Source organism: Aquarana catesbeiana, linkage group LG13 (assembly GCF_042186555.1).
Source record: "Aquarana catesbeiana isolate 2022-GZ linkage group LG13, ASM4218655v1, whole genome shotgun sequence".
Lineage (NCBI taxonomy): Eukaryota > Metazoa > Chordata > Amphibia > Anura > Ranidae > Aquarana > Aquarana catesbeiana.
This window is the reverse complement of record NC_133336.1, coordinates 34,373,352-34,507,038: the sequence shown is the minus strand read 5'-3', so window position 1 is coordinate 34,507,038 and position 133,687 is coordinate 34,373,352. Positions and strand designations below refer to the sequence as shown.

The 133,687-nt window shown below is 44.3% G+C and overlaps 2 protein-coding genes and 1 non-coding gene across 5 annotated transcripts; 1 reads left to right on the top strand and 2 right to left on the bottom strand.

The window, feature by feature from the left end:
* Positions 1 to 19,255: 19,255 nt before the first annotated feature.
* Positions 19,256 to 101,959, bottom strand: PRPF39 (pre-mRNA processing factor 39). 2 transcript variants are annotated; one of them, XM_073608791.1, is made up of 14 exons: positions 101,787 to 101,959; positions 92,869 to 93,229; positions 77,253 to 77,378; positions 76,522 to 76,640; positions 73,428 to 73,595; positions 64,690 to 64,843; positions 58,820 to 58,927; positions 54,105 to 54,269; positions 53,660 to 53,786; positions 43,953 to 44,221; positions 31,848 to 32,032; positions 31,692 to 31,766; positions 27,306 to 27,441; positions 19,256 to 19,864 (listed from the first exon to the last, which is right to left on the bottom strand). In XM_073608791.1, exons 2-14 carry the CDS (start codon positions 93,205 to 93,207, stop codon positions 19,802 to 19,804), a joined length of 2,034 nt encoding a protein of 677 aa, XP_073464892.1. In that variant the 5' UTR covers positions 93,208 to 93,229; positions 101,787 to 101,959; the 3' UTR covers positions 19,256 to 19,801. The 2 variants fall into 2 exon arrangements, with proteins under 2 accessions (XP_073464892.1, XP_073464893.1); XM_073608792.1 differs by lacking the exons at positions 92,869 to 93,229; positions 101,787 to 101,959 and adding an exon at positions 76,775 to 76,880.
* LOC141120801 (small nucleolar RNA SNORD127) lies at positions 32,126 to 32,200 on the bottom strand. The gene has a single exon (XR_012239954.1). It is a non-coding gene; the product is annotated as a small nucleolar RNA SNORD127 (small nucleolar RNA).
* A 9-nt stretch (positions 101,960 to 101,968) lies between the features above and the next one.
* DORIP1 (dopamine receptor interacting protein 1) lies at positions 101,969 to 131,719 on the top strand. 2 transcript variants are annotated; one of them, XM_073608793.1, is made up of 5 exons: positions 101,969 to 102,084; positions 109,335 to 109,859; positions 117,622 to 117,711; positions 119,787 to 119,921; positions 126,065 to 131,719. In XM_073608793.1, exons 1-5 carry the CDS (start codon positions 102,032 to 102,034, stop codon positions 126,246 to 126,248), a joined length of 987 nt encoding a protein of 328 aa, XP_073464894.1. In that variant the 5' UTR covers positions 101,969 to 102,031; the 3' UTR covers positions 126,249 to 131,719. The 2 variants fall into 2 exon arrangements, with proteins under 2 accessions (XP_073464894.1, XP_073464895.1); XM_073608794.1 differs by having other exon boundaries at positions 101,974 to 102,107.
* The last annotated feature ends 1,968 nt before the right edge of the window (positions 131,720 to 133,687 follow it).

Genomic DNA, 133,687 nt, shown 5'->3' with positions numbered 1-133,687 from the left:
TAGACGGACAAAAAGCCACGCTAGGGCAGCTATTGGCTATGAACTTCCTTGTTTTAGTCCGGTCGTACATCATCACGTACGAATTCGACGGACTTTGGTGGATTGTGTGTAGGCAAGTCCGTCATAAAGTCAGTCGCAAAGTCCGCTCGTGTGTACGCTGCATTAGAGGGAGGATGATAACAGGAGTGGTCAGAATAACCAGCCTTTACATTTATTTGCTGTAAAGTCAGCAGCTACCAGTAAATACAACATTTGATTGAACCCAAATAAAAACTAAGATGTTGGACCTCATACACAATTTCTGGGTGCTTACTCACAATGAAAGTAGAATTCAGGACTAAACCTAGCCAGTCTTAAAAATGTTCCCTCCTCCTCCTAACACCTCTGCTGGCTAACCTAAAAAAGATACCTATTTTCAGGGGAGAGAGTCCTTGACAATGGTAGGCTCTCATGTTCGCAGCCATTGTGCGCTCCCTCCTCTCCCCTGCAGCTGCTGTTGGATGACAGAGGGGAGCTGGATAGTGTGACGGGACCAAAGCGGGCTGAGAATAGGTTTTTTTTTTTTTAATATAATCTTTATTTTACATTTTAAGTATAATGTACATTGAGAAAAACAGGGAGACAATAAGTGAAAGAGGGGAGCATACGAGAAATAGGGGGCACTGGGCCACTAGTGTAAAGGGGTTCTTTGATACATACAGTTGCCAACATCATGTGACTTCATCATTTTATACCCAGACAACAGGGGGAAGTGTGTTTTCAGACCGGTGCAGCAAGCCAGGATTGCGTATTCACGTATCGTAAAGAGCACTGTGAACGCTGCGCCCATTATGATCCAGAATATGAAGGGAAGGAGGGGTAAGAAGGTGGGGGAGGGAACATAAACAAACACAATAAACAATCGGCTCTATATCTGCAGTTAAAAAATTGTATTGTCATGAAGAGTCTGGGGAGCTATAGCATGCAGGTCTCATCCCCATAGGCATTATGTTAACCTTTAAACCTGGGGGCAACAAGTTATGGTGCCTGTACCGTATTAGAAGCATAGTGTATCCAATGTATCTGTCCTTGCACTTTGCCACCCACTCCTCTGCCGCCATAATAGTATTGACCAGACGTACCCAATCGGATCGTCCAGGAACATGCTTCAACTTCCAATGTATGGGAATCAGGCGCTGGGCAGCGTTTAAAAGGTGAAGCAGAACCGATTTACGGTAGGTGCTAAGGAGTGGCTGGCACAAGAAGTAGAAACTCCAATGGGGAGTCATGCATATCAATATCTATGATAATTTTTATCTGGGTCCTGACATCTTGCCAGAAGTGCCTAAGCTGCGGGCACCCTCACCATGTATGTAGCTACAGTATCTCACAAAAGTGAGTACACCCCCTTACATTTTAGTAAATATTTTATTATATCTTTTCATGTGACCACACTGAAGAAATGACACTTTGCTACAATGTAAAGTAGTGAGTGTACAGCTTGTATAACAGTGTAAATTTGCTTTCCCCTCAATAATTCAACACACAGCCATTGATGTCTAAACCGCTGGCAACAAAAGTAAGTACACCCCTAAGTGAAAATGTCCAAATTGGGCCCAAAAGTGTCTATTTTGTGTGGCCCTTATTATTTTCCAGGACTGCCTTAACCTTCTTGGGCATGGAGTTCACCAGAGCTTCACAGGTTGCCACTGGAGTCCTCTTCCACTCCTCCACGATGACATCACGGAGCTGGTGGATGTTGGAGATCTTGCGCTCCTCCGCCTTCTGTTTGAGGATGCTCCACAGATGCTCAATAGGGTTTAGGTCTGGAGACATGCTTGGCCAGTCCATCACCTTTACCCTCAGCTTCTTTAGAAAGGCAGAGGTCATCTTGGAGGTGTGTTTGGGGTCGTTATGATGTTGGAATACCGCCCTGCAGCCCAGTCTCTGAAGGGAGGGGATCATGCTCTGCTTCAGTATGTCACAGTACATGTTGGCATTCATGGTTCCCTCAATGAACTGTAGCTCCCCAGTTCCGGCAGCACTTATGCAGCCCCAGACCATGACACTTCCACCACCATGCTTGATTGTAGGCAAGACACACTTGTCTTTGTACTCCTCACCTGGTTGCCGCCACTCACGCTTGACACCAGCTGAACCAAATAAGTTTATCTTGGTCTCATCAGAACACAGGACATGGTTGCAGTAATCCATGTCCTTAGTCTGTATGTCTTCAACAAACTGTTTGCGGGCTTTCTTGTGCATCATCTTTAGAAGAGGCTTCCTGTTGGAATGACAGTCATGCAAACCAATTTGAAGCAGCGTGCGGTGTATGGTCTGAGCACTGACAGGCTGACCCCCCACCCCTACAACCTCTGAAGCAATGCTGGCAGCCCTCGTACATCTATTTCCCAAAGACAACCTCTGGATATGACGCTGAGCGTGTGCACTCAACTACTTTGGTCGACCATGGTGAGGCCTGTTCTGAGTGGAATCTGTCCTGTTAAACTGCTGTATGGTCTTGGCCACCGTGCTTCAGCTCAGTTTCAGGGTCTTGGCAATCTTCTTATAGCCTAGGCCATCTTTATGTAGAGCAACAATTCTTTTTTCAGATCCTCAGAGAGTTCTTTGCCATGAGGGGCCATGTTGAACTTCCAGTAACCAGTATGAGAGAGTGAGAGCGATAACACCAAATTTAACACACCTGCTCTCCATTCACACCTGAGACCTTGTAACACTAACAAGTCACATGACATCGGGGAGGGGAAAGGGCTAACTGGGCCCAATTTGGACATTTTCGCTTAGGGGTGTACTCACTTTTGTTGCCAGTGGTTTAGACGTTAATAGCTGTGTGTTGAGTTATTGAGGGGACAGCAAATTTATACTGTTATACAATCTGTACACTCACTACTTTACATTGTAGCAACGTTTTATTTCTTCAGTGTTGTCACATGAAAAGATATAATAAAATATTTACAAAAATGTGAGGGGTGTACTCACTTTTGTGAGATACTGTAGGTACCCCGAAGCCCACAGCCCCTCCACCAGACATCCGAAGCTGTCGGATACATTTTGGCCAGAACTCTGTACAAGCGGGTCAACAGCTTTAAGCTATTTTCTTGCATCTTTGTGTCCACAGAACTTTTGTGGATAAGATATAAATGATTCAATTGAGTCTCTGTAATTGTATGCTGCAGGTCTCTCTCCCATTCTCGCACATACACTGGCTTACTCTGGTATTCCGCAGACTGCAACATCTCATAGAGCACAGAAATAAAATAGGGAATAGGGTCTGCAGACATGCACAGCTTTTCGAACGGGGTCAGGGAGGAAGGGGGGCCGGATGGTCTGAGACAAACTTTGGACAAAGTGATGCAATTGCCTGACGAGGCTAGGTCTTGCTCATGTATAAACGTTCCACACTGTGTCTCTCCATCCCTTGCCCACATGCAGAAGTAGGAGAGGTGTTCCCCCAGACTGAACCAAGGGAAGCTCCCCAGGGGTGCAAATAGGGACACAGGTGGTGACAGCAGTCCCTGTGCATTTAATGTGTCCCACAACCTCAAAACATGGACAGAGATAGGGGACACAAAGTCTGAAAGGCCTTAGCAATCCCGGGGAAGCCATGAAGCATGGGACAAGTTATGGCCAGCTAAAAATTTCTCAAGGGGAACCCAGGATTTAGTGGTAGTGTGATGTTGCCAGCCTAGTACCCATTACAGAGCAATCGGCCTCATAGTACCTCCGTATGGAAGGAACCCCCAGACCCCCTAGCCTCTTAGGATGTGGCAGGGTGCAGAGGGCTAAGTGGGGCCTTTGACCCTGCCATATAAATGTCAAGAACAGACTTGAAAGCTGAGAAGAAAGACCTGGGTAGTGATATAGGCACCATCTGAAGAAGAGGACTCTTGGCAGTACATTCATCTTCAGGATACTGACTTGGCCCATCCATGAGAAAGTGTTACGATCCCAGCGCAGTAGGTCAGCTTTAATTGTGGAGAGCAGAGGGGCGTAGTTACAGGTATATAACCATGTGAATATACCTGGGAGGTGAATGGCCAAATATTTTAAGGAGGAACTACACCATTTGAAAGAAAAGAAATGTTGCAGTTAGAAGCGCATCACAGGGGGAATAGCAAGGGGGAGAATCTCCGACTTGCTATAGTTGATTTTAAAATTGGAGAGGGAGTGGAATCTCCTTAATTCCACTATGATATTGGGAAGGGAAATAAATGGGTCCGTTACTTAAAATAGTACATCATCGGCGTATGCCGATAACTGGTGTTCCGTCGTCCCTACCTTAAACCCTGTAATGTTAGGATTTGACCGTATCATGTGGAGCAGCAGTTCTAGGGTAAGGGCAAATATCAATGAGGACAGAGGGCACCCCTGTCTCATCCCGTTCCGTATAGCCAAGGTGTTGGAGAGAGTTCTGTTAACCTTAACCCGAGCCTCTGGGGAATTCTATAAGGAGAGGAACGGGAAAGGGACAAGTGATTGAATGGAGGACCATTTTTTTTAAACTAATTATCTAAGTTGTGGAGGTACCCCGTCTACACTAGACAAAATGGTTTCTTTTTTTGCTCCCAAAAATATTAACAGTAGGCTAAGATCCATCTTTTAAAATTGTCTTTGAACTATATAAGGAGCCTATCCACCGGAGCATGTTTTGGCCAAGGGCCAGTCTAAATAATACTGCCTGAAGATACGTCCAGTCCACCCGGTCAAAAGCCTTCTCGGCATCAGTATATAGTAGAAGGCAGGGTGAACTGGTTTGCTGTAAGTTTGCCCAGTGAATTAGTTGTATAGCTCGGTTGGAGTTGTCTCTAGCCTCCCTCCCTGCTATGAAGCCCATTTGGTCTGAGTGAATCACCGTTGGTGGAATGGGCTTTAGCCGCTTTTGTAAGTTTGCCCACTTACAAACAAATTAAGGGTCTATAAATCATAGGTGTAATTTAAATGATAGAGACATAATATCAACCAAAAATCCAGAAAAAACACATGATACAAATGTTATTTCATTCACTGAACTGCAACTCAATTTATAAGTATTTGATCCCCAAGCAAACAACTTAGTACCTGGTGGAGAAACCCTTGTTGGCAAGCACAGAGGTAAGACGTTTCTTGTAGTTGCTGACCAGGTTTGCACACATCTCGGGAGGGATTTTGGTCCACTCTTTACAGATCTTCTCTAAATCTCAAAGTTTCAGCTCCCTCCATAAATTACCTATAGGATTAATCACTTGCCAACCGGCTCACGCCCATATACGTCAGCAAAGTGGCATGGGTGCGCAAAACGATGTACCCGTACGTCACTGCATCACGCACCGTGGGAGTGTGCCCAAGGGTCCCGCGGACTCGATGTCTGTCTGTGGCCTGCGATCATGGCACGGAGAGGCAGAACGGGGAGACAAGGCATTTCCCTGTTCTGCCTAGCAACATGACAGGGATCTACTACTCTCAGTGATCTCTGTCATGTTCTAGTGAGCCTATCCCCCCTACAGTTAGAACACACTTAACCCCTTGATCGTCCCCTACTGTTTAACCCCTTCCCTGCCAGTGACATTTACACTGTAATCAGTGCATTTTTATAGCACTGATCACTGTATAAATGACAATGGTCCCAAAATAGTGTCAAAAGTGTCCAATCTGTCCGCCGCAATATCGCAGTCACGATAAAAATCGCAGATCGCCGCCATTCCTAATAAAAAAAAAAAAATATTATAAAAATGCCATAAAGCCATCCCCTATTTTGTAGATGTGATAACTTTTGCGCAAACCAATCAATATACGCTTATTGCGATTTTTTTTTTCAAAAAATATGTAGAAGAATACATATTGGCCTAAACTGAGGAAGAAATTTAGTTTTTTATATATTTTTTGGGGATATTTATTATAGAAGAAAAGTAAAAAAATATTGCACTTTGGTGTTGCCTATGATGGTGAGGTTTGAATGGAAGAAAGAGATTCTGTGGACAGGTGTCTTTTATACACATAACGAGTTGTCATTAGGAGCACCTTCTTACATTGACAGGACTAATTTGTGTACCACATGAGCACCTACTGTAGCCAGTCTGGGAGCCAGAATTATTGTTGGTAGGTAGGGGATCAAATACCGTATTTATCAGCATATAACACGCACTTTTTTCCCCTGAAAATCAGGGGAAAATCGTGGGTGCGTGTTATAGGCCGATCCCCGCCGATTTTGTGTTATCGGAGCAATTGCCGCGGTCCCCGCTGACATATACAGCCTTGGGTAGATTCAAATTTGGCGCTGAGACTGCAGGGATTCGTCGGAGCCGAGATACACATACCCAAGTGTTCTCGGCTCTTTTCGGCGCCGCCGTCACGCCCAGTCCCGCCCCTGGACCTGTGTTATGTCCATCATAGGGCGGGACTGGGCGTGACTGTGAGCGGCGCCGAAAAAAGCCGAGAACACTCGGGTATGTGTATCTCGGCTCCGACGAATCCCTGCAGTCTCAGTGCCAAATTTGAATCTAATTTATCACAAAGCTGCACTGACATGGCTGGACTGGGGCAAAGTTGCACTGGGGCAAGGCTGCACTGACACTGAAAAGGCTGCAGATGGACAGATAAGGCTGCATTGATGGGCATTTTAATGTAAGTTTTTTTTCCTTAAACTTCTCTCCTAAAAGTTTTTTTTCCTTAAAATTCCCTCCTAAACTTGGGGTGCGTGTTATACTCCGATAAATACGGTACTTATTTCACTCACTGAACTGCAACTCCATTTATAACATTTGTATCATCTTTTTTTTTTTCTAGATTTTTGGTTGATATTCTTTCTCTATCATTTAAAATACACCTATGATAAAAATGTAGACCCTTCATTTCTTTGTAAGCGGGCAAACTTACTAAATCTACAGGGGATCAAATAATTATTTTCCCCACTGTATATGCATATTTTTGACACAGGTTAGACAGCATAGGTGTTAGGAGGTGGGAGGGAATATTTTTAAGACTAGGTAGGGATAGGTTGGAATTATACTTTAATGTACCAGCCCAAAGCACTTGACCACACTGTCACAAATTCAACTTTTTTTTTTGACTACATAGCAAAAGCATAAAACTCAGTATGAAAGGAAACCTGCATGGTACACCGGAGCTGCAGAGAGCATTTCCTGGTGACGCCACTGGCTGCATGCAGTGTGAATATCTCCTGAACCAGGGAGGATCCTCAAACTACGGCCCTCCAGCTGTTGCGGAACTACACATCCCATGAGGCATTGTAAAACTCTGACATTCACAGACATGACTCGGCATGATGGGAATTGTAGTAACTGGAGGGCCGTAGTTTGAAGAGCCCTGTCTTAAACTGTGCAAGTTTAGGAGATATTCACTGTACCTACAGGTAAGCCCTATACAGTGCCTTGCAAAAGTATTCACCCCCCCACCTTGGCAGTTTTCATGTTTTGTTGCCTCACAACCTGGAATTAACATGGATTGTTTGAGGATTTGCATCATTTAATTTACAGAACATGCCCACAACTTTGAAGATGTTTTTTTTTATTATTATTATTATTCTGAAGCAAACAACAAATAGGACAAAATAACAGAAAAAGTCAATGTGCATAACTATACACCCCACTAAAGTCAATACTTTGTAGAGCCACCTTTTGCAGCTATCACAGCTCCAAATCGCTTTGGATAAGTCTCTATGAGCTTGCCACATCTTACCACTGGGATTTTTGCCCATTCCTCCTTGCAAAACTGCTCCATCTCCTTCAAGTTGGATGGTTTGCGCTTGTGAACAGCAATCTTTAAGTCTGACCACAGATTTTCTATTGGATTGAGGTCTGGGCTTTGACTAGGCCATTCCAACACATTTACATGTTTCCCCTTAAACCACTCAAGTGTTGCTTTAGCAGTGTGTTTGGGGTCATTGTCCTGCTGGAAGGTGAACCTCCGTCCTAGCCTCAAATCACACACAGAGTATTACAGGTTTTGCTCAAGAATATCCCTGTATTTAGCACAATCCATCTTTCCCTCAACTCTGACCAGTTTCCCAGTCCCGACTGCTGAAAAACATCCCCACAGCATGATTCTGCCACCACCATGTTTCACTGTGGGGATGGTGTTCTTTGGGTGATGTGATGTGTTGGGTTTGCGCCAGACATAGTGTTTTCTTTGATGGCCAAAAAGTTAAATTTTAGTCTCATCAGACCAGAGCACCTTCCTCCATACATTTTGGGAGTCTCCCACATGCCTTTTCGCAAACTCAAAACGTGCCATTTTGTTTTTTGCTGAAAGTAATGTCTTTCTTCTGGCCACTCTGCCATAAAGCCCAACTCTATGGAGCGTACGGCTTATTGTCGTCCTATGTACAGATACTCCAGTCTCTGCTGTGGAACTCTGCAGCTCCTCCAGGATTACCTTAGGTCTCTGTGCTGCCTCTCTGATTAATGCCCTCCTTGCCCGGTCCATGAGTTTTGGTGTGCGGCCGTCTCTTGGCAGCTTTGCTATTGTGCCATGTTCTTTCCATTTGGTTATGATAGATTCGGTGGTGCTCCTAAAGATCATCAAAGATTTGGATATTTTTTTATAACCTAACTCTGACTTGTACTTCTCAACAACATTGTCCCTTACTTGTTTGGAGAGTTCCTTCATTGCCTTCATTGCAGTGTTTGGTAAGTGGTGCTCAGTGTTTGGTAAGTAGTGCTCAGAGTCCAGGCTGAGGTTGCCACTCCATTCATCGAAGTAAGACACGCATAGATGTGCGACCCCCAGGGGTCACCCTTCTTCCCTGGAAGAAGGCAGGCAGAAGATGCCAGCTAGGGATCCAAAAGTACGGGATTGTTGAAGCGGAGGTAGGTATTGTGTACTTTAGATCCACTTTCAGTAATCACTTTTTAATTTAGCTGGCAGTGTACTTGACTGCTTAGCTTTTTGTCTATTACAGCATCAGCAGATTCCTGTGCTCACCCCATCCAGTATATGCAATGGTTGTGCTGAAAAATACATTTCTGTAAACCTTTAAAGTGAGCCATAGCAAGCATACAGAAATAGTGTCGTTACCAGACTCATTACTGAGACGTTTACCTGAAAATCTATTTTTAATGTGATCTTCATGAATTATCAGCTCTTTGCTCCATATTTTTATGATTAAGTTTTATATTCAAACATGCAGCTTCTCCCATTACTAGTTCTGTGTGTTAGACAGTAGAATCAGCATGCTTGCTGAACAACTGCCAGATACATTTTTTACAGTTATCTAACCCATATACTTTACATAACAGCATTAAAGTGCAGTGACTGTGTTCCAATAGTAAGCAGAAAGTACTAAATTCATATGTAAAGACCCAATACAGATAACCCTTTCAAGAGATCAATAAAAACTTTGCACTTAGCTTTTGGTTTTTAGCATACGGTAATTAGTGATTAACACTGATGATCAATGTACACTATATTGCCAAAAGTATTGGGACGCCTGCCTTTACACACAACATGAACCTTAATGGCATCCGAGTCTTAAGCCTCATACACGCGGTCGGATTGTTGGCAAAGCACCAGACTTTTGTCCGAAGGCTGTGTGCTGTGAACGTGTCTTGCATACAAACGGCACACAATTGTCGGCCAACAAACATGAACGTAGTGACGTACTACGTGGAATTTCAGTTCTTGAGCACCACCCTTTGGGCAACTTCTGCTAATGTCATGTTTGGTGAGCATTGATTCCGAGCATGCGTGTTTGGACTTTGGACTTTTGTATGATGGACTTGTGTACACACGATACGAAAATCTGACAACAGACCGCTGTCCACTGAAATTTACTAGCCTGCCATCCAACATTTGTTGGCAAAGAGGGCCAACAATTGTCTGATGGAGCGTAATAACAGTCGGATTTTAGGCAGTCTGTCATCACACAATTCCTGGCCGAAAATCCGATCATGTGTACGAGGCTTTAGTCCGTAGGGGTCAATATTGAGTTGGTCCACCCTTTGCAGCTCTAACAGCTTCAACTCTTCTGGGAAGGATGTCCACAAGGTTTAGGAGTGTGTCTATGGGAATGTCTGACCATTCTTCCAGAAACCCATTTGTAAATTAGGCACTGATGTGGATGAGAAGGCCTGGCTCGCAGTCTCCACTACAATTAATCCCAAAGGTGTTCTATTGGGTTGAGGTCAGGACTCTGTGCAGACCAGTCAAGTTCCTACACCCCAAACTCGCTAATCTATGTCTTTATGGAGCTTGCTGTGTGCTCTGGTGTGCAGTCATCTTGGAACAGGAAGGGGCTTTTGTTTTGTTTTTTATCGATTTTCCGGCAGCATCCGCTGGACACTCAAGAGCACATGCGCCGCTGACGACAGAGGCTGCATGCAAGGTGAATATCTCCTAAAGCGTACAGGTTTAGGAGATATTCATTTTACCTACAGGTAAGCCTTATTATAGGCTTACCTGTGGGTAAAAACATGAAAGCGGGGTATACAACTGCATTCAGCACCCAATATGTCTTGAGCTTTGAGGGACAGCCCTCCTCTTCAGAGCTAAAAGCATGTACGGCAGAGTACTCTCTGTACATTGTGTGTGTATATATCTCACAAAAGTGAGTACACCCCTCACATTTTTGTAAATATTTTATTCTATATTTTCATGTGACAACACTGAAGAAATGACACTTTGCTACAATGTAAAGTAGTGAGTGTACAGCTTGTATAACAGTGTAAATTTTTTGTCCCCTCAAAATAACTCAACACACAGCCATTAATGTCTAAACCACTGGCAACAAAAGTGAGTACACCCCTAAGTGAAAATGTCCAAATTGGGCCCAAGTAGCCATTTTCCCTCCCCGGTGTCATGTGACTCGTTAGTCTCAGGTGTGAATGGGGAGCAGGTGTGTTAAATTTGGTGATATCACTCTCACTCTCTCATACTGGGCACTGGAAGTTCAACATGGCACCTCATGGCAAATAACTCTCTGAGGATCTGAAAAAAAGAATTGTTGCTCTACATAAAGATGGCCTAGGCTATAAGAAGATTGCCAAGACCCTGAAACTGAGCTGCAGCATGGTGGCCAAAACCATACAGAGGTAAAACCAATTAATAGATAAGTTCCATATAGGCCATCACCCCACAGAACAAAGTACACCCATTTTATAAATATGCATTTACATTTGTAATCCACTTACCCCAGATTGAAGTGTAATGCACAATTCATATTGTTCATGTCTTGTGAAGATACCAACATCCAGAATTCTGTACCCTTTGATAGGGTCACTAGGTGGAGGGTGGATCTCTATTCCAGTCAAGCAAGACTGTGGCGTAACTTACCCCGATTCTGGCTGGTATAGACAGGAGGCTCTAAGCAAGGTCCTGTGTCTTCCCCAGCAGATTCTATAGTTGATCTACTTGTAGCCAGAGAGGACATGCCTTTGGGTCACAATCACTATTTCTAAAGGATATGGAGTCATCCCAATATCTATGATCCAAAAATCTGCACTGTCAAATCAATAAACACACCAAATGCTTGTATAGTATACAGCACCTTAGTAATCATATATTCACTTGTAGACAGAGGGCCTTTGTGGTCAGCTAGTACACGTACCTACAGATCAGCCAGTTGCCTAGTGGATTCAGTAGTAAGGACTTCCTGGCAATCTTCTTTCCTCTAGATCAGGGATGTCAAACTCAATTTCATTGTTGGCTGCATCAGCATTATGGTTGCTCTCAAAGGGCCAGTTGTATCTGTAAGACTAGCTGTCCAGAGCACCCCACTTTCCCTTATATCAGATGTCAAGACCCCTCCCCCCTATCAGAAGTCAAGCGTCCCTCACCCTCCCTTACATAACAGTACACCCCCCCTTGTGCTGCTGCTGGAAGAAGCTGGGGGCAGAGCTGTAAAGCAAAAAGTGCAGGATCTGGAGGGGAACCAGAGGAGGGTCGGAGTTTGCTGAAAGCTGAGACAAGGCGAGGTGGAGGTCTGTCTTCCTCTCTGCTGCAAACTGCAGAGGAGGGGGGCAGATGTGAGCCTCACCATGGAGAAGTGCAGGATCTGGTGGAGGAGTTCTATCCTCCCCTCTGCTGCTGAGACAAGGTGAAGGCAACAATGAGGGGGTTGCCACAGCTGCAGGAGAGGTGCAAGGGCCACATGAAATGGCCCAGGGGGCCAAATTTGGCCCCTGGGGCTTGTGTTTGACATGTGCTCTAAATTGACCCAGGCTAATTCTCTTTGCCATCCTCATAAGACTCCTGACAGTTGCTCCCCAGACTCTGATGCATAATTGGATCTAGGGAGTCAGGAGAATCTCTAAAATAGTGAGTCTTTCTAGGCTTAATCCTTGAAAGTCTGCAGACCTGCACAGATTCAAGGTACCCAGTGTCACACACCACAAAGCAGCCCCAACACACATCTCAACCTCTTCCATTTTGCACAGTAGGTATGTCGTCATTTTCATTCCTTGGTCTGTGAGCATCGAGCCAAAGTGAACTACCAAAAAAAATCTCCAGTTTGTTTTTAATCTGTCCAAGTGGCATTCTCCAAGAAGCATTGCAGCTTGTCAAAATGCATTTTCGCAAATTCCAGTCTGGCATTTATGTTTGTCTTTCAAAAGTGGAGTTCTGGCTCTTCATGTGAGCCCACTGCCGCTCAAAAAGCAACAGATGGTGTGATCAGACATGGCTGTACCTTGAGCTTGGAGCGCAGTCTGTATCTCTTTGTCTACTATTCACATTAGACTTCTGTTCAATCTGGGGTAAATTTTCCTCTTTTAACCACCTCCAGGAATGGGTTTACTACACTCCCATGGCCCCTAAAGCATAGCCGTGTTTCATTTCACCTTGACCAAGCTGACTCAAGCAATCTATTCCCTTTACTAATACATGTGTCCATCATCATTTCTATAATCCAACTAATCATTTCTAGAGGTAACAATCAATCCGTCCAACTCTTTTGGAATCTTTGTAGAGTAAGCAATAGTTTCTCTTTTCGCACTTTCTTTTCTACACTGACATAACAAAAGCAAAGCATGCAGGGTGTAGAAGAGACTAGTGCTTTTAAACGTATCTCCTTTTTACGAGGAATTAAACATTGTTTTACTGATCTGTAAAAGGTATACCAACAAATTTGCCCACATCTATAGGTGGGCTCTAAGCTTGGGTCTCAGTTTTACCAAGTTTCCATTCTTCCTCGCAAATGTTTGGTGAAAAGAGCATCCTTCTATGAAATGTTCCCATGTATAACACCCTGTTTGGCCATGATCACTTTGTGGCAATGAACCTTGGTATTCTGCATTCTCTGAAACTATCGCTACACACTTTGCATGTAGTTCTACCTCAGGGGTTCTTCTTATGGCAGTGGCAAGCTGTACGTCTGCCCTAACAGCCATTCCATGCATGGAAACCGATCTAGAACCTTATTCTTAACTTTCATGAGCCAAAACATCCTCCCTCCCGGTTTTTGATCATACTTTGGGTACTGCTTGCCCTAAAGCAAAGGCATACCTGTTATATGGGGGGGGGGGGTTTATCCTGGGTGAGCTTTTTTTTTTTCCCCCAGGTTGGTGTCATATACTGCTATAGACATCAATATAACCAAGGTAAAAACCTGTGTCCTACAATAGGCTCCGTGCAAAAATAAGATTTTTGTACTTACTATAAAATTCAGTTCTTAGTGCCTATTGGAGGGACACAGGAATTCAGAGTCTAAATGGATGGGGTGGAACCCCCATTTCTCTCCCCCCCCCCCCCCCAAATAGGGGTACCGCCAACACAAATGGTAGAGCAGAGGATCAACCTAATGCCAAAGCAGAAGTCATCGCCAGAAGGAAAATTGCCAAAACCTGGCATAGCAAGAAGCTGATCACCCAGGACCCACCAATTCCCAAAACAGGAAGAAAGGACAACAGCTTGATGTGGTTAACCAAACAAGACTTTGTGAATAAACCCCAGAGGGAACAGGTCCCAAAAGAAAGCATAAGCCCAAAAAGACCAGCTGTGTCAACATGGGATAGCCCAAGGCTCAATCCTAAGTGGCAATGGATCTGCCTAACCATGATGCTAGGAAGCTCCTGCTTACCACAGGTGCATTGAAGCATCAACAGCTGAAGTGCAAGGAATTTTAGCCAAAATGCCATGAGCATTTACCTAAAGGGAGGACAAGTGAAGGACCTTCCCTAGGAGGATGGTGATCTTCCAAGAAGCTAACACCAAATCCAATGGTGAAGAGGTCCTACAAACGTTCTTTCCTTTGTATCCAGAAGAAATCTGCCACCAGACGCCAGCGAGTTTCACCTATAAAAGTCCAAGGAAGCACAGGGCCCTTCAGCAATGAAGTCTGCTCTTCAAGGAGTCTCGGAGGCACCCCCAGGTGTGCACACCTAGTGTTGGGCTCCTGGAGCAGACATTACTGGTTGGAGCGCCAGCTTCAAAGGGATTTTCCTTCAAAAGAACAGCATGAGGGAGAATACCCTCAGCATCATCCAACGCAGGAGTCCGCCAACTCTCCCTTTCACAGAGGGGACACCCCACTCCTTCCCAAAGGCAGGGGAGCGGCAAAACCTGAATTGTGTCCAGCACACTCCAATGTAGGCATTTTAATAAAGAGGAGGTCCTTCTGCATGGAAGGAAATATCTGTTCAAAGCAAGCAGATGATAGTCCCAGAAATTAATGTGCTCCAGCCAAATGAACTGACCAGGAAAGAGTGACAGAGAACACAAGAGTTACCTGTAAAGGCTGAGAAATGATGGCAAGAACTACCCGATTCATAGAGAGAACAGACTGCCTACCTGCTCAGAACCCAAACCTTCAATTGCTAGGAAGGGGGCTAAAGAGCACCAAGAAAGAGGGAGGCCATTTCACAACTGAGGGAGGCCATTTCACAACAACGGTTCCAGATATCTGCTCCACCTGCTCTCTGTAATGGGTGTCTACCCCTGCTGAGAAAATAAAATCTCCTTGGGAGGTAACTAAACCACTCTGACACTGACAGATAAGGGTCACTGCCAACACAGGGTGGAGGGCAGCAACAGCCAGTTGAATAAGAGTATGGATTATTTTTGCCTGTCAGTAGAATCTTCAAAAGGCAAGAACGCCTTCCCCCTGACTGGTCTTGTTTCTATTAAAATTGTATGCTGGTTCAGCCACAAAACGGGAACTTCTCAAGCACATTCACAGGTGGGGCCCAGGACACTTCAGGGTGCTTCCAGTCAGCAGAAATTAATTGGGATTCTGAATCTGAGTCAAGATGGTTACAGGGGCCAGTGCCCTGGCCTGTTCTGTTCTAAGGGCTCTGGATGGTCAGAGATAAACTTTGCTGATGTTTAGGTCATTTATAAATAAGCATCCTTGGATGTCTGCTTACATGGACAAATATATGTGATCAAACTGATATTTGGTGTACCTTCCGATGTCTAGTAATAAAAATTTCTTGTATTCAGTTACATTGGGTAATGCTGCTGCCGCCCCCCTCCCCAGCTATGCCTCAGGTTTTGTTAGCAAGCAATAGTAGGGGTGGATCATTAAGAACAGAGGGACCTGTCTTCTGTAAAGTATTCCAAAAAAGGCAAATCAAAACTCCTCTTTTCCTAAGCATAGATTACGGGAAGATAGGATGAGAAGCTAGGTATAAAGTCCAAATGAGAGGTGGGCAACTGAGCCACCAAAAGGTTAATAACCCGTTGTTTTTTTTTTGGGACCTAAAACATGGTTCAACAGAGCCTACAAAGACACCTAAAGAATCATACAACTGAAGCCAGCAGAGGAGGCCTGAACACACCACCTGGCAGAACTTAAACATGAATAGAAGACCTATTCTTCTATACTGATCTAGTAGTCTGCTTTAACCGGTAAAGGAAAAACTTGCCCTCAAGGTAGGCAAGCTAGACTACCCTGTTTCCCCGAAAAGAAGACCTAGCGTGATTGTCGGTGATGGCTGCAATATAAGCCCTACCCCCTTTCCCCGAAAATAAGCCCTACCCTGAAAATAAGACCTACAAGGACTTTAACTAGGGCTTATTTGGGGGGTAAGGCTTATATTGCAGCCATCACCGACAATCACGCTAAGTCTTATTTTCGGGGAAACAGGGTAGTAGATAAGAGGAACAAAAAAGAAGGCTGTTCCCCTACAGGGACCTTCAGGAATGGCAACAGAGTCAGACTGTTGAAAAGGGATCTGTAGGGGATCTATAGTTGATAAACTTGACTACCTCATTCAGGCAATGAAGGGAACTCTCCTTAGAATGTTAAGTTGAAAGGAAGAAACTTCGTGGAAAGAAGCTCTGCACAGCAAACTTACCTGTGTAGTACAAGAAAGAGTTCTTTACAGATGAATGTCACCAACTCCAAAACAAGCCTCAATGAATTATGAAAAAGTTAATCTTGCAGGAAAGGACATGCAAAGAAACAGCACTAATAGGTTCAATGGGTCTTTAACAAACCAACAGAACCAGGTTTAGATGGCACAAAGCCACTCCGAAACACATGAGGAACAATGCGACACCCTGTAAAAAAGGCATTCAACTAAGGTTGAACCACTAAAGGCTGAGTGTAAGCTATGAGGAAGCTTCAGAGGAAGAAAGGTATGAACTAATCCTAGAGTCACTAGAGCCTGACCCATGAAAGCTAGAGGATCCATTAATCTGGAAACAAACCTGCCAAGTGTGTTGAACCTGTAAACCAGGAGGACCATGAACCCCGCCAACTCCCCACCCTTTAATACGAGAGAGGTCTTTAATAACTGCAGGGTGAAGATACTATTGTCCGGAGTTGAGGGATTTGTGATCGAAGAAGTCTGTCAGTTTTCAACGCCTGGAATATACACAGCAGTGAGGTCTGGATCGTGAAGTTCTGCCCAAGTCAGAATGGTGTGACCAAGTACCTTTGGGAGGAAGGATTTTCCCAATTCCAATGCTCAGCTTGTGAGTCAAAATGCCAGAGCACACCTGTTCCTGCTGATTAGGCATATGGGATGAACCAGACTGCTTCCTCTTAGCAGGATGCCAGAATGTAGACTTGGTGTAAAATCAGGCACATGGAACAGCCTTGAAGGAGGCCACCATTAGGCCCAAAACTTGAACGTAAAGACAGAGGGACGAATGGCTCCAGGACTGCAGATGCTGGCGTTTGACCAGGGGAAGTATAACCTTGGACAGGGTCATGTCTAGGATCAGGCCCAGATACTCTTAAGCTATGAGACCATTCCAGCACTGATTTCTGGAATCATATCTCTGTAGGGTCTGCACGGATTAGGCTGACAGCCTGAGAAAAGTCATTCAGATCTTCCGCTATGGTGATGCCCCAAGAGTGAAGCAGAGTGATAACGGGGGGCTAGCACCTTGAAGACCCGAGGCAGAGTGGTCAGACAAAATAGATTATTAATGTTGCATGCCCACAGCAAAATGCAAAAAAACATGATGAAACGTGTCAGTAGATTCTAGAGATGACATCATGCATGCTTTTTTGATCGGAGCTGCTTTACATGATGTATCTGTTATATTGTTAGCAAGTACTTTTCTTTACAATGTTGAAATTTTAACTCTTACACTATGGATGCTCTCTTTTTTTCTATACCGTTTTTTTGTTTTACCTGGCTGAGAACGCTTTAATGGCAGAGATCGATTCATGCTAGTTTGGATTACTCTGATTCAGTCATGTGCTGTCAGACCCCCTAAACACTAGGGGTCCAATTATCTGATAAGCAGTGGAAGTGCGTATTTGTGGTGGAGCACCGACTCAACAGAGAAACATTGCACTGTTTTTGGTTGGTCTATTTTCTTGTACTCCTTTGTGTTTATCACATGGTGAGTTGTTAATTTTTATCACTAACCATAATTTCCTCACACTTCTATTAGTCTTAAGCATGATTTTATTATGGGATATTTTAAAAGGGAAATGTAAAATTTTTCATTTTAAGGCTCTTATATGTTTGTATTCAAATATACACGAGTGCTGCTGTCCAGTCTTCTATTAATATGCACTAAGCATGAAAACATTTTTTACATACCATCAATAAATATATTTAAAAGAAAGTATGCAAGTACCTAAATTTGACCTGGTGTCAACCTCTTGTAGTCCCTGTACAGCATGGCTCCAGTGTGAGAGGAAGAAGCAGTACAAGGAGCCAACTAGTTCAAGTGCTGACAAGAAGCATGCCGATAGCAAAGGAAAGCAGTTGTGACAGATGAGCTCATCACTGTGCAGCTTCTCCTTTCATTGTCCAGTAACAGGTTGGTGAGGATCCAGGATAACCTGGGCTCAGAAGCAGGTTGAATGATGCTGGCCTGACTGAGAACATCTAGAGGCGGCATAAGTACTGTCTGGGAAAACTCCAGATTTAAAGGGTAACTCTACTTTAGTGGGAGAAAAAAATGGCATATATAGTTAGTATACAATTGTGAGGAATCATATTGTAATTGAACGTTATTAAAAATTATTTTTTGAGTGCTGGTTCACATTGCAGCAATGTCAGACATCGGATGTGATTCACACCACAATTTCAGCCAGATAGTATGGCTGAATTTGCATTGCATTCCCACCAAACTCACACAGGACCCTTTTTAATTCCGCAGCAGTATCGGATCGCATGGGTGTTCACACCTATGTGATCCGATTCCTGTCCAAATATGCAGTTAGCACTGCGATATGCAAACCGATTTGGGGGTGTCAACTTTTAATTGACACTCCCAGCAGTTTCACATGGGGCAGTGGGAACTGTCGCCGGGAGACATGCGATGCGGGAAACCGCAGTGGATTCGCAGGGTTTCCGCATCACTGCAGTGTGAACCAGCACTCAATCTACAGCTCTGTAATTTTCTAAAAATGCAATATGGCTACCTGGAGGTGTTCTGTACACAGAATCCCCCTCAAACATAACTTTCTGCTTGTGCGATTGGCTGATTTTCTGCACTAAGATACAAGTCAGATTTCAGGCATCCCCTGCAACAAAAGTCATTTTTGGTGAGATACTTCCAATAGGAACATGTCTAAAGGGGTGCAGGCCCAGCAGCTTTCCTCAGTACCATGCAGGTGCAGCAGCTAATAATGAAACCACTCCCATTATACTCACTTTCCCACATGGACACAGAAACATACAAAATTTCTTCAGAACAAAAAAGGTAGAAATCTGCATCAAAGCTTGTTACAATCCTTGCAAAGTACATTGATCACCCAGAGGGGAATTTTTTTTTCTCAACAAAAAAGTGAAGTTATGCTTTAAGGTGAATATTGCAGTGAAGGATGGTTTTGATATTTTGGCTTTTAATAGTCGATTCATTTTCATTGTTTTCAGCATGCGATAACCTTTAATATAGCTTACAGAAGAAAATGTTGACGTATTATCCAACTGTTTATTGGCAACAAAACATGACCAACTGTGGTAAAAAGAAGATACATACAGATGAATAGCAATACAGAAAAGCTTCTAAAAATCCAGATGCTTCTAAAAAAGAACAAACAAAATCTGCAAATATAACATTTAACTGGAAAATTTCCCCAGACAATGTTAGCCGTACATTTCAATTGTGCAGGGATGTCCCTTAACACTTCTTTGTAGAAAGGCTTCTAACAGAAAGACTTTTTTCCAGAACAAAGTTGTTTCTGTCCAATTTACACAAAATATAAAGACCGAGGAAAAAAAAAAATTATATGTAATGAATATTTTCCAGCAAGTGGAAAATGAACAGGGGAGGTTATTAAAGGGAAAAATGTATTTTTTTCTGTAAATTTCAGAAACAGATCACGAACAGTGCTCAGAACCTGGATACTCTCAGGTACCATAAACCTTCCCCCAAAGTGAAAGACAAAATTAGCACACTTTATAACTTAGATCAACTTCTGTTGTGAAAAGGGATTCGTAGGTGAAATGGTAAGGCATCAGGTGGAAGGAGGATGGTAATACTGCCCATAGTTCCAGGCTCCAGCATTCTGGTAGTTGTACTGCAGAAATAGAAAATACAAAGAACATTATCAATAATTTGAAGGATTCACATAGTAGTAGCCACTACTACTATCACTAAACTGACTGTACCATTTTAACCCCTTCACACCTAAAGGTAAAAAAATCTAAATGCCCAAGCACAATGTTGCAATTTTGACATGTGTTTGTAATACCGTACATATCATAACTACTTTGTGCATCCAGGTGGATTATAGTTTTTTTTCCAGGACAAATTGAGCTCTCATTTGATAGTAAATAGTTATGGATATCACATGATTTTTTTTTTTTATTAAAAAGGAAAACTGGCCCAAAATAGTAAAAAAAAAAAAAAAAAAAAAAAAAAAAAAAAAAAAAACCACACACACCTTTTTTAAAATTTAGTTGTACAGGCGGTCCCCAGGTTACAAACAAGACAGGGTCTGTGGGTTTGTTCTCAAGATGAATTTGTATGCAAGTTGGAGCAGGTACATTTTTTAAGTGTAGCTCCAGCCAAAAAATAATTTAAGGTTTTTTGGATAGCATAGGGAAGGGTTAACACCCCTGTAATGTTTGTTTTGCTGTCTGTGCCCCTGTTCAGAAGATTTATTTTCTTCAAATTTTTTAGTCAAAAGAGACATACACCATATGAACAGTTTTGGTATACCATACATCATAACATATGCATTACATAAAATGAAACGCTGTAAACCCAGGATGACATTGCGTCCATTGGCTACCCGAGGTGCCTTGTATATGCCAGGTTAAAAGGAGGATAGGACCTCAGAGCCGGGTATGATTAAGGTAAGTCATAGCCAAAACTCCAGTATCTTCCGATAGGACAAGGCCTCGGAACCAGCCCAAATCAATTTAATTCTATATAGAAAAGGAGTAGCATGGAGCCACATAGACACTGGTCCATAAAAAAGAAACGGCGTAGCATATGAGAAAAATGCAAACAAAACAAAAGGAGCGTAAGAGTAGGAAGAAAAGTACTAAGTTAGAGAGTGAGAAGAACAGGGGATGTGATGGGAAAAGGAGGGGGGGGGATGTCGGAGGGAATGGAAAGATACGAAATGTGTGGTCGTAGATGGGGAGCAGGTTTGGTATATCAAGAATACCAAGTGGGATCGAGGTCCAAGTAAGATCTGTTTAGTGGGCAGGGTCACAGTCAAGATGGGCTCAACCTTCATCAGAGACTAACATTTTAAAGTGACCAAGTCTTGGAGTAGCGTTCCTGTGGGTGGCGTGCCAAGAGAATGAGGCCTCCAGTTTATTCATTTCCCCTACTTTTGTAAGCCACATCCCTATGGTCGGAGGTTGTGGGGATTTCCGTTTAAGAGGAATGCATGCCTTGGCAGCGTCAAGGAGATGGCGAATGATTGTTTTTTTTTGAAGATTCCCCGAGGGGCATTAGAGGCATGGAGGAGGAAAAAGGCTGGGTCGTCCAGTATCGGGCGTTCTGTGAATTTTTGGGCAATGCATTTGACTTTCTTCCAATAGTGTTTTAGTTTGGGACAGGTCCAAAAAAATATGGAGACTGGTGCCTCGTTCTTTCTTGTATCCCCAGCAATAATCAGAAGGTGCAGGAAAAATTGCATGTAATCTCACCAGTGTTCTATACCATCTAGTTAAAATTTTAAAGTTAGTCTCTTGTACCTTTGTGCAGATGGAGGATATGTCTTTTTTGAGTACTGAACAATGTACCAAAAGCTCGCTCCCTTTGGCACATGCAACCTAGGGAATGGGGTTCCGAAGGTGTGATCAGTAGGTTGTAGTTGGCTGAGGGCGTGTGGGGCATGGCTCCCAAATCCGAGCAGTACTCCTCAAAAGTTGTGAGCGGTCTACTAAAGCTGCTCGGGGACAGGAGGGATCTAAGTAAATGAGCGAGTTGAAGAGCCCTCCAAAATCCCAAACAAAAAGGCACCAGCAGGACTGGCAAGTGCCGAGACAGACGGCCAGCTCCCCCCAATCAAGAAGTGAGAGGCTTGTGAGCGTCCTGTCCCCATCAAGTTCGGAAAAGTTGGATCCTGAAATCCCGGGGTGAAAAGTTTGTTCCCCAATATTGGGAATAAAAGCGAGGTCAGGGATGAAAGGAGGGTGTGTGTAAGCAAGGTTGAACAGAGTTTAGCTGTTTGGCCAATCAGAGGGTGGTTTTTCACTTCTCTTGGTAGAGAGACATAGCACCAAGGTGGTTTACCAAGGGGTATGACACTTTGAGATTGTTCAATCCGAACCCATAATTTGAAGTCGCCAGGTCTATTCCAGTCCAGGAGTCTGCTTAGGTGAATAGCCTTGTAGTATTTGCGTATGTCTGGTACTGCGAGACCCCCATATTGATAGGTAGTGTGAGCTGGCTGCGTTTCAATCGCGGGCGTTTATGGGCCCATGTGAATGCAAAAAATGCTTCTTGAATCTGTTTGAAGTAGTTGGATGGGACATGGATGGGTAGAGCTTGTAGAAGATAAAAAAGGAACTTAGGAAGGATACTCATTTTAAGAATGTTGCAGTGGGGGAAGTAGCGGCGGAAAAATTCGTTTGGATATGTTGGGAGGGATAAGCGTGCCCAGGTATGTCAGTGCCGTACTGTTCCATTTTAATTTAAAGTTGCTCTGGAGTTGTGAGAGTCTGCTGCGGGAGATTGATTCCCATTGCCTCGGACTTTGAGAAATTAATTTAGAGATTGGAGAGGGCTCCATATCTCAAATTCTTTCATAAAATTCAGGAGTGAGATCAGAGGAGTCGTGAGGGAGAACATATCGTCAGCGTAGGCCGAGATTTTGTGTTGGGTATCTCCGACCGTTATGCCGGTTACATCCGGGTTTAGACATACGGAACATAAAAAGGGTTCCAATGACAGGGCGAAGAGGAGGGGTAACAATAGGCATCTTTGTCGCATTCCATTTGTGATTTTAAAGGGTTCTGACAGAACCCCATTGGCTCAAACTTGAGCTGAGGGGCGAGGATATATGAAGCATATTGGTGCCGAAGCCAGCATACTTTAAAACTGAAAGCAGGAAGCTCCAATTCACCCTGTCAAAGGCCTTTTCCGTGTCGGTATTCAGAAGCATACATTGGGTGCGGGATTTGTTGGCTACATGTAATAAATTTAGGACCTTGGTGGTATTGTCTCTAGCTTCTCGGGTGGGGACGAAGCCTACTTGATCTAAATGGACGAGATTCGGAAGATATTGAATCCTAATCGCCAAAATTTTCGTAAAGAGTTTGAGGTCTAGATTTGGCAGTGAAATCGTCCGATAGCTGCCACAGAAGGTTGGGTGTTTTCTCTCCTTAGGGATCACCGATATATGGGCCTGTAAGGTGTCTACCGCAAATGTTGCAGTAGAGCCTATTGCGTTAAACAGTTTGGTCATGAATGGGGCAAGAGGTAGTAAGACCTTATAATTTTGGATAGTAAGGCCGTCCTGGCGCCTTCCCTGGTTTAGTGGCCCCTATGGCTCCCTGGAGTTCTCTGTAGTGATGGAGTCTTCCAAGGCTTCCCTATCCACATTCTATGTGTTCCAGTGGTGGAGACCTATTTGTCAGGTTGTATAGTGAGTTATAAAATTTCTGAAACTCCCTTTCAACGTCGTGAGGCATTGTAACCTTGGGTCTGCGTGGCAGTGTCAGATTATGGCACATAGGTTGCCAGTTTCTGTTCTCTCAGGGATCTAGGTAGCATCGTGCCACATTTCCGGATTCGTACAATACTTTCCAACAGATCTGTAGCGCTGCTTTGGCTTTGAATTGCAGGAGGTCTGCAATTTGTGTGCGCCAGGTGGAGGTCTTTCTCCAGGGAGGGAGATGGTCCATGTTTATGGCAGGCTTCCAGGGCCTTCAAATCCTCCAACAAAGACGTTAACTGTTTGGTGCGTTGTCGCTTGAGCCTCGCTCCATGCTTGATAAGCACACAGCGAATGACCACTTTGTGTGCCTCCCAAACAATACCGGGATCACAGTCTGGTGTGTCATTGGTCTTGAAGTAAAGTTCAAGTTCCTTTGTGACATCCACAAGCACCTCATGGTCCTGCAGAAGGGCTTTCATTTAGCCTCCAGCTTTTGGAACTGAATGTCGTGGAGTCAGTGAGAGCATAGGACAGGAAAACCGGGGAATAGCCAGACCACGTAATGGAGCCTATGGTGGAAGCGCGTACTGCGTGTAATTGAGCGTGAGTTATCAAAAATTAGTCAATGCGTGAGTATACCTTGTGGGGCAGGGAATAAAAAGTGAAATCTCTGAGGGATGTAAAAGGCACCACACATCAATTCGTTGGCTCTTATGTAAAGAATGGGCAATGTGTTTACGGGAGCCAGGGGAGATGGAGGACACACCTAAGGAAGTATCCTCAGATGGGAGTTCAGGTCTCCCCCCACAATCAGATGCCCTTTGGCAAAATCCGTCGAGCTAGTGCCTTACTCAAGAAGACATCTTGGTGGTCATTAGGTACGTAGAGATTTGCCAAGATAACTTTGAGACCGCCAATCATGCCTTTCGAAAACAGGAAGCAACCTCCAGAGTCTGTAATGGACTCTATGCAGGACCATGGCACTCTGCTCGAAAAAAATAGTGACTTTGCCGTTGATTTGGTGGAATGGTAAACCATTGGGAAGGACCTATTCTTCAGTATGGGTAATTTGTCGTCCCTAAAATGGGTCCCCTGTACAAAAGCTATATCCGATCTAAGACTAAGTCTAGCAGGAGCATCTGTCTTCTCTGGAACATTATGTCCCTTAGCGTTGAGCGAAATCACATTGATAACCTTCATGGGTAGGGATGGAATGGGGTAAAAAAAGGGGGGGGGGGGGTTAGAAAAGATTAGTAGTAGTTGAGCAGAAAAAGAAAATGCATCACTAAATTGAAATTACGCTCACCAGTCCAAGACTGGAGACTGAGCGTTGGCTTATGTGGGGGTGTGGTTAGAAACATTCAGGAATTGAGCCCCGGCCGCCTCCACCCACCCTGACCTTGAAAATCAATGAAAACAGTTGAGCCGAAACTGTATAAATCAACATGCATTAATATGCGACAGCAGTACGAAGAGCAGCAAATGCGGTAAATAGTACGTCTAGTAACGTAAACCATAACAAGCCATAACGTTATTCCCGTCATGTAACCCAATGTACACAGGGATTCAGGGCATACCACATCTCCAAGCGTCTGCATGAGAGTTACCCCTTCCCCGAAAGGGAGAGGGGAATCTCCATATACCCCCGGGCACTGATGTCCAGCTCACCCGAATCACAGCAGAGGTATAACAGAATACCAGAAGTGTTCACGAGGGTTCAGCATACGTTTGAGGATTCCATGGGGGTGGGGAAAGTGAGGAGGGGAAGGAAGGGGGAAGGAAAGGATGGTTACGGGGGAAAGACAGGGGAGGTGGGGGAGAAACCTGGAGAAGGTAGGGCCCTAGCCACTGGCACCTGTTTCCCACATCAGGGGAGGGGTTATACATTAGTCTCAGGGCACAAGGATGGTGGGATGTAAACCCCAATGGGCAGCAGACTGAACATGCCACGTAGGACTACTAGGCAACACTTATGGCTGACACATAACTCACCCCGCTAGAAGGGCTGCACACACCTTCACAGAAATGACAGTATATGCAAGTCTATTTGTGCAAAAGAGCTCCATCCCCTTATCAGGAGGCCCATAAAAGAAGACGAGCATAGGCAGGGAAATGGTAAATATTAAGGCAGGCAATTTAGGTATGTACATGTAACATCATTCCCGCCCTGGTGCAGCACATCGTAAACAATATACATTCCTGGTTGGGCCAATGTAACCACGGTGCAATAGGAAATATTAGCCAGAGGTAGGGGGGAGGACTGGAGGGCGTCCCAACCATGTAGAGAAACAGTATAGTCCTGTAGCAGGGAAACATTTGTTCAGAAGATTTTTCCTCACCTCCTGTCCCTGTGACAATTGGATTTTGAAAATTTTGGGTTGTTGTGGAAAGATTGGTGATAAAGCTTCAGTGGAGACACCTTTTTCTCATGATAACTCTTACAGGAGTGAATTTCCCTTCCTAGGGGTAGATTTCCCCCCACTTCCTGTTGTCTCCATCCATTTGTAAGTAAGAGTCATTTGTAAGTCAGGTGTTTGTAACCTGGGACCGCCTGTATATATCTCGTTACTACCATACCCTACCACCAAAGAACAACCAAAAATAAATTCTCCTACTTGGGATGATCGCAGTGAATACTACATTTGTGTATGTTAGTAATTGTTTGAACCCGTAGTACAGCCCAGAAGCAATAGTGCACATTTAGCTGTTTTTGTCTTAAAACACACACCAACACTGATGCAAATTCAAAAAAAAAAAAAAAAAAAAAACCACCACCTGTCTTGACCCTTACTTGACCCTTACTTGACCCAAACACTAACCCTGACTTAGATCAAACCTTAATCTGGGTATTTTTTTATCTTTTTTTTTTTACACTTTCTACAAAGGAACAAGAAAGATACATTGTATGCTTCTGCTCCATTCACAGAAAGAAAAAAACAAAAACACAGGGGCGTGCTTCACAGTGACTGATCACTGTGGTAGCCAATCATTGGCTACCACGACGATCAAGTGACATGGAAATCGGGAGATCCGGGTCCCGATCTTTAGTACGGGGCCCTCGGTAAGACCCCAGTCTCTGTGCTGGGAGCACGCTGTGCTGCGCGCTCCCAGCACAAAGAAAAAACACATATGCAGCCCCACGTAAAAAAGCCCAGTGCAGTGTGGCCGCATATATGTTTAACTTCGGCTTGAAGGGGTTAAGATAAAATGAGAAAGTTTTGAAACTGATGACCGCAAAACGTCTCAAAAAAGTTGACAGGGCCATGTTTAGCACGGGGTAGCATCTCCTCTTTTAACACTCTGTAAACATCTGGGAACTGAGACCAGTTGCTGGAGTTTTGGGAGCAGAATGTTATCCCATTCTTGCCTGCTCAACAGTCTTGGGTCTTTTTGGTTGCATTTTTTGTTTTGCAAAGTGGCAAATATTTTCAGTTTTTGAAAGATCTGGACTGCAGGCAGGCCAGTTAAGCAGCCAGACTCTTCTACTATGAGGCCATGCAATCTACTATTGTCCTGCTGAAATAAACAAGACCTTCCCCGAAAAAGACATCCTGCGGGTGGGAGCATATGCTTCTCTAAAACCTGGCTAGACCTGTCAGCATTGATGGTGCTTTTTCAGATGTGTAAACTGCCTATTTATACACACTAATGCACCTCCATACCATCAGAGATTCCAGCTTCTGAACTGAGCGCTGAAAACAAGCTGGAAGGTCCCTTTCCTCTTTAGTTGGGAGGATGCAGCTTTTTTTTTGCCCTATACCAGCTTTGAAACATGTTGCTGCCATCAATTTCAAAATTTTAAAAAAAATAAAAAAATTCCCTTAAAATTGTACATTTTCACAGTTTAAACATTTCATACTGTCCTGGTGCCAAATAAAATACTCTCCAAGGCTCATACCTGGTACCAATTGTTATAGTTATATGCTGATGGCACTGTTCCTGTTGCGGTTGCTGTTGCTGCAGCGGCCACTGGAGCAGCAGACACCACTGCGTTATCCTCAGTTTGCAACCTCTTAGCATCTGGCTGTTCTAACCTAAAAATAAAATAGGATTTAAAGTCAGTTTTTTTTTTATATAAATAAAACGTATACAGTCAATCGGGCAATGCAATCATAATGTGCAGTCATCGGAACAGAGTCACTGTGGATGAATTAAAATGTTAATATTGACAGTGTACCAAGCTTTACAAGCAACTTTTTTTCCGAAATGAATAGACAAGCTTGCAGTCCCTAGAAAACATTACTGGACAGATCGCAAATGTAAGAAGAAAAAGATTACAAAGAACAAGTTTGACGGGATTAAAAAATATTAGACAGCCAAGCAGCTATGCATCATGAATTCAAGAGGTGGTTATAAAACTACAATAGGGAAACAGCAGCATTATGTTACATGTTGAACACATCAAAACTTTTCCATTCCCTTTTCCTGCTCAGAATTAAGCTGTATGGAATACTTTCTTTAAAAATAAATGTAATCAATATGGAAATTCTGATTACTGGACACAGCAGAATCTTTTGTTAGCGTCTTTCAGAACAGCAGTAGTGAGGATCCCACACAAACTATCCTTTTAGGTATAGTCTAGATCCATCCTGTATAAATTCTGTAATATAACAGGGGCACACACAGGAAAGACACAAGCCCCCACAATGTCAGAGTTAGGTGGGAGATGTTAGATATTTAAAATCTCTAAGTGCAAAAGGATTTCAGTATTGATGTCACAGAGATGAGATCGATAATTTAACAAAGCATCTTGAGAAACTCAGGAAATAATGTAAAAATTAAGCAGCCGCCAAATGCAACCCTCACCATGCTTTAGAACATTTTTACTGACCACAATACATCATATCAGCAGCAGAAGGTGGAGGACACAGTTTACAGTGTTTGTAAATGCCAAGCCAACAATCCAACATCCGTACAACTGCTAGATTGCTGCTATAGAGCCTCATATTTGTGATGTGCCACCACCGGCTTCAGTGGCATGCAATTGAGTCATCAGGTGTCAAATAGATCCCTGTCAAAGTAAATACATTACCACATAGAGGGCTATTGGTCCCCTATGTGACAGCAGTCAAGTTTAATAAAAAAAAATAAACAGTTAACTTTCCAGGGGACCAGTTATCCCCTTAAACAATTACTCTATATGATGGCTGTAGCTCCACCCCCTTTTTCAGCCCAAATTACGGGTGTTCCTATGGGGGTAGGTACAGTCAGCCCACTCTCCTTTAGAGTGTTCTGTTGCAAATATGAATGATCAATGCTGCATGTTCATTCATAATAACAAAAGATCATTCAGAGCTTTGGCTCTGTGTAAAGTGTCTGCCTTGTGTGTAGATGCATTACAGTATTTGTAATTAAAATATATATATTTTCTAGATGTGTATCATCAGAGGTGTTTACTAAATCTGTCTTGGTAAATAAAGATCACTAGTCCTTTATATTTTTGTATCCTTTTTGAAGAATACCTTTGGGGATTTCTTTCCCTACTTTTTGAATATTTATGCTTTTATATTCATAGGATCGCCACCCTGTGGCCCCTGGTCCACATATAGGGTACAGTTTTAAAGTAACTTTGTTATAGGTCCAATGTTTGGTGACGTGGGCTGCAATCTACTTCACTGAGACCTGTCTAAATAGGACTTTTTTTTTAGATGAGCTTTGTATCCATGGTTTTGCATTTACATGTAAAATGAGCAGTCAGCAATATTCGGTTGGTGCGGCGTATAGCAGTAAAACATCACTAATCACTTATTGATAAAACTGACAGATCACACAGCCGCTTCCTCGCTTAGTGAGCTGTTTTTGTGAATGGCAGCACTGGTTTTTGGAGCAGCACCTTCTGCTGGAGCCCACAGTTCTCACAAATTCATCTCCCATCTTAGCAGTGTTGTCAGAAGGGGGAGATCTGTGCAACCACACTTAAGAAATGAAGGGATGAATTTGAACCAAATTAACAGATGTATAAAAAAGTGGAAAAGAAAAAAAAAAAAAAAGGGGGGGGGGAGGGGGACACTCACATATACACACAAAAAGGTCGATTGAGCTAGACAGGTTACCTTTCTCCGCACACACCCGAGAGGAATAATTCTAAAATCATTATTTATGATTAACACTGACCTGGTTACCAAAGTTCGATATCTTTTCACGAACGCAATTTTAAGGCTCGACACATTAGATATCTCTTTACTCAACACAACCTCATTTTGTATTTTTTTTTTTGTATTTGTGCTTGATAAACCACTGTGCCAATATTGCGGAACTATGAAAAAGGAACTGCCACCCTTTTCTTCTCCAGGGTTTCAGCTTTCAGAAAATATAATGGGGGTTTAAACTAATCTTCAGGCCTTAAATGGCTGCAAACCTCATATGCATAATTTTTCCAATAAATGCACCATTTATAGTTTAAAAATCCAAAACCGCTGTATTACCTCTGTATTTTCATCTCTAAGCCTGTCACAAAGCTCTCTGAAAATCTCCAGTCCATGGGCATGTCTATGAACCGGAAGGGGAGTCATAACATCACTGACCCCACATCCCTGCTGTACAAACAATCTAGCGCCAGCTTAGCAGCGTGCACGGTGTGGGAAGTGTGCACACACATCACTCCCTCCTGGGGAAGTGGGTTGTACAGGTGGGAGGTGGGGCCAGTGATGCCCTGACTCCACCACCCATTGACTGTGATAGGCTAAGACGAAAACGCAGAGGTAATACAGCAGTTTGGATTTTTACGGAAACTATAAAATGGTGCGTGTATTGGAGAAATTATGCACATGAGGTTTACAACCACTTAATAGCCTGAAGACTAGTTAAAACCCCCAAACATTATATTTTCTGAAAGAAGAAACCCTGGAGAATAAAATAGTGCAAGTTCTGTTTTCATAGTTACACAATATTGGCAGAGTGGTTTATCAAGCACAGAGCTGAAAATACAGAGGTAATACAGCAGTTTGGATTTTTACATAAACTATAAAATGGTGCATTTGAGAAATGAAGCATATGACGTTTACAATCACTTAAAACAAAAATGCTCTTTTACTCTGACTGGGGCAGCAGGACACACGCACCCTTCACTCATGGTTGTGCAAGAGAGTCTCCTCTGCATGCAAGTCAAAAGGAGGGGAAGCATGGCGACACATTTTGCATGTGTCAGATTATTTTTCCAGTAGCAAAGCAGGGAGGATTACAGATGACAGGCTGCTTGCATCCCTGTCAGACTGTGCACAAATGAGTTGTGCCGCTTTGCTGATTTACTTAAAATGTTCAGTTTCATTTTAGTTATCTGGGTTTACAACTACTTTAAAAAATTTTTAATGTGTGCAAAAAAACTTTAAAAGTATGGTTAAGGAGAAAAACTTTAAAAGTATGGTTAAAGATTACTTAAACCCCATTGAATCCCCTAGACCAGGGGTCTCAAAATTGTGGCCTTCCAGCTTTTGCGGCACTACAAGCCCCATCATGCCTCTGCCTGAGGGAATCATGCTTGTAACTGTCAGCCTTGCAATGCCTCATGGGACTTGTAGTTACAACAGCTGGAGGGCCACCAGTTTGAGACCCCTGCCCTAGACTCATGAGGTATCCCCCTGGAGGAAAACATGTGACCCCGTGTCGACACGCATTGGGGAGGGGCCAGGACAGTGACATCTGCATCCAGTGTGGAGCTGCTAGCCGGATCGTTGTCTGCAAGTCTTGTGTGGAGAGAGCGGTGTGTTCTAAACATGGATTTTTATACTGGTCATAGCTTGGTGTGCTGGAAGCACCTGAGCATTTTGAGTAACCTGTACTTTAATTGATGTTATGGAGGATATAAGTACTACTAGCCGTTTTTCTTTATATATATACACTTTGGATATCACAAGTCACCATGAGCCATATCATGTTGACTGATCTTTGAGCACCTATGGGAAGTGGAGCACTTGTTTTCTGAGCACCAGTTGGGAGCAAGAAGAACTCCGATATTGCAGCTGCCAGGAGGAGGCTGCATCTTTATTTCTACACTATTTTTATTATCAATAATATTTTTTTGGGCATGGACCATTCATTGCTTGCACTGATTTGATTTATATACCCTTTGTGCACGGATATAGGAATTATACATGTATATTTTAGTGTATGGAGCACTCTGAGAATAATTATATTTATAGATTTTAAATGTAGCAATTATAATAATCTAATTATTTTGATTACTGTAGCGTGATACTATTTTAAATTTGAATGCCCTAGATTCAAGTTTACTTTGTGCAAGTTATTGCAAACCACCCAAGGTGTGCATGAAAAGTCATAACCATACCCATTTTCAGATTTCCTCTTCAGATTTTCTTGTTCCCTTAAAAGTTTCTGATGTTCATCGTAGGTGGTCAGCAATCTAAAACAAAGCAATGAAATGATCACATATTTATTTATATATTGCTATTAAAAGAGGCAAAGATAATTTTTATTTACTCACTTGCTGATATCTGATCCAAAGTCCTCTAAGAACTCCACTTTCCTCTGTGAAAATACAACTCGTGTAGCTATTGGCATTGAGCTCTTAATGACTTTGTCAAAATGGGACAGGATGTTGGCTTCATTTTGTTTCACATCTCCACTGAACTCCAAATCAATCAGATTGAGGTGTAACTTGGTATTTTCCTGCTCAAACACAGTAAAAAGACTTAGCGAGACACTCTCCAAAAAGATAAAAACATTAGTACATTTATTTAGTACATTCAAGTACAGTACCACAGGCAATGTCAGCTTAGAGGGACTGTTGTCTACAGAAATGACATACAGAGGTCTTATTTGTCATCATTATTGCCTGAATGCTGTGTCAGCAGAGACCAACTTGAACCCATCAGTGACAGTGGAAGGAGGTATTCTGTGATCTGCTAATTACACATATGGAACCTCACAAATGATTCAGCTGTGTTTTTTGTCAAGTACATATAACTAGTGATACACCGAATTTTCCGCCGCCGAAACATATCGGCCGAAAATGGCCTTTTCGGCATTTTGCCGAAAAGGAAATCTCACCGATGACTGTGCTGAAAATGGAGGCTGGGCCCCGTCCCTAGTGCTGCCCATTATGGGGGTATCCTAGCGTGGCGCGCCGCAGTCCTCTCCTCTGTTCTCTTCCTCGCGCTCCCTCCTTGCCGCGATCTCCATTGTGTCACGGAGCTTAACTACACAGACCGCAGTAACGATGTCCCGCCTCCTGTGACAGACGGCACACTGATCCAATGGTGGGACATTGAATCCGTGTGACGTGATTACAGGAGGCGGGAAATAGTTAGTGCGACCCGGACAATTCAAATGCAGCTCCGTGACACACGGAGATCGCCGCTCTGATTCGGGAACTGGCAGGCTGCATGACAGGCACTGGCGAGGCTGCATTGAACTCTTGTATTGTGTCCGCAGTCTCTGACCCTCTCCTCTACCGTGTCCGCAGTCTCTGACCCTCTCCTCTACCGTGTCCGCAGTCTCTGACCCTCTCCTCTACCGTGTCCGCAGCCTCTGACCCTCTCCTCTACCGTGTCCGCAGTCTCTGACCCTCTCCTCTACCGTGTCCGCAGCCTCTGACCCTCTCCTCTACCGTGTCCGCAGCCTCTGACCCTCTCCTCTACCGTGTCCGCAGCCTCTGACCCTCTCCTCTACCGTGTCCGCAGCCTCTGACCCTCTCCTCTACCGTATCCGCAGCCTCTGACCCTCTCCTCTACCGTATCCGCAGCCTCTGACCCTCTCCTCTACCATGTCCCCAGTCTCTGACCATCTCCTGTACCGTGTCCGCAGTCTCTGACCATCTCCTGTACCGTGGCCGGTAACCCTTTGCTACACGCCGCTAAAAATGGACTTCAAGTGGCAAAGCCAACTCACTGTTCATTTGTGTGATTGGATGCACTGACAGATTTGCTCATCTATAGCACTGTATTCATTCTCTCCCCCTCCCCTCAGCTCCATCTCCACCCCCTCCCTTCCTGGTAAAAATACAGTTCGCAATTCACCCTATCCTCTGTTTATTAATGTAATCTGCCTTATGAAAAAAAAATAATGCAGCTATATACCGGATTTCAGAGTGCCAACATGACCAGCCGGCTCTACTCTCCTCCCCTCCCGACTAACGTCAGCGGGGGAATCTCGGCCCCTCCCGTTGCAGCTGTCAGGCCGAGAGAGGAGAGAGCTGGCCACGCGAGCACCGATCATCGCTCTGAAATCAGGTATATAGCTGCATTTTTTTTTTATAAGGCACAGACACTGAGGCAGATTACATTAACAGAGAGGATAGTGTCAATTGCGAACTTTGGGTTAACAACCCTGATAAAAGGGTTTTATTATCTCTGTATGATAAGTGCAACATTAAGTTGATATGGCCAGTATACAAGATCCAGACTTCAATGCACGATTCCTTGACTATTGCATAAAAATCTCAGACACCACAGAGACAGTAAATGGTTTCACGCTAAAGACAGTGCTTACCTGATCTGGTCAGTAACCTTGTGAGCCGATAAAGTCATACAGTGTTAAAAATGCCATCCTTATATGGACAAGTTGATCTATTGATCCACTGGTAAAGACCCGACAGGCTGGTTTTACACAAAATGATCAATGCCGCTGGCCATAACCACTACACTCATGATTGTATTCTGATGGCGGGTAAGTTTCCCTGTCAGAATACCACACAGGGAAGGATTGCCCCATCTAGCATGTGGATGCTTTTTTTTCCAACTAAAGTTGTGTCATGTATAGCTGGCTTGACTTTGTGCTCTCTGCTGACTTATCAATTAGTATTGTTACCAGCTACCCCCTGAGCACTGCAAAACACCTCCCCAGGTAGAAAGGTATTCCTAGCCTTGTCCTAGGAGTGACAATATTGCTCCCTCACAGCTAAAGTACCATTAGTGTCATCACTCCAGGGCAGAAAATTTGTTACTGACAGGATACCCAGGTTTTAAAAAATACTGCAGCCACCACCACACCTAAGAACAGCTAAGCTGAAATTTATGGAAATATTATTGGGTTAAGATACGTCTTAAAGTGTTACTAAACCTAAAAACATTTACCTTAAAACGGAGTTCCACTCAAAAGTGCTGTTTGACAATTATCCTGTTGCCACTTAAGGGAGTCTGGGCCACAGCCCACGATTCCACCACAGGGCTCACTAACCTCAGTCTCCGGGCCAGTAGGAGAGAGGAGCGGGGCCTCACGCATGCACAGTAGGGTTTCCAGCGTGAAGCCGTAAGGCTACACTGCCGGGTACCCTTACCCGCAATGGCGACGGCAGCACCCGACAGCTGAGTATAAGATTTACTATCATTTGAGCCCAGTCTTGCCAAAAAGAGTTAATCCAGCTCTGAGCAATCCTCTTATTGTTTAGTGAGATAAAACTTGAAAAAGAGAAAAACTGTCAAATCCTCCCCCTTGCTGTGAGTGACAGGTGATTTACATATCTCGTGCACTAGCCTAAGACATGCATTATTTTTTTAATTCCCTCCCCCACTCCTTTCTTCAGCAGCTCTGCAAGGATTGGCTGTTCCACACCTCAGCATGATTTGACATGCTGAAGTCATGTGGTTACTTTGCTGTCTTTTCACTGGATGTTAGAGATCATAGCAGAAGTTCAGTGTAAGAAATACACAGGAAAAAATGCATATTGACAAGGGTAGTGTAGAGGTGGGCGGGGAGTCTACTGACATCAAGACTCCACCCACAGAGCTCCAGACAACAGACCCACCCACAGAATCTGCAGTTTTTTGGGTCTAATAAGACAGAGGGGAGACATTTGACAGGTAAAGATACATGCAGGAGGCATGTATATCCTTACAGATAACCCCTATGGCAGTAGTTTATAAAGGATGACATTGGGTTTACATCCACTTTAAGGTAAAAAAACATTTTTTTCAGTCTCCCTGTGCCCCCCTTCCCCTGTGTGAAGGGCAAGAGAGGGGAGAAGAGATCGGCGCTGTGCACAACTGCATCTATTCTCCCTCTTTAAACAGCATTCGAGCAGCAGGAGCCATTGACTTTTGCTGCTGTCAAATGCAGTGAGGAGGAAGTGGGCGGCAGTTCAAAGTCCCATTGTGTAGGTCTATGGACCGCGGCTCCGTAGAGACACAGGTCGGGAGCGCCATTACCAAATTTCTCCCCATAGCCAGCAGCTGGCCATGGTGGAGCCAAGAAGAGGGGCCGAGAAGAGGAGGGGCTGAGAAGAAGGGGAGTAAATATCACCGCCGGGGCCTCGAGAAGAGGAGGATCGGGGCAGCTGTAAGCAATACCACTGCACAGAGCAGGTAAGTATAACATGTTTGTTATTTTAATTTTAAAAAAATATGCCTTTAGTAACACTTTAAAATGATTGTAAGTTTTTTTTTTAATAAAACCACAATCTTACAATCACTTTAAAGTGTTACTAAAGGCACATTTTTTTTTTTTAATTAAAAGAACAAATATGTTATACATATCTGCTCTGTTGTAGTGGATTTGCATAGAGCAGCCTGGATCCTCCTCTTCTCCAGGCCCTCAACCCTATCAATTCCCATTGGCTAACTGACTTGACAGCCGCGGGAGCCAATCATGAGGGAGAGTCTCGGATGGCCGAGGGACTCGTGGATATCGCTGGACAGAGAGGGGGCTCAAGTATTAGGGGGTGCTGGGGAGGTTGCTACACACAGGCGGCCTATTTTAATGCAAAGAATGCATTAAGATAAAAACCTTCTGACTTTACAACTCCTTTTAAGCACAGTTTATGACCAAATTCCTGAGGGGCAAATTCATACTGCATGTTACAGTAACGTCAGTGCGTTGTGGTGTGCTGCATTAATGTAAAGGTGCCTGTCCATGTAATGTGTGTGTTGTAGTCCTATAAAAACAAAAGGGCTACCCTCAATGCAATACATGTTAACCCACAAAATACCATACAAAAGGGAATCGAGCAATATCGTTTTTTCGGTGCCGATACGATACCGACATTTCGGCCACTCTCAGGCCAATAGCCAAGATTGTGTGCCGGACCAGGCGGGACCGGATGTGGATGGAGGAGTGAGTCAGTGAGGAGCGGCGTGAGTGCTCTCCTCACCCCACCTACAGCTTGGTAAAGCTCAAGTGTATATGGCCGAAGGTATCCTCTGGCAGCTATGCGGATTCACTACCTGCCACCGGTAACCCACTACATGCTACCTACTGATGCCTGAAACCAGCTGATGCGATTGTGGATCGGTGATATGCATGCTCGTGCCGGGTGTTCCTACCTGAAGTGGTGCCCTCTCCCCTAAGAAGCCGTGGCGTTCTCCCCTTCAATATCGTCGGGCCCCCCTGCCGCTTGTCAGGTATCGCTGGAGCTGGAGCTGTGTGAGACCCGGAAGTAAAGCCGCGACACACGGGAACAGCTAAGACACTCACAAGGTGTCAGCAGGGAAGGATCGCTGAGACCGTCGTAAGCGGCATCGGGAGGAAGGCTGAGCTGAATGTCGAACGGGACAACAGACGGGTTAAGAAGACTCTGACCCTGTGTATCCGTTCAGCTGGAGGGCGAATCTCTGAAGGGGTGAGTGGAAACTCAAAATGTGAAGTGGGACTGAAAGATGTGCTGCTATCTATCATAATAAACGCCCCTTATGCTTCAATTCCTGGGAAGAAGCTTAAATAAAACATAGAACTTGTGGGACTTGCTGGTGGTAGGAAAAGGGGTTGTGGCACATTGTAATACATCAGCTCATACAGTGGTATACTATATTAAGAAGTTTAAACCCAGGGCTATACCAGTTGAAACGTTGGAAAGCTTGAAACATTCTTAAAAGCTCCCCCTCTATATTAGATACTCCCCTATATTGACTATACTGACTCCTGGCCCCCTCACGTACTGCTGCAGCACGTTAAACACTACAAATTAGTTGTGGCCGGAGGGGTTAAAAAAAAAAAAAAGTCGACAAGAAGGAAGGGAGATGAGCAGGCAAATATGGAAGCTATGGGGTCTCAGTCTCTGCGATCAGCCAAAGAGAAAGAAAAAGACAAAGACAAAGGTGGTGTGTCAGTGGTGGCAGGGGCAACGGCAGCTGCGGTGGCGGCAACTGCAAAATTGGAGAGACTGGTTAATATAACAGACCATACACCAACGAAAGGGGGGCAGCAGGTACAAAGCAAAACAGCGTCAGACAGGAAGAGCCTGGGCCAGATGAACACGCTCCCAAATAGTACCACAACAAGGAACCCCTCAAACAAAGGTGCGAGTATGGTGGGGAAAACAATAGAAACAAGTAATACCCAGACACATGCAACGGAAGGCGAACCAACCCTTAAAGAAATCCTTACGGCAGTTAACGCATGCAAACAATCCCTGAGCAATATGGCGGATCAAATGAAAGATATGAGGGAAGAACTAGCCCATGTAAGCCAAGATCTCAAGAAAATGGCAGAAAGAGTGACAGAAACAGAAGGGAGAATAAGCCTGCTGGAGGATGACTTAAACCCAATGAAGCAAGAGTTAAAAGCACAGAAAGATCAGATAAAAAGGCTCATGGAAAAATTCGACGCAATGGAAAATAGACTCAGGAGAGACAATGTGAGGATAGTTGGGCTCCCAGAGAAGAGCGAGGGATCAGACCCGGCAGGCTTCGTGGAAAAATGGCTAATTGAGACTTTCGGGGTAGAAACATTCTCATAGCAGTTCTCCATTGAAAGGGTACACAGAGTTCCATTTAGGCCCCCTGTTCAGGGTAGCCCCCCCAAGAGCGTTGTTATTGAAGTTTTTGAACTATAAGGATAAGGTGACCCTTCTTCGAATGGCTAGGGAAAGGGGGAATCCGTATTATAATGGAGCCAAAATATCAATGTACCCTGACTTTTCACCCGAATTGCAGAAGCGCAGGATGGAATTCCTGGGTATCAAGCGTAGCCTCCAAATGTATGACATTACGTATGCTCTCCTGTACCCCGCCAGGCTTCGGGTAAATGCGCTGGGGGGAAGCCAGATCTTTGAATCCCCAGAGAGAGCGCGAGCATGGTTGGAAGAAAAGAAAGATCAGCTTTTGCCGAAATAAACGGGGGCAGTAAACGAGGAAGGAAAGAATATAAAAAGATATAATTTTGTATGTGTGGGGTGGGGGGACTCACAGGGTTGATATAAAAACAAGATAGGGTTTTGTACGGGTGAGGGATGGAAGATAAGGAGGGGGGGTGGGGGGAGGGGGGGAGGGTGGAGGGTAAGAAGGGTAGGGGTAGAGGAGCGGGTGTTGGTCATTAAAAAAGCCTACAAGGGGGACCTAGAGTGGTGTGGGGGGGGGAGGGGAGGGATGGGGGAGGTGGGAAGAGGAGGGTAACGATTATAATATGAAGATACAAAAAGGGCACGTTTGCACTTTAAAAAAGAAAAAGAATTATGTCTTTCCACAAGGTTGCACTGAATACACTAGTAAATTATAAACAGTTATGGTAAATATGTACGTCATGTGTATTATGCATAGGTCCTTAAGACTTGAAGTCACTAAAATAAAAAGGTTGTGGGATGGGGAAAAGCCCCCCTTTTCAGCAGAAATAAGCACTTTAGTTAGCTGGGAACGTAAGGCGTTAGGGAGAGGACCTAGTGGTGGGGTGGTAGTTCTCCTTTTTCCTTTTTTTTTTTTCCTTTCTCTCTCTATTTCCTGTCTATTGATGTCATGCTCGCTTCAATTACTGCCTTTTCCCCTTAACTTAAGATCTCCTGTTCATAAACACAAGTAATAAATCATGGTCCTGAATATTGGATCATGGAATGTTAGAGGGTTGGGTTCCCCTGTTAAACGAGCAGCTGTATACGAGGGTTTAGATACACTCAAAGTCGAAATTGCCTGTCTGCAAGAGACACACCTGACAAAAGATACTAAAAATAATTTATGGAAGAAGAGATATCAACATCAGTTCCACTCTACATATACCTCCTACTCTAGAGGGGTATCAATTTTGATTGGTAGTGGGGTAGCGTTCACTTGCAGACAGTGCAGGATAGACGATGAGGGGCGGTATGTGCTCCTGCATTGTGTAATGGAGAATCTGGAATGTGTACTGGCTAATTTATATATTCCGCCCCCGTTTAAACTGGATATTATGTATAACCTTATGGAATTTATAATTGACAAGGCTGAATTACCAGTTATAGTTGTCGGGGATTTCAACATGGTTCTGGACAATAAAATAGATAGATTCCCTGGGGGGAAACAGAGTCAACGAAAGCAGGAAAACCGGTTGAAACAATTCCTTCAAGAAGCAGGGTTGCTTGACATGTGGAGAATACGGAACCCGAGGGTTCAGCAGTTTTCGTGCTACTCGAGCTCCTGTGCTTCGCTGTCAAGGATAGACTTAGTTCTAGGTAATGGCTTAGCATCACAAGCAATAAATAACATAAATTATCACCCTAGAGGGGTATCGGACCACTCTCCGCTCATAACCTCGATAAACCCGGGCCATAAGAAAATCTATAGAACATGGAAGTTGAACCCAGCTTGGCTGGAAGTAATAGAGAACCAGGAAGGGGTAAAAGTAGAACTGAAAGAATTCATAAAGTTTAACTCGGGCACCACATCGAGGGGGGTGCTGTGGGACACACTAAAGGCATACTTAAGGGGTCTACTTATACAGAAGGTGTCAAAAATTAAAAAAAACGTCCCGGGATTGGGAGGAGCGGTTTAAGAGGGAATTAATTGCTGCTGAAAGAGAGTACATAAATGAACCTTCCCCTGAAAAACAGAGAGAGTGGGAAAATAAACAACAAAGGTATAAAGATATAATAATTAGGAAAGTAGAAAATAAAAGAGCATTCCAGACACAAGTCATGTACGGGGAAGGGGAAAAAGTAGGAAAGATACTGGCTCATATAGTTAGGTCCGGCTCCCCCCCATCCATGGTCCCGGTCATTAAGACCTCGGTAGGCGAGACAACATCTCAATTGGAAATGATTACTGAGACATTTAAAGAATACTATAAGAGGTTATATAAATCTAGTGGGACCAGGGATGAGGGGGAAATGGACAAATTTTTTCAAGACATCGACATACCAACACTGGAGGAGATGGATGTTGAGGAATTGGAAAGACCAATTACTATAGAAGAGATCAAAATGGCAGTATCAGAAATGGCCAATCATAAATCACCAGGTCCCGATGGCCTCCCAGTCGAGATATACAAACAGTATGGGGAGGTACTATTTCAGGAACTTTTGGGCGTTTTCAACTGGGCAAAAGAGCAAGGGAGGTTACCCACCTCAATGACAGAAGCCACAATAATAGTATTGCATAAAGAGGGGAAAGATCCCCTGGACCCTGGGTCATATAGACCTATATCATTGCTCTGCGCAGATGTAAAAATCTTAGCAAAAATTTTAGCTACTAGAGTAAAGAAAGTGATTCAGAAAATAGTTCACCCGGACCAGACGGGATTTATACCCCATCGAACAACCAGTATGAACATCAGGAGAGTTCTTTTGAACTTGCAGATCCCCACGGTAAACAGAGGCTCGAGAGCAATGCTTCTGTTGGACGTGGTAAAAGCATTCGACAGCATAGAATGGGAATATGTCTGGAGGGTATTAAAAGAGTACGGTTTTGGTCCCTCATTTACCAACTGGGTTAAAGTATTGTATAATGAACCAAATGCAAAAGTAAAAGTCAATAATGATTATTCGACTGGGTTTAAATTAGAGAGGGGATCGAGGCAGGGATGCCCTTTGTTTCCCATGATTTTTGCCCTAGCCATGGAGCCATTAGCCACAACAGTAAGGCAAGATAGGAAAATAGTGGGGTTCCAGAGGGAGGATGGCGAGGAGCGAATCGCATTGTATGCGGACGACGTCCTCATATTCATGGGAGACACAGAGGGATCCCTGAACCAAGTAATGGATATATTCTCAAGGTTTGGGAAAATTTCGGGATTATCCATAAATTGGGAAAAATCAGTTTTGTTGCCATTAGACCCAGATAGTATAGACACCCCCTCAAATAACAACAAGTTAGAAATAACAACGCTAACAAAATATTTAGGTATTAAGATAACTAAGGACCCAGAGAGTTACTTAGATAATAACTTAGCCCCGCTGTTAAAAAAATTTAAAGATAAGATCGAAATATGGAAAGGCCTCCCGCTATCAACGGCGGGGAGGTGCAATTTAATTAAAATGCTATGGCTCCCCCAATTGTTGTATATAATGCAGAACTCGCCAATATGGATAAGCAGGAAATGGTTTGATAAAATAGAAACAATATTTAGAGACCTTATATGGAAAGGGGGACCTCCTAGGATAAGATTGCAGACCTTACAACTACTCACGCGGGAAGGAGAGATGGCAGTACCGCACCCACGTAGTTATTTTTTGGCAGCCCAGCTACAGTACTTGGGGAAAAATAGCAACGAGAGATTGACGATCACGGGTGCCCCCCATAGGACAGTGATAGAGACCTTGGAAGCAGACTCCTTTGTATATAAAACCCCTACGGTTAAATTAATAAAAAAAGTTTGGAGAAATGTCAAAGCACTGTTGGGAACGAGTGGTTGGATCAAACACACTCCCTTGTGGAACAATAAGTATCTACAAGAACTACAAGAAATAGGAACAATTAAAATATGGGAAAAAAGAGGAATAGAGAAATTAGTTCAGCTATATAATCAATCCTTACTTAAACCCTTTTCTGCATTAAAAAATGAATTTGATATACCAGATAGCTCATTATATAATTATATACAAGTTAAACATGCCCTTAAGTCACAGTTTGGGGACCAGGGTCCCGCCTGGAATGAGTCCACCGTACTTCAGAAACTGGGTGACCAGGAGGGCCAACGTGGGTTTATAGCTGAAATATACCCACACATCTGTAAAAACAGCATAGAGGCCCCGGAAAAACTTAAAAGTAGAGGTAAATGGGAGAGAGAGCTGGGCGTACTTTCAGATGGGCAGTGGAGGGAGATACTAGCGGGGGGACATCGGGTGTCGATTTCCCCTGCCCAAAAGATTTCACATTTAATGGTACTCCATAGGACATATTATACCCCTAAAAGGTTATTTGAGTTTGGGAGGAGAATGGATGCCAACTGCCCTAGATGCCAAGACGAAGGGGACTTGTTGCATATGCTATGGAAGTGCCCGAAATTATTCCGGTATTGGTCAGAGATTATAGAAACTCTAAATAAAATTATGTATCTTGGGAGTAGGGGAGGATATGGACATAGGAACCTGCAAAATTACAATAGTTCAGAGATGTCTCTTTCAGGCAAGAAAGTTAATTGCTCAAAGATGGCAGGCAAGAACCCCCCCACGGAAAGATGAGTGGTTTAAAGCAGTGACTGAAACAATGTGGAAGGAAAAGGCAGTATATATAAAAAGGAGGAACCTAAAAACATTTAAAAAACTTTGGAGACCTTGGCTGGAGGAAGTGGGATATCCGCTATAGTGGAACATAGAGATAATGCCCGTACGAATAGGAATGTTAAAATGTATTGTAATGATGTGAATGGGGGAGGGCCGTGGGGAGGGGGCGGAGTATGGGTAAGGGATAGGGTTATGGGGGTGGAGGGAGAGGAGAGGGAAGAGGGAAAAAAGGAAAAAATAAATAGAGCACTTTTGTTACGGGATTCTTATGCACATTCAAGAGTGATGGTTTGTTTGCTTGGTAACATGCCACTGTAGGAATACTGTACACTGAGATGTATATTGTATGAATATAAATAAAAATGATCAAATTTAAAAAAAAATAAGATTGTGTGCCGATATTCTGTACATTTTTTTATCACTGTTATTGCTGTCAAAAGTAATGTAAAACATCCCTTGTGACAGTATTAGGCAGTGACAGGTACTCTTTATGGAGGGATCAGGGAGACCCCAAATCCCTTTTCTGCACCTGAAAGTATTCAAAATGTCAAGATCGGCGTTTTTGAATACTTTATATATTTTTTTTTTAAACTGGTGCCTTTAAGATGCCAGTAAATCGGGAAGTGATGTCATGACATCGCTTCCAGGTTACTAAATCCAAGAACCGAGCGAATGTGCCAGCTGGATGCTCGGGTCTCCCGGTGGGATCGGTGAGCGGCAGAAGGGGGAACATCCCCTCCCGCTGCTTGTAATAACAGCCGAGCGGCTGCTGAGCCGCATCGGTTATTACAATAAAGCCGACTGTCCACTCTACAGAATGGTACCGGGGTGATGCCTGCAGCTGCAAGCATCACCCCGGTAAAACCCCTTGAAGCAATATCGGGTACGTTTGTGCCCGTTGCTTGGAAAAAAAAAAAAAAAAAAAAAGTGTATTGGCCGCCGATAATTGGTCGATTCTCACCATACAATATGCATGTCGCAACACACTGAGCCAATCTGAATAGATGGTTACACACTTTGTAAGCAGCCAGTACAAATTTAAGCAAGTTCCCCATTTAAAGGGTAAGTTTACTCTACAGAAGAATCTGTAAGGTGAACTTACACAGGACCCCCTCCACCCAGTCCAGCTGACCTGCATTGTGGCAATCTCCTGTTCTGAGCCCCTGTATAGCCGCCTCACAGCTCTGATCAAGCAACACCAAACAACTTTGACTTGAACTTAATACCTTCTAGTTTCAAATTTCAACTCACTTTATCTCTCTGAATGGCATCACATAACACTTTCTTTGCCTTCCCGATATTCTTCTGAATTTTGGAATAATGGCGGGAAAGCTTTATTGCATAAAACGATAATTCACTGTTCGATTTAGCATTGTTCATGGCATCTGTCAACAGATTTTCTGCTTCCATTAAGTTTCCATGTCTCCTTTCAAGGTTGACTCGCCTCAGCCGAACCATCGCCAGACCTTCTACACACTCTTCTAAGGTTTTCAAAATAGCCTTGGCTTCATCAATGTTACCTAGGGAATCAAGGACATTCAAAATCAAAACAACTTGGTCTTGCATCAAAAATAAACCTGCAAATAGCTCAAACATAATTGATGCCATACCCCACAAAAGAAAAGGATTATGCCTGGATCAACCACCAATGAAAAAATAATCTAAATTATTAATAAGATCAGATATTCATCCAAAGAAATAGGTTGGATGCAGTTTGGGTTGCCTTGTGAAGCATACAAAACAACAAGGAAAAAGAGATTCCCCCAAAGAAGGCAATCACCCAAACACGATCTGCCAAAAAAAACAATATATTTATTAAGCTACAAAACACCACACAAAGGTACAAAAATTAAGCAAAATAGGGAGAATGTCAAATGACCATATTAAAATTGATAACGTTATCATTAAAAACAACGGAGCCGCGGCCAAACATACCCCATACACACACCAATCACAGCAGCAGATTCCTACTATATTGGCCAGTATTGTATGAGATAAGTCCTCAGATTAATCCAGGTGTGGATAAAGGTGGATGAATGGATGCTTGAGTGTAATTAATGCAACAAATTCAACACTGCTTAGACACAGCTTAAAGATTTATGGCAGTCCGGGAGCTAGACCCATAGCATGGGTAAGGTGACAGCAATGACCGGCAATAACTACTGAAGGTGGTTGTAACCCAGGACATACAAGCAGAGCAGTTGTATTATTGTAAAGCAGTAGGGGGAGCAAGCACGACTCAGGCTGTATTAGAAATAAAAGTTGGAGTGATACTTCTCTCACCAAGTGGATCAGCGGCTCATAAGGTCGTAAGCTCTACCCCAGATGATTGCTTGTAGATGTCAGTCCAAACTGCATTTGCATTTGCCGTCAGGTGGGAGATGTCCCGCTGTGTCAGCGCCTTCTGTTAGGAGATGCAAGCCGGCCGTCAGCTGTTATGTTTGACCGGGAACTAACAGCTGACGGCCGGCTTGCATCTCCTAACAGAAGGCGCTGACACAGCGGGACATCTCCCACCTGACGGCAAATGCAAATGCAGTTTGGACTGACATCTACAAGCAATCATCTGGGGTAGAGCTTACGACCTTATGAGCCGCTGATCCACTTGGTGAGAGAAGTATCACTCCAACTTTTATTTCTAATACAGCCTGAGTCGTGCTTGCTCCCCCTACTGCTTTACAATAATACAACTGCTCTGCTTGTATGTCCTGGGTTACAACCACCTTCAGTAGTTATTGCCGGTCATTGCTGTCACCTTACCCATGCTATGGGTCTAGCTCCCGGACTGCCATAAATCTTTAAGCTGTGTCTAAGCAGTGTTGAATTTGTTGCATTAATTACACTCAAGCATCCATTCATCCACCTTTATCCCCACACCGCCGTACTATCCACACCTGGATTAATCTGAGGACTTATCTCATACAATACTGGCCAATATAGTAGGAATCTGCTGCTGTGATTGGTGTGTGTATGGGGTATGTTTGGCCGCGGCTCCGTTGTTTTTAATGAGAACGTTATCAATTTTAATATGGTCATTTGACATTCTCCCTATTTTGCTTAATTTTTGTACCTTTGTGTGGTGTTTTGTAGCTTAATAAATATATTGTTTTTTTTGGCAGATCGTGTTTGAGTGATTGCCTTCTTTGGGGGAATCTCTTTTTCCTTGTTGTTTTGTATACCCCACAAAAGCCATTCCATTTATGGTGAGATACTTTTTCCTCTTATGAAGGTTTTACACTGGACAATTCTGTTGCAATTTCAACTTCTGCTTTGGCTTTTGCCATAAAGCTTAAAATCTTTTACGTAAATTGCCCACAGAAATTTTCCACCCAGATTTTAAAGCGGAGTTGCGCCTATTTTTTTTTTTTTTTTTTTTTTAAAGTCAGCAGCTACAAATATGGACACTTACCTGTCCAGGGCACCCGCAATGTCGGCACCCGAAGTCAACCCATCCCTCACCTCTCGGGCGGAGGCACTGCCATCATCGGTAAGGGAATCAGGAAGCGAAGCCTGGTTCCCTACTGTGCATGCACGACTCGCGCTGTGCGATCCCACTGGTCCCTGCTGTCTTCTGGGACCTGTGCGTCTCCCAGAATACAGCAGGGGTGACGGAGAAGGCGCCGAAAGTGGCATAGATGAAAAGCTTACAAAACTACCAAAATAGAGAACGGCCAGTTTACTGCTAAAGGGAAGAAAAAAAAAAAAGTCACTCTTAACCACTTCCCGCCCGCCCAACGTCATAGGACGTCCTGGGCTTTGAGCGGGTATATCTGAATGATGCCTGTAGTTACAGACATCATTCAGATATTGCTGGTTTCAGCCAGCGAATCTCTACACCATAGGAATGGTCCCCCCTTCCAGTGCTTGTTCCGACTCACCGTTACGATCGGTGAGGCGGAGAGCGGATCCGCCGGCGCCGGATGTAGATCAGAGATTTCCGGTGGACCAGATGGTCGCCGGAGTCTCTATGATCATCGGAGGCCGGGCGCGATGTTATGACGTCACGCCCGGCCTCTCTATTAAAGAATAAAAACGGCGCCGCTTTGGCTGGAAAGCGGTGATCGTTTTATTTTTTTTATTTCAGGCTTCCCAGCCTAGTGGTGAGATGTGGGGTCTTATTGACCCCATATCTCACTATTAAGAGGACCTGTCATGTCATATTCCTATTACAAGGGATGTTTACATTCCTTGTAATAGGAATAAAGTGATCAAATTTTTTTTTTTTCCAAAAAAGTGAAAAAAGAAAAAAAAAAGAAAATATAATTAACAATAAAAAAAAAATATGTTTAAAGCGCCGCTGTCCCCGTGAGCTTGCACGCAGAAGCGAACGCATACGCAAGTCCCGCTCATATATGAATACGGTGTTCAAACCATACATGTGAGGTATCGCCACGAACGTTGGAGCGAGAGCAATCATTTTGTCCCTAAACCTCCTCTGTAACTCAACACATGTAACCAGTAAAAAAAAAAATTTCAAGCATCGCCTATGGGGATTTTTAAGTACCGAACATTGGCGCCATTCCACGAGCGTGTGCAATTTTGAAGCATGACATGTTCGGTATCCATTTACTCGGCGTAACTTCATCTTTCACAATATGCAAAAACATTGGGTTAACTTTACTGTTTTGTTTTTTTTTTTTTTTTTTTTAAAAACACAAAACTGTTTTTTCCCCCCCAAAAAAACGCGTTCGAACAATTCCTGCGCAAATACTGTGCGAGATAAAAAGTTGCAACAACTGATTTTTACATGTAGGAGAGAAATGTCAGAATTGGCCTGGTAGGGAAGTGGTTAAACCCCGGCTGTTCAGATGGCGATGAGCGGATCCCCTTGTTGAGCTATCAGTTTCAGAAAGGATACAGTTTAACCAATTGTGGACCCCACCCACCGTAAATATAATTCGGCCGCTCTATGCCAGATCGCGTATATGTGATCTAACAACTCCGGGTCTGCGGCCGCCAGCCTGCTCCCGCTGTGATTATACACAGCGGGAGCTGATCGATGGATACAACTATTTCCATTGGCACCCACTGATGCTGAGGTACAGAGGGAGAATGGTGATCTGCCTGCCTGATCGCCATTCTGTCAGTACAGAAGACATGGATCCTATGTGTCTGCAAAGCAGGGGCACCGACCCAAGCCTCCCCCTAGTACAGGCACCTCCACCACAGTGGTAAAGCACTAGTAAGGCACACAGTTAACCATTTGATCGCCCCTGTTAACCCCTTCCCAGCCAGTGTCATTAGTACAGTGAGTGAGTATTTTTTAGCACTGATCACTATTGGTGTCACTGGTCCCTAAAAAGTGTCAGAGTTCAATTTGTCCACCCGCAATAAATCGCTGATTGCCACTATTAGCAAAAAAAAATTTTTTTTTTTTCAAAAAAAAAAAAAAAAAAAAAGAATACATATTGGCCTAAATTTGTGAAGATATTGATTTTAATGGACAGGTCTGATAGCCAAAAGTTTAAAAAAAAGTTTTTTCTTTTTAATGGTCTGTCGGTATATAGCGCATTAAAAGAAAAAAAAACCCCATAGGTGATCAAATTAGGGATCGAATTTGTTAGTTCGGTGCCGATACGATACCAAGGCCACCCCTCAGGCAGATATTGTCTGCCGATATTCTGTACATTTAACAAAAAAATGTTTTACACTTTATCACGGTTGTTGCTGTCACAAGGAATGTAAACATCCCTTGTGATAGTAAGAGGCAGTGACAGGTACTCTTTATGGAGGGATCGGAGGTCTACAAGACCCCAAACCCCTCCACTTGAAAGTATTCAAAACAGAGATCGGCGTTTTTGAATACTTTATATTTTTTTAACCGGTTCCCGACCGGCTTACGCAGATATACTGCGGCACAATGGCTCTCCTGGGTGAAATCCCATATGGGTACATCCTTCCCCTTAGTGGCCGCCAGAGGGCGTGCGTGGCTGCTAAACAGCGGGGGACCAGACTTTAATATATTTTTTGGGGATATTATAGCAAAAAGTAAAAAATGCGTTTTTTTTTTTTCAAAATTGTCGCTCTTTTTGTTTATAGCGTAAAAAATAAAAACCAGAGGTGATTAAATACCATTAAAAGAAAGCTCTATTTGTGGTGAAAAAAGGACGTCAATTTTGTTTGGGAGCCACGTCGCATGACCGCGCAATTGTCAGTTAAAGCAACGCAGTGCCGAATCACAAAAAGTGCTCTGGTCTTTGGCCAGCCAAATGGTCCGGGGCGTAAGTGGTTAAAAGCACACATTCACCTGCATCAGAACATGCACAGCTTTTGCCCACCAAAATGCTAATTACTGATTCAATTAACTTACACATGGAATGTGAAAAAAATGGAGTCAAAAGTCTGAACTTTAACTTCTCTATTTTCTAGTCGCAGAAAAACGTTTTCTTGGACTCCTTTGAGGTACAAAGTCTAAGGCTTGGTTCTCACACATGCAATTAGCTTTTGATCCCTTTCTGGAGTGCCATTTGTGGTTTTGCACATGTGTTTTTGATGCATTTTGCATTTTTTGGTCAATTTGTTGTTGGGTGGATTCAAAAATAAATAAAAAAAAATAAAAAACAAATCGCGTCAAGAACGCACTACCTGCTTTTCTGCAGCTTCTCCATAGAACCAAAAATGCACCAAAAAACACCCTGGCTCACTAGATTAAGGACTTTGACGGTACCAATTGGGTAACATCTCAAAAAAAAAAAAAAAAAAAATTATACAGCTTTTAAAAAGTATAGCCATAACATGGACATATATAGAAATACCATAGACATGAACACCACAATAATAAAATACTCTATTTTCCTCATTAACCCCACTGCAGTCAGGGAATGAGTGGGCTCGCTGCGACTTCAGCGCAGGTATTTCACATTTAATGACCCACTTCATCAGGAAGATCCACTACAGTCGAGCTCTCTAAATACATGATCAAGAACAGTGTAAAAAAAAAAAATATATAAAATGATCATCCTACAAACAGCTGCTGCCAACCTTCCAGTCCGATGGGGTAGTCCACATGACTTTTAGAGTATCAAAGTACCAAGAGAAGTGGGAAGTAGTCTATTGTACCCAATAGTGATGCCACAAGTAATATGGTCCATTGGGTCAAAAATCAGAGGGTCCAGTGATGGCTGGAGGGGATGGAGACACGTGTCAGTGTCTCCATCCTGGCTCAGGCAAAACGCGCCATTGTGCTTTTAAAAAAGTCCCTGTGCTTTTAAAAAAGTTGGTTTATACTGGTGCCTACAGGAGAATTGGCAAACAACTGAAGGCCAGACCAGGATATAGCACCTCCTACTGCTAGCTTTTTTGCTAGTGTACTAAAATAATGGGCATCTTTTCTTTGCTTCTGCTATTGTTCTGCTATTTTTTTTCCTTAAAATCAAGGCTCTTCTCTGCATTGATGCTGGAGGCTTTCCCTCCAGTGGGCAGCTATTGGGAACGGTTGTCCTCAGTTTGACTTAAAACAAATCTCTACTCCACTGATTGAGCTTGCACAGTGCCCCCATATGCGGTTTGCCATGGGGTACTTATTAGGTGGGCGGAGAAGCAGAGAGCTCCAGCTGGGGGCCACTCTGAAAAAACCATTGCACAGAGCAAAAAATTATATATATATATATATATATATATATATATATATATATATATATATATACACACACACACACACACACACACACACACACATATATATATATATATATATATACACATACATACACACATATACATACACACACACACATACACTATATATCTATCTATATATATATCTATCTCTATCTCTCAATATCAGTGGGTACAGAAATACTATTTTCTTCCATATGCATTGAGACTAAGGATGAGCTGAGGCGTGTTAGCAAACCGCATGAGCAGAGCCCGCCAGGAAGTCGGCACTGCACAGCGCCAATCACAAGCAGTGAGACATTACCTGATCTCTGCAGCCACGCATCGGGACAATGTCTCACTGCTTTAGCGTTCCACAGTGCCGACTTCCTGGCGGGCTCTGAGCTCATCCTTAATTGGGACAGACAAGACATGTGGAAACTTGGACCTTACGCCCAAAGCTGGCATCAGATATGGACAGGAGACCAGGTGGCACTGTTACAAATCTGGAGAAACTGGTTGCCTAAATCTAAAAAGCTCAGGAGCAGCTCACAGGCGTAGTCGAGAAAACAGGAAAGGGGGGGGGAGGGCCCGATCCATAAAACCATAACCTTGAGTGATGAACTGTATGAGCCCACCTAGAGATGGTGAAATGAGAAGCCGGGGCGCCTTTTCAGGGCCCATTCAAAACAAGGGAACTAGTCTTTCTGAAAAATGCAGTGGCTGACAGACATCACATGGGAGAACTCCTGCACTATAGTCTTAAAGAATGACAGGGCAAGCAGTCTCTGAAACAGAGCAAAAATAGCAGAGACTTTACCATTTGATGGTGTCGACAAGTCAAATGCAGGTCCAGATCCAGTCTTAGGAAGGAGTGGAATCACTCCCTGGAGAAAATAACATCATACCAAGAGAAGTAAGCCTTAAACATCCAATGATAGCCCTTTAAGGAAGTGGACTTCCAAGTCTGAGTACCATAGAAATCACAGACTCCGATGATTCCGTCCCATAGAACCGGGTCTTCAACAGCCATACTGTTAAAGCCAACGACCATGCAGCACGAACGCAAATCAGTCTTTGGCAAGGCACATTGTATCTGCTAGAATTCTTAAAGGTTGGTAAATTACATTCACCTTGGCCAATAGGGATCTTCAAAATGCTCTTCATCTCAATCTTTTGAAATAGGCAAAAAAGATGTCCCAGAGGGAGCAAAGGCAAAGATCAAGGTGTACTGCTTTTACCAGTGGATCCCTGCACCCAAATACAAGCCTGTCCAGTTGGCTGTTGAACTTAGCGGTCAACAACCGGTGTCCCCCACCTGGAACGCAGTTTTAGAATTCCTCCAGCTACAGCGTTCCCTGCAAGGACAAGGTGCTTGTAGATTTAAAGGAACCCATTCAAGGCTTTGAAATCAAGGATGTGATAAATGCCCTCTGGGTTTTGGGAAAGCTGGGGTAAACTCCCTTAAAACTGCTCTGCAGGCAGAAAGGGAGCTATAACACCTCGGTCCAGAAGCCTGAGAGTCTAATGGTAATCTGACAGTAAGGAGACAAGGGAAGGTGAGAAAGGAGAATATTTGAGGAAGAGGAACGGAACAAAACTCTGGTTTGTAACTCTATGACACCAACATTCACACCCAAGCATTTGGAACACAAAAGATTCCCAAGAATTTGCAAAGGCCAAGTGGGGAAACACCCTCATACCAAAGAATGTCTGTCTGAGGATATGGCAGACTTGAAGTGTCAGACTGCTGGTAGACAGGGAGTCATGCATCAGTAAGGGGGGAATCTTGGCATCGAAGTTTAGTGCGGAAATGAAAAGGTCACTTTATAGTCAAAGGGAGACTGCTTTGCACTCAGGAACTTGGGCTGCTTCTGCTGGGGAAGATGAGTGATCTTACTACCAATAACATCTTTGACAAGAACATCTAAGGCTAGTCCAGAGAGGAATTGTCCATCTAAGGGCATGAGGATCAAACACTTCCTACAAGAGCCATCCAGCTGTCATTCATGCTCAGTTCGAGTGTTAACCACTGAGGAAAGTGCTGAACCCAACCAGCCCGACTCGATTTCTTCAAAGACAGGACAACAATGCCAGCGGCTGAGGACCCGAAAAGCACTTGCAGCCAACTTAACCAGAACTAAGTCTGGAAAGCACCCTAGGCAGAACCCAGTGCCCGACAGTGACTTCCAGGTTAGACCCTCATTGTGTAATCCAGTTCAAAAGAAGTTGGATCAAAAACCAGGCTGAGGACGCCAGTGTATGTTAATCCTTTACAACAGCAAAGCTATTAAAAAAAAAACAAAAAAAAACACACTGCACACAAAAAAGGTCTGCTGACTCTGCCAGAAATCATGTATGCTAAAACCCTGTGTTACCCGCATGTGCTAGCTGTTGCCAGTTACACCATTCCTAGGGTAACAGCTCTGTAGAAACAGTACAGTAAGCAATCACCCTAGGATAGAAAATGTGTTAAAAAATGTATAGACAATCCCAGTGGTGGTAGCCACTGGGAATGTGTGTAAAACCTTCCGCTGTCAAGTCTGTACGATGAGCGGACCCGGCAGCAAAAGGGTAAAGAAAAAGTGCTTCCACCTCAGTTGGGCTTCCTTAAAAGCTAAATCCAGGATAAAAATGCATATATTGCAGCCCATTTTTCCTTAGATGTGGTGGTTTAAACCAGTTACATCATTCCTAGGGTAACAGCTCTGTAGAAACAGTACAGTAAGCAATCACCCTAGGATAGAAAATGTGTTACTAGGTGTAAAAAAAAAAAAAAAAAAAAAAACAACACAACTTTAATCCACCACATATAAGGAAAAATAGGCTTCAATATATGCATTTTTATCCTGGATTTAGCTTTTAAGGAAACCCAACTGAGGTGGAAGCACTTTTCCTTTACCCCTTTGCTGCCAGGTTCACTCGTCGTACAGACTTGACAGTGGGGGGTTTTACACACATTCTCAGTGGCTACCACCACCAGGAATGTGTATAAATCTGACAAGCAGACTCCTCCCGTCAGATGGAAGCATTCGGATGACTTTTTGTCCCCTATGATATAAAAAAAAAAAAAAAAAAAAAAAAAAAAAAAAAAAACACAACAACACACTTTTTTTAAACAGTAAAAAATGAAAAGTTAAATTTTTTATGGAATCTTCAGAGCTTAAATGATTTAAGCATGCGTGGGGAAAAAAAAAAAAAAAAAGCAAAAAAGGGTTAACCCCTACTGCTAAATATCTAGAAATCCCATGACCCCAAATGCATACTGACGGGAGACCATAATGCTTCAGAGAATGCATGGGAGATGGCCCCATAGACGTGGCTTTCAAACATGCTGTTTATCTGTGTTACTGGCATCTTACCTTGTTGCTCCTCAAAGGCAGCCCAAAGTAAATGAGCTAAAGGCTTCTTCCGTAGGTGGATGGTGCAGGCCCGGGTGTAGACGTGTCTTGCTCCTTCGGCACTGTGACGTTCCATATACTTGGCGTACTAGACAAGAGATGGACACACACTGTTAATTTCACCAAGAACAAAAGAAATGTAAAACGTGAACAATAGAATTCTTGTTTTAAACCCATTCAGCACCTTTATTGAACCACTAGACTAGACTCTGTAAGGAAGGGCGAAGGGAGGCAACGCTGTTGGCATATGTAGCGGTCAAATCTGGTTGCAAGCAGACCATCCCCCTAATGCAATAGATACAGTTATAGATAAACAAAATTCAAAGAAAGAATACAGGGTTAGGCAGGAATTCAATGTGTCAAAATTGGAAGGCAATAACAGAGGAGAGGATGGCAGGGGGCATACCTTGATCCAAAACTCCTCATAGAGGGCGCAGGCAATGACGCATCTCTCAAACAAGATCACCACACGCTCATGTGACCCATTCTCCATCTCAAATTCCAAATATTCTTTCCAGTTATTCAGCTGGATTTTCTCCAAAGCTTTCACATGGAAGTAGGGCCGTTTAATCTACAAAAAAGAAAGAAAAAAGTTATAACAGGAAAAAAAAATAAATAAAAAGAGTGGTAGATGCAGATCCTACTGACTGCCCACCTCCTACAACTTTTTCCCCACTCTACTGAGGTCCGGTGCTTTTTTGATGCGTTTTATCTTGTTCCAGTACAGTCTAGTTCAGGAAAAAACGCAGCATTTTTTTTCTGAAAAGCCCTGGAACTGACCGCACTGGTGTGAACTATGCCATTGGAAACCATAAAACCTAATTTCCATGTATTTTTGATGCAAAAAAAAAAAAAAAAAACGCACTGGACTGCATGTGGTGAGAAATGGCCCTAAATGTGCCTGTTCACTCTGACGAACGCAAAAAAAGTTAAATTTTTTTTACTATAGTCAGGTGTTAACCCCATAGCCTTCAATGGGCACACCTGTAAATGTGCAATACGCACATTTCCGAATACGTATTTATGCCTAAACTACCCTCATGCCCTTGCCCAGCCCATGAAACACCTGAAGCTTGATACACGTGGAAAAACGCTTGTAAAAAGCCTGTTATATGCCTGGGAAAAAAAAAAAAAAAAAAAAAAAAAAGATTAATCTTCTGGGAAGGCTGTCCACAAGGTTTAGGAGTGTGTCTGTGGGAATGTTTGACCATTCGTCCAGAAGTGCATTTGTGAGGTCAGGCACTGATGTTGTACAAGAAAGCCTGGCTCGTAGTCTCCTCTCTAATTCATCCCAAAGGTGTTCTATCAGGTTGAGGTGCAGGCCAGTCAAGTTCCTCCACCCCAAACTCGCTCATCCAGGTCTTTATGGACCTTGCTTTGTGCACTGATGCGCAGTCATGTTGGAACAGGAAGGGGCCATCCCCAAACTGTTCCCACAAAGTTGGGAGCATGAATTTGTCCAAATTGTCTTGGTATGCTGACGCCTTAAGAGTTCCCTTCACTGGAAATAAGGGGCCAAGTCCAACCCCTGAAAAACAACCCCACATCATAATACCCCCTCCACCAAATGATTTGGACCAGTGCACAAAGCAAGGTCCAGAAAGACATGGATGAGAGAGAGTTTGTGGTGGAGGAACTTGACTGGCCTACACAGAGTCCTGATCTCAAATCAACAGAACAGGGATATGCAATTAGCAGACCTCCAGCTGTTGCATAACTACAATTCCCATGAGGCATAGCAAGACTGACAGCCACAAGCATGACACGCAGAATCATGATGGGACTTGTAGTTTTGCAACAGCTGGGAGGTCTGCTAATTGCATATCCCTGCAATAGAACATCTTTGAGATGAATTCGAGCGGAGATTGCGAGCTAGACCTTCACGTCCAACATCAGTGCCTGACCTCACAAATGCGCTTCTGGAAGAATGGTCAAACATTCCCATAGACACATTCCTAAACCTTGTGGACAGCCTTCCCAGAAGAGTTAAAGCTGTTATAGCTGCAAAGGATGGGCCAACTCAATATTGAACCCTACGGACTAAGAAGCCATTAAAGTTCATGTGCGTGTAAAGGTAGGTGTCCCAATACTTTTGACAATATAGTGTATCATTTCAAACTTTGGATGACTGAGCAGAAGACCTTTATGCTTGTTATTCTTACCCTGCATGTAAACGTGAGCTACTAGAACAAAACAGCCCCCCTTTACACAGGGAAGAGCTCCAACATTAAAATATCACTAAACTCACATCATAAAAAACTATTGATAAAGGGTGTATTACATGCTGTTCACACTCAGTCACTTTGAGATTTGTTTTCTGTATTCTGAAAAAAACCTGGGTGATCCTGCTGCCCCCCCCCCCTTTGTCCATGTCCCCAATTCAGCTAGGGATTTTGCAGCTGTGGTGGCAACTCTGCATATGCTCAGTTTTCAGTGTTTAATTCTACACTGAACATTTCATCCCAATCACATCTGAGAAGCCCATGAGACTACAGAGTCACATGTGGGCATATACACAGTGGTAAATGACAGTCCCCTCCCTCCTTTCTCTTCCATGTCCACTAACCAGCTAAATACAATAGGGGCGGTATATTACATGTAGATTAATGGAGGCTTCACCTCCCTCTTATTCTAAGACACAAGCTGGAGGGGCGTGGCACAGCCTGTGATTGGCAGAAATCCACCCACACCATGTTATTTCCAAATATATATTTGCATAACAATTTAAACCAAACTGGTGATATTTCTGATCAGCGCTCACAAATAAGGTATGTACAGCTTTTTTTTATACAACACACACACACAGGGGGACATAGCATTAGATGTGATAATATAGAAAATTATTGCACTACTCATAAGGAAAAGTGAGCTGCCAGCACCAGCGGCAAAACTAATTGCACCTATAGACCATTGCCGAAAGGATCCCATCTTAGACTTTAAAAAGGTATTGGTCGGACTGGTTGATAGGGGATTTCAGCTAGGGATTTTGGATAAAAAGGAGGAGTAGTATTTGGTACCCGTGGCCCCCTCGTATCCCCCATAATGTACTACCACTCAAAGTTCCATAAAGACGCTGTACACCCTTCCAGTTGACCCTTTGTCAGTGGGATTGATTCTGTGACATCTCGTATAAGACGATATATTGATTTCCATTCACAACCGTTAGTGAAGTCCATTCCCTCCTATCTCAAAGACACTAGGGATACCATTCGTCTTTTAGAACCAACAGTCAGAGCAGACATTGCAGCGCTCTCTACCACATGAGCTGGAACTTTCAGCTGTAGATTTGTCTCAAAGTGACAAAATATCCATTATTCAACAAAGGTACATTATGGAACTACTCCAATTCACAATGAAACCAATTACTTCTGGTTTAATAACCAGTACTATTTACAACAGACAGGAGTAGCTATGGGGGCTAAATTTGCCTCGCTAATCTTTTTATGGCCCAGTGGGAGGAGGATGTCGTCTATGCCCTTAACAGACCAGAATTGGTACTATGGGCTAGGTGTAGAAACGATGTCCTCCTCCTATGGAAGGGTTACAAGGTGTCTTTGTGGGATTTCATGGTTGCTCTTAATAAGAGAGGCACCACACTTAGTTATGAGACTAGTTTTACCCCAATACACCTACTAGATGTGGAAATTTCCATTATTGACTAATTACCAGGACTTTCTTCAAACCTACCGACCGGAATGGGTACATTTCTCTTTTTCTCTTTGATATATATATATATATATATAGTAACCAATCACAGGGGTGATATTATATTTGTTGTACGAAAGTATTAATGGGTCATGCAATGTCATCTGACCTTTTAACATTTGTGATCCCATTGGGTTCATTTTTGGTGCACTTAATATTAACGAAAACACTTAAATATCTTTGAATAGTTTTTTTGCATTTTGCAGCACAACCATTCACTGTGCTCACCTTTGCCCTGGGTGTATATCTAGGGCACATTAAACGTTTTTAGCGCTGCACTTTTACTCCCCCCCATATAGCCTTAGATGACCGAGCAGATTATATCAAGACATGTGGGTTAACAAACCCTTTAAACAGTCTGGGTTTTGTTAAAAATACATGGTTACTGGTGTGCTACCGGTTTACTTTTCTGTCCATTTAAGAACCACTGTTTAACTTTTGTTCTTTACTGAGCTACAAAATACTTAGAGATTGCAAAGTTCTCTTTTTTTTTCCCTATAAAAACAACATGTCATATTTACCTGCTCTGTTGCAGTGAATTTGCACATAGCAGTCTGGATCCTACTCTTCTCGGGGCACCCGAGCCGAGTCACAGCTCCCCGTGTCCATTCAGACACAGATCCCCGATCCGGCCCCACACCCTCTCTCCCTTGATTGGCTAGCTGACTTTGACAGCAGCGGGAGCCAATGGCACCGCTGTTGTGTCTCAGCCAATCAGGAAGGAGAATCTGGGACGGCTGAGACACGCTTGGACATCGCTGGACAGAGAGGGACCTCAGATAAGTGTTAGGGGGCTGCTGTACACAGGCTTTTTATCTTAATGCATAGAATGCATTAAGATAAAAAAAAAAAAAAAAAAAACGTTCTGCCTTTACAACCCCTTTAAACGAGACTTAGGCTGCATTCACACCTGAGCGTTTCAAAGTCGTGCTTTTTAACCGTGATTTTGCCGCGTTTTTTACCGCGATTTTGTACAGGACACCAATGCAAAAGGCAGAAAAATCTGCCCCAAAGAAGCTCATGTTCTTTTTTGAGCTTAGGGCATTTTTCAAGCGTTTTGGTTCAGGTGACAAAATGCTCAGATGTGAACAGGTGCCATTGAAATGAATAGGATTTTGCTTGTTGGGCGTTTTATGAGCTGAAAATGCTCAGGTGTGAATGAAGCCTCAAGATTCAAGATCCTCCTAACCCTGAAGTCAACCGTTGAAATGGATCTCAATGTCTACACGTTTGTTATTGTTTTTCCATTTGTACCCATACATACGACTACTTCCTATGTCAACTATATGGTTGACATTGTCAACATTCTCTCCCCCCCCCCCCCTTTTTTTCTGTTCTTCCTGAAAACTTTAATAAAAATATTGAAGAAGATGTGTGTGTTTAGGATCACGTTAAAGTTCTAAAATGGATACTTACTCCTTCTTCAAAGGTCCACCTCTTATGGACTTCATTTTCATTGAGGTTAAATATTTCTTGATGCACCTCAATAATTCTATGTCGCATGTTTTCAACTTCTGTTGTGCGCTAAGAAACCAAAACATATGTTAATACAGATGAAAAACGTGTCACTTTAAAAAGTAAAAAAAAAAAATTGAAGCTGGCCTAAAAGTTAGTTCACCCAAAAATGTTTCAGTTCTGGACACCGATACCAAGCAGTTTGGAAACATCCATGAGATAGAGATAGAGATAGATATAGATATATTTTATTTTTTTTTAAATCTGAGAATTCAGGAGGCTGAAATAAATTCACTATTCTAGCTTAAAAGGTGTAATGATTTGAAAATGCAGTGTCTGGAATAGGATTTTTGCACTCACTGCAAAATCCTCTCTCTTGGATTGGGACACAAGGTTAGACATTTACATTACGATTACAAGAGGTTCTGCATGTATTTGCAAATGGGGCCAACTCAAAACCTGGGCTTCAACAGCCATGCCATTAAAGCCAGGGACTGTAAAAGGGGACAGAGCCAATTGACCGATTCAACAGAGCTTACTGAGCATTCGCCAGGAGTCTAGGATTACCAGGTCAGCTCAGCCACGCGCATCGAGTCCCCTGCCGTCCAGCGGGCGCATCCGGCGACACGCGCCCTTTGGTGGCTGAATAAGGGTAGGACGTACCCATACGGGATTTCACCCAGGAGAGCCATTGTGCCGCAGTATATGTGCGTGACATGGTCAGGAACGGGTTAAAGACAGGCACGTCTTTCACAGGAATGTTAAGCATCTTGTCAAAGGTGGAACACCACCAGATCCACAGTGAGGATAAACCACTTTTGTAAAAAATCCTCCCCGAATGGGTACAATGCCAATACAAGGGGAGGGGGAGCAAACAGTTTAGCGTGTCTGCAATCTCCATTGAGAGAGTTGGAAAAGCGGGTGCAAATGACAAAGCTTTGCTGTCTTAAAAGCTATAAAGTATCCAAGACTGGAAATAGCAAAAGGGAGAACAGGTTGCTCCTCTAGTTCCAAAGTAGTGAGCACTGCATCAATAAGATGCTAAAATTGTTTCCTTTCATTTGGAAGCGATAAGAGTAGATTGCATTCATCTTTTTGCCAACCAAAAAACTCAATCTATACACTGGGGGGAGAACCTCTGGGGGAATCTAGGATGGAAAAGGACCTGGAGGTCCTAGTAGATGATAGGCTCAGGAATGGCATGCAATGCCAAGCTGCTGCTAACAAAGCAAACAGAATATTGGCATGCATTAAAAGGGGGATCAACTCCAGAGATAAAATGCTAATTCTCCCACTGTACAAGACTCTGGTCCGTCCGCACCTGGAGTATGCTGTCCAGTACTGGGCACCAGTCCTCAGGAAGGATGTACTGGAAATAGAGCGAGTACAAAGAAGGGAAACAAAGCTAATAAGGGGTCTGGAGGATATTAGTTATGAGGAAAGGTTGCGAGCACTGAACTCTCTCTCTGGAGAAGAGATGCTTGAGAGGGGATATGGTTTCAATTTATAAATACTGTACTGGTGACCCCATAATAGGGATAAAACTTTTTTCGTGGAAGGGAGTTAAACAAGACTTGTCGCCACTCATTAAAATTAGAAGAAAAAAAAAGAGGTTTAACCTTAAACTGCGTAGAGGGTTCCTTACTGTAAGAGCGGCAAGGATGTGGAATTCCCTTCCACAGGCGGTGGTCTCAGCGGGGAGCATCGATAGTTTAAAAAACTATTAGATAAGCACCTGAACGACCACAACATACAGGGATATACAATGTAATACTGACATATAATCACACACATAGGTTGGACTTGTCTTTTTTCAACCTCAACTACTATCTATGACTCCTCAGGGGCAAGCTCATCAGTCAAAGACTGGAGTAATTCAAAGTCTTTGCAGACAATGGCTCCGAAACCACCAGGGAAATGAGTAAATCAGATCACCTGCAGGAAAAGGTGCAGGAGTGTGCTTGTGGCCTCTGCATGACTGAAGGAAAAACCTCAACTGAGAGGGAAGAGTCCAAAAAGACCCAAAAGATCTAAAAAGAGGACTCAGATGATGAAATGGGCTTTGAGGAGCAGAGGGCAGTACAATTCCAGGTTGAAGACAACAGCAGGTATATTACAAGCAGCCCTAGTGAAAGTAAAGCGAGAGCTGGGAGTACCCAATGCAGCTTATTACATTTGTATTAGGTTTTATTGTGTGTTTGTAACAGACATGTTTGATCTGTGAATTTTTATGTATGCTACAGAAACCCCCCCCCCCCCCCCCCTTAGCCTCATCCGATTTAGCCCTGTTCAGGTAACACATCAAAAGTAAGAAGGGTCTGGGTGGATTCTCAGATTTTGTCCTTGGCGATACAGTTTTTGCTACTGCCGATGACACTGTGGTGTGGCAGACTTCCTCAGCTTATCCCACAATGCAGTGCTCAGGCCTAGAGGTCAATTGCTAATACAAATGTGTGCTAACTAAAACCCTGTTTTTAATTTAAACTGTTGGGACAGGAAAATTTGGTTGGTGGCAGACTGGCTGGCAAGATGAGCTGGGAATTCTTTTTTGGTTTTGTGTTGCCCTTCCATGTTATCATTGCTGTGAAGGACAGTTATAGGTGGGGCAGTTGCCATGAAAAAAGTTATTAAAGTGATTGTAAAAGGTTCGTTTTTTTGTTTTGTTTTAAAAAACAAACATGTCATACTTAGTGCCGGTTCACACGGGGGCGACTTGTCAGACGACCTAGTCGCCTCCCATTCTGTACAATGGAACCGTTCTAATCGGAGCGACGCAAGTTGCTCCGACTTAGAAAAAGTTTCCTGTACTACTTTGGGGGCGACTTGCATAGACTTCTATACAGAAGTCGTTTTGCAAGTCGCCGTGGCAGTCGTGTGCAGGTCGCCTCGGTGAGGCGACCTGCAAGTCGTGCCGCCCCTAGTGTGAACCGAGCCTTAGCAGCTCTGTCCGAGGGTTGTGCACAGAGCAGCCCTGATCTTCTGATGGGCTCTCTCACGAGCCCCGCTGCTGCGTCCATTGACAGACAGGACTCTGTCCCCCCCCCTCCCGGCTTGTGTCACTGGATTTGATTGACAGCAGCGGAGGCCAATGGCCCCTGCTGCTATCAATCTATCCAATGAGGACCCGATACAAGCGGCTGGAGCCGCTGGGCTCGTGCCTGGAACAAACGGTAAGAAAAAGGGGGGCAGCTGCAGCACAGAAGAACTTTCACCTTATTGCATAGAATTCATTAAAGGGATTGTAAACCTTCATGTTTTTTTCACCTTAATGCATTAAGGTGAAAAAACACCTTTCAGTGATGGCCCCCCTACCCCCCCCCCCCCCCACCCCGTTTTGCTTACCTGAACGCTCGAACTTGACCCACGGGGACGCACTCTCTGCCCGGGGTTCTCTGCTCTTGATTGGATAGATTGATAGCAGCGCGGCCACTGGTTCCCACTGCTGTGAATCAAATCCAATGAGGCAAGCGCCGGGGGGGGCCCCGAGTCCTGCATTCGGCCTCTATGGATGCCAAATGCTGGACTCGGGAGCGTGCCCGCAAGGTAGCCCCTCGGGGAAGCGCTTCTCCGAGGGGGTTATCAGATGTGGGGAGGAGCCGCCGGGGGTCCACAGAAGAGCAGGTTCAAGGCCACTCTGCAAAACGAGCTGCACAGTGGAGGCAAGTATACGTTTTATTTTTTTTACCTTTACAATCACTTTAAGGTGAAAAACCTTGAGACTTAATCCCTTTAAGCATACATAAGCACAACCGCTATCCAATTTCAAAGCTTACACAGGGTTTGACTAAATTTACCCAACATCCCTTTCTCCATATAGGAGAGCTTTATTAGGATACACTTTCCAGGTAGGAGTTCCTTAAGTCTCATTAATTTTTGCTACAGGGAGAGCACTATACATAAGTGAAACAAAAACTTTTCACATACAGTAAAGATGCTGGAAGAGATATTAAAATTTAAAAAATTATTCATACCTGCTTGGTGCAATGGTATTGCAGAGTGGCCTCAAACCTCCTCTACGGAGATCCCACGTTTGCACTGTTGGCTCCTCTCTTCTGTATCTGCCCCCATAGCAAACCGCTTGCTATGTGGGCAGACGTGCAGGCTTGCTCCTTAGCTGGGCTCTATGCATTCATAGACACACAGCGTGGCTTGCCCTTGCCCCCTACTCACATGATTTGATTGACAGCAAGAGCCAATGAAATCCTGCTGTTGCCTCTGTCTTGTGTGGAAAGGAAAAAAAGACCAGCACCACTGCAGATGGGCATAGCACTGGAGCAAGGTAAGCATTTAGGAAAATGAGGGGGAAATACAAGTAGTGGACTTTTTTCTTCCCCTTAATGCAGGGAATGCATTAAGGTAGTGTTTCTCAAACTTTTTTCAGTCAAAGCACCCTTTTATTAATTTCCAGACAATCTCAAGGCACACCATTCTAACAGTTAAACTGAAACTAATAGTTTTACATAACGCAACATCCACGTGCATAGGACACCCAACATTAGCAGTGATTTATTCTTCCAAAGCAAATACACCTTTGCACACTGGTACCAATTAGTATTCCAATGTTTCTCTTCTCCCTCACTCAGCCAATACAATGTGACCCTGGTGCTGAAGGAGAGAGGCAGGTAAAATGGGAAGGTGCCCAACATCCTCCTTAACCAATGACATCATTGGTTGTTTGGACACTGGTGGCTGGAAGGCTGTAATGGTGCATAACAAAAATACCTGTGGCTTTGTACAACAGGCAGGCTTGATCCACCCTCTGGCTCGTATGCATTTTTTTTGGCAATTTCAAGGTAATTTGCCAAGGCACCCCTGAAGACACATGAAGGCACCCTGGTTGAAAAAGGCTGCATTAAAAAGATGTACTTTTTTTTACTATTCATACTTACCTAGGTGGATTGCTGCATCAGTACAACTGAGAACTACAACTGAGAACTGAGCAATTTAACACCGCTGATCGCTCAGTTCTCACAGCCCCCGAGCAGTGAGCTGGAGACTGTCAGTCACAGCTCTCTGCTCTGCAATCCCCCCCCCCAAGCTCCCTAGAGCGCTGAGGGTGGGAGCGGGGGGCTCAGGATCTTAGCAGCTCGCTGAGCCAAGCATCGGTCCAGGGATCTAGGTGGATCCAGACACTCTGGTCGTAATGACGTGGAGCCTGGACCGACTAACATCAGCCTGCTCTTTGCTGGAAACGGGTCACATGAGTTTAAAACGAACTGCATGCCTGTGATCCATGAACAAGCTTTGGCTGGACTTCAAGGTAAAACATGTTTTGGCTTCATAACCACTTTAAAACTCCATTATAACATGATCAATTTTCCGACTTAACAAATCTGTTAAAGCGGAGTTCCACCTGCCCCTTTAAAAAAAAAGTACACATACTGTAGCTGCTGACTTTTAACATCAGGGCACTTACCGGTCCTTGAGTCCAGCGATGTCGGCACCGCAGCTGATGTTTCCATCGACTGGTCGCGTGCTGCTGCCGGTAAGGGAACCCAGACAGCGTAGCCTTTTCGGCTTCACAGCCGGGCTCCAACTGCGCATGCGCGTAGTGCGCTGCGGTCTCACTGGCACAGCAGAAGGGGAGTGAGGGACCGAGCTGCTGATGTAATTTGTCACCTCCCGGTCTCCCGGAAGTGGGGGACAAGGCACCTGGGAAAAAAAAAAACCCACACACACATTCACCCGAAAGGTGCCAAATGAGGCACCGGAGGGGGGGAGGAATCAAATAAGTGGAAGTTCCACCTTTGATGTCCAATTTGGCCCAGCAGTATTTAATCCCAACCAGAAGCACACTTTCAATGAGTCACATATGAAATGTCACCGCTCACCTTTGCTGGGTCAGTTATCTCTTCCAGGCCAGTTGGATATTCAATTTTTACTCCACATTGCTGGCTCATATCAGCCAGCTCTTTTCGCATTTCGATAAACTTTTCAGATGTAAGGAAATCTCTGGGAAGACTACCTTGAATGTGTTCTTTAAACCTAGATGGAAAACAATTCAGTGCAGTGTTTGAGTCTATACAAACCAATTATACATATCGAATAAAGGAAGGAAGGTTTATACAACCTACTATTCACTCAATCTGTAAAGCAGCATTTCATGTCCAGGGGACTCTCCTTCACCCCCCATGAAAATGAACTCTGCAATCTGTTAATGACAGCGGAGTGCACAGTTAGATTGCCAGCAAGCTCAGCTCAAGCACAGTTCTCTAAAACAAACATTCTTTTCAAGCAGGTAAAAAAGGATAGATGTCCATAAAACTAGGTGGTAGGCCTAGTAATGTCAAGCTCTCTGTTCTGGATTTTTATTTTTTTTTAGGGATCTCTAACTATTAGCATTATGCCTGACGTTTGACCTGCCAATGAGTCAAGCACCAGTTTGCTTTTCTAAACCAACAAATACCCAAATCAGAGGTCTATGCCAGGCGATGTGCTTTGTCCAATTGGGGTTAATTTACCAAAATTGGAGTGCGCAAAATCTGCTGCAGGTGTGCATAGTAGCCAGTTCCCAACTCCAGCTTTTTCAATTAAGCTTTAACAAAAAATAAATAAATAAAAAACGTAGAATCCGACTGGTTTCCATGGACAGCGGCACCAGATTTTGAACTCTGGTTTTAGTAAATCCTCCCCATTGTGTGTGTGGCAAGCCAAGGCGTGCTATGCTCAGTGGTAGGTGATCAAACGCGACGTTATTGAAAAGGAACTCCAAACAAACCTCTAAATACATATTTGAAAAAAAAAAATTCTTCTTGTAAAGGACTTGGCATTCTGTCATTACATACTTCATTCACAATGCCAAGCAGGGTACAGCCATAATTCCTGGTTTGTGTCATAGCTTCCTGAATTAGCTGCCAGCAAAAAACACGCAACGGTAGTTTGATACTAAATCATAACCCAATAAATTAAAAACAGGAGATAGAAAAAGTACAACAGGAAGCTGTAAAGCTGAACCAGAGAAATTGGAGTGCAGTGTGGCAAGGCACCAAAAGACTGGCGATAAAGAACTGCAAACTATTTGGTAAAGGCATGTCAATTTTAAAGCCCCACCATAGAACAATGAATTTCATAATGTGTGTTAACCACCTTAACCACTTGCCTACTGGCCACTGTCACCCCCTTCCCGCCCAGGCCAATTTTCAACGCTGTCAAACTTCGAATGACGATTGCGCAGTCAAGCAACACTTTACCTATGACAATTTTACTATTTTTTTTAAACACAAATAGAACTTTTAGTCATATTTAGTCACCATTGTGGGCTTTATTTTTTACTATATAAAAACGAAAAAGAAAAAAAAAAAAAAAAAAAAAAAAAAAGACCGAACCCCCCTACACACACACTTTTCATAGTTCATTATAACATTTTGCAAACAGGTAATTTTTCGGCTGCACTGGTGGGGCACTGATGAAGAGGCACTGGTGGGCGACACTAATTGGCAGCACTTCTGGGCACTGATAATCAGTGCCCGGATTCAGTCCCGTGGTCCCTTTTAACACAAGCCGGTTATCGGCCCTCTTCCCCAATCTGATCAGCTGTGTAGGAAGGAGTCAGCGATGACAGAGCACACTGCCCGCATGATCACAGGACAGCATTCATGGATGCCCTTCCGGCAAAGTAAGCCTGTGCTGTAGCAGTCTTTTAGCTATAGCGCGGGCAGGAAGTGGTTAAAAGGAGTAGTCCAGCCTGAGCTTTTTAAGCTGGGCTTCTAGAGGCCGGCTTCCTAGCATTAAAGTAGAAACTACTGAAGCTGACAGCCCACGGTCCTTTAGAATGTGGGACTCAATAGCCAAACCGTTAAATTTAGTGTTTGTAAGGTAGGATGGAATACCAGACCTTGCGAGAGAAGGTCTGGCCACAGTGGTAGGGTCCAAGGGTCCCCTACCGTCATTTTTATGATCTCGGCAAACCAAGATCTCCTGGGCCACCAGGATCACCTCCTTACCTTCTTGGTTGATCCTGTGAAGAAGACACGGAAGCAGCAGGAGGGAATGCATAGATCAGTGAAAACTGATCCCACAGAAAGACCAAGGCATCTGTTCCGTATGCCATCGGATCCCTTGTCCTTGACCCAAGGTTGTCGATCTTGTTGTTGAACCTGGACGCAAACAGATCCACGCCCGGAACTCCATTTGACATATTGACAGAAAGATGTCGTGATGAAGGGACCATTCTCCCGGGAACAATTGTTGGCGACTTAAGTAGTCCGCCTGCCAATTCTCTATCCCAGTAATGAAAATTGCTGATAGGCAAGGAATGTTTTCTGCCAAGAAAGAATATAATTCACCTCTTTCTGGGCCGCACGACTTCTCGTGCCTCCTTGGTGATTGATATAGGCCACCACTATGGCATTGTTGGATTGGATTCTGACAGGACAGTTCCGTAGTCTGAACGTCCAGGCCTCCAGGGCCAGGGTGTACTGCCCAAATCTCTAGAATATTGATGGGCAAGGTCATCTCGGGTTTGGACCATTTCCCTTGGACAGACTTCTTCCAGGACTGCTCCCAAGCCCAGAAGGCTGGCATCTGTTACCACCTTCCAGGTAACTGGTAGAAAGGATTTCCTTTTTGAAGATTCTTGGATATCAACCAATTGAGGCTCTGACGCACATTGGGGGATAAACGCATTGGGAAGTCCAGAGCTTGGACCTTCTTGTTCCAAGTTGACAGGATACTGTTTTGCAGCAGTCTTGAATGAAACTGCGCATAAGGAATGGCCTCGAAAGAAGCCACCATCTTTCCCAACAATTTCATGCAAAGTCAAAGGATTCTTCTTTGGTTTTGACCAACTGAATCAGTTCCTTTATGGAACTGATCCTTTCCTGGGGCAAAGACACTCTTCTGAGCTGTATCTATGATCATCCCCAAGTACTGCAATCTCCTTGATGTTTTTAAAGGAGGATTTCTCTAGGTTGAGAAACCAACCTAGGTATTCCAGGTAGCTGACTGCGATGACCAAAGTTTGGTTTAAGCGGGCTACCAATTGACATATCAAGAGTAGATCGTCTAAGTAGACTAGTATCGTTCTACCTTGAGCCCTTAGCCTGGCTAAAGGAGGAGCCAGGACCTTTGTAAACACTCGAGGTGCAGTAGCTAGTCCAAAAGGCAGAGCTACAAAACTGGAAATGAAGAAGATTTTCCACCTCGAAGCGTAGAAATTTCTGGTGAGCAGGAAAAATCGGCACATGGAGATAAGCATCCTTGATGTCGACTGACGCCACAAGTTCTCCCCCTTGTAGGATGATGGAGACTACTGATCGGATTGACTCCATGCGAAGAGAATGTATTCAAAAACCGGTTTAAATCTTTGAGATCTAAAATGGGTCTGACATACCCGTTTGGAACCGTGAACAGGTTTTGAATAAAACCCCAAACCTTGCTCTTCCAATGGGATCACCGATATCACTCTTTGAGACAAGAGATGATCCAAAGCTAGAAAGACTTTTTCACTGGATCTCTGGGAATGTTTGATCCGAGAAAACGAGGAGACGGGAACTCTCGGAACTAGAGTTTGTAACCTAGAGAAATTGAGGAAGCCACCCATCTGTCTTGACATTGTTCCTGCCAGACCTTTGAAAACTGTAGAAGCCTTCCCCCCACTCGAGCGAGCGGGGGCGCCCCTTCATAAGGGGGCTTTAGTATTTGTTTTGTGGTTTTCTTCCCCCAGGTCCTTTTTTGGCCCTGGGACTGACCCTGAGGTTTACCTTGAACCTGACAGTGGAGGACGTCGTGATTGCCTGGAGGCTGATGCCCCTGGCACTGGGGAAGAAGCACGTTTAAAAGAAAAACGCTTTAACTTGTTCTTAACGGTAAAAGGGAACTTTTCCCATTAGAAATTCTTTGGATATACTTATCCAGATCGTCTCCAAACAACCGTCCACCATGAAAAGGGGAACTGGCCAAGAGATTTTTGCATTGCGCTTCGGCTGACTAATTTTTCAACCATAGGATTCTACGCACATGTTCCAGCCCTAGCATGAGCCGTGAGGCCTGGAGAATAGAATCTTTCATAGCGTCTACTGTAAAACAACACTCCTGATATTCCGGCCAAATCCTGGGCCTGGTGATCAGGAATAACTGAGTACTTCTAAAAACTGGTCCTTTAAGGATTGAGATACTCCGATCGCTGCCAGCGCAGGTTAGACGACTGAACCTACGAGCAAAATATATTTTTTTAAAAGGAACCCCAACTTCTTATCCGTTGGATCCTTTAGCATATGAGCATTGTCTACTGGACAAGTCAGGTTTTTATTTACAGAGGATACAGCAGCTGGAATTCCCCATTTCTTATAAAACTCTCCCTCCATAGGATAAAGTATTGAAAACTTTTTCGGAGGAAAAAAAACGTTTATCTGGGTGCTCCCACTCAAAATACATTAGCTTCCTTAGCCATGAATGGATAAGAAAAGAATTGATTGGGGAAGCTTTAGTGAACCCAAACCAGAAGTGGGCTCATCAACTGACTGCGTTATTGGCAGTAAAAAAGTGGAGCGGACCAATTCAGTGAGACTGTACCAACAATCTTTCCTGCAAACCTGACACTTCCGTATCGGGTTCTTCGGAAGAGGAGACTTCAGCCTCTTCCTGGTCCTTTGAAAGAAATTTGTCATCTCTCACTCCTTATTCCTCAGCAAGAGGGTTTTGAGCAATGAAGCCTATGGCACCTGGTATTCCCAGGCCGTCTCCCATCCAGGTACAAACCAGGCCCGACCCTGCTTAGCCTCCCGTTAAACCTTCAGGAGCTGGGGATCCTCGAGGAAACCCACAATCCTAGACCTGTAATAGCACCGCCGCCAGTAAAAACTTTATGGCCTTAATACCAAAAAGTACTGAATCCTGGGGTCCAGCTCTTTAAAGAGAAGAGTTACAGGCAAGACCTTGTTTCTTCGGATACGAGGCCCGGGTACCATTCAATTCGGCCAAAAAGACACTGAATAGATCCGGTTGCATGGCTAGACCCAGCAAGGATTGCTCCAGTGGAGCTCAGCACAGCACATCTTCACTCGTGACCAACACCTTAGACACTGGCGAAAAAACTGAGGTACTCCCAGCAGTGGGAGGGGTTATATAGGGAGTGCACTTTTTGTCTTAGGGCGTGCCAGTGTCCATCACCTGAAGGTGGCCTATAACCCACATAGTAACTATGGCTCTGCGTCCCATGATATACGATAAGAAATTGCTTTTAGCGCAAAGTAGAGCTGATAGCATACCCCTGTGCCCGAGGAGCATGGGGTCCAGGCTTGTCCCGATTCCAAACCAGAGGGCTAGCAAATGTAAAGAGGAAAGGATTGCCACTACACACGGCCAGCCCAAGTAAATAAACAAAGGGCAGCCTCAGCACACCTGTCCCCACCAGACCACACACCTTGTGCATTTTGCCCCGCCAACTGGGGGCTTAGTCATAGGGACACTATGACTAAGCCCCGGCGGGCAGGGCAAAATGCATCAGGGTGTGTGGTTTAGTGGAGACATGTAGGCTGAGGACGCTCTTAACTCACCTGGGCTGGTCAGGCATAGCAGAAATCATTTTACTGATGAAAAGGTGACAGGGGAGGGAGTCCCAGCACAGCCTAAGCTCTGTTCCTGTGTGAAGAGTCTCACTGAACTCTACAGAGTAACTTCAGCTGCCCGCCCCTGCATTCTGGAAGCTCAAACAAGCTTATAAATTCTGCACACTAAATGGCTGTAGATGAGAGGGCTGCAGATAAACTTGTACAACTTATGTAGGATTTATTGCATCTTTGTCTCCTGAGGCCAGTCACTTCATTGGGTATAGGTAAGGGTTTACAACCATTTTAAAGACTTCATCTGTTCAACAGACAAGAAAATTACATTTTTCTTAGGTTTAGAAAAAGCATTAAGAAAGCAATGCTTAGCAAATTGAAAAACCATGAAGAAAAATAAAATAAAAATTGAATATTAAACCAGTATTTTCAAACTTATAAAATAAAATCAAGGATCAGAGGAACAAACTTTAAGATTACAGGATGGTTGCAAGAAGTGGCATCATGATGTGAAAAGCCTTTGCCTCATATTACACATATGTATTTTCAGCTTCAAACAGGTTCTTAGCAGTTACAGATGCCATATCAATATGGAACAGGTGCAATCCAAACATAAGGAACAGCCAAATAAAGATGTAGGAGCTATTTCAGTTTTACAAAGTCCAGCAATCTAATAAAAAAATTGCCAAGTCTTCAAAACGTGCGAGTACCAGCTGTTTGCACCAGGCTTTGCAACAGGCTTTGCAATCTGATGTAAAATACTTTAACCCCTTCAATACCGGGCACATTCACCCTCTTCCTGCCCAGGACAATTTTCAGCTTTCAGCGCTGATGCACAATGAATGGCAATTCTGCCGTCATGTAACACTGTACCTATATGAAACTGTATTTTTTTGAGACCGATACAAGCTTTCATTCGTGGTATTTAATCAGCAGTGGGGTTTTTGCAAAACAAACGTACGTTTTTTTTCCTTAGATCGTTAAAAATTTTAGCAAATAAGTAATTTTTGGCTGCACTAATGGGGAGGCACCAACGAGGCTGCACCAATGGGGAGGCACTGATGAGGCTGCACTAATTATCAGGATACCAGTGCCCTCATCAGTGTAAACAACATACTCACTGTGCCCTGTCAAGACTTGTCGGTTATTGGATCTCCTTTCCTCTCATAGACTTCCGCAAAGAAAGGAATGCCGATAACTGGCAAGTCTGTTTACAGGTGACCAGCTGTGATTGGACACAGCTGGTCACATGGTAAAGCGCCACTGTGATGGACTCTTTACTGCGATCAGAAAGGACATAGTGGTCACAGAGCACACCCGAGGCACGCACATAGGACGTCCATGGACATCCTCCCAGAACAGGAGAGCAGCGCAGTAGCCATAGCGTGGGCAGAAACAGGTTAAAGAATCTACCACTGAGCCGGGAGCACGCACTCTTGGCACAACACAGTCGGTGCTAATGCGCGCAAATATGTGGCTGCTCAGCGCCAAGAGGCCACATAGCTGCATGCACTCGGCGTGAAGAGGTTAAAAACTGACCATACTACGGTCAGTTCTCTAGCTATGCTGGGAACTCCGTGTTCTCTCCTCCAATGATCAGGCTTGTCCTGACACTCCCCTACTGCACAGTCATTCACTGGGAAGCTCAGCGTGCTGATGCTTCTCCTCCCCCAGCTCTTATACAGCTGAAAACAGAGTGAATGTGATCAGAAAAATTATATATATATTTTTTTTAGAATATTTATACAAAAATGTTTTGCCATTCATTTCGATTTTAAACTGAAAGGGTTGTTTTACAAGGTGATTGTTTACAATCATTTTAAATGTCAAAAAAAAAAAAAAAAACTACTTGTTAGGATGACCTTTGCTTTTGTCATTCAAAACTGTGCAAATTTCACATAAAATGTCAATGTTAAGACGACATGCTCCATGGCACAATTAAAAAAAAAAAAAAATCTTTGGAAAGAAGCAAGGAAGAGTCACAAGCAACATTAAAAAACACAACAGGCAAGTACACGCTGTCAGTAGGATAGGGGCTGCACCACATTTGTACAAAGCTGTTGTCTGACACAGCACTATTATGAACACAGGTAAACTGTTTACTACAATAGCTATAGCTAAACTGTGCATGCAAAACTTAGGACTTCCTCAAAGTGAATGTAAGCAGGAAAAAAAAAAAAAAAAAAAAATCATCCAATTTGCTGCCTTTTGGTCGGTTAAAGGAGAAGTTCACCTTTTTAAAAAAATAAAAATAAAAAAAAAGGGAGAACATGTTACAAAAAGGTGAACTTAACTTTTAAAAAAAGGAGAAGTACAGCTAAAGCTGGTTTGGAAGTACTTCTGTGGATCACAGGAGTCCAGTTTATTCTGCACTCGTGACCTGTTTTCAGCAGACAGCGGGCTGAAGTCCGCTGACGTCTTAGAGCCAGTCCAGGCTCGGGCAAGATTCCGAAAATCAAGTTGGAATCTACACACATGCCTGGACCGGCCACCTGCCACAGCCTCTCAGGTGAGCTGCTGAGAGCCTGAGCCGGCTGCTCCCAACTCCCTCCACAGCCCAGCGCTCCAGTGAGTGTTTGATCGCTTGGTTCTCAGCCTTCGACCTGGCAGGGGACCGATGCTGCATTTATTCTAGGCAAGTAGGATTGTGAGAAAAAAAAAAGAAAAATAAATAAAAAAGCCATACCTCTCTTTAAAATATACATTTGAAAGCATTCAGTTATATCTGATATGTGCAAATACCAGTTAGAAATCTAGTAATCTTACAAGTGTGAAACCTGCGCTGCTTGCTTTTAACGGTCACCAGTTTGCTTTATTCCGCACTCCCTCTGATCTAGAGTACACCCCGACCATGCGAGGGGGAGGGAGGTCTGTAGACATACTTTGTCTTAGGATGACCGTCTTGTTCCCCCAAAGAAAGATGAGCAAGAGCTTTACTGACAGGAAAAACACTGGAAGAAGCAATTTCGTTTTTCTGTCCCAAAAAGCACCTATATCACACTGCTAAAAAAATGTGGCCAGCAAAAGCAAGCAGTAATGCACAAGACTGCGGGGCTATCATCACTTACCTCTGTGAATGGTGAGCATAGAGTTGTGTAGGTATACTAAGCAGGCGACTGTAAATGGATGTGACACCACTTAGATTTCCCTGCTCAGTCTCATAGGCAATATACATCTCCCACAGCTTGTCAGATCGAAAATCTAAGCCTGCAGACATGATTGCATGCTCAAATGTCCTGAAAGAGAAACATATCTGGTGAGAAAAAGTGTGTAGGAAATGTTTACAAGAAAATTACATTAGCTCCATGGTAACCTTTTATGGTTTTAAGAACGATTTGCGTGACAGAGACTTCGTTATTTTAATGTTATGCTATTATGAGGAATTGATTTTCCCCGATCAAATATTTTCTAAGCTGATGCCACCCAACTTTTTAACGGTGTCATCTGTGGAAAATCAGCGTTTCTCGTGAACCACTGACGCTATTTGCACACCCAAGGAGGAGGTGGGGGGGTTTGAGCGCAAGTTTTAACTCACCCTTAGGCTTTAGAGACAACCAGACAGGGTCGTACCCATGTCTTGGTGTTTTACATCACGGTTCAGCAAAGCTTATACCCCACTGCATTAGGCAGGCAGTACTTCAGCAAACGCAACCCATTCAAGTGAATGGGGCTGCACCGCAACCGTGAGCCACATGCTAGGCTAGCGGCTGTATTCCTATTCAAATAGCCAGTATGGCAAAAAAAATAAAATAAAAAAAAAGATTCAGGGAGGTGGCAGTATCACAAATCAGTATAAATTGCTTTGCACAGAACACAGTTGAAAACAAGTCTAAAGTATTGAAGAACTTGTAATACTGATATAAAAACACACACAGGTTAGACTTGGACTTGTGTCTTTTTTCAACCTTACCAACTATGTAATAATATGTAATTGTAAGTAGTATTGTAAATTTGCCAGCTACCAAGCAAATCTAAAATATAATCTATTATGAAACTAATTTAAACGCATATGAAGAAAAATGCATAAGCTGAGGTTAGCATTACCAAATCTACATATGCTCAAACTCCTCTCTGGGCATTAAACCCCCATCTGATGACCTGTGATCCAGTGCTGCAGCCCAGACTTGCCACCGACTGTTGTGATGCGATGGTGAGCATCGCCAATAAGAATGGTCTTAAGGACCTGAAAACATTGCAGCCGGACAGCCAACAGGAACTGCCCATGTCACCCAGACAGCAACGTGGACACTCAAAAAATGACCCTCATTCTCCACAATGAAGAAATGAGGACTTGAGACTGTCACATGATCACGGATTTACGCAAGTAAATGGGACCTTTATACTGGCTATTTTTTTTCAGATTAGAGATAGATAACGGATAGGATATGGAGGATAGCGGCTGGAGAGCAGTTTTAAAACCGTCAGGAGATCCACACACATAGGCAGGTAAGGAGAATATCAAGTGTCAATAGTTTCCAAGGGATCCTGCAATTCCCATTCATAAAGACAAAAACTGGTGTTTTTTGCCCTTGATAACAAATGGTGTGGCTTCTTATTGAATACCTCCCTCACCTCTGGACTTTCACTCTGGGTCCCAAAGTTAGAGGTGCCAAGTTTTATGAGAGTAGCCTCACTAGAGCTAGGAAGAACCATACACTGATCTATTTTTTCTTAATCACAAACTATCAAGGAGTTGAAAATCCAGCGCCTCGGATTGGCACAATTTAAAGTGGAAGTCCACCCAAAAGGGGAAGCTCTGCTCCTTTGCCCCCCCTGTCCCCACTGTCAAAATCAGGTAACCGTTCCTACTTCCTGGTAAGATCGCCACAATTGTCCATCTACGTAATTTCCTGCCCCCTCTCCTTCCCCCCGCTGCCTTCTGGGAAACACACAGGTCCCAGAAGACAGTGGGACTATTCAGAAAGCGAAGCGTGACACGCACAGTAGGAAATGGGCTGTGAAGCCACAGGGCTTCACTTCCCGTTTTACTTAGTGAAGATGCTGATGCCTGCACCCAGAGCCAATGGACGAATTAGCTTGGGGTGCCGACATCATGGGCTCCCTGGACAGGTAAGTGTCCTTATATTAACCACTTGCCGACCGCCGCATGCCGATTTACGTCAGCAGAATGGCACGGGCGGGCAAAAGGCGTACCCGTAAATCCCCTTGAATTTGCCACCTAGCGGGCGCACTGCCGACGGGTCCCGTAAACTATGTTCACCGGCGGCCCGCGATTGCAGCAAGGAGAGGCAGAACGTGGGAGGGAACCAAGGCATTTCCCTGTTCTGCCTAGCAACATGACAGGGATCTACTGCTCGTCGTCATCGGGAGCAGTGATCTCTGTCATGTTGTAGTGAGCCCATCCCACCTACAGCTAGAACACATCCAGGGAACGCACTTAACCACTTGATCGCCCCCTAGTGTTTAACCACTTCCCTGCCAGTGTCATTTATGCAGTAATCAGTGGCTATTTGTAGCTCTGATCGCTGTATGAATGTCAATAGGTGCCAAAATAGTGTCAAAAGTGCCCGACCTGTCCATGTCGCAATTCCGATAAAAATCGCAGATCGCCGCCATTACCAGTAAAAAAATATATATATATATAAATAAATCTATCCCCTATTTTGTAGACTAACTTTTGCGCAAACCATTATACACTTAATGCGATTTTTTTTACCATAAATATATAGAATACATATTGGCCTAAACTGTGGAAGAAATTAGTTTTTCTATTTATTTTTGGGGATAATATAGCAAAAATATATTGTTTTTTTTTTCCCAAAATTGTCTTTTTGCTTATAGCACAAAAAATAAAAACCGCAGAGGTGATCAAATACCACCAAAAGAAAGCTCTATTTGTGGGAAAAAAAAAAAGGATGTCAACTTTGTTTGGGTACAACGTCGCACAATTGTCAGCTAAAGCGACGCAGTGCCGAATCGCAATAAATGCTGTCAGGAAGGGGGTAAATCCTTCTGGGGCTAAAGTGGTTAAAAGTCAGCAGCTACAGTATTTGTAGCTGCTGACTTAATTTCCCACCCACACTAATTTTCTTTAATATGGTTTGCGATTGGCAATTGTACTGTAACTTTAGTGAGAGCCTAACTAAACGTACAGCAACTCTTGGTTTATAAATATTCCTCAAATGAGTAAAAGTATCTCACCCTCTTAAAGTATTACAGGTCTCGGGATCTGCAGGATCTAAAGTTTCTTTTAAGAACTGAAGATAATGTATCCAAAGGTCAACACTTAAAGTGATAGCCTGAATTCCTCTCCGGTAGACCTACAGAGCAAAAACAAAAACAAAAAAAACACACCGAAGAGAATGATACAGATAATGCTCCATAACAAACACACGTATCCGGTCAACCTTACAAATGCTAAAAATGTGGAATTTCATTGAAAATCTGCCATTACCATTGAAGTGGAGGTTGGATAGAACATGGCTCATGTTCTGAGCTCCACTTGCAGAGTTCTTGGTCTTCAATGCGCGGCTGTATTCTTAGCAGGAGCAGAGGGCTGGCTTTGGGGGTACAGACCATAAGGCACAGACCCATTAGAATCTCATTGGCAGCGTCTGAGCATATATTCAGTTACATGTATCAAAAGTATAATTGCATGGTTAAATCTACGCCACCACACAACGACTGGCAGAAAAGCCCTGTCCTATGTGTTAAGCTGCAGTGTAATAGAGGCTTGCACTGCACAGCTTGACAAGCTGTAGAGATTTAATGCACCTGTCAACAAAGAAAGGAGATATTAGCACAAATGTCACGCTGAGTGACAAATGTTGCAGTAATAATCCTGCTATGACCTTATGTAGGGCCTGAAGCAGTCTCCAACACGACTAAAGTCCAGTCTCCCCCATCTAATGCCGACTCAACATCAAAATTACCTCATCAGCTTCCATGATGTTGTTATTGCGTCTCTCTAGATCGGCATACTTTTTCCAGTAACCGTAACAGTATGGATAATGAGCAAGAAACATATCAAACACTCTTCGGGCAGCATAGATGTGATTCTGAGAAAAAAAAAAAAAAGATACATTACTACATTACAATAGGAGACAAAAGAAAGGATTATCCCTTGTATGATACCTGAAAGACTCCTTTTGAAGCTGGTAAAATGGGAACATACATAAAATGGTAAAGTGATTATTTTGATCCTCCAAAAAAATGACAAACATGTCATACTTACCTGCTCTGTGTAATGGTTTTGCACAGAGCAGCCCAGATCTTCCTCTTTTGTCCCTCCCTCCTGTTGAGTGCCCCCAAAGCAAGCAGCTTGCTATGGGGGCAGCCGAACTGCAGCTCCCTGTGCCCAGACACGGAGCCACAGTCTGGCACCACCCCCTCTCTCTCATTGGCTTACTAAATTTGATTCAACAGCAGTGAGAGCCAATGGTGCCACCCTGCCATCTCAGCCAATGAGGGAGAGTCTCGGGCAGCTGGGACACTCCTGCAACATCGCTGGATAGAGATGGGCTCAGGTAAGTAATTAGGGGGATCTGATGCACACAGAATGCTTTTGACTTTACAACCAGTTTAAACTACAAATTTATAGTGCATACATCGGGCCAAGTGCAAGGAACATGGACCGAAAAGCTATGTCAACCCAGGCAGGGAGGTTTGCAGGCCACAGATTGGTGTAAAACACAGGGCACCATTGGTGATTGCAGGCGATACAGTAGCGGGATGAGGGAAAATGGGGGCACACCTTTGTCGGCATTGTCCCCCCTCACTGCAATAGACAGAGCCCTTCTGTGCTGCACAACCAAAATGGAAGTTTCCTCAGCCTGATATTGGCAAGCCACAGATGGACTCTGTGGCTGAGTCAAGGTAGAAGTAGTGCTCTAGCCTGAGGTTTTCCTAGGCAACCCAACTTACCTACCTGCTATTGTGGGGAGAGGCACTAGCATGCCAGTTTGTTTTATTATGAATGACAGCACTGGTCTGCAGCCACCGTCTTTTACAACAGACAGCTATTACTTTTGCATTTCTCCCTACAATAGCAGGTGGACAGGTTGGGGTGGGGGCTTAGTGGTTTTCGCTCTTGTACAATACAGATGATAGGAAACAAAGGGGCTGCAGATGACCCCTCCTCTCTGTGAGAAGCAACGCCCCCCTGTCAGCTCAGTGCTTGCTGTCCATCACCGCCCCCTCACCTCTGTCACCAAATACTTGCTAGCAGTGTGGCGAGACAGCAATGGGGGAGGGGAGAATGGTGGGCTCAGCAACAGGGCTAAACAGGACTGAAACAGGACAAAGAACTTCATGCACTAAATTCCCTTGACTTAAAGTGGTTGTAAACCCTTACAGACCACTTTGACCTACAGGTAAGCCTAGATTAAGGCTTAACTGTATGTCCAAGAAATATCCCCTAAACCTACATGGTTTAGGAGATATTTGCACTGAGCGCACCGATAACGGCAATATACCCTTAGTGGCGGCTCCTGTGCGCATGTGCGGGAGTGACGTCATGGCGGCTCCGGCCAATCACAGCGCCGGAGCCACGATATTAGAAAGATGGACGCTCCGTAGCAGAGGGGACAGCGGTGACACAGGAGCATGCGAATGCTCCTGTGTCAGGTAAGCGACACATAATGGGCTACTATGCGAGGCATAGTAGCTCATTATGCTTTACCTTTGCAGGTTAACAAAGAGGAAGTAACACCCATCAGGGTTTACTTCCTCTTTAAAGCAGAACTACACTGTATTTGAGCACCACAAAACGAAACACTAATTATTTCAAGCATACCCCCAATACACCCCTCTCTCCATGCTTTATTTTGCTAAAAACACCCCCTAACAATTTTGGCTCTGTCCATCTTCAGTAAGGGCCGATGATTCATGTAGCATTTACTTCCTGGGGGAAAAAAAAAAAAAAAAAAAAATCTACCCTTAGCTCAGGCATGCAGGTAGGAGGGTGTGCTTAGCTGAGAAAACCCCTCCTCCTCTCTTGAGTCCTGGGATGTATGACAGCATTTGCCTAGGCAAGAAACCAGGAAGTAACTGAAGAAATGGTAAAAAGTTTAAAGAATACACCTTCCTATTTCAGAATGCTAGCAGTATAAGGATTTAAAGCGGAGTTCCACACAAAAATGGAACTTCCACTTTTCGGAACCCTCCCCCCCCTCCGGTGTCACATTTGGCACCTTTCAGGGGGGAGGGGGGGTGCAGACAGGTATTTGCACCCACTTCCGGCATAGACTCCCATGGGAGTCTATGCCTCTTCCTGTCCCCACCGCGCTGTCTGCTGGGAACACACAGCTCCCAGGAGAGAGCGGGGATCACTAGGGACGCGCAGCGCGACTCGCGCATGCGCATTAGGGAACCAGGAAGTGAAGCCGCAACGCTTCACTTCCCGATTCCCTCACCTAGGATGGCTGCGGCAGCTGCCGAGAACCGAGGGGGTTCTCGGCGTCCCCTGCCGACATCGCTGGACCCTGGGACAGGTAAGTGGCCATGTATTAAAAGTCAGCAGCTGCAGTGGATTGTAAAGTCTTGTGTTTTTTTCCTATAAAACAAAAAAAAAAAAAAATACCAAACATGTTATACTTACCTGCTTTGTGCAGTGGATTTGTACAGAGCAGCCCCAAGCTTCTCGGGTCCCTCTTCTATGATCCCGGCCCCTCCTTCCTGTTGATTACTCCCACAGCAAGTAGCTTGCTATTGAGGCAACTGAGCCGAGTGACAGCTCCCTGTGTCCATTCAGACACGGAGCCCCGGCATGGCCCCCCCCCGACTGCTGACCAAGTACACTCCTTCACGAAACCACATTTCCTGATGGCAGTGTCCTCTTTCAGCAGGGTAATGTGCCCCTCCACACTGAAAAATGGTTCAAGAATGGCTTGAGGAACACAAGTTTGATGTGTTGCCTCCAAATCCCAATGCAATCGAGCATCTGTGGTATGTGCTTGGAAAAACAAGTCCAATTCATGGAGGCCGCATCTCACAACTTACAGGACTTAAAGCGTTACTGAACCCCGGAGCCTGCAGTCACTATATCTGGTCTCCCACAGTACACAGAACATAGGAATGGAATTATTTTAGTAAATATAAAAACTGTTAAATACATTTTCCCATCAGTAGTATACAGCAGCAGTGTCCAGCCAAGCGCTGGTTAAAGCTTCTAGGAGGAGTTTTCTGGCTGACCTATGAGAACGCAAGACACCTGACTGTCTGGACAGTCGATTGGCCCTGTGCCGATCACATGCACCATTCCCAATGAAAAAAATAAATAAAATAAAAACCCTTTCTAGCCATACACACCAAATTGAGCATGTGCAGCTTGACTCCATAGACTGTTATCAGGAATTTATTAGGGGTCAGTAGAATGGGAGGATCAGAGAAGCCAGGATCGAACACCTTTTACATAAAGTGGAGGATTATCCCCTTAGGTTCTACAGTGAGTATAACAATCATGCTTTACTGCATATACAGTGACCGATTTTACTATTGGGGGTTTAGCAACACTTAAAGGATCTGCGACTGACGGCTGGGTGCCAGATACCACAGCATACCATCAGAGGTCTAGAGTCATCCATACTGCGATAGGTCAGGGGTCTTTGGGCAGCAAAAGGGGACCTACTTAATATTAGCTGGGTGGTCATGAAGTTAAGGCTGATCGATAGAGAGCGTTGTGCTCATAAGTTTACATACCCTGGCAGAATTTGTGATTTCTTGGCCATTTTTCAGAGAATATGAATGATAACAAAAACTTTTCTTTCACTCATGATTAGCTTTCGGCTGAAGCCATTTATTATCAATCAACTGTGTTTACTCTTTAAATCATAATGACAACAGAAACTACCCAAATGACCCTGATCAAAAGTTTACATACCCTGGTGATTTTGGCCTGATAACATGCACAGAAGTTGACACAAAGGGGTTTGAATGGCTATTAAAGGTAACCGTCCTCACCTGTGATCTGTTTGCTTGTAATTTGTATGTATAAAAGGTCAATGAGTTTCTGGACTCCTGACAGACCCTTGCATCTTTCATCCAGTGCTGCACTGACGTTTCTGGATACCGAGTCATGGGGAAAGCTAAATAATTGTTAAAGGATCTGCAGGAAAAGGTAGTTGAACTGTAGGGCTGCAACTAACGATTATTTTCATAATCGATTAGTTGGCCGATTATTTTTTCGATTAATCGATTAATCGGTTAATAACATTAAAAAAAAAAAGTGTAGTGTATAATTTTTTTTTTTTTTTTAAATAATTTATTCTTAAATATCTCTATGTGGTGGTAAATATAAATAACCAACTATATGGTTAGGGAGCAAAATCTCTAATCCACTCTGAGAATAACAGACAGAAGAGATATACTGTATGTACTATTAAAGAGTAAATCTGGTAAATATCAGGCTCAGAGATCAAATTTTTGTATTAAAAAAAAAACAATGTCTTACAATGTCTTGTATTCAAATGTAATTTTAAGAACGTTCGTTTTCGATTTTCTAATTGTTAGTGGGGTCAAATTGACGTTCATTTTCAACCACAGTGACAGGGAAATTTGGAAATAATAGAAAACTTCTTGGTCAAAAGAATTTTCAGACAGTGTATGTGGTTTTCGTTCAGAAATTACATTCATTTTCAACAGAAATGTTAAAAGCAAGTGAAAATTTCAAACAACATTCTTTCATTCAGCGAACGTATAAAAATTTTTTGTATGAATATTCTCATCTGAAAATTGATCCGTGTGGACAGCATAAGGCTCAGTACACACCTATGCAGTTTGCTTGTGATCTGTTTCTGAAGTGCTTTTTGATTTTTGCACACGTGATTTTGCTGCAATTTGCGTTTTTGCATTTTTTTGGCCAATTTGTTGTTGAGCAGATTAAAAAACACAAATTGCTGCAAAAACGCACCTACATGCTTTTCTGCAGCTTCTCCATTGAAGTATATTGAACCAAAAAAGCACCGTTTTGCGTTAAAAAAAAGTCCCTGACCCTTTCCAAACATGCAGTGGCTAAAAAAAGCATAGATGTGAACGAGTCCCATAGGAAACCATGTAAATAAACTGTAGTGCGTTTCTGCAAAAAGCACCAAAAAACACACATAGATGTGAACCAGGTCTAAGACGTTTAGTAAAATAATGGGGTTAAAAAATATATAATTAGCCCTTTATAGTACAAAAAAAGCAAATAATCACTACTGTAAGGGGTTCATTTTTTTACTGTAGAACTGTGAAAGTAATATTTACAGTAGCGATTATTTGCTCTTTTTGTACTATAAAGGGCTCATTTTAATTTTTTTTAACCCCATTATGTTACTGGCCGATTAATCGATTATGAAAATAGTAATCGATTATTTTCATAATCGATTAGTTGCCGATTAATCGATTAGTTGTTTCAGCCCTATTGAACTGTATAAAGCAGGAAAGGGATATAAAAAGATATCCAAGTAATAAGTGGAAAATGAGGGGTTCTGTTGAAACCAAATCTTGGTCAGGTAGACCAACTAAAATTTCAGCCACAACTGCCAGGAAAATTGTTCAGGATGCAAAGAAAAACCCACAAATAACTTGAGATGAAACACAGGACTCTCTGAAAACATGTGGTGTGGCCGTTTCAAGATGCACAATAAGGAGGCACTTGAAGAAAGATGGGCTGTATGGTCGAGTCGCCAGAAGAAAGCCATTACTACACAAATGCCACAAAGTATAACACTTAAAATACGTCAAACAGCACAGAGATAAGCCTCAAACCTTCTAGCACAAAGTCATTTGGAGTGATGAGACCAAAACTGAGCTTTTTGGCCACAACCATAAACGCTAGGTACACCGATGAAAAGGTACACCATTCCTACTGTGAAAACACGGAGGTGGATCGCTGATGTTTTGGGGATGTGTGCCCTACAAAGGCTCAAGAAATTTGGTCAAAAATGTTAGCAAGATGAATGCAGTATGTTATCAAAAAATACTGGAGGAACATTTGATTTTATCAGACAGGAAGCTGCGCATGTGACGTACTTGGACATTCCAACATGACAATGATGCAAAACACAAGGCCAAGTTGACCTGTCATTGGCTACAGCAGAATAAAAGTGAAGGTTCTGGGTGGCCATCTCAGTCTCCTGACCTCAATATCATTGAGCCACTCCGGGGAGATCTCAATTGTGCAGTTCATGCAACACAGCCCAAGAATTTACAGGAACTGGAGGCTTTTTGCCAAGAGAAATGGGCAGCTTTACCATCTGAGAAGATAAAGACACATACCACAAAAGACTTCAAGCTGTCATTGATGTTAAAGGGGAAAATACATGGTAATAAGAACTGGGGTATGGAAACTTTTGATTAGGGTCATTTGGGTAGTTTCTGTTGCAATTAGGATTTAAAAAGAGTAAACACAGTGGATTGGTAATACATGGCTTCAGCCAAACACTAATCATGGCTGAAAGAATAGTTTGTGTTATTCGTATTCTCTGAAAAATGGTATATATATATATATATATATATATATATATATATATATATATATATATACACATACATATATACACAGAATCAAGAATGCACATATGATATGTAGTTCTTATATCCTCTGGTGCGCTATATGTTGTCAATGTAAACAGGCACACTCCCTGAACATTATAAAGAAATGGGAGCTTTGTATCAGACAGGGCACACCCCACTTTGTTTGCCTAGCAGGCGCTTGCTCATGGTGAAAGTACAGTTTCAGACAACTATACATTGTGATGGCAGATTCCCAGAGGCGCAAAAATAAATAAAAAAAAAAAAAAAAAAAAACTGCTTCCAGTTCAGGCGCAAAAGTGACAGGCGGATAGAGACAAAGCTCCAAGCTCCTGTGTGTGTAAAATCCGAGGCTAGTGACCCACATTTTCAACTCTGAGACCCTCCCGCCATCTATGGGAGAAGCTCTTATTGTCCTCATCCCCAAACCCGGCAAGGGCCTCCTCTTTCCAGAGTCATATCGCCCCATCTCACTCCTACAACTAGACATAAAAATCTTAGTCAAAATCCTTGCCTTATGTCTCAACAAAGTAATAGTCTGATCTATCCTGACCAAACCAGGTTTATGCCAAACAAGAACGTTGCGTTCAATCTTCACAGGCTCTTTATGAACCCACAGGCCAAACATGACAACACTGGATCCAGGGTAGTGGTGAGCCTGCCAAGGCGTTTGATTCTGTGGAATGGAACTACCTTTGGGAATGCCTCCACAGGTTTGGCTTTGGCCCTAAATTTGTCAAGTGGTTACAGCTCCTTTACCAGGCCACCACTGCCCGGATCCAAGTTAATGGCAGGATCTCCAACCTGTTTGCATTTTCCAGAGGCACTCGCCAGGGGTGCCCCATATCTCCACTACTATATGCTCTGACCGTGGAGCCTCTGGTTATTGCCTTTAGAGCCCACCCCCATACTCTACATTCCTCCCCAAATCTTTAAGTCCATGGAAGCTATCCTTGATACATTTGTATGGGGCTCCTCCCGACACAAACTCTCCAGGCGAGCTCTGAAGTGTCCTGTTCAGTTGGGTGGTACTGCCCTTCCTGACCTTGCCCTCTACTATATTGCCTCTCAGCTGTCCCATTTCTATTACTACAATCAAATCGACAGGGACCAATACTCATCCCTAGTGTGCTCTCCCCATACCAGCTTGGTCACGCACCCATGGGCACCCAGACATCAGAAACATGTTGTTCCATCATTGTAAGATTTGGCAACTCGCCATGAACATAACCAAGACCCCTATATTTCACACTCACACGCCCCTGTGGGACAACTCCCAATTCCCCGAACTACATACAGTCCCTGACCAAAACCTCTGGATAGCCAAAGGAATACTCTTTCACATGTTCTGGATAGTGGTACAGTCAGATCATTCCAGGCTATTAAAGACGAATTTGGCTTATCCAACCAAATGCTCTTCCACTACCTCCAGCTTTGACACGCCCTCAACTCCCAATTTGGAGAATCCGTCCCCAGGCTTGAGTCGCTACTCCTTGTGGATGTGGTCAAGACCCTACAGGGCTGATTTCCTTTTTCGATAACCATCTCATGCTGCCCGCGGCCACCTCACAGGCGTACCGACTGAAGTCCAAGTGGGAGGCAGACCCGGGGGCTGTGGACGATGGAGACTTGGAGGATGCACTAGCCACCTCTAAGACAGTATCCCCTAAACTGTCAGACAGACTCACACACCTATACATTCTACATCGGTCCCATCGCACCCCGATTTGCCTATCCAGGTTCAAACCCGATCACAGCCCGGCATGCCCCAAGTGCGGAGACCCCAGAGGTACATTTTACCATCTGATATTGGCTTGCCCACGACTTCAAGATTACTGGTCACAGGTGGTTAAGTTTCTCCTTGACCGCATGGGCTCTCCCCGATCTCTGTGCCCCTGCCAATGTCTACTTGGCATCCTCTCTATCCACGTAGAGGAGAAATACCTTCAAATATTCCTACAAGAATCTCCATTTCTTGCCAGAATGCAAATAGCTCACACCTGGATCAAAGCAACCCCATCCAGCAATGGATAGGGGCAGTGAACGCCACTCTCCCTTTTAAAAAGGTTTTGTACCTGCATAGAGGCTGCCCAGCCAAATACAATAAAATTTGGGACAGGTGGCTGATCGACACGTCCACATGCACGGATTAAGATCATTCCCCAGCTGAGGTACTGCCTTCAGCGTTTCACGCATTTGCTTGTCGCCCCTCGATCCCACCGTTTATCTGCTCTTGAGTACAATGTCATAGGCCTCCTACACCCCTAATGTCTCTGTAGGTAATAACTGTGTGTCACCCCTCCAAGTGGACCTACTGGTCCTTGTAGTCAGATTCTTAGATATCCCCCAAAGTGATTTGACATATGCATCACTTATTTGTAGGTTATGTCAAATGTGTTACCCTTTTGTTTAGTGCCTGTTGCACTTGATATTTGTTTATGTATCCCCTTTCCTCATGCTCAAACTTCCTCTTAATATATATATATCTGAGGCTAGTGAATGTCTCCTTGTCCCTGGGGCTTGCCATACCAGTGGCAGTGTCTGCAATATGTTAGCCTGTGATCTGAGCCCCAGTATTTTATCTCTCTAAACCCTGTGTCATCTTAACTCTTTCTCTGCCTTGTGTCAGCAGCAGGGTGTGCAGTGAGCTGGGTCGGCAGCTCAGAGATGCCTACTAGTTATTGCACACTTTCTACTCTGGCTCTCTCCTCTAAACAAGCCAGCAGCAGTGTTGACAGTCTAGTCTCCCAGCAGCTACAGAGTTTGAGTCCTCAGCTCTTTAACATTGCATATTAGCTGTTTAACTGTATACGGATACGAATGCTGCTTCACACTGCCTTCTGTTGGTGCATCGATACAGATAATGACTGCATTGATTGCACAGATGACGTCATCCCAGCTCCCCGACTCCCCCAGGACAGCCCTGCCAGCATCCTCTAAAGTTAAAAACAAATCACTGCCAGTCCCCTGTTTCATGGGACTGGAAGTGATTTGTTTTAACTTTAGATGCTGGCAGGGCTGTCCCAGGAGACTGAGGGTCTCCTGGGAGTGCAGGGGGGCTGTGGAATGTAGTATTTATGGTTCTAAATAAATACTGTTGTGTTCAGACTTTGCTACATGCAGGGGGTGTATTTTTTTTTTTTTAGAGCCGATAAAATAAAATGGAGTTCTTTTGACTGCTTGAATTTTTTGATGAAAACCATGGGCAGTAATCGTGATGCAACATGGAATCAAATAGTGATACCAGTGAAGATGCGCATCTCTAGGTTCTAAGGCACAGTCCAGTAACTGCTGAAGGCAGGGCGGGAGGAGGAGGAAGGAGGAAGGAGGAGGGAGGAGGAAGCCATTGTATTCTGACAGTGGGGAAGCTTCCCCGCACTTAGAATACATTCATCAGCACCACCGGCTGTAGCTGACAGCACTGATTGAGCAAAGTGTTTCCAACAGGCTGGTTGTACAGATCGAGATATTGACTTGTGTACAACCAGCCTGCCTATAGACAGATCGAAATTCAGCTAGTCCTCACGGTACTACAGTATCATGCATTTTGGTGTGGCACAATTTTATTATTATTATACAATTTTTTTTTTTCTACATGTTTCACACCACCACACAGGAAAGTCCATTGAAAATGCAACATGTGAGAACATACAAAAAAAGAAAAAGAAAAAAAAAAAAGAAAAAAAAAAAAAAAAAAGTGCTGGTATGAACAAGCCCTCAAACTGGTGTGCACAATTCTAAAGGGTGCCCTGACTACAAAAAGGTTGAACACCACCAATACAGTGCATCCAGAAAGTATTCACAGCTCTTCACGTTTTCCACATTTTGTTGTGTTACAGCTTTATTCCAAAATGTATTAAATTCATTATTCTCAAATTCTACAAAACAATACCGCATAATGACGTGAAAGAAGTTTCAAATATTTGCAATTTTATATATATGAAAAAATCCCATGTACATAAGTATTGACAGCTTTTGTCATGACACTCAAAACTGAGCTCAGGTGCATCCCGTTTTCACTGATCATCCTTGAGATGTTTCTACAACTTGATTGGAGTCAACCTGTGGTAAATTCAGTTGATTGGACATGATTTGGAAAAGCACACACCTGTCTATAAAAGGCCCCACAGTTAACAGTGCATGTCAGAGCACAAACCAAGCCATGAAGTCCAAGGAATTGTCTGTAGACCTCCGAGACAGGATTGTTTTGAGGCACAGATCTGTAGACCTCCGAGACAGGATTGTATGGAGGCACAGATCTGGGGAAGGATACAGAAAATCTTAAGCACCATTGAAGGTCCCAATGAAAACAGTGGCCGACATCATCCGTAAAATGGAAATGTTAGGAACCACAAGGACTCGATCGGGGGAGAAGGGCCTTAGTCAGGGAGATAACCAAGAACTTGATGGTCACTCTGACAAAGCCCCAGCATTTCTCTGTGGAGAGAGGAGAACCTTACAGAAGAACAATCATCTCTGCAGCACTCCACCAATCAGGCCTGTATGGTAGAGTGGCCAGACAGAAGCGACTCCTCAGTATAAGACACATGACAGCCCACCTGAAGTTTGTCAAAATGCACCTGAAGGACTCTCAGATCACGGGAAACAAACTTCTCTGCTTTAATGAAGCAAAGATTGGACACTTTAGCCTGAATGTCAAGCGTCATGTCTGGAGGAAACCAGGCACGATCAACTGGACAATACCAACCCTACAGTGAAGCATTGTGGTGGCAGCATCATGCTGTGGGGATGTTTTTTAGGGGCAGGAACTGGGAGACTAGTCAGGATCGAAGGAAAGATGAATGCAGCAATGTACAGAAACATGCTTGATGAAAACTTGCTCAAGAGCGCTCTGGACCTGAGATTGGGGCGAAGGTTCATCTTCGAACAGCAAAAATTATATATAAAACAGCGCTCGCAAATGAATTCGTGTAATGTAGTGATCTTTAAAAATCCTCTTGCAGCTGCAGGATAAAAGTGCTTACACTTTGATGATATATAACAAATAAACCTGCGCTAGCAATTTACTAAAAATAATTGATTAACTGTACCAAAACCAAATCATAAATAATCTATACAAATACTAGTGAATGTGAGAAATGTGTAAAGAATTGATAATATATACCATACACAATTAGCCGCACACTGGGTGAAATCGTGCATGAAATGCACTAATAAGAGAAAAATACAAAGTGAAAAAGGACAAATCGCAAATATATGTAATGAACAAGCGCGACTATGAAGTGATATAGTGTCATTAAACTAATAAAAAATTTATATAAAATAAAAGCACTCTCATAAATAGTGAATGACAATGAAGTAAGCCTCTAAACAATCATAGACGCCAAGTAAACAAATGAAGCAAAACAGTCAATTGCATCCAAATTTACAAATGATGGAATATCCATAGCTTTAAGAAACTCCTTCATAGAAGGGACAGATAACGCCCTGGGGGAGGGGCGAAACGCGTCGACGTAACATCCTGCCTACGCCTGCTAACCAGTACCAGTGACATCACTTCCTGTTTTGGTGGAACGCACGCCGATCAGCGGCGAACCGACCAACTATCTGAATGCCTGCTCTGCATGCCGGTCTTGTGAGTAGCGCATATATGCGCAGGTGACCTTATGATATCCTAAGGCAGGGGTCTCAAACTCAAATTGCCTGAGGGCCACATGACAAGTTTTCATATCCCATGGGGGGCCGCATGCAAACTTTTAAAACTTCAAAAGCAATGAACTATACCAGCAATAATATACTATACTATACCCAGCACTGGTGTCAGCAAACGCATTATACCCAGTACTGGTGTCCGTAAGCGCATTATTAACCCAGCATTGGTGTCAGCAAACGCATTATTAACTACCCAGCATTACCCCTCCCACACTGCACAAATAGCCACACACTGCACAAATAGCCCCACACTCCATAAAATACCCCCCACACTCCATAAAATACCCCCCACACTCCATAAAATACCCCCCACACTCCATAAAATACCCCCCACACTCCATAAAATACCCCCCACACTACACAATTACCCCCCACACTGCACAATCACCCTCCACACTGCATAAAATACCCCCCACACTGCACAAATTTCTACCCCAGTCACCCCACTAAGGACTTTGCCTCAGTGTGATGGCTCACTCACCTCTCCTGGCAGTCAGGATCATCTGCCTCCCAAATCCTCTCCTCCTGGCTTCCATACAGGCCTAGTGACAGGGGACCCAGAGAACACAATCTCCCGCCCTGAGGTGGCAGCAGGACCCTGGTTTGGAGCTCTGGTCGATCGTCAATGCCTAGGTGGGCGGATCGATGAGCGGATCCTTCCTCCGCTCCATTCTCAGCTCTGTTCTCTCTCTGGGCTGCAGCAGCGTGCAGCGGAGAGGACAGAAGAGATGGAGAGGTAAAGCCGATGGCCGATATATGATGACGATTTTTGTGGCCGATATTTTAGGCCGATTTGAAAAAAAAAAAAAACCTCACCCACTCCACTCCTCCCTGCTTGCTCCTGTCACTCTACCAAACACTTGATGTCCTCAGTACAGATGGCACTGGTTGGCTTAGGCAGGTGGCACTGGCAGGTGGCACTGTCTGTCACTGGCAGGTGGCACTGGCAGGTGGCACGTTGCACTGTTTGGAGGGTGCACTGATTGGCACTGACAGATGGCACTGGCAGGTGGCACTTATTGGCAGTGGCACTGGTTGGCACTGGAAGGTGGCACTGGCAGGCATTGGCAAGTGGCACTGGTTTGAAACTGGCAGGTGGCACTGGTTTGGAACTGGCAGGTGGCACTATTGGCACTGACAGGTGGCACTGATTGGCGTGGCACTGGCAGGTGGCACTGATTGGCGTGGCACTGGCAGGTGGCACTGATTGGCGTGGCACTGGCAGGTGGTGGCAGGTGGCACTGGCAAGCACTGGTTGGCACTGGCAGGTGGCACTGATTGGCGTGGCACTTGCAGGTGGCGGAAGGTGGCACTGGCAGGTGGCTTTGATTGGCAGGGGCACTGGTTGGCGGTGGCACTGGCAGGCACTGGTTGGTGGTGGCACTGATTGGCGGTGGCAGGTGGCACTGGCAGGTGGTACTGGTTGGAGGTGGCAGGTGGCAATGGCAGACTGGTTGGCACTGGCAGGTGGCACTGATTGGCAGTGGCACTGGCAGCTGGCACTGACAGATGGCACTGACAGATGGCACTGATTGGCACAGGCAGGTTTCACACTGAGCGGAGTGTAACAGTGTGTGAAACTGACAAGGAGCTGTCCACACTCAGCGCTTGATGCTTGTGTGAAGCTGACACGTAGCACAGAGGAGAGAGACAGAGGGATCTGTCAGAATTGAGGTTGATGTCGGGGTGGGCGGGACCCGGCCGAGGTGGGCGGGGCCAGCAGCTGTCAAACACCAGCCAATGATTGGGCTGCTTAAGAAAAGGGGCGGGCCACATACACGTAGCTGCCCACCCAGATCCCATTGGCTGGTGTTTGATATTGGCCGGGTCCCGCCCACCCCGGCCGGGTCCCGCCCACCCCCGACATCAACCTCAAATCTGACAGATCCCTCTGTCTCTCTCCTCCTGTTACGTGTCAGTTTCACACAAGCATCAAGCGCTGAGTGTGGAGAAGGAAGGAAGAGCAGCGGCCAGTGCTATATATCGACCTAATGGCCAAATATCGGTCGACCTCTAGTCCTTTATCAGCCCTGCCTGCGGGCCATTTTTAACCGGTCCGCGGGCCGCAAATGGCCCGCGGGCCGGTACTTTGAGACCCCTGTCCTAAGGTTTTATGCCATATATTTTTCCCTTCTTTTTTTGGTGGAACACGAGTTCTATGGTCCCAACCATCTTTAACATCAGCATATCGGTAGCCATTTATCATCCTGCGGATGAATATGCTGGAAGTCTGCCATCTGTCCCTTCTATGAAGGAGTTTCTTAAAGCTATGGATATTCCATCATTTGTAAATTTGGATGCAATTGACTGTTTTGCTTCATTTGTTTACTTGGCGTCTATGATTGTTTAGAGGCTTACTTCATTGTCATTCACTATTTATGAGAGTGCTTTTATTTTATATAAATTTTGTATTAGTTTAATGACACTATATCACTTCATAGTCGCGCTTGTTCATTACATATATTTGCGATTTGTCCTTTTTCACTTTGTATTTTTTTCTTATTAGTGCATTTCATGCACGATTTCACCCAGTGTGCGGCTAATTGTGTATGGTATATATTATCAATTCTTTACACATTTCTCACATTCACTAGTATTTGTATAGATTATTTATGATTTGGTTTTGGTACAGTTAATCAATTATTTTTAGTAAATTGCTAGCGCAGGTTTATTTGTTATATATCATCTTCAAACAGGACAACAACCCTAAGTACACAGCCAAGATAACAAAGGAGTGGCTACGGGACAACTGTGAATGTCCTTGAGTGGTCCAGCCACAGCCCAGACTTGAACATCTCTGGGGAGATCTGAAAATGGCTGTGCACCAACGTTGCCTATCCAACCTCATGGAGCTTGAGAGGTTCTGCAAAGAAGATTGGGAGAAACTGCCCAAAAATAGGTGTGCCAAGCTTGTAGCATCACACTCAAAAAGACTTGTGGCTGCAATTGGTACCAAAGGTGCTTCAAAGTATTGAGCAAAGGCTGTGAATACTTATGTACATGGGATTGTTTTCCTTCCTTATTTTTAATAAACTTGCAAAGATTTCAAACTTCTTTGACATCGTCATTATGTGGTATTGTTTGTAGAGTTTTGAAAATTTAATCCATTTTGGAATAAGGCTGTAACATAAAATGTGGAAAAAGTGAAGCACTGTCAATACTTTCTGGATGCACTGTAGACACAGCAGAGGCAGCTATTATGAAATATTTAGCAAGTAATTGGAGAAATTCATTTTTGTACAACACATACTGCATTATGACCATTTTTATATGAAAACAGTATCCACTGTTTCATATAGAAAAAGGCAAAATGCAACAAGCAAAATAGGTTCAGCTTTCCCAAAAGACAAATTTTCGACAAACCTCTTGTTCAATATAATGCAGTAGATAAGTCCAAGTTGTAAACTCCTCAGGATTGGCTTCCACAGCCTTCCAGTACTTGTCAAACTCTGGGGGGAGTGGTGGCTCCGGCTCTGTTCTTGGAGGGGGTTCCGCCGCCGCCTCCTCATCAGGTAATGATTCCTGTTCTGGAGACTGCTCCGGAGACTGCTCCATTTCTGTGACTTCTAAAATGTCTCTACTGGTATCTAAGGTCTCCACTGAGGGCTCCGCTGTGGTCTCCGCTGAGGTCTCCGCCGAGGCTGCTACATTGTCTTCTGAATCTTTAGTCTCAAGACTGTGATCTGACTTTGAATCCTGCATTTTGGCAGTTTAATACCGCAGACTTAAGAAGAAGAGAAAAAAAAAAAAAAAAGTTAGCCAATAACACAATTATCATACCATTTTATAACCCTTAAAAACAAAGTCTGGGAATTTTTTTTTTTTATTAGTCTGGGAATTTTAAAAGAATTCTGAAATAAACTGTTTAGATGTGCTCAGAGCACACATGCCACAGATTCAAAAAGCATCGCCTATAGGCAGCACCACACATGGGCCTTTCCCTCATTGCCTGTAGGGGAGCAGCAGCACCAAGTGACTGTAAAAACAGAATGGCACAGGGTGCACTTACAGCTTTGCTTTAACCACTTGCCTACCGGGCATTTTCACCACCTTCCGGCAAAGGCCGATTTTAAGCTGTCGCACTTTGAATGACAATTGCGCGGCTATACAATATTGTACCCAATAACCGGCTTCTGTTTACTTCAGTGATCAGCTGTCATTGGCTTACAGCTGATCACGTGGTAAAAGGCCGCTGTGATTGGCCATCTACCGTGTTCTGTGATCAGCCGAGTCCGAAGGACTCAACTATCACAGAGCGCGCCGCAGGGGGGAGTGCGAGCAGCACAATCATAGGTGGACATCTATTGACTCCCTCCCCGCACTAGGGGTGCAATGGATCCGTACGGGTCTGCGGCCTCAACCATAGGAAAGGCCGCGGCTTCGGCCTAGCTCCGGAGCGGCAGCCATCTTGGTACACCCGGCAGAGACCGCTGTCTCGTCAGGAAGTGACGTTTCGTCGCCGCCATCTTGGTACACCCCACACTCCTGCACAGTACTGTAATGAGAGAGTGAAAACCTAATGTTAAATGTGAAAATCAGAGGTGTTCTATCACATTGGCAACCGTGTAAGGTCAGCAGGTTTGCCGTTGCTTTTAAAATTTAACATCTAAACAGTCCGTCTGATCTACAAATACTGTATTTATGCATATAAGCTCCGTTTTGTGTTGAAAATAGCTGTTAAATCTAAAACTCCGGTGGGTTTAAAAAGATTTGTCTTTTTTTTTTTTGCTGATCCAAAAATGATCCGATCCGTGACTCTGAACCGAGGATCGTTCCGATCCGTGAGTTTTTTGATCCGTTGCACCCCTACCCCGCACTGTAGCCGCCTTTTGGGTATAGTGTAGGTGGAAAGTGGCAAAAAAAAAAAAAAAATTTGTTTACTTTCGCTCTATACTGAAAGTGACGTCATGACGCCGCTACGTCCCCTCTTGCTGCTTCGGAAAGCGATCCAGTGACTAATGAGCCACTTGGACCGCTTTCATGAGAACGCCAGCTGCAAAAAAATAAAATATACCGGGGTTATGGCCGATATCTTCAGCTATAACCCTGGTAAGTCACTAACAAACCGCAACCTATATATATGCATTATGGTCGGCAGGTGGGTAATGGTGCATTTACATGCATTCAGGTGCATTTTCTATGCATTTTAGAGCAGATACGCATGTCTGTGTAGTGGGATTTTGCTCCAGTTCACACCAGAACATGGGGCGGGAAACCTGCGATCCATACTCGTTTCCAGCACTGCATTTATAATACCCCCTGCAGATCGCAAGGGCAGTGTATCGTTGCAATATTAACATGCGTTCGCCTGCAACGGATGGCACGTAAAACAAACTACCATGTAATCTGGTTGCAGTGAATTTCCAAAACTACTGCATGCACTTTGGTGTGATGCTGTGTGATTTGAACCCATTCAAAATGGAGGGGCTTAAATTGCACCACAATGAATTGCACAGGAATGTGCTCTGCATTCCTGTGATTCACACAGTGAACCTAATCTTTGAACGGGAGGAAATTGCACCAAAAGTTAAGTAGTGTATGCGCTACTTCTACAAACTTACTGCAACCACATCGCATGCTACTTTTGTACCATGCAGACAGGTGCAAGCAAACGCACTGCATTTCTGACCTTCATTTGGTGCGTCATTACTTTACATTGACACACCCTGCAGATAGCAACAGTAGTGCTTTACGAACACGGTGCATAAACGTGCCTGGATCACAGGTTTCCCCGCACTGCTTTCTGGTGCGAGTCGCCCCTGACTGCACTCCAGATGTACTCTATACAGCATATTCTACTTGTGTTGCTTGTACTGGAACGCACTGTACTGGTGTGAACTACGGTCATAAAAATCTATGCGTTTGTGATGCAGAAACCCCCTCTGTGGGCGATAACCAGTACTATAGAAGGGACGGACTACACCTAAATGCCAAAAGTTAGAGGGGTTTTTAAACTAGGCGATTGGGGGGGTCCAGAGGTAGATATAGTCAGCGTTGAACATATTCCAGAGGGTAGTATTGGGGGCATTTGTGATAGGTTGACCAAAGCACATAAACACAAGGTAAGTATAGTAGTAAGTCCTAGTTGCAATCTCGGAACACCCAATAAGAGGATAGTATGCAACCGGTCTAAAGTATGTGGCATGTTCACCAATGCCAGGAGCATGTCGGACAAGATGGGTGAACTAGAGATACCGTTGTACGAGGATGATTTGGATTTTGTGGGAATTTCAGAGACTTGATTCAACAGCTCTCATGATTGGCTGGCAAACATTTAAGGGTATACCCTTTATCGCAAGGATAGAGAGAGTAAAAAAGGGGGAGGGGTATGCCTATATATCAAGAATAATGTACAAGTGAATGTGAGAGATGACATCACTAAGGGAGCTAGGGAGGAGGTGGAATCCTTATGGGTAGAGCTCCAAAGCGATGAAGCTAAGGGGAAAATAATACTGGGAGTATGCTATAGGCCCCCTAAGCTGAGGGAGGAAGGGGAGACAGATCTATCATAATTTAGATTAGCAGCAAGAATGGGAAGTGTTATAATGGGGGATTTTAATTACCCAGACATAGACTGGGCGGAGGGAACCACACATTCATCTAAGGCTCTCCAGTTCCTAAATGTCTCGCAGGACAATATCATGGGTCAGATGGTAGACGCACCAACTAGAAATAAAGTGTTACTAGATCTACTGATTACCAACAATACAGACCTGATCATGGATGTGGAAATACGGGGCAATTTAGGTAACAGAGATCACAGGTCAATTTGTTTCAGTATAAATCACACAAATAGGAAACATAAGGGGAATACAAAGACAATGAATTTCAAAAGAGCCAACTTCCCTAAACTACAAACCTTGTTAGAAGGCATGAATTGGGATAAAATCTTAGGAACAAAGAACACGGAGGAGAGATGGGTTTGCTTTAAGAGCATATTAAATAAGCATTAGCCAATGCATCCCATTGGGAAATAAATTTAAAAGAGCGAACAAAAGTCCTGGATGTCTTAACTCCAATGTAAAAATGCATATAAAAGCAAAGGAGAAGGCCTTCAAAAAATACAAGGTTGAGGGATCATCCACAGCATTCAGACATTATAAAGAATACAACAAGAAATGTAAGGGTGCAATAAGGGCGGCTAAGATAGAACAAGACAGACACAGAGGAGGAGAAAAAAAAAAAAAAATCAAGAAATTCTTTAAGTATGTAAACAGTAAAAAAGGGAGGACAGACCATATTGGCCCCATAAAGAATGAGGAAGGACATCTGGTCACAAAGGATGGGGAGATGGGGAAGGTATTGAATTTATTCTCCTCAGTCTTCACGAGGGAATCGGGGGGGCTTCAGTAACCAAAACTGCAGTGTTTATCCTCATGACACAACATAGGAAGCACCTCCATGGTTAACAGAGGACAGAATTAAAGTTAGACTTGAGAAACTTAACATTAATAAATCACCTGGACCAGATGGCTTGCACCCGAGGGTACTCAGGGAACTCAGTCAAGTAATTGCCAGACCATTGTTCCTAATTTTTACTGACAGTCTACCGACTGGAATGGTACAAGCTGATTGAAGAAAAGCCAATATTTAAAAAGGGGCCAAAATACATCCCTAGGAATTACAGGCCAGTTAGCCTAACATCAATAGTATGCAAGCTCTTGGAGGGGATGATAAGGGACTATATACAAGATTTTAGTAATAAGAACGGTATCATTAGCAGTAATCAGCATGGATTCATGAAGAATCGTTCTTGCCAAACCAATCTATTAACCTTCTATGAGGAGGTGAGTTGCCATCTAGATAAAGGAAGGCCCGTAGATGGGGTGTATCTGGATTTTGCTAAAGCATTTGACACAGTTCCCCATATATGTTTACTGTACAAAATAAGGTCCGTTGGCATGGACCATAGGGTGAGTACATGGATTGAAAACTGGCTACAAGGGCAAGTTCAGAGGGTGGTGATAAATGGGGAGTTCTCGGAATGGTCAGGGGTGGGTAGTGGGGTCCTCCAGGGTTCTGTGCTGGGACCAATCCTGTTTAATTTGTTCATAATTGACCTGGAGGATGGGGTAAACAGTTCAATCTCTGTATTTGCAGATACTAAGCAGGGCAATAACTTCTCCGCAGGATGTGGAAACTTTGCAAAAAGATCTGAACAAATTAATGGGGTGGGCGACTACATGGCAAATGAGGTTCAATGTAGAAAAATGTAAAATAATGCATTTGGGTGGCAAAAATATTAATGCAATCTATACACTGGGGGGAGAACCTCTGGGGGAATCTAGGATGGAAAAGGACCTGGAGGTCCTAGTAGATGATAGGCTCAGCAATGGCAAGCTACTGCTAACAAAGCAAACAGAATATTGGCATTAAAAGGGGGATTAACTCCAGAGATAAAACGTTAATTCTCCCACTCTACAAGACTCTGGTCCGGCCGCACCTGGAGTAGGGCATGGGGAAAAAAATCTATTTGAATCTTGAATCGAGTTGAGAGGTCAAATCGATTCAAATATTCAGCAAATCGATTTTTTTAGATTTTTTTTTCACCAGGACCGGCGCTGACACCGCACCAGTCCTGAGGAGCTGCGGGCAGGAGTTTTTAGGTGAGGCCGCGGCTTTGGCCTAGTCCGCGAGGCCAGATGCCGCAGACTAGGCCGAAGCCGCGTCTAAAAACTCCTGCCCGCAGCTCCTTAGGACTGGCGCGGTGTCCATAAAATAAAAAAAAAAACAAAAAAAACTTGATTCGAATCGTGAATCGAGTTTAAAAAAACAAAAAAAACGCAGATTTTTTTTTGGGAGAAAATCACTCTAGCCTGGAGTATGCTGTCCAGTTCTGGGCACCAGTCCTCAGGAAGGATGTACTGGAAATGGAGCGAGTACAAAGAAGGGCAACAAAGCTAATAAAGGGTCTGGAGGATCTTAGTTATGAGGAAAGGTTGCGAGCACTGAACTTATTCTCTCTGGAGAAGATACACTTGAGAGGGGATATGATTTTATTATACAAATACCGTACTGGTGACCTCACAATAGGGATAAAACTTTTTCGTGGAATTGAGTTTAACAAGACTCGTGGCCACTCATTAAAATTATAAGAAAAGAGGTTTAACCTTTATCTACGTTGAGGGTTCTTTACTGTAAGAGCGGCAAAGATTCCCTTCCACAGGCGGTGGTCTCGGCGGGGAGCATCGATAGTTTCAAGAAACTATTAGATAATCACCACAACAGAGATATACAATGTAATACTGACACATAATCACACACATAGGATGGACTTGTGTCTTTTTTTCAACCTCACCTACTATGTATCTATATATGAGGTGATATAAACGGGGTGAATCGGCCCAACATGACAGAAACTGAGAAAACACGACCGTGCTGGCACAGTCTACACCTGTCATAGTTATACCCCCCAGTGATGATAATACGAGGACAGGCTCAGACATAACAAACGCACAGCTGAAGAGGACCAATTCCTGGGTGCAGTGCAGGCGCAGCAGACTGATAATGGGGTCTGCAATATCCCCTGGAAACCATCACCCCCCCCACCACACAGCTACCTACCCACAACCCCCCCACCACCCAGCTACCTACCCACAACAACCCCCCCACCACACAGCTACCTAGACACCCCCCCGCCACACAGCTACCTACTCACACACACCCCTACCTAGACACACAGCTACCTACCCACACCACAGCTACCCACCCACCCCCCCACAGCTACCTACCCACACACACCCCCACCTACCCCCCCCCCCGCCCAGCTACCTACCCACACACACCCCCACCTACCCCCCCCCCGCCACCTACCCACACACACCCCCACCTACCCCCCCCGCCACACAGCTACCTACCCCCCCCCCGCCACACAGCTACCTACACACACCCCCACCTACCCCCCCCCCGCCACACAGCTACCTACCCACACCCCCACCTACCCACACCCCCCTGCCACACTGTTACCTACACACACACACCCCCACCTACCCCCCCCGCCACACAGCTACCTACCCACAACCCCCCCACCACCCAGCTACCTACCCACAACAACCCCCCCCCCCACACAGCTACCTAGACACCCCCCGCCACACAGCTACCTACCCACACACACCCCCACCTACCCCCCCGCCACACAGCTACCTACCCACACCCCCCTGCCACACTGTTACCTACACACACACACACACCCCCACCTACCCCCCCCCCCCCCGCCACACAGCTACCTAGCCACACCCCCACACCTCTCATTTATCCATTAAATGCATGTGCCTCCACTGTGGGGACACTCATACTTTAGTGTTAGGACCACAGGTACAAGGGTGCCGTGACGTGGCTCACGCATGCGTTTGCAAATGCGTGCGGACTACACCCCTTTTTTAACGCTTACTGTTAGATAGGTCAATTTGGTTGTCTGCAAGCTGGTGGTAAGTAGACTCTGGCTTTTTCCTGGGCATTCCCCAGACACTTGTTGGTACCTACCCACACACACACACACCCCCCTACCTACCCACCCCCCCCACACACACACACCCCTACCTACCCACCCCCACACACACACACACACACACACACACACACACACCCCCCCCTACCTACCCACCCCCCCCACACACACACCCCTACCTACCCACCCCCCCACACACACACACCCCCCTACCTACCCACCCCCCCCCCACACACACCCCCCTACCTACCCACCCCCCCCCCACACACACACACACACACACACACCCCTACCTACCCACCCCCCCACACACACACACACACACCCCTACCTACCCACCCCCCCCCACACACACACACACACACACACACACACCCCTACCTACCCACCCCCCCCACACACACACCCCTACCTACCCACCCCCCCACCCCCACACACACACACACACACACACCCCTACCTACCCACCCCCCCACCCCCACACACACACCCCCCTACCTACCCACCCCCACACACACCCCTACCTACCCACCCCCCCACACACACACCCCTACCTACCCACCCCCACACACACCCCTACCTACCCACCCCCCCACCCCCACACACACACACACACCCCCCTACCTACCCACCCCCACACACACCCCCCTACCTACCCACCCCCACACACACACACACCCCCCTACCTACCCACCCCCACCCCCCCACACACACACACACCCCTACCTACCCACCCCCACACACACACACACACACCCCTACCTACCCACCCCCACACACACACACACACCCCTACCTACCCACCCCCACACACACACACACACCCCTACCTACCCACCCCCACACACACACACACACACACACACCCCTACCTACCCACCCCCACACACACACACACACACACACACCCCTACCTACCCACCCCCCCACCCACCCACACACACACACACACACACACCCCTACCTACCCACCCCCCCCACACACACACCCCTACCTACCCACACACCCACCCCCCCACCCCCACACACACACCCCCCTACCTACCCACACACACACCCCCCTACCTACCCACCCCCACACACCCCTACCTACCCACCCCCACACACACACACCCCTACCTACCCACCCCCACACACACACACACACCCCTACCTACCCACCCCCCCACACACACACACACACACACACACCCCTACCTACCCACCCCCCACACACACCCCCCCCCACACACACACCTACCTACCCACAAACCCACCCCCCCACAGCTACCCACACACCCCTACCTAGACACCCCCCCCTACACAGCTACCTAGACACACCACACCCCCCCCCACACACACACCCACCTAGACACACACACCCCGCCCCCCTACCACACAGCTACCTACACACACCCCCACCACACAATTACCTACCCACCCCCCCCCCCCCCGCCACACAGCTACCTAACCACACACAGACCCCCACCTACAAACACACCACCCCCCTACACACCTACCTACACCCCCACCTACCTAGACACACCTAGCCACCCCCACACAAACCTACACTCCCCATCACATTTACCTAATCACCCCCCCTCCCCCATACATAGTGATAAGCGGAGTATTCCTATTCCCATCATTGGATCTGTAGGATGGAGCACGTGACTGCACACCTCCTCCAATCACAGATCAGGCGGAGGATTGTTAATGAGCTCCAATATGTGGAGAATCTTCCATCTGGGGCACAGCTGGCGGTAGGCCGCAATATCACCTCAGTGAGGCCCCAAATACCCGGGTGTAAGGCCTGTATGGAGACAGCACCGCCCTCCGCCCCGGGCCGCCCACGTACCGGCAACCAAGCGCTCCTTCCCGCTTCTCCTTCGTCACACCGGCCTCCTCCTCTCCGTCTATCCTCTCAGCAAACACCGTCCGTTCTACACGCGCCAACACCACACGGCCGCTCCGCCCAGCGCGCCCCCGCACGTTACGTCTGACGTCACCAACGAAGGCGCGCCCGTAGAACATACGCACGGGCGCGCTGACGTCGCGCTTGTTTATGCACGTAGGGAGGCGGACGTGGACGGAGTGGAGTTGATGTTGGAGGGTACCAGAACCGCCCCTCGGGGCCCTGCGGGCGTTCTTCTGGGGTGAGCGCGCTCCACTGCAGCGGGTGAGATGCTCGGGCAGGGGGCAACCTGTGTGCGGGGGCTTTCCAGGGATACTATTGGCTGGACGCTGAGCCAATGACTGCTATGTGTGATGCCCATCCCCCCTCAGCATCAACAGTGTACATCTGTTCTCCTGACATGACCCCCCCCATCAAGATGAAGCTCCGCCCATTGTGTGTGCAAGACCCCCCCCTCTGTTTACATACCACCCCCCCATACAGAATATCACCCCATACAGCTTATTACCCCCCCCCCCTCTGCTTATTACATACCCCACACACAGCATCCCCCCCATACGGCTTATCACTCCCCTCTGTTTACATCCCCCATACAGCATATTACCCCCCTTTGTTTGCTTTCCATTCCCCCCATACAGCATATACCCCAATACAGCATATACCCCCCTCTGTTTATTACATACCCCACATACAGCATATCACCCCTCTGTTTACATACATACCCCCCATACAGCATCCCCCAATACAGCATATACCCCACATACAGCATATCACCCCTCTGTTTATTATATACCTCCTGTACAGCTTATCACTCCCCTCTGTTTACATACCATTCCCCCCATACAGCATATCACACCCCCCTCTGTTTACATACCCCCCCCATACAGCATATCGCACCCCCCTCTGTTTACATTCCCCCCAATACAGCATATCGCACCCCCCTCTGTTTACATTCCCCCCAATACAGCATATCGCACCCCCCTCTGTTTACATTCCCCCCAATACAGCATATCACACCCCCCTCTGTTTACATACCCCCCAATACAGCATATCGCACCCCCCTCTGTTTACATTCCCCCCAATACAGCATATCACACCCCCCTCTGTTTACATACCCCCCCCCCCCATACAGCTTATCACCCCTCTCTGTGTACAATACCCCCCCTATACAGCATATCACCTCCTCTGTTTATTACCCCCATACAGCATATCACCTCCCTTTGTTTAAATCTCCCCCATACAGCATATCACCCCCTCTGTTTACATATCTCCCCCCCCCATACAGCATATCAACCCCCTCTATTTACATACAACCCCCTATACAGCATATGACCCCCCTCTGTTTACATATCCCCCCCATACAGCTTATCACCCCCTCTGTTTATAATACCCCCCCTATACAGCATATCAACCCCCTCTGTTTACATACACCCCCCATACAGCTTATCACCCCCCTCTGTTTATTACATAACCCCCCCATACAGCTTATCACCCCCCCTCTGTTTACATGCCTCCCCCATACAGCTTATCACCCCTCTCTGTTTACATCCCCCCCATACAGCATATCACCCCTTCTGTTTACATACCCCCCCATACAGCATATCCCCCCTGTTTACATACCCCCATACAGCATATCACCCCCCTTTGTTTACACATACCCCCATACAACATCTCACCCCTCTGTTTACATACCCCCCCATACAACGTATCACCCCCCCCCCATGCAGCATATCACCCCCCTTTGTTTACATACCCCCCCCCATACAGCATATCAACCCCCTCTATTTACATACACCCCCCTATACAGCATATCAACCCCCTCTGTTTACATACACCCCCCATACAGCTTATCACCCCCCTCTGTTTACATACACCCCCCATACAGCTTATCACCCCCCTCTGTTTACATACACCCCCATACAGCTTATCACCCCCCTCTGTTTATTACATAACCCCCCCATACAGCATATCACCCCCCTCTGTTTACATGCCTCCCCCATACAGCTTATCACCCCTCTCTGTTTACACCCCCCCCCCATACAGCATATCATCCCCCCCCTGTTTACATACCCCACAATACAGCATATCACCCCTTCTGTTTACATACCCCCCCCCCATACAGCATATCATCCCCCCCCCTGTTTACATACCCCACAATACAGCATATCACCCCCTTTGTTTACATACCCCCATACAGCATATCACCCCCTTTGTTTACACACACCCCCATACAACATATCACCCCTCTGTTTACATAGCCCCTCCCCATACAGCGTATCACCCCCCCTCTTTACAATTCCCCCCATGCAGCATATCAACCCCCTTCTGTTTACACAACCCCCCCTTCCATACAGCTTATCACCCCCTTCTATTTACATAGCCCACCCCCTATACAGCTTATCACCCCCTCTGTTTACACCCCCCTATACAGCTTATCACCCCCCTCTGTTTACATACCCTCCTCATACAGCTTATCACCCTGCTGTGTTTACATCCCCCCCAAACAGCTTATCACGTCCCTCTGATTACACCCCCTCCACACACACAGACAGTTTATTACCCCCTTCTATTCACATAACCCCCTATACAGCTTATCACCCTACTTTTTTCACATATCCCCCCCCCCGCAGCTTATCACCCCCACTTTCTTCACATATCCCCCCCACAGCTTATCACCCCCTTCTGTTTACACAACCTCCTCTTCCATACAGCTTATCACCCCCTTCTATTTACATAGCCCACCCCCTATACAGCTTATCACCCCACTTTGTTTACATACCCCTCTTCCCTACACCCTATCACCCCCACTTTGTTTACATAACCCCCCCCACAGCTTATCACTTCCTTCTATTTACATAGCCCCCTATACAGTTTTTTACCCTCACTTTGTTTACATACTCCTTATACAGCTTATCGCCCCACTTTGATTACATACAACACCCCGCATACAGCTTATCACCCCCACTTTGTTTACATACCCACAAACAACTTATTCTCCCCCCCCCCATTGTTTGCATACCTTCCCATACAGCTTTTCTCTCCACTTTGTTTACATACCCCCCATACAGGTTACCACCCCCACTTTGTTTCCCCCAAAGTGTAATCCCCACTTTGGGAGATTAAAGCAAATTGTTGCATTGCCTTGCTTGAGAAAATAAAGATTTTCTTTAAAATTAAACAGTGCATACAAAGAACACTTTGAAAGAGTAATATTTCCAGAAAAGTTTGGCTTAAAGTGATTGTAAAGTCTCTTTTTTTTCCCTATAAAGATAACAAACATGTTATACTTACCTGCTCTGTTGTAATGGATTTGCAAAAAGCAGCCTGGTTCCTCCTCTTCTCAGGTCCCTCTTCTTTGATACTGGTCCCTCCCTCCTGTTCAGTGCCCCCACAGCAAGCAGCTTGCTATGGGGGCACCCGAGCCGAGTTACAGCTCCGTGTGTCCATTCAGACACAGAGCCCCGACACTACTGTGCCCCCCTCTCTCCCCTGAATGGCTAGCTGACTTTCATTGACAGCAGTGGCAGCCAATCAGGAGGGAGGATCTCAGACGGCTGAGACACTCATGAACATCGCTGGATAGAGAGAAACCTTGGGCAAGTATGAGGGGCGGCTGCTGCACACAAAAAGGCTTTTTATCTTAATGCATAAAATGCATTAAGACAAAAAGCCTTCTGCCTTTACAACCACTTTAATTAAATACAAATTATAGAATGCAGAAACTGAAGCTTTTGTGACCAGCTTTGGGCTGTCTATACAAGGGTTAAGAACTTTTCCTTTGATATAAAACTTCCCTCATACGACCCCTGTGCTTCCCTAATGTTTAAAGTATATGTAAACCCTCACAACCCATATACCGGGGATATGCAATTAGCAGGCCTCCAGCTGTTGCAGAACTACAAATCCCATGAGGCATAGCAAGACTCTGACAGCCACAAGCATGACACCCAGAGGCAGAGGCATTATGGGACTAGTTTTGCAACAGCTGGAGGTCCACTAATTGCATATCCCTGCCATATAGTATAAAATAGAAAAGAAAGGTAAAACATTTGTGTATAGTTATAAAAAAATATATATATATATATATATATCTTGTTTCTTCTTTTTTTTTTTTTTTGAGCGATCACATTCCCCCTGTTCTTAGCTACATAGAGAAGTGAGGATGGAGAACCAGCAGCACACCGGTCTTCCCAGTGAAAGGCTGCACGCGGGGGGGGGGTGTCATCAGAAGTTTTGATCATTGGAGGAGAGCAGGCTGTGTTCCCAGCATAGATAGATAACTGACCATGCTGTGCTCTAATGTCTATTGTGGCCAGAATATGATAGCAAAGCAGGAAAGGCTTTTTTTTTCATACCTAGGTGGATGCAGCATCGATCCTCTGCTGGCTCTAAGACTGAGAACTGAGCAATCAAACACCGCTGACCGCTCTACGATCCAAATCCTTCCCATGGAAGTATTGTTTTCTCCCAGCGGGGGGGACGAGGGGGATGTGAGGAGCCATCCCTGCTGGGAGAAGATAATAATTTTTGCTAGCAGTTATAGCCACTGGCAATAATCGCATACTCAAAATCTGACATGCTGGTTGTACCCAAGTCGACCGATGGATCGGCTTGGGTAAAACCTACCTGCCCATAGATGGATCGAATCTCTTCCGGTCCCTGCTGAACCAGCCAAGATTTGATCCAGCTATGGCTGGCTTTAGTGGATGCACTTGTTTAAAAGTACAATAATGCGTCACAAACTTTAGGATCTGTCTGGAAAAACTGGCCTTAAGCCTCATACACACTATCAGTTTATCGATCGGAGCCACTGTACTAACTATCCAGCGTTAGTACAGCGACCTCCCCCCGCTGAGCTGTTGTGTTCTGACAGGGGGACGGCCCCCCCATCAGAACATTTTGGTCAGCGCTCTCTGCCATTGGCTGAGAGCGTTGATCGGGAGCCGGTCGGCTGATGGTTTTCCAGCGTGTACGTCCGACAAAAGCATGCCAAAAGGCTGGCTTCTGTCAGACCGGCTGCCGTACACACGGTAACAAAAAACTGGCCACTGCCCCCACCTATAACTGGCCTTCACGGCAAGGAGCATATGGAGGGCCATTTACATGTAAGACAAAAAGAATTCCATAGCTCAACTCACCAACCAGTCTGCTGACCATTTCTAAAATCATGTAAGTTCATTTTTTTTCCTCATTAATGTACACACGGCACCCCATATTGACAGAAAAACACAGAATTGTTGACATTTTTGCAGATTTATTAAAAAAGAAAAACGGAAATATCACATGGTCCTAAGTATTCAGACCCTTTGCTGTGACACTCATATTTAACTCAGGTGCTGTCCATTTCTTCTGATCATCCTTGAGATGGTTCTACACCTTCATTTGAGTCCAGCTGTGTTTCATTATACTGATTGGACTTTATTAGGAAAGCCACACACCTGTCTATATAAGACCTTACAGCTCACAGTGCATGTCAGAGCAAATGAGAATCATGAGTTCAAAGGAACTGCCTGAAGAGCTCAGAGACAGAATTGTGGGAAGGCACAGATCTGGCCAAGGTTACAAAAAAAATTTCTGCTGCACTTAAGGTTCCTAAGAACACAGTGGCCTCCGTAATCCTTAAATGGAAGACGTTTGGGACGACCAGAACCCTTCCTAGAGCTGGCCGTCTGGCCATACTGAGCTATCGGGGGAGAAGAGCCTTGGTGAGAGAGGTAAAGAAGAACCCAAAGATCACTGTGGCTGAGCTACAGAGATGCAGTCAGAAGATGAGAGAAAGTTGTAGAAAGTCAACCATCACTGCAGCCCTCCACCAGTCGGGGCTTTATGGCAGAGTGGCCCAACGGAAGCCTCTCCTCAGTGCAAGACACATGAAAGCCCGCATGGAGTTTGCTAAAAAACACCTGAAGGACTCCAAGATGGTGAGAAATAAGATTCTCTGGTCTGATGAGACCAAGATAGAACTTTTTGGCCTTAATTCTAAGCGGTATGTGTGGAGAAAACCAGGCACTGCTCATAACCTGTCCAATACAGTCCCAACAGTGAAGCATGGTGGTGGCAGCATCATGCTGTGGGGGTGTTTTTCAGCTGCAGGGACAGGACGACTGGTTGCAATTGAGGGAAAGATGAATGCGGCCAAGTACAGGGATCTCCTGGACGAAAACCTTCTCCAGAGTGCTCAGGACCTCAGACTGGGCTGAAGGTTTACCTGCCAACAAGACAATGACCCTAAGCACACAGCTAAAATAATGAAGGAGTGGCTTCACAACAACTCCATGACTGTTCTTGAATGGCCCAGCCAGAGGCCTGACTTAAACCCAATTGAGCATCTCTGGAGAGACCTAAAAATGGCTGTCCACCAACGTTTACCATCCAACCTGACAGAACTGGAGAGGATCTGCAAAGAGGAATGGCAGAGGATCCCCAAATCCAGGTGTGAAAAACTTGTTGCATCTTTCCCAAAAAGACTCATGGCTGTATTAGATAAAAAGGGGCTTCTACTAAATACTGAGCAAAGAGTCTGAATACTTAGGACCATGTGATATTTCAGTTTTTCTTTTTTAATAAATCTGCAAAAATGTCAACAATTCTGTGTTTTTCTGTCAATATGGGGTGCTGTGTGTAAATTAATGAGGAAAAAAATGAACTTAAATGATCTTAACAAATGGCTGCAATATAACAAAGAGTGAAAAATGTAAGGGGGTCTGAATACTTTCCGTCCCCACTGTACAAATATTGGTATCTGATCAATAGAGTTCTGAAGACATTGGATCAGTGGGACAGCCTGACAACTATTTTTCAAAAGCAGGTCAGCAGTGGCAGTCTCCATACTTCCTCTGTACAGATCTTCTTTAGTTTTATTTCTCTGGGCTGGACAGATTGGACTGGTGTTGGTAAATCATGTATGATGGTAGGAGCCCAGTGACACTTTTCCATTAGGTAGTCCCCCCATGATTAAAGTGTTACTAAACCCACAACAGTAAAATCAGTCTGTATGTGCAGTAAAGCATGCTTGTTATACTCACTGTGGAACCTAAGGGGTTAATTCTCTGTGTATAAAGGCTGTTTGATCCTGTCTTCTCTCTTCCTCCCCTCCTTCCACTGTCCCCAAACCATCTCCTAAAAGGACAGAGCCTTTGAAGGCAATCTGCACATGCTAAGTTTGGTGTGTATTGCTAGAGAGTTTTTTTTTTTTTTTCTTGGAAGGGTGAATGTGATCAGCACAGGGGCCAATCAGCACTATCCAGACAGAGGGTCAGGGTTCCTGCAGCCTCAAAGGACAGTCAGAGTAGAATGATAACTCCTCCTACAAGCTTTACCAGACACTGATTGAAGTCACAAGACTGCTATTTACTGCTGATGAGAAAAGATATTTAGCAGTTTATTTTTACTAAAATATTTGCATTTCCATGTTCTGTGTGCTGTGGGAGACCAGGTATAGCGAATGCAGGCTCCTGGGTTTGGTAACACTTTAAGTCTTTCTCTGTTTAGGATGAAGACATTGTTTCAGGAAATCAAAGCTTCTATCAAAAACAACGTTGATCAGGAACGCTCGTTCTGGAGGCCTGTACTTCCGTGGGGAGGCGTGTTCACCATAAAAGCTGGCCGTAAAGCCATCTCTTGTATGCCCCTGTATGTGGAGATTACCCTGAAGAACACCTGCACGATCGATGGCTTTTTGATGCTTCTTTATGTTATCCTGCGTGAAAACAATACATTTCCCCGGGAGCTGTCCCACTACCTGGGCAGAGAGTTTGTCGATTGTTTCCTCCATCTGATGGACACCTGTAGCTTCACCTCCGTCAAACTGCTCTGGATATGGGACAAGATGGAAAAGAGGCAGTACAAATCCGGCATACACAAAGCATCTCTGGAAATTGACTTGTTTGGGAATGAACATGAGAATTTCACCAGAAACCTGGAACGTTTGATGGCCACTATACAGGAGAGTTACTGCTCCAACTCGCAGTGCCCCATCCGTTTGCAGGAGAGTAATATGGAGACTATTCTAATCAAGTAAGTAAAGCACTTTTTACGCGAGGGTGGACACAAAAATGGTGGTTTTGAGGGCAACACAACTTACAAGACAAAGCCAATGAATAAATAGGTTTTAACCCTACATACAGCATGGCAGGGCGCTCAACTGCGCAAAGTGTGGACCTCGGAGCTCGCTGATGTGGCCCACGCCCTCAAACCAGGGAAGCACATGCCCAGCGTCAGCAATTTATTGATTGTGATCTTGGCATGCTGACCCAACCCGAGTTCCGCTGAAACGGACTTGTCTACACACGATCACACCAAAGTCCCATCGTTTAGAACGCGATGACGTACGACGGGACTAGAAAAAGGAAGTTCAATAGCCAGTAGCCAATAGCTGCCCTTGCGTCGTTTTTGGTCCGTCAGAATAGCATACAGACGAGCGGTTTTCCCGATAGGAACTGATTCCTGCGGAAAGATTTGAAACATGTTCTATTTCTAGGTCCGTCAGAATTTTCGAAAGAATAAGTCCGATGAAGCCCACACACGATCGGAATATCCGACGGAATGATTCTGTCAGACCTTTTCTGCCGGAAAGTCCGGTCATGTGTACGCGGCATAAGAATAAAAAGATGACGATTCTCTCACGATTCTCGAGGCGTAAAATATTTCATATTGTACAAAAAAAATTGAGCCACCATTTTATTCTCTAGGGTCTGTACTAAAAACAATATATATATAATGTTTGGGGGTTCTAAGTAATTTTCTAGCAAAAAAAAATGATTTTAACTTGAAACCAACAAATGTCAGAAAAGGGTTTAGTGTATAAGTGGTTAAACTTCCCTCATTTATACACCAAACTGTATTCCTTTGATCTAAAAAGGACACATTGTTACAATGTTTATACTTAATTCCTCTGCTAAAGAATGTTGTGATTCTTGTTTTTTTTTTCCTTTCTTTTGATGGCTGATGCTTCAGCAGAGCAGAGAGAATTCTCTGCATAGAAAGAATCGGGAAATACTTTGTCAAGATCCCAAGGGAGAAAAAAGCACGATAACGATTCTTAACGATTAATCGTGCAGCTCTACTAAACAAAATATATATAAAATATATTTTTAGCAGAGAACCTAGGGAATAAGATGGCGGTCATTGCAACTTTTTATGTCACATGGTATTTGCGCAGCAATTTTTCAAACGCGTTTTTTTTCCTGAATTATAAAAACTAAAAAAACACTAAAGTTAGCCCAATTTTTTTGTATAATGTGAAAGATGTTACGCCGAGTAAATAGATACCTAACATGTCATGCTTTAAAACTGCGCACACTCTTGGAATGGCGCCAAACTTCACTACTTAAAAATCTCCATAAGCAACGCTTGAAAATTCTTTTCAGGTTACCTGTTTAGAGTTACAAGAGGGGGTCTAGTGCTAGAATTATTGCTCTCGCTCTGACGTTTGTGGAGATACCTCACATGTGTGGATTGAATGCCGTTTACATATGTGGGCGCGACGTACATATGTGTTCGCTTCTGCGTGCAAGCTCGTGGGGACGGGGGCACTTTAAAAAAAAAAAATGTTTTTATTGTTTATTTATTTTATTTTTTTTACACTTTCCCTTTAATTTTTTTTAATCACTTTTATTCCTATTACAAGGAATGTAAACATCGCTTGTAATAGGAATAGTGCGTGACAGGTCCTCTTTATGGAGAGATCTGGGGTCGATAAGACCCCCACATCTCTTCTTCAGACTGGAAAGCCTGAGATCAAAAAAACAAAAACTGAAAGATTTCGGCTTTCCAGCCGAGTACATGGCAGTATTTACAACTGCCAGGCCTAACGTCACGCCCGGGCCTCCGAGAGACATAAAAATGACTGGGGACCATCTGTTCCTCGGAAATCTCTATGGTCAACTTACAGCACCTGCAGATTCCTTCTCTGGCTCGCCGATTGCATGGGTGAGCCGGTAGAAGCATCGGAGGGGGGGGGGGTCCCTTCCTGCCGCCTGTAAGAACAGTCAAGTGGCTGAACTGCCGCTGTGATTGTTTTTACGGTGCAGGGAATCACCGGCTGAAAAGAACAATAGCAGGCATCTTCCCGGTATAATCACTGAAACAGGAGGATGTCCATGTATGCTCTCCCGGCGGGAAGTAGTTAAACATCACATACACTGCGCTTTTGCAATAGGCATATTAGCTCCTATAAAAGGGGTTAACCACTACACTGAGCCATAGACTTCTTATATATCCTGCAGGTTTGGCGTGCTTTCTGAAAGTGCACCACACCCGCAAGATATAATAGAAGTCTATAGCAAAGCTCAGCTAACCCGTAGGAAAGTCGCAGGTGAAATCAGCCTTGTAGAGGGCTCAGGACAGTAAGGGCTTATTTACATTTGCGGTTTGGGGGACAGTAAAACCCCATAGTTGAGATGTGGAATACATTTCAGAGGGCATGTGACAGGCGACGAGGAGGTGCCTCCTTACCTCATTTTTAAACCCCTAAATACCCGCACCACAGTGCTACAACCACTTGCATTGCACACTGTTGCTGTGTGGCCCAACTCAGTTGAATGGGTCACTTTCACCAGCCAGTACCGCCCGGGGGATAGTTTATATTGTGCCGTGAATTAAAGCTGCATGTGTACACCCCAGCCATTGCCATTGCAGCTTAAAGTGATTGTAAAGTCTCATTTTTTTTCCGATAAAAATAACAAACATGTTATACTTACCTGCTCTGTGCAGTGGATTTGCACAGAGCGGCCCGGATCCTCCTCTTCTCGGGTCCCTCTTCTTTTCTCCTGGCCCCTCCCTCTTGTTCAATGCCCCCACAGCAAGCAGCTTGCTATGGGGGCACCCGAGCTGAGTTACCGTTCCCTGTGTCCATTTAGACACAAAGACCCGGCCCCACCCCCTCTCTCTCCTCATTGGCTTTCTGACTTCTACAGCAGCGGCAGCCAAGGCTGCTGCTGTGTCTCAGCCAATCAGGAGGGAGAATCTCGGATGGCTGAGACACTCGTAGACAGAGCCTCAGGTGAGTGCTAGGGGGGCTGCTGCACACAGAAGGCTTTTTATCTTAAAGTGGTTGTATACCCGCCAAAAAAAAAAAAACCTGCAAGGCAAAGGCATAATGAGCTAGTATGCACCACATACTAGCTCATTATGAAATACTTACCTTAGAACGAAGCGTCGGCATTGCATCCACATCACCACTGAAGGAGCTGACATTTTCCCCTCAGCGTTTTTTCCGGGTGTGCGACTCCGGCGCTGTAAGTGGCCGAAACCGTGATAACGTCACTCCCGCACATGTGCGCGGGAATCTAATTTCCAGCAAGGAGCTCTTCCGGACCTTCAGAGCGCATGCGCCGCTGATGTCAGTGGCTGCATGCAAGGTGAATATCTCGTAAACCGTACAGGTTTAGGAGATAATTCATTTTACCTACAGGTAAGCCTTATTATAGACTTACCTGTAGGTAAAAATGTGCTAAAGGGGTATATAACAACTTTAATGCATAGAATGCAATAAGATAAAAAAAACTTCTGACTTTACAACCACTTTTAGGAGAGGCAAAAGGGGCGACAGTAAAAACGCAGCTCTACTAGAAAAGAAAGAGATAGCGGCACTCCCAGAGAATAAAAATCACTCCTTTTTATTATGCATAAATAGAAATGAGAGACTTGCCACACACACTCAACCCACGGAGGGTCAGCAGACACGTTTCACACTCCTGTGCTTAATCCTTGCTAATTGCCCAGAGCGTGTAGGCCTACTTATAGCTCCCCAGTCACAAGTGAAACCAATCGAACAAAAATCCAAGGCGGACGATCTATCTAACGTGACTACAGAGACCAGCAGACACATTCAACACTAAACCATGCCATATACAACAATATACATGTATAAAGAGAAAAAAAATTCACAAAATACAAAGAAAATTTAAAAAGCATAGAAATATGCATAGAAATACTAAAGAAAAGGAGGAAATTATAAACGTAAATATAAACCCAAATGTTTAACTCCAAAAAAGTGTACATTTTTATATATATATCTATAGATCTATCTATATATATATCTATATATATAGATAGATATATAGATATATATAGATAGATAGATAGATAGATAGATAGATAGATATAGATGTGACATTCATTTTGAATATGGCTCAAGTACCAATCAATGTCACTCCTCAATATAAGTCCATATACAGAAAGCAGCACCCCAACACACCGACATATGTTGTAAAACGCAGTTAGATTTCTAAATATCTGAATATGTACAAGGTACTGTAAGCAAATGTGGGGAGACATGCGGGGACAGGGCTGGCAATGCCCACTCCCACCCCCAAATGTCCCCACACAATAAAGGACCGAGGACATACAAAGCAATGATCGGATCCATAGAGCGAGTACTAGGGTTGTCCCGATACCGATACTAGTATCGGTATCGGCACCGATACCGAGCATTTGCCCAAGTACTTGTACTCGGGCAAATGCTCCCGATGCTTCCCCGATACCTAAAAGTCAGCTGTGATCGGCGCATGGGGGAGATACAAGCTTCTCCCCCAGCGGCTTTCAGCTGCTTTAGTGACACAGCGGTGATCGCTCACCGCTGACTGTCGCTGCATTATCCTCCATGCCCCCTCCTTTCCTCTGTGCCTCTCCGCTGTCCCCCTCCGTTCTTCTCTCCTTTTCTGTCCCCCTCCGCTGTCCCCTCCGTTCCTCTTTCCTCCTTTGTGCCTCTCCGCTGTCCCCCTCCGTTCCTCTTTCCTTCCCTGTGTCTCTCCGCTGTCCCCTCCGTTCCTCTTTCCTTCCCTGTGTCTCTCCGCTGTCCCCCACCGTTCCTCTTTCCTTCCCTGTGTCTCTCCGCTGTCCCCCTCCGTTCCTCTTTCCTTCCCTGTGTCTCTCCGCTGTCCCCCTCCGTTCCTCTTTCCTCCTCTGTGCCTCTCCGCTGTCCCCTCCGTTCCTCTTTCCTTCCCTATGTCTCTCCGCTGTCCCCCTCCGTTCCTCTTTCCTTCCCTATGTCTCTCCGCTGTCCCCCTCCGTTCCTCTTTCCTTCCCTGTGCCTCTCCGCTGTCCCCTCCGTTCCCCCCTCCTTCTCTGTCCTCCTCCGTTCTCCCCCACCGTTCTCCCCCTCCGTTCCGCCGTCCTCCTCCTCCTTCCTTTGTGAATAGACAGAGTCAGCTGACTCTGTCCATTCACATAACTGAAACATTGTAATCTCTTGTGATTACTATGTGTCAGTTTATGAATGGAGAGGAGCCGCTGTCTTCTCTCCATTCATTCTCAGTGCAGCTGAGGCTGCAGAGAAAGGGACTGGGGAATCTCTATCCTCTGTCTCTTTCTCTGTCTCAAGGGGGAGATATCAGAGGTCTGTTAAGACCCCTGATATCTCACCAAAGCCCCCCAACAGGGCTGATTAAAAAAAAAACACATATTGCAATAAAGAATAAAAAAAAAAAATTATTGTAAAAAATAAAAATTGTAAATTTAAAAAAAAAACAAAACAAAACACACACACACACACACATACACCGTTCATCCCCCCCCCCCCCCCCCCCCAAAAAAAAAAAAAAAAAAAAAAAAAAAAGCACTGTTAAAAAAAAAAATTTAAAAAAAAACACTGTCACGTGACATAAAAAAAAGTATCGGTATTCGGTATCGGCGAGTACTTGAAAAAAAGTATCGGTACTTGTACTCGGTCCTGAAAAAGTGGTATCGGGACAACCCTAGCGAGTACATATGAGTGTGAATAACAAAAACTAATAACACTATATTACACACATCCAAAAATAGGAAACGCCCAGAGCTGCACACTGAAAGATCCAATTAAAAACAAATATATATACTATCGTATCTCACATGTGACAGAGATAATCCCAATTTTTATCAAGGCAAGTATATATGTTAAAGAAGGGCACCCCGTAATTACATTTTACCATCCCATTAAGGATACAGTAGTAAGTGGGTTAAATAATATAAATTATATATCAAAAACCCTAAATGACAACATGGGTACTCACTCCAATCCACCACAAAGAATGAAAAAAGGGGAGGGGAGAACAAATATTGTTAACTTATATAAAAAAACACGATGAATAAATAAGGGCAATAAAGGAAGGTGAAAAAGTCATTCATTTCTATTTTTGCATAATAAAAGAGGCCCTAGTCAGGTATATACCATAAATATACAAAAATATAAACCACAGGTGGCAAAGCTATATCTATATCATAATATGCACGAAATGGAGACCGCACACAAAGCTTCTAAGTTTTTTTGATCCGGTGAACACTCTCCACCCACCTAAGTTCTTTCTGCCAATGTATTTCATTCAACAGCGAGTTTAATCATCAACTCTATGTGGCAAGTGATATCTGGATCAATAAATCTTTATCACTGCAAGTTTAGCATGTGGCCTCCAATTTTGTATACTAAGTAGGGATGCACCAATACAATTTTTTTTTTTTTTTATGGCCCCTTTCACACTGGGACGGTGGGTGCGTCAGCGCTAAAGCGCCGATATTTTTAGCGGCGCTTTACCGTCAATTTTCGCAGCGCTCTTCGCCTGCTAGTGGGGCACTTTTACCCCCCGCTAGCGGCTTAGAAAGGGTTACAACCACCCGCAAAGCGCTGCTGCAGCAGCGCTTTGCTGGCGGTATAGCCGCGCTGCCCATTGATTTCAATAGGCAGAAGCGGTGGACATCTCCAAAGATGCTGCTAGCAAGACTTTTTTTTAGCGTCTGGCCCTCGGCCTTTCACATTGGAGAGACAGGAGCGGCTCTTTCAGGGCGCTTTGCAGGTGCTATTTTTAGAGCTGTAGCGCCTGCAAAAGCACCCCAGTGTGAAAGGGGCCTATGAGCAAGAGTACCAATACATTTTGTTTAGTACTCGCCGATAACTAGCGCAACTGTTTTGTTTACACTTCAGCTGTCAGCAATAGTACAAAGCATTGAAAAGTTATTTACAAATGAAATACATTTATTTTTATAAATTTTTTTGTGCTTTTTTTCAATGTGAAATGTGTAAATATATGTTAAAGGTGTAAAAATATTAACGAACAAATGAAACAAAAAAAAAAAAGTTTTAAAAGAGAAGTATGGGTGTTTTGTTTTTTGGGTTTTTTTTTTGATTCATACTTACCTCGGTGGCCCATCAGACCGATACTGCAACTGTCCCCCGCCGTCTCTGCACTGAGAACTGAGCCACTGAACATCGCTGATGGCTCGGTTCTCACAGATCCCAGAGAGGAAAGCTGCTGACTATCAGTCAGCGTCTCTCCGCTCTGCTTCTCCACGCTCATTGGAGCGCTGAGCTGTGGAGGGGCGGGGAGAGGCTGTCTCAGCGGCTTGCTGAGTCTGCCATCAATCAAGGCAGCTGGCGGATCCAGGCTTCGGAAGTCGGGATGACACGGTGCTTCGACTGATGGCAGTGATGTCAGCGGAGGCTGGACTTCTCCTTTAATCATTAATAGTTTATAGAATAGTAGTGGAAAAAAAAAAACAGCAGGAAAATAATAATTAAAGAAGTTTTAACGAAACGCGTAGACGCATGGGGGCTCACATCATGTATATTTTTATATAGATGATTTTTATATGTTTTTGTTAATGTCCTTTTCACAATATATATGTATTTTTGTATTGAATAAAATATATTGAATACTGTCCGTCTGGTTTGCTGTGCCTCAAAGTCTGACCGGTGTTCCCTTGGGTGAACCCCCTTTTTTTTTTTTTAAGGAGAGATGATGATAATGATCAGGTTTCCATGTGTAAAAGTTGAGTCTGACTTTTCTGTTTTTGTTCATAATTACAGCCCCCCTCATGACATACCTCATGGAGACCTCATTCAGATGGCAGTGGATGAACTCTTCTGCTCTAGGATTGAAGTATGCGAACAGAAAGGGTAAGAAACCCATTACAAGACTGTGGCATTGGTAACATTGTCATAAGGCAAGGATGGACTTTTCTGCACTGTCATATACTTTACTGTAAAGTGTAACCACACACATATCTGATCGTTTTCATCATTTGACTACTGCAAGTTGAAATCCAGTTGCTATGATTTACTGTGCACTTTTCACTATGTTATTAAAGGGAAAGTGAACATAATTAAAATTAGATTGAGCATTCCATTTCTCTCATATCCCTGTCCTGAATATTTAATATTACAGACCTCCAGTACACACGCACGGCTCTTTGAACTGCCCCAGCCTGGCCAGGCTTGGGTGATGTCTATCTTCATGCAGGGATCTGGTGTCCTCCATAAACTTGCTCATGTGTTGGAAGGACCTCATAGAGAACATTGGCTGTATCCAGTCTGGAGCATGGGCTCATGGTTACCATTATTCTCTATTATGTCTCCCAGGTATGTGCAAACATATAGAGGAACACTGCTGGGCCCTTGGTAGACCAGAGTAAAAATGACCAGCAGTTTGTATATGAAGTCTTATATTATTGAATTTGAAAGGAAGGGTGGGATGCCGTTAAAACTGACATAAAGTAAGCCTTAGGCTGGGTTCACGTATATGCAAATTGGACGCGTTTGAAACTGCATCCAATTCGCATGACTTGTGAATGTGAACGCCTCTCAATGGAGCCAGTTCACACATGTCCGGGGGGTGGCCGCGGTGCGGTTTCATAAAGGATTGCCAATGGCTGCGCTGCTATCAGTGTATCCAATCAAGACACGAGAGACCAGCTAGAGCTGTTATGCTCGTTCCTGGCCGGAGGATGACAGCGTTTAGGTAAGTAAAACAGGGGGCTCTGGGGGGCTGCATCACTACAGAAGGTTTTTCACCTTAATGCATAGAATGCATTAAGGTGAAAACCATGAGGGTTTACAACCCCTTTAAGTGTGTTCCCTAGGTGTGTTCTAACTGTAGGGGGGATGGGCTCACTGAGACATGACAGAGATCACTGTTCTCGATCACTGGCAACAGTAGATCTCTGTCATGTCTCCTGTCAGAACGGGGATCCACTTCTTTACACTGGCAGATCCCCATTCTGCCTCTGTACTAGGCAATCGCGGGTCGCTGGCAGACATCGAGTCTGCCTGACTCGCGGGCACACTCCCGCAGCGGGAGCGAGAGCGCAGCGGCGTCCACAACTGCGCCTGCGCGAGCCACCATACAGGTGCGGCGATTCCTGCAGGAGAGCCAACCTGCAGTCGTATATCGACGGCCGCTGGTCGACAAGTGGTTAAAGTTCATGTGCGTGTAAAGGCAGGCTTCCCAATACGTTTGGTAATACAGTGTATGTAAACCTGGCCTTAAAGTGGTTGTAAAGGTAGAAGTTTTTTTTACCTTCATACATTTTATGCATGAAGGTAAAAACCTTCATGCATAAAACCTTCTGATTGCTGCCCCTAACCTAACCCCAATCCAGTGATGTGCACGAAAGCCGAGGCTCTCTCACTTCTCATTGGCTTAGAGACAGCAGCGGGAGCCAATCAAAGCCAGTGAGGAAGGGGCAGGGCCGAGCTGCGCTCTATGTCTCTTATATACACACAGAGGTGACTCGAGAGCGAGCCCGCATGAGTGCCCCCATAGCAAGCAGCTTCCTATGGTAGGCACTTGATGGACTCGAGAAGAGGAGGATCGGTGCTGCTCTGTGCAAAACCACTGCACAGAGCAGCTAAGTATAACATGTTTGTTATTAAAAAAAAAAAAACAAAGCTTTAGAATCACTATATAGCCTAATAGGCACCATAAGGTCTTTAAATGTAGCTTCCCCTGTAATCTGGTCCTTTGGGTCTTGTGAATAAGTATATTAGCGTGCTCTGGACACACATGACCAGCTTTCTGGGGATGAACAGAATTATTTGAGTACCTTTGTGTTGCCTGCTATGGCTCATTTTATGTTGGTGACAGGTACACTTTAAATTATACTATTTTAACTGTAAATTACTGTGCGTTCTGTCAGTGCCTGTCTTGTTTTTGCACAGGATGGTGACAGATATCAACTGTCTGTCTTGTCTAGGTGTGGATGCTTGAGGGAATTTTCTCAGAGGGTTTTCTGTTACGGACCTCCTCCATTTGTTATATTGAACATGGAACAGTGGAAGTCAGAAGACCTGGCCTATGTACCTTATTATTTGGATTTATCAGATCACAAGTGAGTACAAAGTAACTGTGCATCTAATAATAGAATGGATTGCATATCTAATAATAGAATGGATTGCATATCTACAATATAACAGATGCTTTGACATGTACTAACAAGCTCCTCCGGAAGATTTACACCCCCCCCCCCTTCATGACAGGTCATTTTTTGCAATAGGGCACCACAATACCTTAACTGCCAATTGCGCAGTCATGCGATGCTATACCCAAATAAAATGTACGTACATTTTTTTTCACTACAAATAGAGTTTTCTTTTGGTGGTATTCATTTGATCACCTCTGCGTTTTTTTTATTTTTTGTGCTATAAACAAAAAAAGACCGACAATTTTGGGAAAAAAAAACAATATTTTTTACTTTCTGCTTTAAAACCTATCCAATAAAAAGTTATAGCTTCTACAAACTACAGTATATATGCTAGAATTTTGCTTTATTTACAGACAGTAATGGACACTTTTGGGGATTCCCCCACTGACCGCTGAAAAAAAAAAAAAAAAGCTGGAAATTATCGGTTGTTAAGGAGCAGGGCTGCCGCATCCTTAACAACCGATGACTCATTCAGCTGTCAGTGGGGTTCCCCTGTTGACAGTTGAAGTGTAAACTGAAGTCCCAGCAATTGGAGCTGTCAAAAAAAAAAAAAGCAGCCCGCAATGTTTATCAACAACATTGCTCAGCCGCTCAGCCGAAAGATAAAAAGAAAACATTGTATCTTGTTTTTCTTCATCTACAGATCAAAGGGATGAACTTCTGATCTACAGATAAAGTCAGTTTAAAGCGGAGTTCCACCCAAAAATGGAACTTCTGCTTTAAGGGAAAGTGACCCCCTGACTTGCCACATTTGGCATGTCATTTTTTTGGGGGGAGAGCGCAAACCCTCTTTTTAGAGGGTTCCAGCTCCTACTTCCTCCCGGCGCACCGCGGTGCCGAAAGCAAGTGTAACAAGGGGTTAACTTCAAGTTAACCTCTCCCCCCTCCTTCTCGGCAATCATCTGGGACACGTCACAGGTCCCAGATGATTGCCCGGCCAGTCACGGCATGTCGTGCATCTCGCGCAAGTGCAGTGTGTGCCCACAGTGACAATGCCAACGCCGCAGAGAGGAGGGGGAGACGAGCAGGGCTTCGTTCCCCCGCATCGCTGGACCCTGGGACAGGTAAGTGTCCGATTATTAAAAGTCAACAGCTGCAGTATTTGTAGCTGCTGACTTTAAATTTTTTTTTTTTTAAGCGGAACTCCGCTTTAAGGCAGTGGTTCTCAACCTGGGGGTCACCGAATCCTAGGCTGTTCCTGAAACCTGCACTACTCTCCCAGCCTTTTTGAGGCCACCCAGCTGAGCTGTTCCTGGAGTCCGCGGCCGCCCACTCAGCCTCTTCACAGCCGCCCATTCAGTTCACGGCATGGCTGGAGGGCAGAGACTAGAGGTCAGCTGACTGGTGAGGAATGTGAAGTGGGAGGGGCCGAAGTAGACCCTATCTCCTGATTTCGACATAGGTGTCACTGCTACAAGACACCACAAAGTCAGAGACACAGTGAGTAACACTACCTGCGATTATAGTTGCCATTAAAGAGGAAGTAAACCCTGATGGGTGTTACTTCCTCTTTGTTTCCCTGCAAAGGTAAAGCATAATGGGCTACTATGCATTGCATAGTAGCCCATTATGTGACACTTACCTACAGGAGAAGCCCGCGATCTTTCTCGCTAGTAGCGAGCGTCCATTCTTCACCCCTCTTCCTTCCGGGGCCGCGAACTCCGGCTCTGTGACTGGCCGGAGTCGCGTGACGTCACTCCCGCGCATGCGCACAGGAGCTGCCTTTAACGGCATGACCCGAGCTAGAAACGGCACAGCGTGCCCTTTCTAACTCCGGCGCATGCGCAGAAGAAATCGCCCTATGGCGATTTGCAAATATCTCCTAGACCGTGCAGGTCTGGGAGATATTTCAAGCACCTACAGGTAAGGCTTAATCTAGGCTTACCTGTAGGTTAAAGTGGTTGTAAAGGGTTTACAACCACTTTAAAAGTCAGTACTACAGTTCTCAGATCAGCAGATGACCTTAATCAAGAGCACCTAAGTTGGCTGATAAGAACTCCCCCCAGCATTGTAACTCATGCCATTCCCCCCACCAAGGAGTAAGAGAAGGAATACAAATAGAGAATACATGGAAGGGAGAGGAAAAGAGAGGGAGGAACAAAGAAAAAGGGAGAGAAAGAATAAGAGAAAGAACAAGAAAGACGACTAATGAGAGGGATGGGGAAAAAAAACAAGAAATTAGGATAGAGAGAGATAAAAGGGAAAGAAAGGAGAACAAAGAGAAAGAGTGGTACATCCTAAAATGTACCATACGGGGTTTTAATACTGTAGGGATTCAGGGAGCGCTAAATGTCTGCACCCAAGGCACTAATTTCTTGTCTTGCCTTGGGTGCTAACAACCCACACACAGAAATTTTTTTTAAGTGTTTGGAGTCCCCACAACTTGGGGAATTTTATCAAGGGGTCACGGCACTAGAGGGGTTGAGAACCACTGGTTTAAGGCCTCATGCACACTGGATGTTATAAAAACTCCATTAGTGTTAGCTGTAGAATGAGTTTTGCTGTAGCATTTTTCAGCTTTTTTTTTTTTTTTTAGCAAAACTATACTCCCACAAAAGCTTATGGCTCAAAAACGCTGATCAATGCAGGATAGCCGCGTTTTTCAGCATTTTTAAGCTTTTAGCAGAGATGGAGTGTTTTTACAGCTGAAAAACTCCTCTTAAAACCCACTACAGTAGTTCTGGGGGGTTTTCCAGCCAGAAAACGGCCCTGCCAAAAAAACGCTGATAACAGCCTATGTGTGCACAGACACATACTGTAGGGAAACATGCCGGGGAGTTCACTGGCTGCAGAGAAAAAGCCTGAAGCCGAAAAACAGCAGCCGTAAAAGCGTCCAGTGTGCATGAGGCCTAAAACAAACTGTCAAGTAAAAAAAAAAAAATGTTTTTTTTTTCTATTAAATGGTCTTCTGTTTAACCCCTTATTTACTCTAATCAGCCTTAATTAACTCCCTTATTTTCCTCCATTTAATTATTATTTTCCTGCTGATTTTTTTTTTCACTTTTATTTTATAAACTGTTAATAATTAAAGCTTTTTTTTTTGCTTTGTTCGTTAACATTTTTACACCTTTTAACATATATTTACGGGTTTCACATTAAAAAAAGTGCAATATTTAAATCATTTTTAAAATTTAAATTTTAAATAACTTTTCAATGCTTTGTACCATTGCTGACAGTTGAAGTGTAAACAAAACAGTTTGCGCTAGTTATGGGTAATTAGTATCAGCGATTACAAAAAAAAAAGTATCGGTAATCGTAAAAAAAAATGGTATTAGTGCATCCCTAGTTTTTACTTATGAGGGCTGACATTCAAGTATCGAAATGTTTTTAACCAGTGTAGTGTATAAGACATAAATTGGTGTCTAGTTTCTCAAGATAGCTGAACATGTTACAATATTATTGTACAATCTACAGTGCCTTGAAAAAGTATTCATACCCCTTGACATATTCCACATTTTGTCATGTTATAACCAAAAACGTAAAAGTATTTTATTGAAGATTTTATGTGATAGTCCAACACAAAGTGGCAAATAATTGTGAAGTAGAAGGAAAATGATAAATGGTTTTCACATTTTTTTACAAATAAATATCTGACGTGTGGCGTACATTTGTATTCAGCCCCTTTACTCTGAGAACCCTAACTAAAATCTAGTGGAACCAATTGCCTTCAGAAGTCACCTAATTAGTAAATAGAGTCCACCTGTCTGTAATTTAATCTCAGTATAAATACAGCTGTTCTGTGAAGCCCTCAGAGGTTTGTTAGAGAACCTTAGTGAACAAACAACATCATGAAGGCCAAGGAACACACCAGACGGGTCAGGGATAAAGTTGTGGAGAAGTTTAAAGCAGGATTCGGTTATAAAAAAATATCCCAAGCTTTGAACATCTCACGGAGCTCTGTTCAATTCATCATCCGAAAATAGAAAGAGTATGGCACAACTGCAAACCTACCAAGACATGGCCGTCCACCTAAACTGACAGGCCGGGCAAGGAGAGCATTCATCAGAGAAGCAGCCAAGAGGCCCATGGTAACTCTGGAGGAGCTGCAGAGATCCACAGCTCAGGTGGGAGAATCTGTCCACAGGACAACCATTAGTCGTGCTCTCCACAAATCTGGCCTTTATGGAAGAGTCGCAAGAAGAAAGACATAAGAAGTCCTGTTTGCAGTTTGCAAGAAGCCATGTGGGGGACACAGCAAACATGTGAAAGAAGGTGCTCTGGTCAGATGAGACCAAAATTTAACTTTTTTGCCTAAAAGCAAAATGCTATGTGTGGCGGAAAACTAACACTGCACATCAGCCTGAACACACCATCCCAACCGTGAAACATGGTGGTGGCAGCATCATGTGGGGATGCTTTTCTCCAGCAGGGACAGGGACGCTGTCAGTTGATGGGAAGATGGATGGAGCCAAATACAGGGCAATCTTAGAAGAAAACCTGTTAGAGTCTGCAAAAGACTTGAGACTGGGGCGGAGGTTCAACTTCCAGCAGGACAACGACCCTAAACATACAACCAGAGCTACAATGGAATGATTTAGATCAAAGCATATTCATGTGTTAAATTGGCCCAGTCAAAGTCCAGACCTAAATCCAATTGAGGATCTGATCTGTGGCAAGACTTGAAAATTGCTGTTCACAGAAGCTCTCCATCCTATCTGACAGAGATTGATCTATTTTGAAAAGAAGAATGGGCAGAAATGTCACTCTCTAGATGTGCAAAGCTGGTAGAGACATCCCCAAAAAGACTTGCAGCTGTAATTGCAGTGAAAGGGGGTTCTACAAAGTATTGACTCAGGGGGGCTGAATACAAATGTACCCCACACTTTTCACATATTTATTTGAAAACCATTTATCATTTTCCTTCCACTTCACAATTATGTGCCACTTTGTGTCGGTTCATCACATAAAATCCCAATAAAATACATTTACATTTTTGGTTGTAACATGACAAAATGTGGAACATTTCAAGGGGTATGAATACTTTTTCAAGGCACTGTAAATAAAGTTTAGAACAAATGATAGAAAAATATCATATTGTGTTGGTTCACAGAGAGCGACTGTAGCCATAAAGGTCGGATGAGGTTGCTAACCTGCATCTGAAAATGCTAGTTACCTGGCTGTTATAATGCTTTACTAGCATCAGCATTTTCTAGGTCACTGATATGGAACAAGAATTCAGGAAAGCTGGAGTATTGTCCTCAAAGTGTTACTAAACCCAGGACCCTGCATTCTCTATATCTGGTCTCCCACAGTATACAGAACATGGAAATGCAATTATTTTAGTAAATATAAACTGCTAAATACCTTTTCTCATCAGCAGTATATAGCAGCCCTGTGACTTCTATCAGTGTCTGGTTAAAGCTTGTAGGAGGTGTTTTCATTATTCACTGGCTGTCCTATCAGGATGCAGGACCCCTGACCCTTTGTTTGGACAGTGCTGATTGGCCCTGTGCTGATCACATGCACTCTCCTAAGAAAAAAAACTCTCTACCAATACACACCTAACTGAGCATGTGCAGCCTGACTCCATAGACTCTATCTTATCGGAACCTGTTTTGGAGACAGTGGAAAAAGGGGAGGATCAGAGAAGACAGGATCAAACAGCCTTTTTGCACAATGCAGATGATTAACCCCTTAGGTTCCACAGTGAGTATAACAGGCATGCTTTACTGCATATACAGACTGATTTTACTGTTGTGGGTTTAGTAACACTTTAACTGCAAACTTGTACACACTTGCACTTAAGTAGTTAAGAGGTTGATTTACTAAAGGCAAATAGACTGTGCAAGTGCACTTGTACTCATTTTCCCCAGAGCTTACTAATTGTGGTGAAGCTTCACCTTCCATAGAATACCTAATCAGGTGCAAGAAAAATAAATTTAAAAAACCATCATTTTTACTTGCACCTGATTGGATAATGGAAGTCAGCAAAGCTTTACCACATTCTCCAAGCTCCAGGGATAATGAGTGCAGCCGCACAGTCCCAAAGTATTGAAGCCAGGGAGCGATGGCAAACCGGACCTAATGCCTGTCATGTGACCTGCTTTCAGATACCTGCTGGAAGGTGCCACTCTCTTCAACAAAGAGGAGCATCACTACTCCGCTGCCTTCCAGATCGACGGTTATTGGATGCATTACGACGGCCTGAGGAACGTCAACCTAATCTTATTAAATAAACCCCCCGAGCTGCTCTTGTTGTCTTCTCTGGTATACGTAAGAGCTGCAGAAAAATAACCCAGCAAGTGTGATTGTGGTCTGATTCAAATTACCGTAGTTATGTACATTTTTTTTTTTTATTTTATTTTTTTTTAACACAGATGGCGAAAAGGAAATTTTAGAAGAAAAATAATTGAATATACTTAAGTATAATAACTACAGGTTTCTATCATGTTGGTGCTGATAAATTTGAGTTTGAATATTCAAGCTCCATTCACACCTGAGCATAACGAATTACTGGCATGTTTTGGGCGTTTTTTTTTTTTTTTATGCTTTTTTGAGGCTTTTTACAAGCTTTTTTTAAAGTTTTTCAGAAGCGTTTTACAGCTTCAGCCGTTTTTTTGTTTAGCCAATAGAAAGCACTAGTGGGAGGAAAGGGAGAGGAAATTAGGGGTGGAGAGCTGCTATTTGAGCAGAAAAAGAGCAACAAAACACATGAAACGCTCAAGTCAGGCGTTACTATTGAAGTCTATGGGGCCAAAAACACTTGTAATCTGACAAAAAGAAGCTCAGGTGTCTTGCTTCAGGTGCCAGAACAATCGTATGTGAACAGGGGCCATTGAAATGAATGGGACGCTTGTTGAGCGTTTTAGAGCTACAAGCAGAAAATTGCTCAGGTGTGAACGGGGCCTTATACTAAACTGTTTGCACCTGAAACAAATTGTGCAACAATCAGTTAAAAAAACATTTTTTTTCTAGTTTTGGATAGAACGGAGAAGGGTTAGAACCTTTGCCAGGTTTTTGTTGCTGTGTCCCCACTGGGGAGATTCACCTCCTCCCCTTCTATGTGTCTTGGTGATATTTTGGATTTTTCTGGGTATTTTGATATTTTGGATTGATTTCCTTTCCGGAAATGAAGGGAAATCTCCCCAAAAAAGTTCTAAACCTTCCCTATGCTATCCAAAGCAAAAAAAGAGTTTGACTAAAGATAGAAGATGGGGGCGTTGGTGCCACCATCATTCTTCAGAGATCCAAAAACGTTGTGCAAATTGCTCATGCAGGGCAAAGAAACAGGTTTTACTTAACAGTCACCCCCCCCTCCAGTTGCACATACACATGTTGCTTTTACTCCCCCTCTGTTCCTTTGGACAGAGCACATGATCACTTTAACTCAGCACTTAGGTTGACCATAACACTTAACCCTTCCCCCTCAGTTTTTTTAACTAACAAAGCTTTATTAAGGCTACTTTCACACTGAAAGCGCCCAGCGTTAGCGGTAAAGCGCGGCTATTTATAGTGGCGCTTTTCAGCCACTAGCAGGGAGCTTTTAACCCCCGCTAGCGGCCGAAGAAACGGTTAAAAGCGCCCGCGTTGCAGCGCTGCCGAAGCACTTTGCAGGTGCTTCGGCAGCGCTGCCCATTCATTTCAATGGGCAGGGGCGGTTTAGGAGCGCTGTATATAGTGCTCCCAAACCGCCCCAAAGATGCCGCTTGCAGGACTTTTTTTAACGTCCTGCAAGCGCACCGCCCCAGTGTAAAAGCACTCTGGGGAGGCATGGGAGGCGTTTTTCAGGTGTTTTACAGGTGCTATTTCTAGCGCTAAAATGCCTTAGTGTGAAAGGGGTCTTAGTATTACGAAGGAGGTCTGGTGCTAGAATTATTGCTCTCATTCCGGCATGCACAGCGATATGTAACGCTTATCACAATTGATGTATGTCATGCGTAGGTGCCCCGACGTATGCCCACATACAAACTTAACTGCATATGTGGGGGGCCTAAACTTTTGTGGGGAGGGGATTTTATGTGCTTGGGTGTTACAACAACAGCAAAAAGAAGGGGCATCTGCTATGCTGATCCCGGGCCCGCAGATGGCAAACAAAAGCCGGGAGATATAGCGGGGGGGGGCGAATGTGGGGTGTAAATGTGCAGCCCATGGTGAGTAGTTATTACTCTATGGAACCACAATACTGTTTTCCTATATATGCAGAAAAAAAAGTGGGGGGTACACGCCAGAAAAGGAGCATGTACTAAAATAGTAGAAAATTACATATTTTATTGAAATATCAAAATTTTAACCACTTAAGGACCGGGCCTATTTTTCAGACAAGTTAAAATCTGTTTGTTTGTTTTTTGCTAGAAAATTACTTTGAACCCCAAAACATAATATTTTTTTTCTAACACCATAGAGAATATAATGGCGGTCGTTGTAATACTTTGTCACATCGTATTTGCGCAGCGGTCTTACAAGCGCACTTCTTTTGGAAAAAGTACACTTTTTTGACTTAAAAAGTTAAGACAACAGTAAAGTTAGCCCAATTTTTTTTTATATTGTGAAAGATAATGTTACGCCGAGTAAATTGATACCCAACATGTCACGCTTCAAAATTGCGCCCGCTCGTGGAATGGCAACCAACTTTTACCCTTAAAAATCTCCATAGTCGACGTTTAAAAAATTCTACATTTTATTTTTTATTTTTACACTGTCCATTTAAAAAAAAATGTTTGGGTCACTTTTATTCCTATTGCAAGGAATACACATCCCTTGTAATAGAAAAAAAGCATGACAGGACCTCTTAAATATGAGATCTGGGGTCAAAAAGACCTCAGATCTCGTATTTACATTAAAATGCAATAAAAAAAAAAATGAAATGTCATTTTTTTTTTTTTTTTTTTTTACTAAAACAATAATCTCCCCTTTAAGAGCATTAAGATCTCACGGTGAAGTGAAGTTCGCCGTGAGATCACTTTTATCGGGGGGGGGGGGGGGCCTCTCCTGCCCCAATAAAAGTGATCTTGTGGTGGATCCGCCGCCGAGACCACTTTTATCTGAAAGAGGACCACCAGACGTTTTTAAAAATACCGGGGTTATGGCAGCTAGCTGCTGCCATAACGACGGTATTTAATGTCAATGTAGCGACAAGAATTGTTGATGCCAACGTATACATCTTAAAAACACAAGAGCTAGATGAGGCAATTTCCTGCATTTGGTTTTGTAACAAGAATTAGAGTACTAGTAAGGTAGGTCCTCAATCCAACGCATTTCACCAATATTTGCTTCATCAGGGCTTATAAAGATCATATAGTACTCATCTATGAAAGAAAACAATATAATTTACAACAGTATTTGCATACATACACAGTTTCAAGCAGGGATATTAACCATTGCAGCCATATTAGGGTTGTCCTGATACCACTTTTTTAAGACCGAGTACAAGTACCGATACTTTTTTTCAAGTACTGGCCGATACCGATTACCGATACTTTTTTAATGTCATGTGACAGTTTGACTAATGGGCACTGATAGGTGGCACTAATAGTTGGCACTGACTGATGGGCATCGATAGGTGGAACTGATAGGCAGCACTTATGAGCACTGATAGGTAACACTCACAAGTGGCTGGCACTGATGGGTGGCACTTATTGGCCCTGACAGATGGGCACTGACAGATATATGGCACTGATAGACGGCACTTATGGGCAGTGATAGATGGCACTGATAGAAAGCACCTATGGGCACTGATAGGCAGCACTTATGGGCACTGATAGATGGCACTGATAGGCAGCACTTATGGGCACTGATAGATGGCACTGATAGGCGGCACTTATGGGCACTGATAGATGGGACTGATAGGCGGCACTTATGGGCACTGATAAGCGGCACTTATGGGCAGGCACTAATGGGCACTGAAATGCAGCACTGATTGGCAATTGCATAATAAATGACATGAATGATGAGAGGAGAGGAAGGATTTTGCAATGCTATATGGCATATAGCATTGCAAAATCCTTCCTTGCCTCTCATCAGTCATATCATTTAACATCTAGTAAGTATGCTGCAATGCCCATATTGGTACACCTTGCACTTGGCTGCAGTAAGCCAGCAGCGGACATCTTGTTGCACCCAGCCTGAACTATATGGGCTGGGTGTAACAAGATGTCTGCTGCTGGCTTACTGCAGCCGAGTGCAGGGTGTACCAAGATGGGCATAGCGATGTTTACCCTCCGACGGAGACACGGAATGTCACTTCCTGTACCGATCACCGTTTTAGACGAAATATGCAGAGGCGCCCTGCATCCCTGCCCCGGCCAGCTTACCCCCGTGTTCCACTGCTACCAGACCAATCTCCGCTCCACCCCCTCTCCGCCCGCCGACTTCCTGTTCCAGGTATCGGATCTGGCATCGGGAGCATTTGTGCGAGTACAAGTACTCGCACAAATGCTCAGTATCGGTCCCGATACCGATATTAGTATCGGTATCGGGACAACCCTAATAAATATATATATATAAATATATATATATATATATATATATATATATATATACTATCACTCTCTGAACGTTTAGGGTGACACCTCACCGGTTGATCTCTCCTTCTCTGCTGCAGCCCCCGTCCAGGGAGATTTTGTGTGCGGGTGTGGTTTGTCACTGAGGTGGGTTCCACCACCTCCAACAAATACTGTTGTAAATGATATTGTTTTCTTTCATAGATGAGTACTATATGGTCTTCATAAGCCCTGATGAAGCAAAATATTGGCGAAACGTGTTGGCACATGAGGACCTACCTTACTAGAACTCTAATTCTTATTACAAAACTATATGCAGGAAACTGCCACATCTAGCTCTTGTGTTTTTAAAATTTCAATATTTCAATAAAATATGTGATTTTTTACTATTTTAGTATATGCTCCTTTTCTGGCCTGTACAGTCCGATACTCTACCCCCCCCCCTTTTTTTCCGTGTACATTATGGATGATGGCCATGAGCGTTACATGTAATTCTAAATTTTCATATATATATATATATATATATATATATATATATATATATATATATATATATATATATATATATATATATATATATATATATGCGTTTAGCTAAATAAAGCAAGAGAAAATACAGTGGCACATTGACCCATATATAATAATTTTAGATCAGAAAACCAATGCATCTTTGTAACAATGATTACAGTAAACCATTTTATTTATTTTTTAAAAGTAAACCTGCAGTACAGAAGCTGTCATTGCCTATGAAAATACCAGATCCCTGGCTGACATGCAGATCCATTGACTTCAAAATTGAGAAGCGTGCAGATGTCACTCTGACGTTCCTGGTCTGCATGCTTGTCTCAGGACAGTGAATTAAAAAGTATTGAAGACTTTTTTTCTTGTATTTCTCTCAGTAGGGATTTCCTTCTGGAGATGTGACCATGTTCCATGTAGGGTATTAGTATTTTTTTTTTCTTTCTTTAATAATTTCCATTGTGTTCACGTGATTGGTTCTCGATCAACACTGGGCTTATTTTTCTACGACTCTTGCCTACTTACGAAAATGTCTGTAAATGAATAAGTTCTTTCACTGGCTTTATTTAAGGGCTTGCTGCTTGTTCACACTTGGCATCCAAGAAGAATATTTGGACTATGGTAGTTCTGCAATGTATAATATAAATGTATAATTTTCTTGGCAAAGATGACTAGGTTGGAAAAAAAAAATCTATGCAATTCTTTGTACACTTTTTATTTACAGAAATAAATTTATAATGAAAATGCTGTCTTGGTTATTTTTTTTTTTTTTTTTACTTAAAAAGGACCTAAACTGTGAAGATTGTGCCCAAAAAGGGTAAACGGAGGATAAAGTAGAAGCTAAAGGCTCTCTGAAACCCATTACTGACTTACCATGCCTTGTTCTACACCAGGGTTCCTCAACCTTTTTACCTCTGGAAAGAAATTTGAGATCTTGGGGAACCCCTGAAATAATGTTTAGGCCTACAGGTCATAGAACATTGGTGTGATCAGTGAGCTGTTGATATAACAACAATTCTTTTTAGAAAAAGCGTTAAATAATATATTAAGACCTTCCCTATTCATTGTGAAATCTGTTCTTGCTTTTTTCTGCATGGGTGCTTAATTCTGGGCCAAACTTGAGATAAGCAGGGCACAGCACAGGGGGTCAGGAGGGCACACTACATGTGGGCAGGACATATTATAGAGCGCACAGTAGGGCACCTTACATGGGATCAGGGCACACAGCAGAGGACCTTACATGGGATCAGGGCACCTTCGATGGGATCAGGGCACACAGCAGAGGACCTTACATGGGATCAGTGCACCTTCGATGGGATCAGGGCACACAGCAGAGCACCTTACATGGAATCAGGGCACACGGCAGACCACATTACAGGAGATCCGGGCACCTTAAATGGAATCAGGGCACACGGCAGAGCACATTACAGGAGATCCGGGCACCTTACATGGAATCAGGGCACATGGCAGACCACATTACAGGAGATCCGGGCACCTTACATGGAATCAGGGCACACGGCAGAGCACATTACAGGAGATCCGGGCACCTTACATGGAATCAGGGCACACGGCAGAGCACATTACAGGAGATCCGGGCACCTTACATGGAATCAGGGCACATGGCAGACCACATTACAGGAGATCCGGGCACCTTACATGGAATCAGGGCACACGGCAGACCACATTACAGGAGATCCGGGCACCTTACATGAGATCAGGGCACAGAGCATGGCACTTTACATGAGATCAGGGCACAGAGCATGGCACTTTACATGAGATCAGGGCACACAGCATGGCACTTTACATGAGATCAGGGCACACAGCATGGCACTTTACATGAGATCAGGACACACAGCATGGCACTTTACATGGGATCAGGGCACACAGCAGAGCACATTACATGGGATCAGGACACCTGACATGGAATCAGGGCACATGGGATCAGAGCACACAGCAGAGCACCTTACATAGGATTAGGGCACATGGCATCAGAGGAGACAACTGAGCATATTACATGGGTCGGGGAACATGGGATCAGGGCACAGACCAGAGCACTTTACATGGGATCAGGTCAGTGGTCTGCTTTATATGCAGAGCTAAGCAGGGAAGCGGCTGTGATGGGTCCTTTTCTGACTTGCTGTTCTCTGCTGGCCCCGCCTTCCCTACTGTCCATCCCAGGTGATGTCACATACAAGCACCAAGGGTGGACAGTAGGGGAAAAGGAGAGAGCAGGAAATAACTATACCAGAGTACACACTATACAGGTATCAAAGATTAGGGAAGAGGGGAGGTGGAGTTGCCACCATATATGTCAAAAATAGCATGAGTTTGAAATCTTTGCAAATTTTATAAAAATAAAAAAGAGTTTGCTTTGATATTCACAATTGGTCCTGTGAAACTATAGTCAGGAAAATATCACAATATGGCCACCAGATGGAGCTGATGATCATAGGAATTTTTTTTTTTTTTGTGGTGATTGGGTATGTGGTGCAGACCTTTGGCTGTCTCTCCATCCTGGGTCCCCCTTGGAGTAGGCTGTGGTTGTTGTGGCTGTAGTGTGGATGTCTTTGCATTTGTCTTGGTTGTTGGTTTATTTGGGTTGGTTTTGTTCAGGGTTGTGGTGTGACTGGCAGGTGTGTGCGTTTAGGTGGCGTGTGTGTGTGTGGGGGACCTTCTAGGTTGGGGTTTTTAGTCAGGACCTTGGTGGGGCAGAGC

Excerpts from the sequence above, each read along its gene's own strand:
- PRPF39 (XM_073608791.1), bottom strand. The coding sequence starts at position 93,207 with ATGCAGGATTCAAAGTCAGATCACAGTCTTGAGACTAAAGATTCAGAA. Across the intron at positions 73,596-76,521 it reads ACCTGTAATACTTTAAGAGG|GACATTTGAGCATGCAATCA; the intron begins GTGAGATACTTT and ends TTTCTCTTTCAG. Across the intron at positions 31,767-31,847 it reads TTTGGATCAGATATCAGCAA|ATTGCTGACCACCTACGATG; the intron begins GTGAGTAAATAA and ends GCTTTGTTTTAG.
- DORIP1 (XM_073608793.1), top strand. The coding sequence starts at position 102,032 with ATGTTGGAGGGTACCAGAACCGCCCCTCGGGGCCCTGCGGGCGTTCTT. Across the intron at positions 102,085-109,334 it reads CCTGCGGGCGTTCTTCTGGG|GATGAAGACATTGTTTCAGG; the intron begins GTGAGCGCGCTC and ends TTCTCTGTTTAG. Across the intron at positions 109,860-117,621 it reads ATGGAGACTATTCTAATCAA|CCCCCCTCATGACATACCTC; the intron begins GTAAGTAAAGCA and ends TCATAATTACAG.